Source organism: Panicum virgatum, chromosome 1N (genome assembly GCF_016808335.1).
Source record: "Panicum virgatum strain AP13 chromosome 1N, P.virgatum_v5, whole genome shotgun sequence".
Classification (NCBI taxonomy): Eukaryota; Viridiplantae; Streptophyta; class Magnoliopsida; order Poales; family Poaceae; genus Panicum; species Panicum virgatum.
In genome coordinates, this window is record NC_053145.1 from 1510470 (window position 1) to 1649076 (window position 138607).

General features: G+C 50.0%; 10 protein-coding genes, 1 non-coding gene and 2 pseudogenes across 22 annotated transcripts; 5 read left to right on the plus strand and 8 right to left on the minus strand.

Moving 5' to 3' along the window:
* Positions 1–13800: 13800 nt before the first annotated feature.
* Positions 13801–16192, plus strand: LOC120654453 (GDSL esterase/lipase At5g55050-like). The gene is made up of 5 exons (XM_039931989.1): positions 13801–14070; positions 14199–14371; positions 14935–15168; positions 15397–15646; positions 15772–16192. Exons 1-5 carry the CDS (start codon positions 13827–13829, stop codon positions 15990–15992), a joined length of 1122 nt encoding a protein of 373 aa, XP_039787923.1. The 5' UTR covers positions 13801–13826; the 3' UTR covers positions 15993–16192.
* LOC120654454 (pentatricopeptide repeat-containing protein At2g17033-like) lies at positions 14800–17985 on the minus strand (the record flags this gene model as incomplete). Its single annotated transcript, XM_039931990.1, has 2 exons — positions 14800–17269; positions 17626–17985. Coding segments are annotated over 2 exons (1518 nt in total), but the record flags the coding sequence as incomplete, so codon positions are not given.
* Positions 17986–18411: 426 nt separating this feature from the next.
* On the minus strand, positions 18412–30416 carry LOC120654455 (serine/threonine-protein kinase STY46-like). Its single transcript, XM_039931991.1, has 16 exons — positions 29913–30416; positions 29680–29794; positions 29061–29146; positions 28818–28937; positions 22127–22181; positions 21720–21830; positions 21550–21600; positions 20999–21174; positions 20786–20893; positions 20469–20542; positions 20199–20374; positions 20013–20108; positions 19852–19932; positions 19708–19761; positions 19038–19172; positions 18412–18852 (listed from the first exon to the last, which is right to left on the minus strand). The coding sequence occupies exons 1-16, from the start codon at positions 30104–30106 to the stop codon at positions 18781–18783; spliced, it is 1704 nt and encodes a 567-aa protein (XP_039787925.1). The 5' UTR covers positions 30107–30416; the 3' UTR covers positions 18412–18780.
* A 12194-nt stretch (positions 30417–42610) lies between these two features.
* LOC120654283 lies at positions 42611–43926 on the minus strand. Its single transcript, XM_039931793.1, has 2 exons — positions 43587–43926; positions 42611–43470 (listed from the first exon to the last, which is right to left on the minus strand). Exons 1-2 carry the CDS (start codon positions 43924–43926, stop codon positions 42611–42613), a joined length of 1200 nt encoding a protein of 399 aa, XP_039787727.1.
* A 7912-nt stretch (positions 43927–51838) lies between these two features.
* Positions 51839–56715, plus strand: LOC120654457 (protein NETWORKED 2D-like). 2 transcript variants are annotated; one of them, XM_039931992.1, is made up of 4 exons: positions 51839–52223; positions 52312–52857; positions 53394–55093; positions 55435–56715. In XM_039931992.1, exons 2-4 carry the CDS (start codon positions 52764–52766, stop codon positions 56551–56553), a joined length of 2913 nt encoding a protein of 970 aa, XP_039787926.1. In that variant the 5' UTR covers positions 51839–52223; positions 52312–52763; the 3' UTR covers positions 56554–56715. The 2 variants fall into 2 exon arrangements, with proteins under 2 accessions (XP_039787926.1, XP_039787927.1); XM_039931993.1 differs by having other exon boundaries at positions 51839–52088.
* Positions 56716–58902: 2187 nt separating this feature from the next.
* On the plus strand, positions 58903–61928 carry LOC120654460 (annotated as a pseudogene).
* Positions 61929–61950: 22 nt separating this feature from the next.
* On the minus strand, positions 61951–62023 carry TRNAA-AGC. The gene has a single exon. It is a non-coding gene; the product is annotated as a tRNA-Ala (tRNA).
* Positions 62024–62077: 54 nt separating this feature from the next.
* On the plus strand, positions 62078–64143 carry LOC120654458 (methyltransferase-like protein 23). The gene is made up of 8 exons (XM_039931994.1): positions 62078–62239; positions 62631–62735; positions 62889–62975; positions 63063–63113; positions 63201–63294; positions 63451–63535; positions 63628–63791; positions 63867–64143. The coding sequence occupies exons 1-7, from the start codon at positions 62132–62134 to the stop codon at positions 63782–63784; spliced, it is 687 nt and encodes a 228-aa protein (XP_039787928.1). The 5' UTR covers positions 62078–62131; the 3' UTR covers positions 63785–63791; positions 63867–64143.
* A 197-nt stretch (positions 64144–64340) lies between these two features.
* On the minus strand, positions 64341–78908 carry LOC120654459 (protein Abitram-like). Its single transcript, XM_039931996.1, has 7 exons — positions 78578–78908; positions 65891–65939; positions 65492–65618; positions 65342–65412; positions 65176–65248; positions 64858–64988; positions 64341–64695 (listed from the first exon to the last, which is right to left on the minus strand). Exons 1-6 carry the CDS (start codon positions 78747–78749, stop codon positions 64875–64877), a joined length of 606 nt encoding a protein of 201 aa, XP_039787930.1. The 5' UTR covers positions 78750–78908; the 3' UTR covers positions 64341–64695; positions 64858–64874.
* Positions 78909–80767: 1859 nt separating this feature from the next.
* Positions 80768–83961, minus strand: LOC120653895 (transcription factor TDR-like). Its single transcript, XM_039931571.1, has 7 exons — positions 83130–83961; positions 82955–83059; positions 82745–82825; positions 82573–82666; positions 81697–82251; positions 81169–81606; positions 80768–81092 (listed from the first exon to the last, which is right to left on the minus strand). The coding sequence occupies exons 1-7, from the start codon at positions 83264–83266 to the stop codon at positions 80841–80843; spliced, it is 1662 nt and encodes a 553-aa protein (XP_039787505.1). The 5' UTR covers positions 83267–83961; the 3' UTR covers positions 80768–80840.
* Positions 83962–84236: 275 nt separating this feature from the next.
* Positions 84237–86805, plus strand: LOC120654461 (annotated as a pseudogene).
* Positions 86806–92623: 5818 nt separating this feature from the next.
* Positions 92624–96136, minus strand: LOC120654462. 11 transcript variants are annotated; one of them, XR_005667068.1, is made up of 5 exons: positions 95503–96136; positions 95125–95306; positions 94792–94823; positions 94404–94713; positions 94053–94322 (listed from the first exon to the last, which is right to left on the minus strand). XR_005667068.1 is itself a non-coding variant. In XM_039931997.1 (2 exons), exon 2 carries the CDS (start codon positions 93562–93564, stop codon positions 92677–92679), a length of 888 nt encoding a protein of 295 aa, XP_039787931.1. In that variant the 5' UTR covers positions 93565–94322; positions 95125–95475; the 3' UTR covers positions 92624–92676. The 11 variants fall into 11 exon arrangements, 1 of the variants encoding a protein (XP_039787931.1); XR_005667073.1 differs by lacking the exon at positions 95125–95306; XR_005667067.1 differs by lacking the exon at positions 95503–96136 and having other exon boundaries at positions 95125–95470.
* A 4860-nt stretch (positions 96137–100996) lies between these two features.
* LOC120654464 (probable alpha,alpha-trehalose-phosphate synthase [UDP-forming] 11) lies at positions 100997–108193 on the minus strand. Its single transcript, XM_039931998.1, has 3 exons — positions 107023–108193; positions 101474–102029; positions 100997–101289 (listed from the first exon to the last, which is right to left on the minus strand). Exons 1-3 carry the CDS (start codon positions 108166–108168, stop codon positions 101090–101092), a joined length of 1902 nt encoding a protein of 633 aa, XP_039787932.1. The 5' UTR covers positions 108169–108193; the 3' UTR covers positions 100997–101089.
* Positions 108194–138607: the final 30414 nt, after the last annotated feature.

A 138607-nucleotide genomic window follows, 5' to 3' on the forward strand; every position in this document is an offset into this window, starting at 1 on the left:
CGCCATCGTCCTCGTCTTGAGGAACCGCGTCGTGTTGACGTACCGCGCCTGCTGGCTGTCAGATCCATGGGCCTCTTGTCCCGAGGCGAGCAAGAGTTCGCGGTGGCAACGCTGGACGTTCACATGCCCAAGGATATTCTCTTCGCTGACATGTATTTGTTCAGATCATCAGCAGGCAGATGGGACTCCGTGCGTGTACCCGTCCTCCACAGCGGCGACCCCGTTCTTGATACTGATCGAGCAGCTCAGCTTTTGGATGACTGACTCTGTCGTCCCTATCGGCCGCTGGCTGTGCTGGATCGACTACTGCCGAGGCATCCTCTTCTGCGATGTGTTTGCCAAGCCCAAGCCTACCGTCTTCTACCTCCGGCTCCCTCTGGACAAGTTCCCTAAGAGTAACAATCGCGGCAGAACGTGCAGCTGGATGAACCGTCGTGTACGTCTCCGCCATCGACAACGGCAATGTTCTCAAGTTTGTCGATGTCGCCCGCTCTGATGACAGAGGCTACAAGGCACTCAAGCCTGGTGCTGGCTTCACCATCACCTGTCACACCCTCATGTTAGGCTCTGTGAACGAGTGGGACAAGGAGACTATAGGCAGTGTGGTGTGGCACAAGGACTGGACGGTCACCTCCAACGAGCTCTGGTTGGCCAACCCCGCTGAGCTCCTCCCACGCGAGGTTCCAACGTTCCCCCAGGTCAACATCGACAAGCCACACGTGGTGCACTTCCTGGTCACTGAGTTCGGGTACGTGATGAAGAAGATGTGGGTGGTGGCCATTGACATGAGCACCAGCAAGGTGCAGTCATGTTCTCAATATGTCAATGGGAGGGATGAGATGACACTGGAACTGAGTGGGAGCAGTTGACTTATATGAGGTCCATGAGTCCCATGCCCTTCCTCCCCTGTGAGTTCACCAAGTATATATCTCCTCCATTATCCAAGGTAATACTGCTACCCGCTTGCTTTTATATATCTTGCTATATAGTATCACCTACTTTTAATACATTTTTGTCGGTTGCATATATTTATTGCTGCATATATCATTTGTCATCACTTCAGTTAATCTCCCCTGTGAGCAGCCTATTGTATTTCTCCAAAACCAAAACAGTAATGTAGCCTGCAGGCTAGCTACTTAATGAATGATAGAGCTGTCGATACCTTCATCTTGGAAATTATGTTGGAAATTATTAGCAGTTGGAAGTGAGGTAGGAGTACCTTCAGTTTCTGTTCATGGCAATTCTTTCCTAATAAATATATATATAGCACAACTACTTCACAAAGCACTTTTACATGCTAGCCTTCTCTTCCTAACAGAAGCAAGTTTAATTTGAACATCATCCATCCAGATCAAAAAAATTTATGTGTTCTGTAGGTTCATCTAAAAAAGTTTATGGCATGCAGGGGTGGATCCAGGGCTCTACTAGCCCCTCCTACAGATGCACACGACGCAATCGATCCCTTCCTAGAATTTTTAGCCTCCTACAAGATATTTGAAGAAGAGGATGAAGAAATAAAAATGGAGGAAGGAAAGGAAGATGAGCCCCTCCCAATTTGCTGCACCGGAGTCGCCACTGATGGTGAGTGGAGCGAGCTTTCAAGTACAATCTTTAAATTGTGACACCACTTGCCCAGTTTGCATTGAAATTTAATCTAATTTAATCTCTACTAGTATATTGTCCGTGCTAATGCTACGGCGGCATATTTTAGGCAGTGATTAATGATAGTATCATGGATCAAAATAGTGTGCATTGAATTGAACAATCAAGGACCTCTTCCTGGTTCCATTGTACCTGAGTCATTGTACTCCCTTGCAGCTTTTGCAAAGAACTGCAGAAAACAAGTACAGAACTGAAACTGAGAAGATAACAGCAACAAGAAAGAAGCATATTTGCAGCATAAATAACCATTCAACCCTACTAAAAAAATTAACCAGGCATCATATGTAATCAGTGTTTCTTTTGTCGCCTCAAGAATGAAGATTATGCTAACAAGAATCTCAAGATAAGTACTCAACTACCAATATGCGCAATTTGGATGTATAGGATACAAGTCGTTCAAAGTAGCACGTACATATAATGTGAATGAATTTGCTATATAAGCTATAGGAGTACCAGACCGTAGAGATTGAGTAGTTGATGTCAGCCGATCGACGCTACATATATATAATGATACAAAGATAAAGATATGTGTCGTCCCTGTAATATCAACGCAGCATGAGCTACTAGCTAGCATTCGTACTACAAATGTGTTTGTAGATGTTTGTGATATATATGTGTGTGTTTATAAAATTTTAGAAATGATATAGCTAGCATGTATTTTTGTATGATTATTAGAAGTGATGCGGCATGTTCCTCGGCGGCGTGGCTGCAGCGGTGAGCACGGCGTTGTGCCGCCGTGCTCGGACTGGCAGTTCTCTTAGGAATTGTGGGCGGCTCTGCCGCTTCCTCTTAGGATTTTGGTCAGTGTCATATTAGAGGTAGTTTTTTGCATTTTGGATAGGCCGGTAATATAGTTGAAGTACTATCAGTACACTCTATTTTCTTGTGGATGTACTCTGCATCCGCATCTGACATGGGACTACTGCATATATACCATTCTCTTGTCAGCACCAGATCTGCAGTTCTAAAATTATCAAAATGCATAACCTCACATCAGATTAACATGCACACTTTTGTTTGTCTATCTCGGGACCTCAGTAGATGTAGATTGTTCAAGTCAAGTGTGGGTACGCGCCACTCGACGTGCACAATGTTTTTATATCTGCCCTGTGTTTTACAACTTCTCATCTAGTTTCTAAAAAGATTTATGATGATGATAGAGTTGTTGGAAATTATTAGCTGTTGAAAGTGAAGCATACTACTTATTTCGTTTTTATTCTGGCAATTCTTTCCTAAATACTCCTAAGTATAGCACAACTAATTTACATGCTAACTTTCTCCTTCCAACAGAAGCAAGTTCAATTTGAACATCATCCATGTAGGTCATTTTTGTCACAGTATTGATTGTATTGCAGGAAGAGTAAAGGATGTGAAGGATGTGGATTGTATTGCAGGAAGAGTAAAGGATGTGGATTGTACTGCAGGAAGAGTAAAGGATGTGGAACGAGTCATGTTGCCGACTGATGGAGAGAATAATGGATGTATTCCTCCAACCCTATAAGGGTGGGTATATATAATTCCTATACATGGGCCTCTATACACATGGGCTCAATATACACCAACCCCCCCCCACAGTCTGAACTACCGGCACAGCGGTGTTCAAGACTGGACAACAAGAAAGCCAACACCCCCTCGCAGTTTGAACAACCGGCGCATCAGTGATCAAGACTGGACAAGAAGAGAGTACAAAGGGCTAATACCCCCCCCCCCCCCCCCCCGCAGCCACAACTAGCCACCGGCTACATTGAGGCTGGAGCGAAACTCCGAGAAGGTCGAGGAGGACAGCCCCTTGGTGAAGATGTCAGCAAACTGGGAGGTAGTCGGGACATGGAGTACCCGAACATCACCGATGGCGACTCTGTCGCGCACGAAGTGCAGGTCAATCTCCACATGCTTCGTCCGCTGATGCTGGACGGGGTTGGTGGAGAGATACACTGTGCTGATGTTGTCGCAGTAGACGAGCGTGCTCTTGGTGAGCGGGCTGTGGAGCTCCGCCAAGAGCTGTCGTAGCCAGGACGCCTCCGCCACGCCGTTAGCGACAGCCCGGTACTCCGCCTCAGCACTGGAGCGGGAGACAACCGGCTACCGCTTGGACGACCAGGAGACCACGTTGCCACCCAAGAAGACGGCATAGCCGGAAGTGGAGCGACGGGTGTCCGGGCAGCTAGCCCAGTCAGCGTCGGTGTAGACCACCAGCTCAGCATAGGACGAGCGGTGAAGCACCAGGCCGAGGTCCACTGTGCCACGGACGTAGCAGAGGAGACGCTTCAACGCATCAAGGTGTGACTCCCGGGGATCATGCATATGGAGACAGACCTGCTGGACAGCGTAGGTGAGGTCCGGCCTGGTGAAGGTGAGGTGCTGCAAAGCGCCGGCCAGACTCCGGTAGGCAGTAGAATCAGCCACCGGATCACCCAGATCAGCAGACAGCTTCGCCTGAGTGTCGACAGGAGTGGAGCAGGGCTTGCAATCAGTCATCCCAGCCCGTTCCAGGATATTAAGTGCGTACTGCCGCTGGTGAATGAGAAGACTAGACGGGCGAGGCTCAACAGTGACGCCCAAGAAGTGGTGGAGCTGACCAAGATCCTTCATAGCGAATTCCTGCTGCAGAGAGGAGATGACACTCTGAAGCAACTGCTGACTGGAGGCAGTGAGCACAATGTCATCGACATAGAGCAGCAGATATGCAGCCTCATCCCAACGGCGGTAGACGAAGAGAGACGTGTCAGACTTGGCCTCGGTGAACCCCAATGTCAGCAAGAACGTGGCGAACCGAGAGTACCAAGTCCGAGGAGCCTGCTTCAGACCATAGAGAGACTTGTTGAGCCGGCAGACCATATCCGGATGACTCGAGTCCACAAATCCCGCTGGCTGAGAGCAGTAGACAGTCTCTGACAGAGTGCCGTGAAGAAACGCATTCTTCACGTCCAGCTGGTGCACAGGCCAAGAGCGCGAGAGCAAAAGCGAGAGGACCGTGCGCACCGTAGCGGGCTTCACCACTGGACTGAAGGTTTCATCATAGTCCACACCAGGCCGCTGGGTGAACCCCCGGAGAAACGAGCGAGCCTTGTAGCGCTCCAGTGTGCCGTCAGCCCGACGCTTATGCGTCCAGATCCACTTGCCAGTCACCACATTGCAACCAGACGAACGCGGCATGAGGTCCCACGTCTGGTTGGCGAGGAGAGCCGCGTTCTCCTCTTCCATCACACGACGCCAGTGAGGATCCGCCAAGGCGTCGCGGACAGAGGAGGGTACCAGAGAGACCTGCAGCTCTCCCTCGGTGGCGGTGAGAGTCGTGGCCTGATACGCCATCCGCCGAGTCACCATGGGATGAATATGCCGAGGATCCCGATGGATGACTGGCGGGTGGTACACCTCCGGCTCGGCTCGAGAGGGAGCCGGAGGAGGCGGCGGTGGCGATGGCTCCGGTGTAGGCGTCGCAGGAGCCTCCGGAGCAGGAGGCGGCGCCGGTGTCGACGCCGAGCGACGCCGGTGTCGACGCCGGTACACCTACACCGGCTGAGCGTACCGCTGCGGAGCTGGAGTCGGCGCCGAGCGACGTCAGTACACCTGCACCAGCTGAGCGTACCGCGCAGGTGCAAGGGAAGGCACCGGGGCCGTGCGTGGTGCAGCGGGAGACACCGGGTCTGCGCGCGGCATGACCGGAGGTTCGGGGGCCACGTGTGGTGCGACCGCGGGCACCGGGGCCGCACACAGCGCAGCAGGGATCACCGGAAGCGGTGCCAGACCGGGAAAACCTGCAGGAAAAGGACAGACAGGTAACGGTGGCTGAACCACCGGGCCAGTCAGAAACAGAGACTCCAGGTCGGGGTCAGGAGAAGGTGTGGAGGAGGTGGAGTAGGGGAAATTCGACTCGTCAAAGACGACATGTCATGAGATCAGAACGCGGCGAGAGGTGTGGTCAGGGGAGTATCCGAGGAACACACAACGAGTCGAGCGGGGCGCCAGCTTGTGAGAAGCGGTGGCGGAGGTGTTAGGGTAACACGCACACCCGAAGACCCAAAGGTTGTCGTAGCGAGGAGGGGTACCGAAGGGAGCGTGGTGTGGAGTGGGTGCAGGAGAAGCAGTGGACGGAAGGCGGTTGTGCAGGTAGGTGGCGGTGTGGAGGCTCTCAGCCCAGAAGTGCGGGGGCAGAGAGGCCTGGATCAGAAGGGTGCGCACGATGTCGTTCGTCATGCGAATCATCCGCTCAGCCTTGCCGTTTTGAGGAGAGGTATACGGACAAGACGTACGCAGCTGAACACCCCGAGAGAGGAAGAAAGAGCGGGAGGTGGAGTTGTCGAACTCGTGCCCATTGTCGCACTATACAGCCTTAATGGTGAGGCCGAACTGAGTGGACACCCAGGCAAAGTAGTGGAGGAGGGTGGGGAAGGTCTCAGACTTGGCGCGCAAAGGAAAAGTCCAAGAGTAATGAGAAAAATCATCAACCACCACCAGATAATATTTATAACCAGACATGCTGAGTACAGGAGATGTCCACAGGTCACAGTGAACAAGATCGAAGGCATGCGCAGCATGCGAAGAAGAAGAAGAAGAAAAAGAAAGTCTGACATGATGACCTAACTGGCACGCATGACAGAGGTGCTCAGCAGGGGCCCTAGTACATGGAACATCGGTACTACGACGGAGCTGAGCCAAAATGTCGCGGCCGGGGTGTCCAAGCCGGCGGTGCCAGGTGGTGGAAGAAGGTGTCACGGCAAAAGCAGTAGACGAAGAAGAAGAAGCCGAAGCCGAGGCAGCGGAAGCCGGAAACCGAAGAGTGTAAAGGGGCCTCGGGCTGTCACATCAGAGGAGCGGACGCCGGGAAGCCGAATCCTTCACAGTAAGACCAGAAGAGTCAAATTCGATATAACAGGAGTTGTCAGCAGTAAACTGGCGAATGGAAAGAAGGTTGTAAACCATTTGAGGAGTAACAAGAACATTAGGAAGACGAGGAGCAGAACCCACGGCGGTGACAGGAAGGCAAGACCCATCACCAACCATGATAGAAGAAGGACAAGAGGGGTGTGGGGTTCGGATGGAAGAGAGGATACCGGCATCAGGAGTAGTGTGGAATGAGGCACCTGAGTCGTCGATCCACTCGGTGCTGACCGGCGGCGTAAGTCCCATGTTGCTGAAGGACTGCGCCAGAGCAGCCTGGTCCCACCCCCAGGCCAAGTCGGCTGCTGGCTGGGCTGAGCAAGCGGGGTCCAGGACGGCGCGAAGAGTGGAGCAGCGCCAGTGAACATGGCCGCTGGCTGGAGCTGAGGATGAGGCCCCCCTCCCGGACCCTGGAATGGCCACATCGAGATGCGCCCTGACCATGTGTTGCTGAAGGATGGCCATGGCGTATCTCCAGGGGCAGGGGCAGGAGCGGGAGCGGGAGCCGGAGTCGGCGCACCCCGACGGCCCCCACCGGTACCGGTACCCCCAGAAGCAGGGCCACCAGTGCCACCACACCACCACGTCCCCCCGCCCGCCAGCGATGTCCACGGCCACCCCCACCTCTGGTCTCCCCGACGGGAGCAGCACCGAGGAGGGAGGTGGCAGAAGCAGCGGAGGAGGCCGGTGGAGCAGCAACGAGGGCGGCGGGGGTGGGCGAGGATGATCTGGGCGCGAGAGCCCTGGTGATCTCCTCGAGGGCGAAGTCGTCCCGGACCTGCAGGAAGGTGGGGAAGGGCCTCTGGCGGGCGATCTAGCTCTTCAGGTGGTCGTAGGTGCTGCTCAGGCCCCGCAGGACATTGAGCACCAAGACTCGATTGGACACCGGATCCCCGAGGTCATGAAGAGCATCGGCCATGCTCTTCATCCACTGGCAGTACTCACCGACGGAGAGGTCCCCCTGCACGAAGGTGCGGAAGGTGGCATCGAGCTGGAGGGCGTTGTACTCGCCGTTGCCGAGGAACTGCCCCTCGAGCGCCACCCAGGCCTACCGCGCGGTGCCGCCATGGGTCCTGACGAGGTCCTGAAGATCTAGGGAGATGGTCACAAAGATCCAGGACATGGCAACGCTGTCGAGGCGCAGCCACGCCACGTCCTGTGCCTCGATCGGCGTGTTGCGGAGGACGTGGTCGTTGAGGGCGTAGCGGCGGAGGGCGAGCAGGACCTGGTCCCGCCAGCATTCGTAGGAGGAGGACGTCGGGTCGACGAGGATGGTGACCAGAGCCCTGATGTTCTGGACGCCGGCGGCCTAGAGGTGGAGCTGGGCGACCATGAGGTCGGTCGGGTCGTACCGGGCTCCAGATCCAGCGGGCAGGGCCTGGCAGGAGGAAGAGGCGCCGGGCTCGGGGTCGATGGGCCGGCCGGAGGAGACGCGGAGGAAGTGCTCCGCCTCGGCGACCCGGAGAGCGGAGGCGTCGGCCGCGGCGCGTTCACGCTCCCAGGCGAGGGCAGCCGCACGGACCCGCTCCTGGGCCGCCGAAGCCTCCGACTTGGCGGCGAGGAGGGCCGCGGCGAGAGCGGCGTCGGCCTGCTGCCCACGGAGGGCGGCGGCGGCGAGTGGCGCATCCTCGGGCGCCATCCCGAGGCCAGACCATGCGGCACCGGGCGCGGCATCGACAACGGGCTGCTTGCCCACAGCGACAACAGCGCGGTGGGCCGCAGCGGAGGCGGCTGGATCGGCCGGATCGACGGCGGCGCGCTGTTGGGCCCCGCAGCCCCGGTGCCCGCGCCAGCAGCTGCGGTGGCAGCGGCGGCATCGGACTGCAGGGGGCCCAGGGCGGCAGGTGGCTGCTGCCGCGGCCCATGCGCCGGCGGCGGCCCCTGTGGCGGTGCCGGGGGCGGCCGCGGCCCCAGTGGCGCCTGGAGCAGAGGAGCGCCCAGAGCAGAAGAGGCCGCGGCACCCGCGGCGGCGCCCGCGACCGGCACGCCCTCGGGGAGGACCAGCGCGGCGGCCGGGGAGGCCCAGGGCCGAGCGGCGGCGGCGGGAAAGCCAGGCGTCGGCGCCCGGGCGCCGGCAGCCCAGGCGCCTAGATCTGCGCAAACGGGAGCAGAGGAGGGAGAGGAAGAGGAGAGGGGAGGGAAGGTGGAGAGGGGCAGCGGCGGCTGGTGGTGCTGGCTGCTAGATGTGGGAGGGGAGAAAGGAACCCTAACCCTAGGCTAATGATAACATGATGGAGAGAATAATGGATGTATTCCTCCAACCCTAGAAGGGTGGGTATATATAATTCCTATACATGGGCCTCTATACACATGGGCTCAATATACACCAACACCGACTTCGTCGTACTTTTTCTCTCTCATAAGAAAGGTGTTTGCTGCGCTTGTTAACAAGATTACTGAGTCTTGTGGCCTAGGAAAGGTCTTATGATCTATTTTTATGCTGTCTGAACGAATCTCTCCTGATAAGTCTGGTGTGTTCCTTAGGTTGTTGGTCAAAAAGAGTTTGTAGTGCGTCGAGTCTAATTAAGTAGAATCTTTAAATTATGTCAGTGTGGATGTGTGTTACGTGGTGGTATGCATGCAATCTCGACGAGAGGTTCTTCTATTATGATATTATTATCTTTCAGACCAAATTATCAAATGCAGCGATGAACCTCAAATTAGCTCTTACCATCAGTTAACATTGTTTTCATTGCCTGCCTTGCTCCCCACAATGATTTTTTTTTGGGGGGGGGGGGGGGGGGGGGGGGGGCTGTAGAACAGTTCCTGAACATGATGTGCTTTCACAATAAGATGGAAGCACTGTAACCATCTGCCAATGGCATTACTGGCGCAAACGGAACTTGATTACGTGACAGCTAATGATCCAATTTTCATTTTTCACGTTCATTAGTTGAGAGTTGTTTACTAACCTCTTTCCAATCACCTATTCGTGCAATCACATCCATATAAAGATGCTCACATGCTTTCTGGATCGTGCAACACACTACCACCGCGAATCCACGCCCGACGTGGGGAACAACGCCTGAGTGCAGGCAGAGTTTCTGCCTTGCTGTCAAAATCCGTCTTCCTCATAAGCACCGGGGCCAATGATGCCTTTGACTTCTTCTCACAGAACGGATCACGGAACTCCACCGCCATTCAGCAGTTCTCTGAAGCTGTGATCTCCACTTATGATAGCCATGTCAAAGTAAGAACTCCAGTCAATTCTCTTCAACGCTGACAAATCCATGTGTTATGGTACCTAGCAAGTGACTCAGAATATGCAACTCTGAAATAAAATCATATCTGAACATTTTGAACAGAACATACTTGTTCATTTAATCATACTCAAAGGCGCAAGTCAGAACTATAAGAAAAAGGCCTGGGTGCTGAAAAATCAAGTAAATGTTTTATCAACCATAGCTGTATATTTGCTGTTCTGCAGACATTGTACAATTTAGGAGCGAGGAAATTCGCCATGATCAATGTGCCACTGATTGGGTGCTGTCCATACTTGAGAGGTCAGAACCCAACCGGAGAATCTGTTGAGCCATTGAATCAGTTAGCCAAGAGCCTGAATGATGGAATCAGGGACCTATTCACTATTCAGCAATCTCAGCTCAGAAATGCAGGGCATGAAGTACTCCATTGCCAGCGCCTATGAGCTTCTCTCTAGTCTGATTAAAAACCCGCATGCTGCTGGTAAGTTGCAACAACTGAGCAGGAGTATTTCAGATATGAAATTAACAGGTCAGACTTTGTAATAGCTGTTACTGGCTACCTCTTTCTCTTGTATATCTGCAGTGTTGCTCATTTTCTGCCTGCAGGGTTGGAGGAGGTGAAGAATGCATGCTGCGGTGGTGGCAGGTTCAGTGCTGAGAGAGGGTGCACGCCCAGCTCCAACTGCTGCAACGACCGCAGCAAGTACCTCTTCTGGGACCTCCTGCGCCCTACCCAGGCTACTTCCAAGTTTGCAGGCCTTGCCTTCTATGATGGACCAGCACAGTTTGTTTTTTTTTCTCGAATACGCGCGCAGCGTATCATTGTATTAAGACGAAGTAGAAATTGGTTCGGTTACAACACAAATGGAACGGACTCCAGATGAACACAAGCCGGCAAGCCAGCTGAACACAACCAGCACAGTTTGTCAGTCCCTTACCTTGAGCATCTGCCCATGTAATGCTCTGCGAGAATTTTGAGGGATTTAATTATCTACCACTGGCCCTGATATATGTCAATTGTAAGAATCTGTCAATGTTGTTAAAGGAATTAACGTGCATTTACAAACATTGATGTAGGGGTATTCCAACATTTATAATGATGCCGTTGCATATAGTGGTTATAAGAGCCTAGTAGTACTTTCAATGGTTCTACAAACGAGAAAACTGGTATGTAAGGCTAGTGGTTATAAGAGCTTAAGTAATACTTTAGGTTTCGACTCCCTGTGGAGATGATTCTTTCAATGTTTCTATGACCATAATGCTCTCTTTACAATCCAACTTAGTTCTTAATATTTTTAGTTTAAATTGTATAAGAAACCTAAAGTACTACACCTTTGTTTTATAATGCCTGACAATCTTGTGTGCTTTATAATGGGCCATTGGAAACTGGACAACACCTTTGTTTGCGTTGTCCTTTCGCCAAGGCGGTTTGGACTCAGGTTGCCACCTGGGAGAACTTCATGATTGTCCAGAACAACCCACCAGGTGACCATGCTGGCATTGCTGAGGGGTGGGAGACGACAGCTTCGAGAGTGCCGACCGATCGGAAGGCGGGACTTCAACGGAATGGCCATCTACATCATGTGGAATTTGTGGAAAGAGCGAAACTACCGTATCTTCGACAACATCCACTCAACGGCACGACAGGTAGCTAAAAGGACAAAAGAGTGCTTAGAGCAGTTCAAGCGGGCACGTTCCTTAATTCCTGTCTGAGTCTTTGTGTTACTTTGCTTCCGTGCTTGTGTGTTGCGCCTTGGACTTTTGCCCAGGCTGCACGGCAAGGGTGTGTGGCCCTTTTTCTCCTTTTATTCTTCTACTTCTAAACTATTTTCCTCTTAATTGAAAGACAGAGCTCCTGCCCAATTGTTTCAGGAAAAAAATTGTATAAGATTAGAGCGGCGTCTGCCATCCGAGCCGAGCTGTCATCCGAGTGAGCGTCATCGAAAGAGCCTGTTCCTCGCGTGTGTTGGATCCTCAGCTATCCACGCGGCGCACATCAGACTTGGGCCTGCACGGAGGGCGATTGACAAAGCCTCCTGCACGGAAAAATAAACAATGGCTCAAATATCCTTTAGTTATGTTTCAACTCTTTTAATTAATCTATCTCAAATCAAAAGGTTAGAAAAAAATAAGAGAAAAAAATAACATTAAGTAGGTACTATTAGTACCTTCCAATCACCGGAACATTTATTTATCTCCATTACATCTGCCATTACGGGGATGGTGATCCCTGAAATTCACATCAGCATGACGAACCATTCATTTGACGCACAGGAATCGGAAGGATACCGAACCGATGGCTTCGGCATTTTTGCCTCCCGGGAGGGATGATATTGGCGATGAGGATAGATAATCGAGTTGGTTGGCTAAGTTGTTGGATACCCATTCTTCTAGTTTTTCTATTTTTTTAGCTAATCCATCAGAATAGAGAAGTTGTTGGAGTTGTTCTTAGCCTGATCCTCCAATTACAGTTTGTTGACGTACCCGACAAAATCTCAAATATTAACCGGCCTGTAAGGAAGGAAATCAAACCGAGACAATTCAGCCTATAAATTAATAGCGGGAGTAAATAACATAATTAAGTAGATTCTTTTTTTTCGAACAAATATTAAGGAGATTCTAATCTCTATGGAAGTATATATATGTACATGAATGGAATCCAGCCAATTGGTCCACCAGACATTGATGTACTACCTTTAATTTCTTCAGAATAAAATGGTAAGTGCGATTCTGACCATATATACACACCTGACCTGACCATATATAAGTAGGCGGAGATGAAGTATAGATGACAACGATAGCTAGACTGAACATCTATCTTCCGTCCTGCACATACTCATCGATCAGATCCAGCAGCAATGGAGGCGCGCAGCGCGAGGAGGAAGACGACACTGATCCTCCTGCTCACCGTCATCCTCATCGCATCACGTAAGTTATCCCCGGCCGCTAGCTAGCTGCTCTGCCACCGGCCACCGCCATGGATACATTACATACCACATGATCGATGCGATGCGATGCGATGCGATGCAGGGGAGGAGGCCAACATGATGATGGTGGCGGGAGTATCAGATGACCCCTGCGTCTTGGGAGCTGGGAAAAACCTGTTTGAGTGCGCTGCGAGTTGCTTCAGACCGGGCAAGTGCAACGAGTGCTGCAAGGGCTTGGCCCCGGGCTTCGTCCGCGGCAAGTGCGACGCCTTGGCCTGCTACTGCTGCACCACACCGGAACCGGAAGACAAGCCCGCCATCACCTCATGATCCATCTCCGCTCCGCTTTATATTACCTTACTGCTCTATATGTGTACCCGGCCAGCAAATAATGTATATATATTATATAATATACAATCGCTGCCTGCATGAATGGATCATTCTTTATTTTTCTCTCCGTGCGCTGAAATCTTGGATCATATTGACCGTCATCATGGACTTACATAATTGACATGATGAATCATCAACTGAAACTACTTCTTCTATTTTTATTTACACATCATAGTCTTAAGTCAAATTTGATAAACTTTGACCAAACTTCTGGAAAGAAATAATAATATTCACAATATTGCATTTGTTTCATTGAATCTACCATGAAGTATATGTTGACACTGCATATATTGGTTAATATAATGTAGTTTTTATATGTTGACCTGCTTCCTCATAGCTAGTCAGAGCTCTATCTCACTCACTTTTTATACCCAGCAAAATATACTTCTCAAAAATCAGGTCTTTGTTTGTATCGTATCCTCAAAATTACTTCTCATTGGTACATCAGAGCAAACAATTCGACTTTTTTTTTGGCCTTGTGCTAGTTACTTGAGTACCAAAAGAGCACAATGAATCGGTAACAGAGCAGCAGGTAACCAGCTACGAGGAGTCGCACTGTCAATGGCAATGGCATCACTAGCACAGCACAGACGGAGCGTGACAGCTAACGATCAATTCATTCGATTAGTTGAGTGTTTTTTACTTACCTCTGGTAAATTAAATTATTACTGGTGCAACCACATCCATATAAATGTGCCCACATGCCTGCTGGATCGTGCTGAGACACTTCACTGACAACACACTACCCGGCTTCTGGCCATCCATGGCCGTGCAACGAGCTGCCGCGCTGCACCTGATGCTTCTTGTGGCGGCGGCGGCGAGTGGGGCCGCCGGGGCCAAGGTTCCGGCGATGTACGTGTTCGGCGACTCCACGGCCGACGTGGGGAACAACGACTACCTGCCGTGGAGCATCGCCAGGGCCGACTTCCCCCACAACGGCGTCGACTTCCCCGGCGGCAAGCCCACCGGCAGGTTCAGCAACGGCCTCATCGGCGTCGACTTCATCGGTGAGCAACACAGTGCCCACTGTAATACCTAACTGCAACGCGCATGCACACATCTTACAGATTAATGCAGCAAAACTGCGTTGAATAGATGTTTTTTTATGTTCTTATTGTTATGATGAAATTTGCAGCCATTGCTATGGGGTTCAGCAGGAGCCCACCGGCTTACCTCTCACTCATGGCCACTGCTGCCAACAGCAGCAGTGAGGTGCCCAGGAAGAACATGACGATGGCAGCTGCTGCAGCAGCCTACACCACCGGAGCTAACTTTGCTTCTGGAGGCTCTGGTCTTCTTGATTCCACTGTATATCTGTTTCACCTCGCATCACTTCTTTCATGCTTTTGAGACTTGATCTTGTCCTTATACAGATACTTTAGGTGACAAGTGCTTAATATCTGATTAGACAAATTCTCAGTTAACTTGTTTTCGCTGTCTAGGAAGCTTTTAGCAAATTCAGTTCTAACAAAACAAAAAAAAAGCTTTTAGCAAATGTAGGCTTAGCCTGCCTTTATGGTACGTACACTTCAAGTATATAAATGTGTGTTTTCATAAAAAAAAGTATATAAATGTGTGACGAGGACTGAAGACACTTTTTGGTAGGTAAACCTTTAATTGTAGCTGTACATCAAGTGATTCGTTACTACCTAAAGATGAAAAGACTGTTCACAAAACTTCAGCCGAAATAACAGCGTCTGTACTCTGTACTCAGCTCATAAATTTGGTGAAGCACATTTATGACATCAAATACATTTTTTACCCCTTTCCAATTTAAATTGCTAGTACATCAGTTAACAGTAGAAGGTATCAATATTAGTATTTGGAACGTAAATATTAAAGCCAAAAATTCTGAATGGCATTTACACCAGGGATCTACAATCAGCATGACGCAGCAGATAGAGTACTTCTCAGACCTCAAAGATCAGATGTCAACCAGAATTGGCGCTGCTAGAGTGTCGGCCTTGCTGTCAAAATCAATCTTCCTCATAAGTGCCGGGGCGAATGATGCCTTTGACTTCTTCTCACAGAACAGATCACCGGACTCCACCACCATTCAACAGTTCTCTGAAGCTATGATCTCCACATATGATAGCCATGTCAAAGTAAGAATACTAATCAATTCTCTTCAACGCAGACAAATCCATATGCTATGGTACCTAGCAAGTGACTCAAAATTTGCACCTCTGAAACAAAACCACATCTGAACTGAACTGCTTCTTCATTTAATCATACTTGAAGGCACAAGTTAGAAATCAACGCACAAGGCTTGAAGTACTGACAAAATAAGTCGATTCTTTATCAACCATAACTGTATATTTGGTGTGCTGCAGACATTGTACAATTCTGGAGCAAGGAAATTCGCGGTGACCAATGTGCCACTAATTGGGTGCTGTCCATACTTGAGAAGTCAGAACCCAACCGGAGAATGCGTTCAGCCATTGAATCAGTTGGCGAAGAGACTGAATGATGGAATCAGGGACCTGTTCAGCAATCTCAGCTTAGAAATGCAGAGCATAAAGTACTCCATTTCCAGCGCCTATGAGCTTCTCTCTAGTCTGATTAAAAACCCACATGCTGCTGGTAAGTTGCAAAAAATGAGCAGGAGTATTCTGGATATGAAACCCACACACCAGACATTGTAATAGCAGTGGTTAGCCGCCTCTTTCTCCTGTATTTCTGCAGCGTTGCTCACTTTTTGCCTGCAGGGTTGGAGGAGGTGAAGAGCGCATGCTGTGGTGGTGGCAGGTTCAATGCTGAGAGAGGGTGCATCCCCAGCTCCAACTGCTGCAGTGACCGCAGCAAGTACCTCTTCTGGGACCTCCTGCACCCTACCCAGGCTACTTACAAGTTTGCGAGCCTTGTCTTCTATGATGGTCCAGCGCAATTTGTCAGTCCCATCAGCATCAAGCAGCTCGTTGAGGCATAATACTCCAACATCAGAACAAGGATTAGGCCAACACTTCTTTGAGCACCTTATGTAGACTATTATTCTACACTCTACAGCATAGCAAAGATGCTGAGCTACCTTGCAATTCATCTGAAAACCTACACAAGGGTGGAAAAAAATTGTCCAAGTTTTCTGAAAAGCGTAAATACAAATGGTTGTTGGCTCGTTGCGTCAGGTAATTTATCTGTGACCTCCTCAAGCACTGGAAAGCTGTCAAGCCATTGAGTCACCCTATCTCGCTTTGCCACGAGACGCCCTTTGTTCCTTGTGGATAGCCGAAGGGGGCTCCCCATTCGGCTCAGAACCTCTTGTGCTAGCTCCCGCACTTTGGGCTCACCTCGGACATCGCTGTGCTTCCCAATGCCACACACCACAGACACCTCCATCGGTAATGTGCGACTCTTTATCACATCCACCCACTGCAGCATCAACACATAGGCTGCAATTGTACTGAACCCGTGCAGATTCAGTTTCACCTCTGTATCAGACCATTTGGTTGCCTTGTCCAGCACCGATGAGGAGGCCAGAAGCTCGTGCACCAGCTCAGCTTCTGATGCTAGGGTAGATGCAGACTTGAGCTTTTTGACCAACACTGCTGTTGACAGTGGGAGTGAAGGGTCCAGCTCTTGAACCACCAAAGCAAGTGTGGGACATGAATTGAGCACAAAGTTGTATGCTTTTGCAGTTGGTGCAATGCGCAATTTTCTCATCTTCTTCAACCATACCAGCATCTTGGAATGATCACGGCACGAGCTGTAGCATGAAAGCACAATGTTCGCTGCGCCGGTGCCCAGGCGGATGCCAGCATCTGACATGGATGCAATAACCCTTTCCATCTCAACTATCGAGCCTGACTTGCCGTAGCATTTTGCAACCAATCCAAACTGGAAAGCTTCGGGCTGATAGCCGAGAGAGACCATTTCCCTAAGTGCTTCCTCTGCCTCACTGGCCAGACCCATCAGGCACAAGGATTTTGTCATGGCCATGTAGGCCTTGCGCCCAGTGTGTGGCATAGACCGTAGCTCAGTGTAGAAATCCACCGCCCGATCTTTCAGCCCGTGCGAGGAGAAAGCAGCCATGAGATCACAGTAGAAGAGGGCAACCTCATCAGTGGACTGAAGGTGCTGCGAGATGGAGTCAGAGATCAGGGACCTTGATTCTCCAGGGCTCCCATTGACTTCAAGCAAGGCAGCAACTGCAGCAGCATGAATAGAACTCCATTTGAACCACCGGGCCTGAGTGACTGCCTCATAGAACTGCAATAACAATAAAAATCACAGTTTATGACGAATCAGGTTATGATTTTACTGCATAACTCATTTTGAAGTAGAGTTCAACAAGGTTAGATCTTTCAAAATGTCCTTGGCATGCACATGCACAAATTATGAAATGACAGTCCATCATGAATGAAAAGGGGAAAAGGCACTACAACTACAACCACTCGAATTCAAAGCTAATAACTAGCCGAAGTTGTATTGGTCGCTCATACTAGATTGCAATGCTACTAACAAGGACAGGCATCAACTTTCTATACACATCTCACCAAATTATACAGGGGAAAAAAATGAAGCAGTTTTCTTGGCACGGTTAACCAGAAAGACGTCAGATTTACCGGGATGGCGAGGGGGTCGGAATCCATGAGGAGCCTGGAGAGCGCGGCGAGAGCGGCGCGCTCCGACTTGGTGCCGACGTAGCTGCGGATGACGCGCTCGGCCGCGCCCGCCGTGACCGTGCGCTCCAGCTCCGACATGAGCCGCCGCTCGCTGCGCCAGCTGGAGCCCCCGCCCGACGCGACACGGCGCAGCGAGGCCGAAGCCGCGGGGGAGAACCTCCGGCGCCGCGCAGCCGCGGCAGACGCCGGCGCCGATAGGAACGCCACCGCTGGCATTGCTGGTTGGACGGTGGTGGCGGCGGAGCAGTCCTCTGTCTTGGAATCGGATGAGAATATGAGATGACGATGCCATATCGTATATCAGCACAGGCCCTACATTACATACAACTTCTGAAATACAGCTCAAGTACAATATACTCCGCTTTTTATTTCAAAAAAATACAATATACTCTGCTTGAATTCAACTTTTTTTTCTTCTGCGTAGTCACTTGAATTCACCTTGAAAAACGTGCGCAAGAATAAACATTGAAATCCTCTGATAGCATATGCATGAAATTTTTAAAAGAGACATTCAACTGAATGGACAAAACGGATACTGAACGGTCTATCAACTGAATGGACCCCCAATTTCATCACTCAGTGTCTTCATCATGCTTTGGCAAGTACGTATGTGAACTTTCGCATACTTTTACAGTCCTATGGGCCCATTAAAATTTCAGGAAAAAAGAATTCTTGAAAAACATGTACAGCTGATTGATGTATACACTGGTGTTGAGAAACCTGTGGTAATCAGTACAAACCACCCTGGAACACCATTAGATTATTTTGTTTCATAATGACTGTGTTCCAAGTACAGGGAAAAAGAAACCAGACAACATAGGATAGCTACAATTCCCACCATTCTCACCTTCCTTATTAATACACAAAGGTTGAGGCCAGTGTCTTCAACAAACTAGAACAAAAAATTAACAGGGGTGAGAAAAGAAAAGGAAGAAAACGAAGTAGATTTGCCAAAAAAGCGCAAAACAGCTACGGTTACATATGTTATGACTGATTGACACTATACTACAGTCTACAAGGCATGTTCCTCCAGCAGGATGTTATGCTGCAATTGCACTATGCATCAAGCACCAACATTCGAGTATTCTGTGCTCTTCAGTGATTTCTCTTCAGTGCTGAAAGAAAGCCTGTCTTCATTTTGTGGCGACCCTCAGTGTCAGTTCCCACCTGTTCCAAAGTGAGGTGAGACTGAGAATCATGGTTGTAAGTTCAGTATAGCATAACATTCGACAGGAAACAATAGCAATGCCAAGTTTAGCAGGGACCAACTTTTTGAGTTACAGAAAATCATGATAACTATATGTAGACATGTGATAAACTGGTGGTGAGAACCAAAAATGCAGAGGGCTGACCTCTTTGGAGAGTCTCTGAAGAATTTCCAGTATCTCGGAGAAGTCAGGCCTTTCAGCTGGATCTCTATGCCAGCATTTCTGAAGCAAATCGACGAGCTTGGGGTGGGTGTCTTTTGGGATTGTCGGCCTAATGCCCTGCAGAGAATGCACATGGGTGAATTGAGTTCTTCATAATGGGTAAGTGAAGAATATGATCAACGAAGTCAAAATTTACCCAAACTACTATGAACTGTAAAAAAAATCTATAGAAAAACTTGTAAGCTTTGGAACAAAAGTATAGCAGTTTCACCTGTGTTTTTAAAAAAAAAAAGAAAAGAAAAAATAACCTGGTCCTGGATAAGCTGGTTCAACTTGTGTGCACAGTGAACTTGTTCATATAACATTGTATAATTAATAAACAAATGCACAGCAAAGAAAGACAATCCGGTATTTAAATGACTCTTCCTTGATTGAGCACAGGTGGCATTCACTTGTAAAAGACTCTTCCTAAAAAGAATTGCACCCCTCCCTCTTCCCAAGTCTCTGCACATGCCCTTACCTAAAATAAGAACTAAAGAAATACACCTTCTACATGCAGCTGTCTATGGGTTCCATCAAGGTAAACCCTTTGTGGGCAGTCTAGTACTAATGTAACTGTGGAAACCAAGCAGAGATGTTTCAATGCTCTTACCTTCTGAACAACACCTATTGCTGCTTGCAGTGGTGTTAGGTACTCATAAGGGATCTGAGAAATTGAACAGTTATCATCAAACTTCACAGATAACTATATGCTAACTAAAAGTAAGAGAAATTGAGAGACTAATCATGTCAATACCTTGCCAGTTAGCAGCTCCCACAGAACAATTGCAAAGCTAAAAACATCTGCTTTGTGATCGTAAGGCTTATGTTCAATGATCTGAAGTTCAATAGCATCTGTATGTTAGTCATTATAGGCTTTACTTTCTTATATGAAATATGCATGTGGATGATGTGCACCTCAGGTGCCATCCAACGGTAAGTTCCAGTCTCTGCAGTCATCACTCCAGATTGATCTTTCACACGAGCAACACCAAAATCTGCAACCTTGACAACCTGCAAAATATATGCCTTTTAAGTTTTGAGATCTAGTGCAAAGATCAATTTTCAAGTTTTCAATTACGAATTTGTGAAAAAAAAACTGGCCTTGTTTTCATCCATGAGAAGATTTGCAGTCTTGAGGTCACGGTGAATTATGTTATTTTGATGCAGATAGTTCATTCCTTTAGCGATGTCCATTGCCACCTTCACTATTTCTGGAAGCTTGAAAGTGCTGTTCTTTTTATGGAGGTAATCATAGACACTCCCTCCTGACATGAAATCTAAAAAAAGGATATGCGAGAAAAAAGGTGTAAGGGAATCAAACAAGAAACTTTTGCCATGTCTACTACAGAGATGGATTTAATTGTAGTATACCTGTTACAATATATAAGTTTGGTTGTCTTGTACAGGCACCGATAAACTGCACAACATTCCTGTGACGAACCTTTCTGCAAGCATGTATAAACCAAGAAACAACTACGTAATTACGAGCCTAAATATGATTTGAGATCTTCAATACTGAATTCATAACAAATTGAGATGGAACTGTTTCAGTAAAGCTAATGTCAATAAACAACAAATTCATAACAAATTGAGATGGAACCGTTTCAGTAAAGCTAACGTCAATAAACAACAAATTGAGATGGAACCATTTCAGTAAAGCTACTGTCAATAAATAATTTCAAACTAACCTCATAATGTACACTTCCTGTGCAAAATCTCGGTACATATCTGCACTGATGCGCTCAGGCCTCACTACTTTGATGGCAACATCCTGACTGCAGTATGATCCACGGTACCTATGGAAGCCAAGTATCAAATAAAGCTCTGAATTTTCTATTATTTCCTCTTTATTGTGACTAATAAAAGTAAACTTTACTTCAAAAAAGGAAACTTAAGCTTACAGGTCGCCATTTGATCCGGAAGCAACTTTGTTTGCAAACTTGAGCAGTTTTAGATCAATTTCCCAAACATCTGCACCATCTGTTGGTATTTCCACACTAGTAGATGGCACACTTGCTCCACCTTCCCAACCTTCTGATGATGGTGATGACGTGCTAGATACAGGGCAAGCCTGTGCCTGTACACAAATGCTAACTTACCTTAGTTAAATGCTTGCAACACTTGCTTGTAATTTCAGAACATCAGAGTAAATGTTTTAAGAAGCACTGGTGTGCATATGTAACATTTAAAGTATTATTATTTTGGTGTCATCGATCTTTGAATATGTAGGAGAAAATAATGGCTTGTATTCCTCCAAACCCTAGAAGGGTGGGATATATAGTTCCTATACATGGGCCTCTAGACATGGGCTCACATATACACCAACAGAATAAAGCAAGATTTTTAATTTTCTTTCTTTAAGGGAAATTAAAAATATTATTTAAATTATTAGATTCCAATGTGTGATCTGCTTTGATAAACTAAGAATGGGAGGGAAAGGAGTACGGAGTACCTCAACTTTGTGAAATTTCTGAAGTAACTTTCCTTGTAGCTGCTCGGTACTCTGGAAATTGCAGGAAAAGAAATTATCATTAACAACATAAGCATTGCTGAACTAATAGAGTATTTAAAAAGCAAATAATCAATTGCAACGATGTCATGAAGCAAAGAGCAGCTCTGTACCCCAAGATGCCACCCAGTGACAACAAATACATCCAACGAGTAGCCATCAATTGTTGAAAATGCATGTGCTTCTTGGATGTCAAGACCAAGCTCAGCAAGTGAAGAGGTCAGCTGCAAATAAGTGTATAGATGACATAGGGTAAGCCAGCAAGCAGTCGCTGAACAATGGTCTCTTTATAGAAGTGACTTAATGTGACTTCAAATGATTTACTGTGTATTGTTAATTTCTTTATACTATTATCAATATTTAATAAAATATATAGTTTCATTCATTATGTTTGTTAACTACATGTTAGCTTCTAGATTTACTGAACTTCGCTATCCCTATTAACTGTAAGCATTGGCTGATTGTGAGTAGCTTTGTCTGAGAATTTCACATTATTCCAAGGATGAAAAAGATTGCCTACATGACTAAGCAGCTTTGGCTTATCAACCGTGGCAAAAGTTATCTCATGCATAGGCCTGCAAGATTCAGAACAAAGAGAATTATCAATTAGCAGAGAATTACCTTCTCAAACTGTTTGCATATCAAGTTATCAACAAGCTCTTTATGTCCCTAAATAATATTGGCTTTCCTTTTAGGTTATGTACTCGGGACAAATGCAGGCCTCCTAGCATGACCACAGATCACTTACCAATTCCAAACTACACAATCAAAACAGAACTAAACACAGATGCTAACTCAGGACTCAGGTGGGTAAAGAGTACAGACCTTGTTGGGGATATTTCCACCCCCAAGGCCCCAACCAAGTCTCGTATACAGTTTAAATTGTACATATCCTACCTAACAACTAAAATCATTGTTTTTAAAGAAACATTTTTTAGGGGGTTTATAAAGAAACATTCCAGTCATATTGGAGCCGATATACAGATTGGCATTATTGAATAATACTGTCTACTGATGGATAAGTCTTTGTGCTGGATGGATAAGGCATAGAGTCCTTGCAAGGACCAGGGCATATATTCCTTTAGCATATTTCAGTTTGCTAGGACAGCATCTTGCTAGGACAGTCAGTTTGCTAGGACAGCATCTAGCTTTAGTTCTTTTGACTAGCATCTTAGCATCTTTTGCTGCAGCAAGCTTTGGCTGCCTGCCTTGGCTGCCTATAAGTATGTATCCCCAGCCCCTTGGGTTGGCATGGCTTTGAGTTTGTGAATATGAGAAAACCAGAAAATTGCCCCAAGTTCATTGTCATCCTCTCAGCTCAATGAGAGTTAGAATTGAGCTTCTAACATCTGGTATCAGAGCCGTACTTTCCTGTAGGTTGGATATCTCTTGCTCCTCCCCTTCCCAAGCCTCTGTAGCAGCCCAACCACCACCACCAGCAGCTAGCGCAGCAGCAGCAGCTGCACCAGCAGCAGCAGCAGCTCCAGCAACTGCAGCAGCAGCTGCTGTTGCACCAGCCGCTTCTTCCCCGTTCCCTTCCCCCTCTCCACGCAACAGCCCCTTGGAGGCGCGCCATGTCCGACGCACCGTCTCAGCGCTCGGTCGCCTCGAGCGCACGGCGCCAGCGAGACGCCGAGCTCGCCGCGGCAGAGGAGCGCAGGCGAGCGACGGCTCAAGCCGCTGCAGCAGCGGCGAGGGCGGCCAGGCTAGCTGCAGCGGAGCTGGCAGCGGCCAGGGCGGAGGTGGAAGCAGAGGAGGCAGAGGATGCGGCGCGTGCGGCGGAGGTCGAGGTTGAGACCTTGCGCGGCAGCCTCAGCGGCTCCATCGCCGGCGACGCCACCGCCGACGAGGACCTTGAGGAGTTGGAGAGGGAGAGAGCGCGGGAGCGGACCACGCGGTGGGCATCAGCCCACCCCGGCGGCGATGGCCTGGACGGCGGCGCGCCCGGCGGCGGTCCAGGGGCCCGCGCGCCCGGCGGTGGCCTGGACGGCGACGCGCCCGGCGACGGTCCAGGGGCCCGTGCGCCCGGCGGCTGCCTGGACGGCGGCGCGCCTGGCGGTGCGCCCGGCGACGGTCCAATGGGCCGCGCACCCGGCGGAGGAGGCCGCGCCCCTGGCGGCGGCGCGCAGGGCGGAGGCGGCGCCCCTGGCGGCGGCGGCCGCGCCCCTGGCGGCGGCGCGCAGGGCGGTGGCGGCGCTCCTGGTTGGGGTGCGCGCGGCGGCGCCCCCGGCCTCCAGGCGGTGGTCAGGGACGTCGGTCCCGGCGGTGGGTGGCCCACCCTCACCAAGACCAACTACGTCGAGTGGGCCGCAGTCATGGAGGTGAAGCTCCAGGTGCGGCACATGTGGGAGGCAGTCCGGTACGGCGACGTCGGCTACGATGAGGATCGACGGGCGCTAGATGCTCTCATCGCAGCAGCCCCGTCCGAGATGCAGTTCACGCTTTCCAATAAGCGAACTGCCAAGGAGGCCTGGGACTCCATCGCTGCGGCACGTATCGGCAGCGACCGCGCCCGCAAGACCACTCTCCAGGCACTTCGCAAGGAGTGGGAGAACCTGGCCTTCAAGCCAGGTGAGGATGTTGATGACTTCGCCCTCCGTCTCAACACTCTGCTGCAGAAGGTGGTGCAGTTCGGCGACGACACCTACGACGAGGAGAGAGCCGTCGAGAAGCTCTTCCGCTGCGTCCCCGAGAGGTACAGACAGACCGCTCGCTCGATCGAGTCTCTGCTGGACCTCTCCACCATGACGATCGAGGAGGCAATAGGTCGCCTCAAGGTCGTCGACAGCGACGAGCCACAGCCTCCCTCGGGAGGCATCTCCATCGGTGGGAAGCTCCACCTCACTCAGGAGCAGTGGGAGGCTCGGCGCGGTGACAGGAGGAGGGGGGAGCCCTCTTCCTCGACAGGTGGCCGCAAGCGCGGCAAGCCGCGAAAGGGGCGCGGAGGTGCCCAAGCCGGGGCACGAGGGCGCGCCGAGGGTGGCGCCCGCGGAGATGCTCAGGGCGGCGCCGCTGACAGGCCCAATGCGGCACGAGACGACGCCTGCCACAACTGTGGCAGGCCCGGCCACTGGGCCAGGGACTGCCCGCAGCGGAGGCGTGGGGGCCAAGCCCACGTCGCGGAGGCCCAGTCGGATGATGAGCCGGCTCTGTTCCTACTCCACGGGGACATGGAGCCGCACCCGACGCCACCGCCTGTCACCGCTCTACTCCACCTTGACGAGCCGCGTGCCCGAGTTCTCCTCGGCAACGGCTCCGACGACGACAGGGTCGATGGCTGGTACCTCGACTCCGGCGCCACGCACCACATGACCGGGCGGCGGGAGTTCTTCTCCGACCTGGACGTCGACGTAGGTGGCTCCGTCAGGTTCGGGGACTCCTCCGCCGTGGAGATCAAGGGCGTGGGCTCCGTGATCTTCACCGCCAAGTCCGGAGAGCACCGGATGCTCACCGGAGTCTACTACATCCCGGCGCTGCGGAACTCCATCATCAGCCTTGGGCAGCTCGATGAGAGCGGCTCCCGTGTGGTGATCGACAGCGGGGTCCTCCGCATCTGGGACCACCGTCGCCAGCTTCTCGCCAGGGTGGTTCGAGGGAAGAACCGCCTCTACATCCTCCATGTCGGGGTGGCCCAGCCTCTTTGTCTTGCAGCTCGCAGGGACGACGAGGCATGGCAGTGGCACGAGCGCTTTGGGCACCTCCACTTTGAGGCCCTGAAGCGGCTCGGCGCCAAGGAGATGGTGCGAGGCCTCCCGTGCCTCGACCACGTGGAGCAGCTCTGCGACGTCTGCGTGCTGACGAAGCAGAGGCGGCACTCCTTCCCCCAGCAGGCGAGCTTTCGAGCCAAGGAGCGGCTCGAGCTCATACACGGGGACTTGTGTGGCCCGGTGACACCGGTCACACCAGGAGGACGGCGCTACTTCCTGCTGCTCGTCGACGACCTCTCCCGCTTCATGTGGGTGATGATCCTCGGCAGCAAGGGAGAGGCTGCGGACGCCATCAGGCGTGCTCAGGCTGCTGCGGAGGCGGAGAGCGGCCGCAAGTTGCGCGTGCTGCGCACCGACAACGGCGGCGAGTTCACGGCGGCCGAGTTCGCAGCGTACTGCGTGGATGAGGGCATCCAGCGCCACTACTCCGCGCCGTACAGCCCGCAGCAGAACGGCGTCGTCGAGCGGCGCAACCAGACGGTTGTGGGGATGGCCCGGGCCCTCCTCAAGCAGAGGGGGATGCCGGCTGTCTTCTGGGGAGAGGCGGTGGTGACGGCCGTCTACATCCTCAACCGCTCGCCCACCAAGGCACTCGACGGCATGACGCCGTATGAGGCTTGGCATGGGCGCAAGCCGGCGTTCTCCCACCTGCGGGTCTTCGGCTGCCTCGCGTTCGCCAAGGAGCTTGGCCACATCGGCAAGCTCGACGACAGGAGCACTCCGGGAGTGTTCATCGGCTACGCGGCGGGTTCGAAGGCCTACCGCATTCTCGACCCGGAGACACAGCGTGTGCGCACGGCGCGCGACGTTGTGTTCGACGAAGGGCGAGGATGGGCGTGGGACAAGGCGGTGGACGACGGCTCGGCTCCGACATACGACGACTTCACCGTCGAGTACGTCCACTTCGAGGGAGCTGGGGGAGTAGGCAGCTCTTCTTCGCCGAGCGTGCCTACCCCGGTCCCCGAGCCTCCACCGACTCCGGCGCCCGCCACACCGGTGGCACCACGCCCTTCCGCTACGACTCCGGCTGCGCCGAGTTCCTCGGCTGCACCACCACAGCCGGCGACGCCGCACACTCCAGTACCGATAGCTACTCCTCCGGGCCCGTCTACTTCGACACCTGCTCGTGCTGAGCACAGTCCGGTGGAGTTCGCTACTCCGCTCTCTCACGACGAGGAGCGCGTCGACGCGTACCATGACGGCGAGCCGTTGCGGTACCGTACGATGGAGGACCTTCTCGGTGACCAGCCGGTGCCGGGACTGGTGCCTCACGACCTGGAGGCGCAGTTGCACCTCGCGTGCGACGATGGCGAACCTCGGTCTTTCGCAGAGGCCGAGGGACACGCGGCCTGGCGTGCCGCGATGCAGTCGGAGATTGACGCGGTTGAGAAGAACCGCACTTGGGAGTTTGCTGATCTCCCTCGCGGTCACCGCGCGATCACCCTTAAGTGGGTGTTCAAGCTGAAGAGGGATGAGGCCGGCACCGTCGTCAAGCACAAGGCTCGCCTGGTGGCACGAGGTTTCGTGCAGCGGGAGGGAGTCGACTTCGACGATGCCTTCGCCCCCGTGGCACGGATGGAGTCCGTGCGACTCCTCCTTGCGCTAGCTGCCCAGGAGGGCTGGCGTGTCCATCACATGGACGTCAAGTCGGCGTTTCTCAACGGCGACTTGAAGGAGGAGGTCTACGTGCACCAGCCGCCGGGGTTTGCGATCCCCGGCAAGGAGGGTAAGGTGCTACGTCTGCGCAAGGCCCTCTATGGCTTGCGGCAGGCCCCGAGGGCGTGGAACGCCAAGCTGGACTCCACGCTCAAGGGGATGGGCTTCGAGCAAAGCCCGCACGAGGCGGCCATCTACCGGCGGGGCAAAGGAGGCAATGCCCTGCTGGTGGGTGTCTACGTCGACGACTTGGTGATCACCGGCACCAAGGATGGATGCGGAGGTGGCAGTGTTCAAGGAGGAGATGAAGGCCACCTTCCAGATGAGCGACTTGGGGCCTCTCTCCTTCTACCTGGGGATCGAGGTGCACCAGGACGACTCCGGGATCACACTTCGACAGACCGCCTACGCCAAGCGCGTCGTCGAGCTCGCTGGGCTCACCGACTGCAACCCAGCCCTCACTCCGATGGAGGAGAGGCTGAAGCTGAGCCGTGACAGCACGGCGGAGGAGGTGGACGCTACTCAGTACCGGCGTCTTGTGGGGAGCCTCCGCTACCTCGCCCACACACGGCCGGACTTGGCGTTCTCCGTCGGCTACGTCAGTCGGTTCATGCAGCGACCGACGACGGAGCACCAGCAGGCCGTGAAGAGGATCATCCGCTATGTTGCGGGGACTCTCGACCACGGTCTCCACTACCCGAGGTGCCCTGGGGCGGCACACTTCGTCGGGTACAGCGACAGCGACCACGCCGGCGACATCGACACCAGCAAGAGTACGAGCGGGATCCTCTTCTTCCTTGGCGAGTGCCTCGTTAGCTGGCAGTCGGTCAAGCAGCAGGTGGTGGCCTTGTCCAGCTGCGAGGCCGAGTACATAGCGGCCTCCACTGCGTCGACTCAGGCGCTCTGGCTCGCTCGACTGCTGGGTGATCTACTCGGCAGAGACATTGGAGCAGTGGAGCTCAGGGTGGACAGCAAGTCCGCCCTGGCCTTGGCGAAGAACCCCGTTTTCCATGAACGGAGCAAGCACATCCGGGTGAGGTACCACTTCATCCGAGGCTGCTTGGAGGACGGGAGCATCAAGGCAAGCTACATCAACACCAAGGACCAGCTTGCAGACCTGCTCACCAAGCCCCTTGGGAGGATCAAGTTCCTTGAGCTCTGCTCCAGGACCGGGATGGTCCAATCCTCCCACAAGACGACGCACAAGACTTAGGGGGAGAATGATGGATAAGTCTTTGTGCTGGATGGATAAGGCATAGAGTCCTTGCAAGGACCAGGGCATATATTCCTTTAGCATATTTCAGTTTGCTAGGACAGCATCTTGCTAGGACAGTCAGTTTGCTAGGACAGCATCTAGCTTTAGTTCTGTTGACTAGCATCTTAGCATCTTTTGCTGCAGCAAGCTTTGGCTGCCTGCCTTGGCTGCCTATAAGTATGTATCCCCAGCCCCTTGGGTTGGCATGGCTTTGAGTTTGTGAATATGAGAAAACCAGAAAATTGCCCCAAGTTCATTGTCATCCTCTCAGCTCAATGAGAGTTAGAATTGAGCTTCTAACATCTACTGCTATCATCTGTTAAAGCATAGACCAGCACTACATTCTTCTGAAGGCAAGTACTAACACGATATAGCCATATTTGTCATTTTCAAAATTGTAACACCAAAATCCCACAAACATCAATTGAGATCCAAAAAGGTGAATCGCTTTGTTGTTAACCTGCCAATAAATCAAAAATGCTACTTCTTTTCCCAAGGAGTGGAAATGCTAAACTGAAAGAATAAATTGTAAAGCAAGCACCACGACGTTATATATATATATATATATATATACTGAAACGGAAGTTATTTACCTGGAAATGAGATGTACACTGTGATCTGTATCATTGGCGCTTCTTACATCACCCTCACTTGTTTCAAGCCCAAGCACCTCTAGATTGGAGGAAGAACCAAATGCAGGAGGTGGGTGGATCCTGAAGAATTGTACACAATCACAACATTAACATACGAAAAAACACGAAGAACTAAATCAATATATAGAAAGCTACTGGTACACCCAGATAAATTTTATCTACAAATATATAGATCATACGTACAACTGGTTCGGCAAGTGATTAGAAGTAACCATCTCCATGTCAGGATCGAGAGAATCACCCATATCACCATCAATAATCCTAGAAACCTGATGAGCAAGCATGAAATCAATCAATTTGCTTGATTCAGAAATCATACATATATATCAGCTTAATCCAAGAAATTCCTTTAACAAAAAAACAAATGATGCAAGCTCTTGTAATCTCCAACTTTGGCACCATCGTTCAAAAACTTTGGCACCATTGGCACCATCGAACAGGACAACAGGTCTGAGATTGTACATAATGCTGAAGTGAGAACAAGAACAAGAAAAAGGTGCATCTCCTACAATAAGCTCTACTCGTTGGTATGACAGATCATGTCAAAGGAGTGCGTAAACTCCAGGAACAAATAACAGCATCCTAAAAATGGCATCTTTGCTTGCGAGCTCTATTCTTCGGTATCTATGTATGATGGAACAAGTTACTCGGTATGGACAGAACTCGGAAGACGATGCATAGATTCCTGAACGAGATCGAGGAGCAAATAATGAAGAACGACGCGTGTGGGACATGCAACTATGCAAGCCTGCATGTGATGACAGTGTATGCGAATACGATGAGTGAGTAGTGGATTTCTGACCTGCACGACGCGCACCGACAGGGCGGGCCGCCGCTCCGGGTCGCGCGCCTCCTCCAGCAGCCGCTGGTGCGTGACCACGTCGTCCGCCCTCTCCGCGTTCACATCCAGCGCGTACCTGCGCAAGGGAACCCGCGGCGTCAGGCGAGGCAACAGCACGGCGCAACGGCCAGCGGGCTGCAGATCACAGCGGGAAATAAATCCCAGTGGCGAGGCCGAGGAATCGAGCAGCTCACCGTGCGGGGAGGCGGTGGAAGTGGGCCCAGAGCGCGTCCTCGAAGGCCGGCGAGATCTCGGCGGCGGAGCGCAGGCGGGCGAGCACCTCGTTGTACACCTCGAGGCGGCGGCCGCGCTTGTCCGTCCACCGACCCCCTGCGCCGGCCTCGGACTGCCGCGCCGGCGCCGGCGCCGGGGGATCCTCCACGGCCATGGATCTGATTAATCAACGGCGAACGGCGGCGGCGATCGAGTCAATCGAGAAAGGCGGCTTGCGCAGGCACGAGACGGCCGTGCTGCTACTGCCCTTGCATGGAAGGTGGTGGCGCGCACGTGAAGAGACGGCGACAAAGGCGAGAGCTTTATAGCGATGGAGAGGCAGCGAGTAGTGAGTCGGAGACGGACGCCGTGGCGGATCCGGAGAAGAAGTAGCCATAGTGGCGGAGAGCTTGGATTAAGGGGCGAAATTAAATTTACCAAGGTCGATCCAAGGTTAATAAAGAGGAAGTAAAGAAATCGGAGTAGATTTGGCCATTTGGGGGGAGAAATTGGGCAAAATTTGGAGGAAACATTTTTTGGAGAGATAAGGTTGTCTGAGGTGGATGTCGATCTGGATTTGGATGCCCATGATAAATATATTAAAGAATCGTGGAGTCAAATGTGATGTGGAGAATGGAAGCTGATTACAGGGACGACAAGCTAGCTAGAAAGCCATTTTTTTTCTCCTGCTTCTTGTTCTTGTTCAACAACACTCAAGCACCACACACAAAACATGTATATTTGCTAGGTCTACAAGGCCCCTGCAACCTGCAGATAAGCATGACCTTTGTGTTTGGTGGTAATAATGCGTTGGTTAAGACACATAAATCAGGGGGTAGCCTTTGGTAATTGAAGTGCTAAACCAATAAATTATGTTAAATTTATTGTTCATCTAACGGAAATTTTGCATGACAAGAGGGAGCCATAGTCCAATTTAATCTACACCTAGCTCCGCCAGTGTCCATCTCTCAGATTAGCATTAGCTGCAGGTACATCCCTCCTGGACACCCAACGAGCTGATCCCCCAACTTGGAGTAGTATGGATTTTTAGCGTCGTCATAACAGGGCATGATTGTTTAAATAAATCAAAAGGATATTGTAAAGTATTAGCTAGGGCAACAGTTGTTTATAGATCTCCATATCTGTTTTTTGGAACTTGAGCACCTGCATGGATGAGTGTCTACCAGCTAACACTAGCTCGGTACTTCAGTAATTAAGTTCATGAAACCCAGACTCAAGATACTACATCACCAAAAGAAATGGCATGGACCTTCTTTAATTTTATCGGGTAAAATCAAAACTTGTGTTTCCCGTAATAATAAGTTGTTTTTGGTGTCAAAATTGGCGTTTAAAATCACTAGTTTTATTTTCTCCTATTTGGTCATGTAAGGGGTTAGGTATGCACCGACGCTGACCGGTCTCAACGCAGACGAAACTACGCGAATAGTCTCGGGACGTGCCATACTAAGCCACTCACACCACTGTTGACACCGTTTTTTGGCACGTGTCAAGAGATTGGTGAAAGTAAGGAATACCAGGTTGAAAATGATGATGGTGCGCAGAAGAAAGGGACCGGACACGGTTTGGTGCCGATCAGGCGTCTCAGCATTTTTTGGGCAAGTTTTGATACGAGACGGTTTCGGTTTGGAAGGCGGTGTGTTTTGTTTATTAAAGTAGATTTCTTAAGATAGAATTGTGTTTTGCCGTAATTGGCTAGGATTGTGTTAATATGGGGTATAAATATGAACCCGACTATTGTAAAGATTGATACACATCCAAACAAACAAACTTTACTCTACTTGCAATTTACTTTCTCGTCGGCGACTTCGCCATCTTTTTTTCTTTTCGCGAGTTCTTTCAAGCTGATCAAGAACGCCTCACATTCGAGCGACTTGATTTGTTGGTAAGTCTTCGTTTACCGAGTAAATCTGAGCTTTAGCTTCCGGGCGCATCGTTGTGGTTTCGTTTAGATCTATTCAAAATTTATCGAATTTATCTAAGCTTTGATCTCGGGTGCATCGCTGTTTTCTCGTTTAGATTCATTCACAAACTACCCGGCTTAGTGATCTATTTAATCGGCTGTAAGCTACTTGTTTATCATGATAAATCCTGTAAAACCGATTAGATTGAATCATAAGCTTAGCTTTGTCCATATCCATACATTCGTGGGTTTGTACATTGTTACCCGGCACGTGTCGGCTTTAGATCTAGCCGTCTAGTTGCTTATCGGCATCGGCAACTCATTGCCGATCTCTTGCAGATCGTTTCTATTACACGCTCATCATACCCGATCTTTTGTCGTCTTCTGTATCGGCAGGGCCTTGCCGATACCCCGCGTAAGAGTGATTCAGAAATCCAACCGATACACTCTTGAATTTGACTGTTTGCTGTTTCATTGTCAATTTACAGGTCAAATTGACTGGCACGTCTTGATTCAAATCTAGTGCAGTCCGAACTTGGCGTACGGAGCTCCTGGACTTGGTGTGTGATCATCTCGCGTCAACAACCACACGCACGCCTCAGCATCTGGTGGGAAATCACACGACGATTGGTGCCTCCGCACATGGAGCTCTCACCAACCGAGCTACGGCTCGGTCCCTTTGTGGGTGATTCATGTGTTTACCTTTTTTTCTATGCTTATAATAAATTTCACGCTAAAGGCATATCACCCATTTCACCAAAAAAAATTATGATTGCTATCTAATTTACAAGCGTGCTATAGCTAGAAAGCTTGCATGCAAGAACTTCGATTCATCTTCCGTACAAAGCTTTTGCCATGCCCCCTCCCCCTCTTTATTTTATTTTTATCTTTTGTATACAACAAACACATAAATTTTTAAAATAGGTAATAAACTTTTAATTTTGAAATTTAAAACCTCATCTTCGCACTTATCAAGCATGATTTTACTAGAATTTCGCCTACTACATTATGTTTGTCAAACAAATGCTCGACATTTTAATTGCATTTTCTAGCTATAGTAAAAAAAGGAGAAATTTTACGATGGTTAAAATAAATGAGGTTTGTCTATTAGACTAAAATTGACGGTTGAGACATAAGAGGTATCAAGAGGTACCTTAAAAAAATACCAATTGGTACCAAAATAGCAAAGATACCTTCCGGTATCTTTTGTTATCTTACCAAAATAGGAAAGGTACCTTTCCAATCACCAGAAGATTCCTCAAAAGAAAAACAAGAAGAACATCCATGGTGGTCAGCCTAATAAGAAAAGCACTATCATCAGTTCATGACTCGCATACTACATTCCAGAAGGAGAATCATTAGACTCGTTAGAGTTTGGAAAAAACATGGAGAGGATGGAAAAAGGTAAAAGCTTAATAAAGCTGAAGAAGAGAAAAGAAGAAAACACGAGAAGAGAGTAGATTAGTAAAACACGCTATGAGTCACTTTAAAAACTAATACCCAACCTTGTCGAGATAAAACATGGATAAAATCAAATGGAGTCAAATACATATTAGCAGTGGCGGACTAGAGATAAAATTCAAGGAGGGCAGATAAAATATATGGAATAGTCAATTTCACTATCAAATTTTCAGCCAAAGCTTAAGTTCGTCCCTAAACTTTCAAAACGACCATTTTAGTCCTCAAACTTTTTCATTCGGCTCAATTTAATCCTTCATCCACGTGGCATCCCATGTTGGCACGCGTTGTCATATCTAGTAAGCTATGATTTATAAAAAAATAATATTTCTATAAATTCAATCATTATTAAAGTTTTATCTCGACGAAACTAAAATAATGTTCAATTTTTAAGGAAGCAAGTTGATCGGAATGTATTTATTATACAAATAGAAAAGTTCCTTTTGTGAAAATATTCATGCAGACACAAGTTAAAGTTTTGTTGTGTTATCTTGAAGTATGTGTGAACCAATATACATTGCTGCTAAAAAATAGGAACACTTGGATTTTGACATGGCATGCTAACGTGGCAAGATAAGTAGAATGGAGAACTAAATTGATCTGCATGAAAAAGGTTATGAACTGAAACAGTCATTTTGAAAATTTAGGGATGAAAATTGACCTCGACTAAAAGTTAGAGGAGGTAAAATAGGTTGTTATACTAAAGAAAAGCCAACCTTTCTTTTAGTTTTGGATTAATTTTCTATAAAAAATTGGTATAATTTTATTGACAAATTATATAGTATGCAATGGTTTTCTCTTTGCTGAGAGGGACCGGGGCCCCTACCAGCCTCCCTCAGTCCCGCCCCGGCATATTAGGGTCATTGTCATGCACGAATGACTAGCTACTTCATCATGGATGAACATGTGTATGTGTATGCTTTCAAAAACCCTAGAGGAGGAAGGATCCGCCGCATCACAGCACATCCACCAATGTATTAATTAAGAATGTGGTTAGTTAATTCGTTAATAATAATTTATTCGAGGATAAGCATCGCTAGCTACGTGCGCCCACATGATGACATGAGAGTTAGAATATGCTTGTGTGTCGAGACGGATCATGTAGACGGTTCTCCGCGTCTCAAATAGCTTGCTTGTACTTTAATTGAATTACTATTATTTATTCAGCGATGGATGAGCACTCCAGCGCAGCACCGGATCCGCTGGTTTAGTGTTGTCTGATTTTTAGAAGGCACGTGTACATATATACATACATACTACTAGAGTACTAGTACCAAACCTTCAGGCAATAATGCAACCAGCTAGCTAGGAAATCAGACAGCAAAAATGGTTGAGACTCGAAGGATATATATAATTGGGCACATGATATAGCTTATGAGTACTCTCCCTCCATCCATTTTTATAATTAAGGCATAGTATAACTTGATATGATCTTCCAAATAACATTTTGACCATTTATTTATCATAATTTATAATCATGATAAAGTATATTTGATTACGAATCCAATCATATAAGTGTACATTATAAAAATTCAAAAAATTAATAATCAAATTATCGGTCAAAGATTGCAAATTCGAATCTTGATAAATGTGTGCCTTATAAAAATAGATGGAAGCAGTAGTAGTCAAATATATATATGCATGTCTCAAAAGCATTACTTGAGACAAATAAGGCATGAAAACCAAACTAAGAGGAAATTTGAAATCTTTCTGCAAATCATACACGGTGATTCCTTTTTCCAAGGTATTTGTATTGAGAGCTTGGTATATGTGACTATATTTGTAAGAGGGTAGTATTCATAATACTAATAGCATGCACGCGTCAAGCGTCATGCATGAGATAAGCACCAAATTAAAGTTATTGTGAATATGGAAGATACATGCATGTTGCATGACACGTGGCCGGTGTGATCTTGGTTGGGTGGCCCTACGAGCTCGTGAGATGTGCGTTTAGTTTCCAAAAAAATTTGCGCAGTATCCGTCACATCGAATTTTTCGGACAAATACATGAAGTATTAAATACAGTTGAAAAAATAACTAATTATATAGTCTAACTGATTCCTATGAGATGAATCTAATAATACTAATTAATATATAATTGAACATTAATTATCAAATAACAATAAAATGTGCTACAATAGTCAAATCTAAACTTTTTCACCAACTAAACACTCTCATACTTGGGTTGACTAGAAAGTAGTTTTTTTTTTCAACGGACAGAAGCACACTACTCTAGCTAGCAGCGCCGCAGGGGGTAGCAACTGGACGGGCTCGACTGGCCGCGTCGCAACCTCGACTCGACAAGAATGTATGGCCGGGCACTGCTGGCTGCAGGCCGCCATTGTACTCTCTCTCTCTCTCCATCACGGCTCCATGTACACACAGCTAGAAAATGCACCTCTTGTACCCCAATGATGATTTTACATTCGACTGTAACTTCTGATGCGAGCGGTAGATTTTTTTCGCCTCCGTCATATGTGTGGGCCCAATGCTCCGCCTCCACTCTCTTTTCCCCTTCACTTTTTTCTTTCTCCGCTCCATCTGCATTTGAGCATCTCCGCCTCCCGTCTGCGACCTCCTCCATGGCGGCCTCCCTCGCCTTCCTCTCTCCCGGTCCCCCTTGCCTTCCTTTGGTCCATAGCCGTCGGCGGGAGGCGCGGCGGCGCTCGCCAACAGTGCTCCCCCCGCCAGATCCGGGTGTTTTTTCATTTTTTTCTTCTTTTCATACAAAAATTTTTATCAAAAAAAATTACCCAAGATTTTTTTGGATGTACAATTTTTTTTTCAATTTTTCCGTTTCTTTTCATAAATTTCTCTTTTGTGATTTTTTTTCTCATAAAACTTTTTTATCTCACTAAAATTTTTCTTGAAATCTTTTTCTACCCACCAAATTTTCACTTGAAAAAATATTTTATCTCTTGAAAGAATTTTTAAATTTTTTTTCTCAGAAAATGAAAAAAAAGTTATTAAAAATGAAAAAAATAGCTGTCGGAATATCGATCGTAGGAAATGGGTCCCTACGGTCGACCGTAAAGTAGCTAGACCCCTCTTGTAACGGGTAGACCCCTCTTGTACTGGGCCGCAACCGCCGTTAGTACCGGCTGCAGCAGCCTGGCCGGTACTAAATGGTGGTGCACACCATTTAGTACCGATCACAATGCCAGGTACTAAATGCACCACCACCTAAAAAAATTGCGCCAAAATAAATGTGTGTGCGCTCGTTGGATTCGAACCCGTGATATGCAACCTCGCGTGTAGTCTCCTCTACCATTCCACCCACACAACACATGTGAGTGCATAGGAGATGTTTTTCTTTTAAAGTAACCCGTGAACACCTATTTAGTACTGACCCAAGACGCCGACTCGTACTAAATGTCACCCTTTAGTGCCGGTTGATGTCACTGACCGGTACTAAATGGCCGCACCATTTTAGTACCTGGCCAGAACACCAACTGGCACTAAAATATGACATTTAGTACCGGTCGGTGTTACGGACCGGTGCTAAATGGTTTCCGGGGACTGAAAATTCCTACCCGGTACTAATTTTCTCATGTTAGTACCGGACGAAAATGCGTCCGGTACTAACGTGTTGGACGAATGCTCATTTTTCTTATAGTGTGTGTATGTGTCGGCATATATACATACGATGATAGAGCTACTATGCTAGAAATCGGGGTAACGAATGAATTATGGTTTTAGGCTAGCCATATGCGTGCATGCCCTCGTAGTTCATTTTAGAAAAATTTGACTATAATCGACCCAATGATGACCCAAAACAAAGTGAAATTTGGATTCATATGCGCCTATTAGTAACATGAAAAACTTCTTCTATATTCCGTTGTGTACCATATTGGTACAGAGGGAGAGATGTCAATATTATAGTGTTATCATTTGCAATATTCACACTGTCGAAGCCTAACTTAATTAATGCGCGTGTATCGCGTTGTTCACTATGACCATTTCCTCCTTTTTTCTCTCTCTCAATCAAAACTCATATTTCCTTTTTGTTTGTTAGCTTGGTGTCTATGGATCATAGGCATATACTCCCTCCAACCTGTAATTTAAGTCATATATTATAGAACAAATTATGAGATAAAATAAAAGGCGCATGTATCCTTCGAGAATTCTTAGTTTATCAACTGTAATTAAAGTTTTTCCTAAAATTAAGCAGTGGGGGATGGGATGGAAAAGGTAAGCATGAAGCTGATGGCTAAGGAAAATAAAATGATTTCGTTTAATATTTGTCCAAAAGTGCTAGATACCTTATATTAGAGTACAAATTTTGAACTCTTTAATGTTCTATATTTCAGGATGAAAGTAGTATAGTGAAACCAATCATTCATTGTTATTCCATGTTTGAGCATTGAGAGAGTGAGGATTTATTTGTTGTTTTATCTTTTTCCCTTGATGAGCAAATTGTAATAAACAAGTTATAGAATTCCTAAACAACACTCGGCTAACCGTATAATGAAAAGGACGAGAGAGAAAAAAAATAGTGTCATTCATTATTAATTTGGTCGATGATGATGCTAGCTCCAGATTTACATTTTTTTAGATAATGGATAATAAAATCCGGCCTCTACGTCCGAGGATGTACTCAGCCAAATAATACAGAGTTCGAAAAAATAAACAGCAAGCCGATAGTCTTTAACATAGACAAGGGATCTAAAGCAAACGTAAAAAATGCTTCCACCCTCTATTGGTAATTTCTAAAGCAATCATCTCTAATTTCTTGCTCATCTCAACGAGGGTGTCCTTGGCCTGCTCATCACGCTGCAACTAGGCCCAGAAGCGTAGCCAATAAGCTCCCCTGAAAATAACCTGCATAATAGAATTATATTTCATTCTTTTAAAAATTATGTCATTCCGGCATCTCCAGATAGCCCAGCATAAGGCAGCCAAACCAACCCAAATCAACGGCTTAATTTTTTTGTGTTGATTATTAAGCCAAGTACCGAACATGTGGTCAATAGATCTAGGTTGGTTCAGGTTAGTAGCATAGAAAATAATCCTCCAAATCATTTTCGCAAAAGGACAGTCAAAAAAGAGATGTTGTATTGTTTCATTCATGTTACAACACAAGCATTTCTCACTCCCTTTCCAGTTTTTCCTAGCAAGGTTGTCTTTAGTCAGAATGACACCCCTTTGCAGAAACCAGAGAAAGATTTTAATTTTTAGAGGTATTTTCCATTTCCAAATCCTCCTATGTCGGAAAGGTGGATTTGTATCTATAGCATCAAGATACATAGACTGGACTGAGAAAAGTCCAGAATTTGTTAAAAGCCATTTAAAATAGTCCTTACCATCCACCAAGACAACATTGGAGACCTGGGCTACAAGGTTTAGCCACTCCATTAAATTATTGTCCACTAAAGACCTCCTGAAGGAAATATTAAGAGGTCTAGAGGACATAACTTTGGAAACCGTTACATGACGATCCCGTGCTATATTATATAAGCTCGGGTATCTATGTTTGAGGGGCTTATCACCGACCCAAGTATCGTCCCAGAACCTCGTGTTGGTTCCATCTTTAATTATGAAACAACCTCTAGCGAGTACTTCCTCTTTAATATGCATGAGGCCTCTCCAAAAATGAGAATCTGTGGGTTTGGCTGATACCTGGGTTAGGGTCTTGGATCTCAAATATTTATTCCTTAGCAAGGATTGCCAGGTGCCATCGGTGTTCATAAGATTAACTATCCATTTGGCCAATAAACATTTGTTTTGTAGATATAAATCTAAGATGCCAAGACCACCTTGATCCTTAGTGCGACAAAGGATGTCCCACCTAGCAAGTCTATATTTGTGTTTATCAGTAGACCCTTGCCAGAAAAACCTTGATCTGAAGTGATCGAGATTTTTGAGAACTCCTTTTGGAATCTCAAAGAAGGACATCATAAACATTGGGAGACTGCTTAAGAAAGAGTTGAGCAAAACAAGTCTCCCCCCATAGGATAGGTATTTAGCTTTCCAGCAAGAGAGCTTTTGTTCAAAGCGTTCTTCTACTTTTCTCCATTCAGAATTCAGGAGTTGTCTATGGTGCATTGGGATCCCTAAATATCTGAATGGATAAACCCCTGCATTACATCCAAAGAGTGTAGTATAATATTGTTCCATCTCTTTGGCTGTACCATAGCAAAATATTTCACTCTTGTGGAAATTTATCTTAAGACCCGATAATTGCTCAAAAGCGCAAAGCAAAAGTTTGAGATTTTTTGCTTGCTCCGGGTCATGGTCCAGAAAGATAATGGTGTCATCTGCATATTGTAATATTGATAGACCATCATCCACTAGATGGGGGATAACCCCTCTTATTTGTCCATCAGCTTTTGCTCTATCAATAAGGAGAGCTAGCATATCAGCGACGATGTTAAATAAGATAGGCGACATGGGATCCCCCTGCCTGAGTCCACATTTTGTTTGGAAGAATGGACCAACGTCATCATTGACTTTGATTCCGACACTTCCTCTTGTAACCATATTTTGAACCCAACGGCACCACTTCGGGGAGAAACCTTTCATTCGTAAAGTTTGCTGCAGGAAGGACCACTTAACCTTATCATATGCCTTTTCAAAGTCAATTTTGAAAATGACACCATTTCTTTTTTTGGTATGTAACTCATGGATAGTTTCATGTAGAATAACTACTCCCTCCATGATATTCCTCCCCGGCATAAAAGCCGTCTGTGTTGGACTCACGACTGTCTTAGCTACTTTATTCAGTCTGTTAGTTCCCACTTTCGTGAAAATTTTGAAACTAACATTAAGGACACAAATCGGTCTATATTGTTGAATTGTAGTAGCATTTTGAGTTTTTGGAATTAAAGAAATAATTCCAAAGTTGAGACTAAAAAGATCTAGAGCCTCCTTATGGAATTCGTAAAAGAGAGGCAAAAGATCATCCTTAATCACTCCCCAAAAAACCTGATAGAATTCAGCAGGAAAGCCATCAGGACCTGGAGCTTTATTATGCTCCATTTGGAAGATTGCTTCCCTCACTTCAGATTCAGTGAAGTTAGCGACGAGGATATCATTTTCCTCTGGGGATACTTGTGGAATATCTAAAATTTGATCTTCCATCAGAGAGATCTCAGATTGTTCTGGTGATCCAAAAAGACTTTTATAATAGTTTGTAATGTGGCTTTTGAGACAATCATCACCAACAACAACACCTTGATCATCTTCAAGTCTATAAATATGTTGTTTTCGATGTTTACCATTAGCCACTAAATGAAAGAACCTAGTGTTTGCATCACCCTCTAATAAGGATTTGACTTTGGCTCTCTCATACCATTTTAGTTCCTCTTCTCTCAAAAGAGTAACTAAACGCTCCTTTAGGTATTGCTTGAGATTGATCTCTTGATCAGATAGACAAAAAATCTCTGTTTTTTTATCAAGATCGTGTAAAAGAGCTAAAAGAGTCTTTTTCTCTTTCTTATAAGACCCAGCAGTACTTGCAGCCCAACCTCTGAGATACTGTCTGAGCCTACGAATTTTGGCTTGCCAACGTTCTAGAGGGTTGGACCCCGAGGTTTCAGATTGCCAAACATTTGCAACCAAGTCATAAAAACCATCCCTTATAAGCCGGCCCCTTTCAAATTTGAAGGGTCTATTCCTGATCTGGTGGGTAGAGGCACTAGTGCTAACCACAAGGGGAGTATGGTCGGAAATATTCCGATCTCTCGGTTCAACCATCGTTCGGGGGAATTGATTTTCCCACTCCGTACTAACTAAAACTCTATCAAGTTTTTCGAAAGTTGGATTATCACCAGGTCCTGCCCAAGTAAATTGGCGGCCTGACATGACAATCTCTCTAAGATCAAGAGATTCAATAATAGCATTAAAGAGGGTTGGCCATTTAGGATCAAAATCCCCAGAACTTTTATCCTCTGGGTTTCGCATTATGTTAAAATCCCCACTAATAAGATAAGGAAGGTGTTCTTTAGAGCAAGTGTTTGCTAGCTCAGAGAGGAAAGCACTCTTGTTTTGAGGTTGTGCAGGTCCATATATTGAATATAGGACAAATTTGAAGTCATTTAATTTATATCTTAGGGTGAATTTCACATAGAAATCTCATTCGTCAATGGCTCCAATGTCAAAAATGGTAAGATCGACCCCTAGTAAAATACCCCCTGATCTTCCATGAGGAGCCATAGCATGCCAAAGAAAGTCACGCCCTCCACATAGATTTTTGAGAACATGATCAGGGAAAGAGTCACGACCAGTTTCAGAGAGAGCAATAAAATTAATCTGCTCCTCCTTAACTAATTCAGCCAAAAATCTGTGTTTAGCCAAGTCCGCAAGACCTCTGCTATTCCAGAAAACTCCTTTCATTTTTGAGGGAGTTTTTGGCTTTTTGGGAAGCTTGCCATGTTTTGTATTTTTGGCTTTATTATATTTTTTCTTACGATGGATAGGAGAGAGATATATAATTTGATCATTCTCCGCCTCTAGCACATTCTCATTTAAATTTCCACAAACGTGGTCGAGAACTGCTTCCAGTCTTTCTTCCCTTTCATCGTCGCTAGCAAAATTATTACCAACAGATTTTGGCTTCTTTAAATTAGCACCAAGGACCAATCTATCAACCTCTAAATTTTTAATAACAACTACATCAGATGAAGCTAGGTTGATGCCTATCCTACCAAGGTTTGAAATAATAACAGAATCTGGAAAGTTGGAGAAAGAGGTACCTGAAGATTCAAGGTTCTTTTTCAACGCCATTCGTTCTACCTTGTGTAGGGTGTGCTCATCCGCCTTTCCCACATTCCTGCTGCTTCGGCGGAGTTTGGCAAACGCAGGAGCAGTGGTCTTCCCCATGGCTTCCACCTCATCCTCGGCTGCTGGCAGTGGCAACGGTCCAGTACCCACGCCGATGGTCTGCTGCCCCGCCAACAGCAAGGCGTGCGTGGCCGGCCGCTCATGCAGCCCCGAGGGTAGCGGACCAGCCCCGACGGGCTGTTCCCCGAGCGTCCCTGGCTGCCCCCCCAGCAGCGAGGGCAGCGGCGCGGCCCCGTTCGACTGCCCCACCATGGGCAGCGGTCCGCTGACCCCACCCAACCCCTCCTCAACCGAAAGCGATGGCGGTGTTGGAGGGTGTAGTGTGATTTCTTCTTCAACACCTGTAACTGGCGATGCGGGGTAAGTGAGCAAAGGCAGCCCCCCGTCAAACCCAAGAGAGGGGTTCAATTCCCCTCCCACTTCGGCAACTTCATCTGCAAACATGAAAGGATGAGGTTTGATGGGAGGTGCTATCATAGAATTATAAGTTGCTAGCTCTTCCTCTGTCAAGGGTGAGTATCATTTCCATTCTTCTCCACCCTCCTTCTCAATCATGACTTTAATACTTATTTCCTCAAAAAGCTGCTCATAAGCCAAGTCCATAGCTTCTTGAATTAAAGCCGCCTGTTTATGATAAGCCCCACTTTGAGAATGAGAAGGTAAAGTGCCATCTGAAGCAGAAGTAGATTTGCCCTTCTCAAAGTCCTGTGGTTTTGGAGCATCATCTGCCTCTTCCATCTCCCTGTCACCATCACCATCAAGGTCTTTGTCATCATCTCCCAGGAGGTCATCATCTTCAGGATTGAAGATTTCAGGAGCCACTTCATCTGGCTTAAAATAAAGCCGGTACATACTCCCTTTGACACAGACATCAACATATTTTGGAATTTTCTTAACATCGAAAGCAGCCACCAAAATGCGGACCTCTCCCGTCTGACGAAGGTGATAGATATCAACCTTTTGGGTCTCACCGATTATAGTTCCAACCGCCCAAAGTGGTAGGAAGGAGCGAAGCAGACGAGGTACCTTGGTGACCGTCACCCAAACCTTATCCAGGACTTTGATGGGTTGCACATCATCAACAAATTCTTCAAACAAGAGAGTACCTTCCTTGTTCTTGGTCGTAACCGTCCCAACAGCTACCAAGCGATCCAATTCCTCCTTACTGGGAAAAGGAACCACGAAAACCTGGCTATCCAACTCCTGTACCTCCCACTTCCAGCGAACATGAACGAGTCTTGAAAGCTCTGTCACCAGCAAACGCGAAGAGACTTCACCCGATTCCACAGTAATTTGTGCCGCCGCAGAGTTCAGGTCCGAAGCAACAATGTCATTGAGGTTGGCCGCTTGAATTTGGAAAAAACCCATGCCATCCTCCGCTGCCCCACAATAAGTGACCGAAGGTTTAGGGCCTCGCAACAAAGGGCATTGGTTAGTGAAGTGATCCTCTAGACAGATCGTGCATTCCAGGTTCCCTGAGCGCTTCCGCTTGGACTTGCCACGCTCTTCAGCAGCGGGTTCCCTGGCCTCTCGTCCCTGATCCGGATCATGGCGCTGGTTCCCCTCTCCTGAACCCGAGCCACTTGAAGGTTGATCCCCTGCTGCTGGTGCTTGAGGAGGGAGAGGTGCGCCGCCCCTACCCCCATCCGTACCCCTGCCAATAGGGGCGTTAGGGCCTCCGTTGCCCCCTGCGGCATGGGGAGCGCCACGGCCACGGCCGCGGTCGGGACGTTCACCTCGGCCCCGATCGGCCTGGAGGTCGCGCCCCCGCTCCACCTGATCCGCCCTGCCACTCCTGGCTTGATTGCCACGCCCACGAACCAGCTGTCCAACATTGCGACCAGGCGCAGCGAAGTCAGCCGCCACTTGCCGGTCAGCCACCACTTGCCGATCAGCTGCCGCCTGCCGGTCCACTGAACCGCGACCTGGCATGTTCCGGCGGCGGAACCACCGACCTCGACCGGCCATGAGAACGTCGCGGTAGGTTGGTTTCGGAGGAAGAAGGTGTGGTGGCACCGTGGGAGAGATGAGCCGCCGTCTAGGGTTTTCTTTGGCCAAAGCAGACGTCGCGGTGGACGAAGAGACCAGTACCGCGCCCGACCCCAACCTGGGAAAGCCCTGAGGTGGACTCGGGTTCGGCACTGACGGGTTGGAAGATTGCTTCGCATTTGCAAAAGTCGGACCCGTTAAGTTCGGAATTCGAACTGGCGCGATTAACGGATCAGCCCGACGTTTCCCCGTCTTCTTCATCTTCAGGAGAAACTGGCCGAGCGTCACCGGCGGCGTAATCCTCGGCGGTGGTAGCGGCCCTTTCCATAGCTGCTTCCAAGGAGGTCTCACTGGACGCGCCACATCCATCTTGCTCGTCCCCGGTTGCTTGGCAGTCCCACCCGCCGCCGATCGACATATGGCAGCAGGCCTAGGCTGGTGTGGAGGTGGTGTCGGGACAAGCACCTTGGTCGGGTCTTGAGAGGATTGTTGCGCGACAAAGTTCATGGCGAGCGAATCAGCATCGCCCAGATCCTCGTAATCGGACTCAGAGTCGGAGTCCCAAAACTTGCCGGCCATTGATCTTGGCTTTGCCGAGGAGAAGAGATGAAATTCCCCCAAATTGAATCGACGGTGCACCACATTTGGATCTTGAGGCCGAGGAGAATCTTTAGCAGTAATTCTTCGAAAAGCTTGCTTGATCGATGGGGCGACGGCGACCGCCGGCATCACCCATGGAAGGGGAAAGCCTATCATTTGGTTTTCTGCAAGTAATGCAAGCACAAAAAATGAACAATGTTTTATCTATCTATCTATCTATCTATCTATCTATCCTATCTTTTTCGATCTCCAGAGGAAGGACTTAGTCTGAATCTCTACATACGATTCGTGGCCAATACCGAGTTCTCTCATTGGGCCACGTCAGCACACGACATCCTGGCCCTCCATCCGGCAATGAACGGCCATGGGAGCGGGAGGAGCGACGGCCCCCGAACACCGGCTGTCGAAGGGGGGACGAGTCGCGCGCTGCCACCCGCCGGCCGGCCACCACCCCAACGATCTCATGCGGCCGAGGCTCCCCGCGACCGGCTCCTCGCGGCGGCTGACGAGGGCAGTGAGCCCAGCACAAGCCGCCGACTTCGCACCAGGCCATGAAGGGAAGGGGGAAATGCCGGCCCGCCGCCACACCACGAAGAGCAGGGAAGGTGGGCCAGCAGTCGTCCGCTACGGGGCCAAGGGCCGCGCACCTGCGCTTGCCGCAAGCGCCGCCGGCAGCCGCAAGGGGGAAGGGTCGCGCGCCACCACCGGCCGGCCCCTGGCCACCTGCTGCCGTGTGGGAGGGGGAGGGGAGGGGCCGGCCTGCCACCATGCCACAGAGGGGAGGACGAGGACGCCGCACTGGCCCGCACCTTAAGCCTCGGCCGCCGGCGGCCATGGAAGGGAGGGGGAGAGAAGGGCCAAGCGCCGCCGCGCAGCCACACGAGGCCAAGCGCCGCCGCCGCCGTCGCAGAACTGGGCCAAGCGAAGCAGCAGCATTGGCAGAATGGCAAGCATGGCCCCAGATGACCGATAGAACGCGGTTGTGGCCAAAGAAAGGGTGCTTACCCTCGCCGCCTACCTATACGGCTCCCTCTGCTCGTTCCACTGTCCAACGCATGCGAGGGAGGAGCAACATCTATGGTAGTGCCAAGCAAAGGCACACACGACGACACAGGCAGGCAACACCATCCCTTCGTAGCTCCCCCTGCGCCCTCACACTCTGCAGAGCACACCTGCTAGCGGCCTAGCCGACAGAGTGGCCATTGGAAGATGACCGGTAGCTGCTCGACGAAATGCCTCAAAGTCAAGCTACTCACTGGACCAACACTCGACACAGACATCCTCTGCCTAGGAACAAGGTGGCTACAACATCCTCAGCCATGTCTTACTCGTGTTCGATGAGATTGTAGCTGCAGCAAGTCGCTTTCTCTGTAGGTAATGTGTCGTTTGATGAAATTTTTTAAAGCTTTCTTTTTTTTCATGGCCTACACATGCATGCGCCTTGCTTGGAGTGTGTGGTGTGCCTTATAAAGGATGAATCTCATTTTTTTGTGCTACTTCACCTTTTATTCTGTAGCTCAACAATATTACCTTACAGATACAGTGACAAATTTACAGAGCATTGCAGCATGAGCACAAACCAATAATTACGAACCAAACAAAGTTTGTTTAATCCATAGCATGGAGGTGGGATCACAAAGCTGGTAAAAAGATATGTGCATGCAAACTTTACAGGCACATCTCAGTAATTGCCAAACAGTGGAGTTTGTACCACAGGCATAATTTTTTTGATAAAGTAGAAGCATATTACAAGTTAAGCAATAACAACTATTAGAGATATGTATAGCTGTAGGCTTTTATTACCATTCATTGGCCTTCATTGTATACTGATTCTCTACCATGTATACATAAGCCCATTGGCTATATAAATATATCAGTGACACCCCCCTGACTGGGGTGTGTGGTGTTCCCCATATTCACCTCTCTACAACAACTTCAACAAGTATTTAGTAAAGTGAAGTTCAGCTGCTATGCCATTGTGGATTGTAGGAGTATCTTGTGCTCTGTAAGCATTAGGATAAAATGGCATCTATACATTCTAACAAATAACAGTGTAGTAGCAGCCAATTTGGCTATCATCAAACTAGGATGTACACCTGAATGAACTTGAAAAGAGAAAATTTGAGGACGTAGAAGAACTTCCATATAGCTTCAGAAATATAACTCTCAACATACTGCTCTTTTTTCCTGATGGAGCTCCAGCTTTAATTGTACTAATCATGAGAAACATCAGAAGGATGGCTTTCCTAGCAGATGTTACAAATGCCATTTAAGATGCAGCTACATGTAGCAATTAACGTGTAGTATGCACTTGTGCTATCCTATTTATTATGCCACTTAAGCACAGGCTTAGCTGACTTAACAACTTTCATTTCAGGAGCCATCCCTGAACCCTTATACAAGAACCAATCAAAAAGAGTCCAGAGTGCAAATTATAATTTTTTTAGGAAAACTGATTTTATCAGAAATATCTTACTCTCCTGCAACAATATTGTACAAAAGATTAGTGCTCAGATTACAGTGATACTTGAACTAAACTAAATCTTACTGAGTTGCATTGACTATTTTGCTTTGTTGAATAAATTGGGCAGCGAGGAAGTTCTAGATTGTAGTACTAAAGTTTTTTTTTGGGGATAATATAGCTTAATAAAACAACTCGAAGTCCAAGCTATGCTCATCTTTTCATTAATTTCTCTATAGTAATATCCAAGCCTAAAAAGTGGCTTGGGCATGATCTTTTAATGGTTGCAATCAGCTGGATAAATGGCAGGAAACAATTTTGTCAGTACATAGACAAACATGTACACTACTCATCTACGGACAATTTGTTTATGACTGTTATGCATACTCCAAACAGTGTGGTCACTCAAACATTTTTAGAGAAAGATTACAAATAGAAAATGACATATGGGTTAAAACTTTAGACACATATTCAATATGTATATACCTCCACAAATGATAGTGTATGTTCATCAGGATTCAGTAACATAATTTAAAATCTGACATTTCATAGACTTTGGAGCAATTCAAAACTTTAATAACTTGAGTGCCCCCCCCCTTTATAGCTGTGATATATTCTTTAAAGCCCTTTTAGAAAAAAAAATATTTCTTAGCAGCGTGACCACTTAAGCATATTAGAAAGTAATTTTAACAAAGTGTAAAAGTTTCCTATTAAAACGGAGTCCTACCGAAGTGTTTGATCCCTTGTTTTCACATTACCTTGACATTACTATTCTGATCTTTTACAAAGAAAACACTGATCAATTATTATTATGGAGTGAAGGGCTCACTGGCCAAATCAAGCTGGCGCGGCAACGCCGCGCCTAGGTTTTCTAGTTAAAAGCTACTAGTGTGTGGTTCAAGTGCGCTGATATTTCAGCCGTATCGCGGGCCCAAATCTGAACTAAAATGCTGAGGCCCAACTCTTGTACTCGTCGTATGGAATAAGGCCCAGGGGCCTGGCGGCCTACATCTTCCAGCCCAAAAAAGTTCTTGGGAATCAAAGTTTTTTTTAAGAAAGACACACATATCTGATTCATATCAAGAAAAACTGAGAGAAAGACCCCCGCGTCGCTTCCCGCAGGCGACACGGGGGACGCCGCTCGAGCGCCGTCGCCGGGCAGGACTCTGCGCGTCCCAGCCCCTCGCCGTCGCCCGAGTGGGATGCTAGAAGTCCAGCACCCGCAAGGAGGGCGGCGGCGAGGCACTGTCCGCCGGCGCGGGCGTCCAGGTGTGCGGGCGGCTCGACGTTCTTCTCCGGCAATGTGGGGCCGTCCTGGCCCTCCGGCAGCCGGATCCTCCATCCTCAAGGGTGGATCTACTGCCCCCCTCGCCAGATGTGCTCCTGCTGTGGTGGTTCCGGTGGGGAGCGGCGCTGGTGGCGGCCGCCGCCGCATGGGCATGGCGGCTTGTCATCTCGGCAAAGGCTACTTTTGCGCGTCGTCCTAGCGCGGGTGGCTGCCCCGGCGACGGCTACGAAGGCGTGGTGGTGGCTGGCGATGGGGCTGCGTCCGACGGGCTCCGTGGCAGCGGGGCGAGCTGCGCTAGAAGGCAGTGGTGTGTCGACATGCCGTCGGAGTGGAGCTGTGGAGGCGGCGGTGGCGGGTCGGCGTGGTGCCAGGCTGCGCCTGCGGAGACCTGTGGTGCGTCGGCGGCGCCGGGTCTGCGTGGGCGTTCCGGCGTGGAGGTGAGCCACCTGCCAAGCGAGACGCTGGCTAGGTGGCAGTGACCGGCGGCCAGCATGGGGTACGTCCTTGGAGTGGGCCACCCCCGACAAAGGGTACGACGGGCGATGTGGGTCCGATCCGCTGTCGTGGAGGCAGCAGGTGCGACGGTCCCCGGAGCTGCGTTTGGTCTGGGACGTCGGCGGCGCGTGACTTCGCGGCGACGCGAGGAGCGGCGGTTGGACAGCTTGGTCCCGGTGCGGCATGTTGGGGTGGCACGGTGACGGCGCCGCCCTCGGTGGTCCGTCTTGGCTGGTTTCCCGTGCGTTCCAGTTTCGGGCTGGACGCGCGCGGTGGCTTTGTGTTGGGATGCTCTGGGCGAAAGTCCTTAACCGCCAGTCTTGCTGACGGTGATGCCGGCGGTGCCTTCGGGCGTCGTTCTCCCCGTTGGGGGCGCCATCTTCGAGCTCCTCCCACCTCTGTTTGGGTCTCTGGGCGAAAGCCCCGTCCAGCTCCTGGACAAGCGACAGCGGCGCCATCGGCGCCGTAACCTTCTTGGAGGCGCCGCTACTTGAGACCCAACTCAGCTTGGGATGTCGGCGGTCGAGGGTGGTGTCGGATACGTGCAGGCGGTTGAACTTCAAGGGGGTTGACATGCTCACGTGGTGGCGTCTCGCTTGTTGTGGTGCCGACCAGAGGTTGCAGCATGTCTGTTGGCTTGGCTGCTTGCAGCGGACCGCGGTGGCTAGCGCTGCTTAGCGGCTGTCAATTCGGCGTGGCACAACGTCCGAGAGCGGCGCTTGCGGCAACAACAACATGGGGCAACTAGGTTTGCAGCGGATTACGGCGGGTGGCTCAGCTATGCTGGAGTTACTCCGGCGTGGTTCATCGTCGGAAGATGGCACAAGCGACAACTCTAGTTTGCTATCATAGCGGCGGAAGCTATGTGCGTGTGTGGAGCAATGTTTGTTGTCGACCGATGGGTGCGTTTCGGCTGTTCGATGAAGATCTTGGAAATAGGGCAACACTATTCATCTTTCTGACGGCAATACAATACACGGATTCGTGACATTAGTACTGAGGCGGACGTGGCGAGGCCCCCGCGTATGGTGTCTTCGGCGTGGCGACGAGAGTGAGGAGTCTGACGGCGGGCGAGGTGAGGCCCCCGCGTGTTGTGTTTTCGCGGCATCGTCTGCGAGGCAGCCAGCGAGAGGTCTGGATTCGGTGGTTCCACTCTGTTGGACGGTGGTTACTGTTGCAGCGGCACTACGGCGTTGGGTCCCGCATGGCGGTGGCCTGTTCGGTGCAGGGTTGTCTATTTCCTTGTTTTCTCCTTCGGCTTTGGACTGCATCTTGGCGGCGACTTCAAGTGCAGGAGAAGGTGGTTTACTGCACCAGCTTGGATTTGTCCAGCCAACGTTGTATAGCGGAGTTGCCTTGATTGTGTTGATGCCACAATCCAACCGGTCAGGGTCTCTCGAGGTTTGTTCTGAGTTCTCCCCGCGTTAATGTCCCAATCTAACCGGGTGAGTTTGAGTTGTAGGGTTTGTCGTGTTGACGTCCCAATCCAACCGGATGAGTCATGTTTTTTTTTAATTTCTTTTGTTTTTCTGACTATGGCCTCCCAGGACCGTTGTCTTGTATTTTTCTTCTATATCAATGAAACTCACACTATCTTGTGTGGTTTGTTCAAAAATATCAAGAAAAACAGTTACAATAAAAAAAAGGAAAAAACAGTTAGTAGCACAAAATAAAGACAACTTGACAGAAGATGACTTTAAAAAATAAAATTACATTGAAGAGTTTTGATAGGAAAAGTAAGATACATTTTACTCACTACTACTCAGTCAGTACGAGCAACCATGACTATCCATAGTGAAAATGGATTGGCCATATATGAAGCAAGTACACACCAGATGATTGCCGTAGGACTACAGGCACACCGAAAAAGGTAATAGTACAAATTACCAACATATTGTACGTGCCTCATAGTGGAAAGGACAAATTAAAGTTACCACCAGCGAAGTTTTGAAAATATGAATGCAACCCTCAAAGGAATCGCCGTATATGATTTGCAGATGGTTTCAAATTTCCTCTTAGTTTGGTTTTCACAGGAAAACCAAACTAGTAGGCCTCTCTCTCTTCCTCTCCCACTCCCAGTCCAGGGCTATTTTGCAGCTATATATTGAGGTGAGGATACCGATAGTAATTGAGAATTCTATCTTCCCAGCGCGTAGGTTGTTTAGAAGAGGATTGTATTGATCATTCAGTCGAGAATTCTCAGAATTCAGAATGTCATATTCATCGTATACTTCGTGATATGCTGCAGCTTTTGCATTTTGTCGTGGCCTATGCTTCACAAATGTGGGATGCTCACACTACTTATCCAAATCTAGCAGCTGGTGTTTCAGTGGCGGAGCCCGAACAAAAAATTAAGGGGGGACAACCTTTGGTAATTGAGGTGTTAAAATAATAAATAGTGTCAAATTTACTATTTATCTAGTGGAAATTTTGCATGGCAAGGGGGGCAATAGCCCACTTTTGCCTGCACCTGGCTCGGCCAGTGTGGTGTTTGTTGCACTCATGCACATAAAGTCCGACCATCCACCTGTAAAACATTGCAAGAGGATATGCAAAAATGCGGCCAGTCTTTTTTTATTTCCATTAATGCCTGCATATTCGAGATAAAATATAAGAAATGCAGTGGGTACATTTCTTAAATTATGCAAAGGTTGGCATATATGTTCCATGTGTAGTATAATGTAGGAAATCATTCTGAAAAATAAATTGAGACCGCTCTTATAAAAATCTTACTGGTTCAGAACCACAACTAAACCATTTTAGTCTCATATAATTGTTTCAGATTCACATGTAGGTAATCTTTGAGTATTTTGTAACACACCACTATGTTTGTTCTTTGTTTTGGGCCCGTGATTAGTAGAGACAGCCCATTTAGTCTAGTTTTTGGCCCACTGACGCACTGAATGAAGGTCCCTTGCGGCCTCGCGCCCTCCCCTACATCGCCTCCCTCCATCTACTGCTCCGCGCTGTGCACTGGCCGCGCCGGCGGTCTGATTCATGGAGGAGGAGGCGGAAGAGCAAGGGGGCGGCGGCGGCGACGTGGATGCTCCTTCAACGCGTGACCGGGGATGTGGACGCTGTTGCTCGGCGCGGCCGGCACGGTGGACGCTCCTGCTCGGCGCGAGTCTGCCCCCATCTAAAATTTCCGGCGAGCTACACCACTGGTTGCTTGACCTAAACATATCACCGACACCAAGCATGGTTCTATGCATTTGCTATTGCTTGCATATACAAATGTTTAAATAAAACTTGTAGTTAAATCTTGGACATGACTTAAGAGATGAGCGCGTAATAATAGTGTAAGTTATATTAGGTGCTCTGCATGCATACCCTGTCCCATGCTCACCTGCTTAGGAATATGGTTCTTATTTTCCTCCTCTTTTGCAGCACCTTGAAATTGCTAATGACCCTATATCGCTTCAGAAAAGAGATGGCTAAAGATCAACTCGTTGGTGTGCTCTGTGTTTTTGTGAAGTGCTCGTGCATGGAGCCTATTGTGAGACTTTGAGCATTTCATAGTGCTCTCATCCACAGGGCAATGCCTCTTTGACAGACAAGTGCAGGAAGGAAAGTCTTGTTGTATGACCTTCCTTGTGCCTTTGCTGTGTTGTGTTCTCCTTTCCTTTAACCTCTCACCATCCGTACTATTTTTAGCCATTGTCGTGTATCTGCAAGGAAAGGACTTGGCTATTAGCCTCACAATGACCTCTCCCCCCTCCTCCTTTCTTGCTCCCTTTGTCTCCAGCCTCTCTTCTCTTGCATGGTAATTATCATGTCAACAAACGATTAATGCTGCTGCTAGATTGGATTTCAGACAAGGTGAAGGAGGAAGAGACAAGATGCTGCAGCGGGCGGCAAGCAATGCGTATTCATGGTGGTGGGCAAGCCACATCCGCACCAAACAGTCAAAATGGCTCGACAACCACCTCCAAGGTAATCATCTATTGTTTTCATCTTTTGTATTACACTTTCCTGTCTTTTTACACAAGTTCTCATGTTGAGGAATGAGATCGATTAGTGGATTCTTCAACCATGATCCGTGAATTATACGCAGCTTCCCATCTATATGATTGTTGCTTTTGCATTACCAACATTGTCATTTCAGAATAGAATGGAGAACATCTCCAAATTAGTATGCATCCATTTTACCTTCCTGGGCAAATCTGCATCATATCCATGGCGCCAACTTACTCTCCTATTCATACTATCCATTCCTTCCTGTGATTGTGTTATAAGTATATTAGGAAATTTGAGGGCTGGATGATTAGATGAGTGGCCTAATAGTAAGAGGGCTTGTTTGAAGATGATGAGTTCCTGCTATTTTTCTGCTCTGCCCCCACAGAGCCAGCTATGAAATACTTCAGATTTATCATTATTTTTTCAGAGAACTAGAGTTCCAACTTGTAATCGTTGTACATTTATATGTATATTTATGAGCCTAACAATAATACTTTATTAAAATTTTGCAGATATGGAACACAGGGTCAAGTGCATGCTCTTGCTCCTTGGGGAGGAGGCTGATTCCTTTTCAAAGAGAGCAGAGATGTACTACAAGAGGCGACCTGAGGTGATCACTCAGGTGGAAGAAGTATATCGGGCATACAAGGCTCTGGCTGACCGGTATGATATCATGTCAGGGGAGCTGCACAAAGCAAACCACACCATCGCCACTGCATTTCCTGACCAGGTCCAGTATGCAATGCTGGAAGAGGAGGATGATAACATACCAAAGGCATTCACCCCAGTTGATCCACGCAAAATCCACAAGTCAACTGTTGATGGGTTGATGAAGAAGAAAAAGGGAGAACATGCTGGATCAAAGGGTGGGGGAGCAAAGAATAGTAGTACCTCAGCTCCAATCAATAAGGAGAACGCAGGGGAAGAGATTAGCAGGCTACAGAAATCTATACTTGTCATGCAGACTGAGAAAGAATTTATCAAAAGCTCCTACGAGAGCGGCATCGCAAAGTACTGGGATCTTGAGAAGGAAATCAACGAAATGCAGGAACAGGTTTGTCACTTCCAAGATAAGTTTGACGAAAGCGCGGTGATTGAAGACGATGAAGCCAGAGCCTTGATGACAGCAACCGCACTCAAGTCCTGCGAAGACACTATTGTAAAACTGCAAGAACAGCGGAAGGCCTCTGCGGGGCAAGTAATGGGAGAGTCTGAGAGAGTCAAGGTTTTCAGAGAGAAGCTCGAGGCTATAATGAAGAAACATGGAAAATCTCTGCCGGGTCCTCTGGACTTGGCTGACAAGAACACACGAAAGAGCCACAGCACAGAGATGGAGGATGTTTACCATGTCAAACAAGGTGCTATAGAAACGCAGGCCATTATTGACAAGATCAAGGAACACTTTGAGAAGGACTGCAACATCTCAATGGCAGAAGTTACAGAGAGAATTGATGAACTTGTCAACAAGGTTGTTGACTTGGAGCTCATGGTTTCATCACAAACCTCCCAGATAGATCGACTCTGTCGAGAAAACACTGAGCTGGAAAATTCCCTGCAGAGCCTTGACGATGAGAATACAACGCTGGACAGCGGATCAAGTGAACTGGATGAGAAGCTCAGACAAGTAGAAGAGGACCTTGTCAGAGTTCAGGCTCTTGAAAGCTCCTTCCACAAGGACGAAAGCACAATCCGTTCCAATTTCGTAGAAGCGATAAGCAGATTCAGAGATCTCTCAGACTTGCTGCTATCGCCAGTTTGTGAGCCGCAAGAGCAACACACTGGTTCTGCTTCTGCTTCTGCATCTGCAGAGACGACCCATGAAGCACCAGCAGCAGTTGAGTCGACAGAGCCAATATCATCAGATGAGCCAATATCGTCATCAGATCAGCAGATTGCTGACCCCCACGCCGCTGAGAATAATGCCGGGGCAGCGTCTAGTACTGTCAAGCCAGACGAAGCTGATGATGCACTGGTTGTGGCGGGCACTGATGAGCCGTCATCCGGTAGCACCGAAAGCAGCAGCATCGAGCAGCCGCAACAAGTAGATGTCGTCGGACAGGACAAGAGCTCACGTGAGAGGGGTTCATTGTTGGTACGCCTCCGTCACATTTCGTCAGACAACCTTGGAGGAGGCAACGATGGGATGGAAGAGATGGCCAGCAAGGTCGTCGCGGATTCATCTTCGTCTGCTACTGACATGATGAAGCTGCAGGTAGGTTTCCTTTATTGGCCGATATCGACCGATATTTCCCTTCTATCCCTAGGGTCCGATAAAATTAGATATCGATTAAATTTCTTCTATTTATCCTGCTTCTACACAGACAACCCAAATTCACCCACGCGACGATCCAGCACTCGTAATATTCTATTCTTGTTTTTAACTGTGAACAAGTAATGTTTAATACCTTAGAAACAGTTTAAAGTCAACTTCTACATTTTTTTCCGAAACAATTTGAATTTTTTTTTAATTTAGTCTGATATTTCTGATATATCTTGTTTATCCTATTTATCTATGACCTCCGATAAAATTTTAATTCCGATCCATTTCTGCAGGAGAGGCTCGCAGATAGCCTGGAAGACAAGGAGAAGGTGCTCCTAGGCGAGTACACCTCGCTCCTCGAGGACTACAAGGACGCCAAGAGGAGGCTTGCGGAAATGGAGAAAACGAACCAGGAATGCCTCAAGGAGATCCGCTCACTCCGCGAAGAGATGGCGAGCTCCGCCTCCGCAGGGGAAGGAGTACCCCGGCGGGGTCACAGGAGGACCCCGAGCTACTCGTCTCTCCACCAGAGGCGACCCAGTGTCTCCTCCCTGTCGAGGCTGATAAGGATGAGCTCCACCATCCAGCAGCAGGACCCAGCAGCAGCTGAGCAAGTCGGCGGGGGCTTCAACCTGGAGGACCTGAGGCTGCCGACCGTTGCGGCGGCGGGGAACGCGTCGCCCCTGGAGGAGAAGTTCAGGAGGGACATCGACACGCTCCTGGATGAGAACCTCGAGTTCTGGATGAAGTTCAGCTCGTCCCTGCAGCGGGTGCAGGAGTTCCAGAGCAAGCACGAGGGCCTGCAGAGGAAGCTGCAGCTGATCAACAGCGAGGACGCGGCGGCCAAGCAGGACGGCTCGACGGAGAAGCAGCTGCGGGCCTTCAAGACGGAGCTGCAGGTGTGGTCGGAGCAGAACGCGATGCTGCGCGGGGAGCTCCAGTGCAGGTTCACCTCGCTCTGCGACATCCAGGAGGAGATCACGGCGGCGCTGGACGGGGAGGCGGACGCGGACGCGGACGCGGAGGCCGACCACCAGTTCAAGTCGTACCAGGCCGGCAAGTTCCAGGGCGAGGTCCTCAACATGCAGCAGGAGAACAACAGGGTGTCGGACGAGCTGCAGGCGGGGCTGGACCACGTCAAGGGGCTCCAGGTGGAGGTGGAGCAGGCGCTGGCCAAGCTGCACCGGAGCGTCAGCTTGCCGGCGCAGCAGACGGCGCACGGCGAGGATTCCAGCTCCTCCGCCCATGGCGGCAGCATGGGGCGCCCGCCGTCCAACAAGTCCAAGGCGGTGCCGCTGCAGTCGTTCCTCTTCCCGGCCAAGAACAAGAAAACGTCTCTGCTCGCCCGCGTCACGCCCGTGCTCCAGAAGCAGCAGGCGGAGATGAAGTTTCTTGCCAAGTTGCCAAGGTAGCAGCTAGCTATTCTACATCTTAATTTTGGTGCTCAGTTCAGTTGCTGTGCAATGTAATTTCCTCTACGTTCGAGGTCAATGGATTCATTCATGTGCATGCTGTCGTGTGTGGAATCTACTTACCTGGAATAAATAAAGTAAAAATATAAATTTAGCAGTACAGATTTGGTGAATTTTCTTAACAATGACTTCACTGCAGCCGGTCGTAATTTTATTTGTATGTATGCATCCTTTGTATCGATCATTTTACACGTCAAAAGAGACTAGATCACACCATGTGGAATCGCCTTGTACTTTCATTTTCCTGCGATATACATCAGCATTGAATTCTGATTCGGCGATAATGGCTCAACTGGAGTGGAGAACTTTTATCTCCTACGAGAGCACGTGCCAGCAATTTCAAAATTTAAAAAATGTTCAGTTCATGAACCAGTCATCAAATTCAAATTCTGATAGCACGGTTATATTTATTTTAGAAAAACCTTCAAAATAAGACATCACTTGCATATGTTTCAGTAATATTTTAAACATACATAAATTATATACATAGGATAGAAAAATACTAGCATAAACTAGTAAAAATGCTCAATTAACTTGCTAAAGTTTCCCATCACTGATCATGCAATAAACATCCACCTACCCCCAACAGAATTATTTGTCATCATCCTCTAATCACACCATTCGATCTATCTTCTCAATATCAACAGTACATTAATATCCACTTAACTGAACTTAGACAAGTCAAGCAAAATTTTGTAAAGCTATTAGCAACTTTTGTAAAGGTCCGAAGCAAATTATAATGCACTAAAACGTATTTGCTCACATAAAAAAATATCATTGAAACATAGTGGCGTGAGATCTTGTTTTGAAGATTAAAACAAGCGCACTTGTGTCACCAGATTTTAATTTGCACGCTCGATTTTGAAACTATGGTCTTTTTTATGTTTGAAATTGTATGCATGCACACATCTATCCGTTCTCTTTCTTCTTCTCGCACATGCATGCAGACATGTAGCGTGTTCGTCCGAAGTCTCCGAGATGATATGGTCCGTAGAAAAGGAAAGTTAATTGTGTAAAGTGACACAGTATTGACATCCAAAATTGGCAAATACCGAGTTTGCTGGTCAATCTGGGCGAACCGGTCAGACCGGTCCTATAAACTGGTCAGACCGGTCTGAGTAATTTTGTCAAAATGCCAATTGGACTGTACCATTATATAGATCTCATCGAGACGATCGAAATGTATATATAGAACGTCTAATTTGAAGTCCGGATGAGAAAATCATGCCTCCCAGAAGGTCTGCACCCTGGTCTCACCGCTCTGACCAGTCCAGGGCGGTCTGACCGGTCCGAAACAGCCAATCCGAGTTAGGAGTTGTATTTTGACACAGAATTTGTTAGGGTTTCGACTCCTAATGGGTACAGACCTCCCCACCCTATATATATATATATATGAAGGGCCACGACCGATTGAGGTAATCCCAATCGAATCAACACATTTACCTTTTATTTTTTATCTCTAAACCCTAGCTTTTCCAACCCCTTGTGGTTCTTCGCTCGTCTCTACGGCGTTTGAGGGCGTTCTGGGTGGCCTGCCGACTCCAGGACAATCCTAGATCTGCGAGCTCTGATGGGATCCGTCCCGAGCTCGTGGTTTTAGGTTTTCGCGGCGTCTCTGCCTCAAGCGGTCTGACCGGTCTGAAGAACCGGTCTGACCGGCCTACGCAGGACCTTGCTGGTGAGGATCGTTTGCGATCCGCGCGTGCTAGTGCTTTTCCTGCGTTGATCAGATTTGCGTCAACATATGGCGTATTATAGATAGAAGAACATTAAAAAAAAATGATGTCCTTATTTGGACTGTCGATCAGCAGCAACCAGCTGTCCCATAGTCAGAATCACAAAAAATGAGTATAATCTATCGTAGCTGAAAAACCGAGAAGCAGCAAATTTGAAACAGGACATGAAACGTACACTGATTTCATGAAGCCCTTGCGAGATAATTTAAGCAATTTGCCATTTTCTAAGCGAGGAATATATAGCACCATCGCTGCAACCTTTTCCATTGACGTTAAATAATATACAGAAAAAAAAAGAATGCATGATTACTCGCTCTTAGACGATCTTGAACAATGTTTGATGCTCCTAAAACACAATTGTTACATGAATGGATGGGATACTTGCTTGCTACTAGAGCTAGCTTTACAGATCCATGATGTTAGCACAAAGTAACAAGTCGCCATTACCGGAAAGCACAATCCACACATGCGTTGTTGTCGAAGCCGGCCGGCACGCTAAGCATCGCACGCACTCTTCTTTCACACCCACACGCCACCTCGTCTTCTTCCTAAACCTCTGCTTCCTTCGTTCCCGCCACGCTCCAGACTCCCTAGTCCCTCCGGCATGGCGGCATCCAGTCCAATGTACAGCAGCTCCGCCGCCGCAGGGCCACCGCTCCTCCACGGCGACCTCGACCTCACCATCCACGAGGCGCGGGGCCTCCCCAACATGGACGTCCTCTCCACGCTCCTCCGCCGCCTTTGCCTCTGCCCACCGGCGGCGCGGATGATGGCGCCGCGCCCCAGCCGCTCCGTGCCGGACGGCGAGAGCGCTCACCACCGCCGCCGCCGCCGCCGAAAACGCCAGCCGCACGGCCACCGCGTGCTCCCGACCTCCGACCCCTACGCCGCCGTCGTGGTGCCCGGGCCCCCTGCCGCGACGCTGGCGCGCACGTACGTGTTCCGCAACTCCGAGGCGCCGCGGTGGGAGGCCAGCTTCCTCCTCCCGCTCGCGCACCGCGCCGCCCGCCTCGAGCTCCACGTCCGGGATGCCGACCCCTTCGGCTCCGACCTCATCGGCACCGCCTCCCTCCCCGCCGCCGCCGTCCTCGCCGCGGCCGACAGGCCCATCCGCTCCGAGTGGCTCGCGCTCGCCCGCCCCGACGGCCGCGGCCCGCCCAAGCCGGGCTCGGCCATCCGCATCTCCGCTAGGTTCGTCCCGGCGGGCGGCAGCAGCACCCCGGCGCCCTGGCGCCCCGGCGGCGGCAGCGTCCCGGCGTACTTCCCGCCGCGGCGCGGCTGCGACGTGAGGCTGTACCAGGACGCGCACGTCGAGGCCGGCGAGGTGGAGGGCGTGCCCGGGGCGTTCGAGCCGGGGCGGTGCTGGGAGGACCTGTGCCTGGCGGTGCTGGGCGCGCAGCACCTCATCTACGTGGTGGGCTGGTCGGTGTTCACCAGGGTCAGGCTGCTGCGCGGCGCCATGTCGCCGGAGATGGCGGCCATGGCGACCGAGGTGAAGGAGCTGGGCGGCGTGGCGGTGGAGGACATGAGCCTCGGCGAGCTGCTCAAGTACAAGTCCCAGGAGGGCGTCCGGGTCCTGCTCCTCGTCTGGGACGACAGGACCTCGCACGACAACTTCTTCCTACGAACGGTTCGTCGTGTTCATCGATCAATCTCAACGACAATTAAGAAAGCAGTTTGATTTCCAGATGAATAGACGAAGAACAAATTTGGTGTGCGTTTGCAGAGGGGCGTGATGCAAACGCACGACGAGGAGACGAAGAAGTTCTTTAGGCACTCGTCGGTGATCTGCTTGCTGTCGCCGCGGTATCCCAGCAACAAGCTCGGCATGCTCAAGCAAAAGGCAAGAAGCGACTCGATCTGCATTTTCTTTTCTTCTAACGAACACTACTCGCCATTGCAAATGCGAGCTGAGAATGCTGAGTGCGACGTGTCCAGCTGCGGCCGTGCAGGTGGTGGGGACGCCGGGCGTACACGCACCACCAGAAGTGCGTGCTCGTCGACACGCCGGCGTCGGAGACGACACGCCGGATCACGGCGTTCCTCGGCGGGCTCGACCTCTGCGCCGGCCGCTACGACACGCCCGGCCACACGCTCTTCCGCGGCCTCCGCACCGTCTTCCACGGCGACGTCTACAACCCCACATTCCGGGAGGCGGAGGAGGCGGAGCTGGGCCCCCGGCAGCCGTGGCACGACATGCACTGCCGGCTGGACGGGCCGGCGGCGTACGACGTCCTCGACAACTTCGAGCAGCGCTGGAGGAAGACGAAGAGGCTGCACCTGCGGGGGGTGCTAGGATTCGGCAAGAAGGCGCACTGGAAGGAGGACGCCCTGCTCAAGCTCGAGCGCATACCCTGGATCCTCAGCCCCGCCGCCGCCGACGCCGACGACGACGACGACGAGCAGCAAGCCCTGCAAGTCCTGCCGGAGCACGACCCCGAGCGCTGGCACGCCCAGGTGTTCCGGTCGGTGGACGCCGGGTCCGTGAGGCGGTTCCCGCGCCCCTGGGACGGGGAAGCCATGGCGCGGCACCACCTGCTGTGCGACAAGAACCTGGCGGTGGAGCAGAGCATCCACACGGCGTACGTCCGGGCGATCCGGTCGGCGAAGCGCTTCGTCTACATCGAGAGCCAGTGCTTCATCGGCTCGTCGCACGCGTGGCCGTCGCACCGGCACGCCGGCGCCGGCAACCTGGTGCCCATGGAGGTCGCGCTCCGGGTGGCCGCCAAGATCCGCGCCGGCGAGCCGTTCGCCGCGTACGTCGTGATCCCGATGTGGCCCGAGGGGGACCCGGGCTCCGGCCCCGCCCAGGAGACCCTCTTCTGGCAGAGCCAGACGATGGAGATGATGTACGGCGTGATCGCGGGAGAGATCGAGCGCGCGGGGATCAGGGGCGCGCACCCGCAGCAGTACCTCAATTTCTACTGCCTCGGCAACCGGGAGCCGGAGGAGGAGCTCGCCGGCGACGGCCAATGCCGGTGGCCGCCGGCCGGTGGCCGCCCCGACGCCACGAGCCCCAAGGCCATGGCGCGGAGGCACCGGCGGTTCATGGTGTTGGTGCACTCCAAGGGGATGATCGTGGACGACGAGTACGTCATCGTCGGCTCGGCCAACATCAACCAGCGCTCGCTGGCCGGGTCGCGCGACACGGAGCTCGCCGTCGGCGCCTACCAGCCGCGGCACGCCGGCACGCGCCGCCCGCGCGGCAAGGTGTTCGGGTACCGGATGTCGCTGTGGGAGGAGCACCTGGGCAGGGAGGCCGTCCGGCGGTGGCCGGAGGCGGTGCGGCGGCCGGAGTCGCGGGAGTGCGTCGCGCTGGTGAACGACGTCGCGCGGGACAACTGGGAGAGGTACGCGGCCGACGACGACGACGGGCGGGCGGGCGCGCTGCGGGGCCACCTCATGAGGTACCCGGTGCTCGTCGGCGCCGACGGCAAGGTTGCCGCGCTGCCGGGGCACGAGACGTTCCCGGACGTCGGCGGGAGGGTCCTCGGATCCCCCAACAACCTGCCGGATTACCTCACCTTGTAGCGCGCCTGACACGAGATGATGGAGATTTGTAAGAAGAAAAATGAAGGGGGAAAATGTTGAAAACGAGAAATGGAGATGCGGGGTATCGATCCCCGTACCTCTCGCATGCTAAGCGAGCGCTCTACCATCTGAGCTACATCCCCAGTGATGTCCAGATATGAAACTAGAATTTTCTCATAGATTTAGTGCAACGGTTTTTCCTTGGCTTCGTGGGCATCCCTCGCGTGGAGCCACAATCAGAAGCCGTCGCGATGGAGGGTGGCGCTCCTGCTCCCGCGCGTATGACCACTGTGTCGCGGCACTACTTCGGCGGCGGCGCGTCCGAGCGCGATCACGACCTCCGCGTCGACATCATCGAGGTACGCGCGCCGTGCGAGGCTGGGACTGCGAGCTCGTCCCTCCCACTCCCAACGCGCGCGTCGGATCGCTAGCTAGGAACCACTGCTCTGCCGGCGCCGGGCGTTTTCTCCGGACAGCGGCCGGCGCTGCGTGTTTACTTACTACGAAAGCTCGATCGTGTCTAGGCGAAGATCGAGCAGCGGCACCGTGACTCCACGAGTGCGGACTGTTGCTATGCTGGTGATCGATGCAGTGCCGGATAAGTGTTCGTTGAAATGCCGGTCAAGTCTCTTGGATTGTCAGTTTCACCTATTGGTTCTGTTCATGTTTAAGACGTTCTAGTACTGTCTACGCCTGCATGCATTTCTCTATATGCGGTGTCCTGACGAGCTGCCTTTGTTGGGTTTACAGAATATCGAAGAGGACTACGGCATGTTTGTCTGGCCATGCAGTGTCATTCTGGCAGAGTACGTGTGGCAACAGAGGGCACGGTTCTCTGGTCGCAAAGTTGTTGAGGTACTACTTATCTTTGGGCTACCCTGAATGTTCGTAGCCAGTGACCAGTTTGGTCCAATCCACTGAACAATCGTAGCTCAATAACTGGGAACTCCCAATTCATGTCAATAGTATATTTTACACTCGTTTCTAATCCGCCTATATGTCTTACAGCTTGGTGCCGGAACCTCACTACCGGGATTAGTAGCAGCAAAGGTTGGAGCAGATGTGACTCTGACAGACATTGCACATAATACAGAAGTTAGTTCCAACGCATCTTGGGAATCCTTATTATTTGATCCTTGTCAGTTTTTCAGTGATTTCTCCCCTTTGTTTTTCACTGACTAGGTGCTGAACAATATCAGAAGAATATGCGCTCTCAATAATGCCAGCTGCGCTGTATGGTTTGATTTGGAAGACAGAATTTTACATGTCTTGCGTCCTATCAGAATTCAGAGAGCTTACAGTTAGCCCATGCTCATGCAGGTTTCAGGACTAACTTGGGGGGACTGGGATGAACCGATATTTGATCTTCATCCTCACATTATTCTGGGAGCTGATGTACTTTACGATTCTGCAAGTGAGCTACTGCTCTACTCTACTATGTTCAGTGAATTACTGTATTTCTTAAATGTCGATAATTGTTTGGTGGCTCATTCATTCATTGGCTGCCTGTTTCCACTTTTATTCTCGTCATTTGGGCTGTCTGACACAACACTGTCATCAATTTGGCAAGATTTTGACAATCTCTTCGCAACGGTTACTTTCCTTCTGGAAAATTCTCCTGGGTCGGTGTTCATAACCACGTACCACAACCGCAGGTACCAAGTTATCATTTCATACCAGTTTCACTTGGATGGAGTGCATCAAGCTACATTTCTGATAAATCAGTTGGATTCTTCTATATATGCAGTGGTCATCATTTGATCGAGTTTTTGATGGTCAAGTGGGGTTTGAAATGTTCGAAACTGCTGGATGGTTTCTCCTTCCTCCCATCATGCAAGGCTGCTTCACTACAGGGGAACATTCAGCTTGTTGAAATTGTGCTTGACAAGGAAAAACATAAATGACACTAAGATGAGCTAACTATATCTCATTGATCAGAGGTTCTGCAACTCTGATCCAGAATGGCTTATGTTTCATGGGTTACACATTTACAGGAGCTGACTGACAGCAGAGAAACACGACTGGCACTGTTTGGTCTCTGCATACTAGTATGCAGTTCTAGGAGCGACGCCACACCAAGTCAATAAGTCGAAGGATGTTTTTAATAAAACAAAAACTTCTGCAAAGCTGTGCACTGTGAATTGATGATCAAACTTGTGCCTAAGTAAATTCGCAGGTGTTGATTGTTGACTGACAACACCATGAAGAGCCATCCATTCGAACTTGAAAACATGTGGTATTGTGTGGTCCGATATTCTGTCTACTCTTTGCTTCTTTGGTCCCAACTATTACTACGCACAGATGTACCGTTTGTTTATTCATTGGAAGAAATGCCCCTATCGCAAGAGCATGAATGAATCGTTCAATTTCAAAACTCATGTCATCTGTGTACGTCTACCAAAAAAATCGTTTTAGTTTCATAGGACATTCATCTTATAAGAGTTTTGTATTGCTTAAAGCTGAAGGACATTGCTAACTTCAATAAACTGGAGCAAAAGCATCAATTGATACATTGGGAAGTAATGTAGATGCACAAATGACCAATTAATTGTACATCAATTTTCCAACAAAAGAAACAAAGCAAGCATTGTCGGTGGCTCTTCACCAAATGAGCTGACATATGAGTCGACTGATAAGTTGAGTAACACCCAGTTCAGCGCAGATACTCCTTGAGAGGTCAACCTGGTCCCAGTTTACATGTTCTGTGGGCTGAGAAGCATTGAGTAACAGTGTCAGTAGCTAACTGAAACTTACAAACATATCATCACCCTGTATGGTTGAATCACACCTAAGCACTGGCTTATCTTCAAAACTCCTGCATGGATAAAAATAATTATATTGAACACTCCCAAAAAATTGATGCAATAAGACAGTACGTATGACTACAAAGTTTCAGATTGTCGGTGTCGGAATACATGTTCCTCCAAGTTCATTGCTGGTAGGCAAGCATAAAGGTGAAAAATATGCCACTAGATACCTTTCAGGTGTCTGGGGTCAGCATGCTCCTCTCAAGTTCCTGTAGTCCTCGTAACTAAGAAATTTATCCTTAATTTTGAGCCAATCAGCTGGTTTTGGCTGGAAGATCGCTATATACCCTTCTCTGTCAGCCTATATGTAAAAAGGGATAAAACGGTAAGATGGATGATGCCTGGTATATGGTACACATACCAATACAAAGGAATAGCAAAAGCCTCATATTAAATCTCAAATACAACTAAAAGGGAAAATGTGACTGAACAACAAAGTGCACAAAGTGTCAAATAAATACTATGACAGACTAACATGATGTACTCACAGCAGTATTAAGAAGATCTGGTTGTTTAATCAATCTATCATTGATCTCCAAAAGGGAGCCTTTAACACAGCATCTGTAAAAGTTTGGCTTCAGCAACACTCCGGTGCAGAAAAAAAAAATTGACGTCATGCATACTTCCTTGGTTTGTAAGGTCAAGGGGACCAACCTCACGACAAAAGATTTATCATTTACACAAACTTTGCACAAGGCTGAGTTTTCTTGCAAATGTTGTGCATTCTGCAATGTAAAATCAACATCAATTTATGCTGCCATTTTTTAAACCATACAGGAAACATGATTCGAGCATTCTAGTTACCCTCTTGCGTTTGCCTGTGACTTTCATCTCACTGCGATCGGACTTGCCAACATTGAAGTCAACAGCGGTTACACCTCCTTCCTCTTTAAACGCAACGTGGGATGGAGCTAAACCAACCACACATAATCTAAGTTTTTCAACAAAAAGGAAGCAACCATAAGAATATACCAAGGCTTGTTAGAAACCTCAGTACTCACTATATCAGGAAACAGGAAGGTATTGGCACTTGTCAATTGGAGTTACTGAAGGAAATGAACAATAACAGATCAATTATTCACAGAAAAAGCAATACCACCATTATTTAATTAAGCACATATTTGGAATTCTTAGTATCTGCAAATAATTTACTACTTTCTTTGGCTAAAAGCTGACATTTACTTTTTGAAATCGAAAGCCTACCCGTTTGGATGGCGGTACACATACTGATCATGCCCTGGATTCATAAAATCTGCCAAAGAAAGTGGTGGAATTGAGTTAGAGGACTCCAAGCAGACTTCTTCGAAGCATAAAAACATTTTGTTCTTATGGCTCCACATAACGGCTTAAAGTTCTCAAACATTCCATTCTGTCAACAAACTAAAGTTAGAGAACCACAATACCACCGCGCACATAAAACATGTGTGAAAGAAAATTTTCAGCAATGAATCACGGGATATTATGTTATTCCCTACTTACAATGGGTTGCATGAGTAAGTTCCTTCAAAAATTAAGTTGGATGGTAAATTATTGATATAGTACTCCCACAGTGACTGAGCAAACCAATTTACACCCAACAATCCCAGATGATGTGCTTGATTGATTAGACACTTACCGTTTTGTCAAAACGAAGATACCAAATGTTGGGTTCTCGGCTTCTTAGTAACCCAAACAAAATGCATGCACGAAGGTAACACTAAGCGAGGTGGCAGAGTTTCGCCCTCTCAAATGCACGTGTCGAGTACAGGTTGGTTAGGGGGTATTTATACCCCCAACCTTCATTACATAATGACTTCAATGCCCCTACTTGTCCGGAATATTCTGCGAATATTCCGGGCCGTAGGTCATTTTACAGGTTGGAATGTACAAGTTGTCTACTCTATCCGATTCGTGCTCGGGACGCCATCTCGAAGGTCCTCGGCAACCTTCGGATCATCTCCGGACCTTCAGACAATCTCCAGATCCTTCGGGGGATCTCTGAAGCTTCGGATCCTCGGGGTGACCTTCGGGCTTCGCGAACCTTCGGCTTCATCCGAAGACCTTCGGCCGTACTCCTGTACCTTCGGCTTCATCAGAAGACCTTCGGCCATACTCCTGTACCTTCGGCTTCATCAGAAGACCTTCGGCCATACTCCCGTACCTTCGGCTTCCGTCCTGTAGCCTGGGGCAACCTCCGGTATGCAAGGTGGCGATCCCCAAAAGTAGCCCCTTGTGGGCGAGGGCCGACTCCGACGGGCCGAACCCTCGAAGCCTCCATCATCTGCAACCGGAAAAAACGTCTCCCCCCATCGGAGGTTGGGACGAGCCGAAGGTTATTTTTGCATACGTGTCGTTTTTTCATTGGGTGACGATTGGTGTCCTCAATTTTACCGTTGCTGTTACTGTTCACTTTCACCCCCCCTATATAAGGTGGGGGGGAGGCGTCACTTTCACGCCTTGTGATCGTAGCGAAGCTCTGCTTAGTTTTTGAGCCTGCCACGTGGAGTGCTGTGATTTGCTAGGAGCTTCGAGCTCTTTGTTTCGGCGACTTGGCTTTGCGTCGTGTTGTCTGCGTAGCTTGTAAGTTTTTTTTAATGGTGTTGTGTGCTCTCGTAGGGATGGCCAGGGTAAATATCACAGCTAAAGACGTTACCGAAGGTGCTGCTTCGCCCGAAAAGGTGGAGCATCTTTCGGAAGGGGAAGGGGAAGAATCCTTGTCGGACGTGGACGCCGATCCTTCGGAGCTAATGAAGAAGGAGAAGCCCGCCCCGACTCTGAGGTTTGGACCTTCGGTCATGTCCGCGGCCTTGATTGAGTCATATATTGAGAGGGGGTACTTTCCTGCGGGTGTCTGCCGGCCGCCCCAAGGGGAAGAAACACCCTCCCCCGAGGATGGGGAGTGCGTGGTGTTTCGCGATTTTTTTGTCGCCGGCCTTCGGATCCCCTTTGATCCGGTGGTTCCGGAGATTCTCGCCAAGTTCAAAGTGAAGATTCACCAGTTGACCCCTAATGCTATTGTTATGCTTTCGAAGTTTTTCTGGGCTGTCAAGACCTTCGGAGGGCCTGCCTCGGTTGATGCCTTTTGTCGCCTGTACGAGCTTCACCCGCAAGGCCGTAAGGTGCGTTTTGCGGACGAAGATGAGGTTTTCAGCGCCCAGAGTGGCTGCTGCACCTTCGTGCCGCGGAGACATAACAAGTCTCAAAAGATCGAGCGGGTGGAGCTCTCATATTGCCAGAAGAATCGATGGGACGACGATTGGACCGAATTCTGGTTTTATGCCAAAATTGGTTTTTCGAGTGCCGGCGACCCGGTGAGGGTTTCCTATCCTCTGGCATCGAAGGTTTGTCCGGTCGAGCACATTAGCCAGGCCGATTTCCGGAGGTCCGGGGCTGGCTTCAAGGATTGTGTGGATGCCTTTGAGATGGTGGCTGGGTTGATCGGGGGGAGGGACCTGATTGAAGAGTTTGTTTGTGCGAATATTTGGCCCTTGTCTGTCGGTTGGGATTCGAATCCCCGTGCGAAGGATAAGGTCCGCGCTTTGAAGGAAGGTGTTCCCTTTCTGAAGCTTTCGCTTACAAAGCCGCCTGGCAAGAGTGACAAGGCTATTGTGGCGGAGGTCGAGGAAAGGGCGATTGAACTAGCGGGGCCTTATCTGTCGAAGGAGCATAAGTCTCTACTTGCCTGTTGCTCTAGTGGTTCCCGGGTGAACCGTTCTTTTGCGGTTATGGGAGTGAAGTACCCTGACCGAGTGGAGCCCAAGAAGCCAGAGAAAAGAAGCAAAGGCATCTCAGATGAGGATCCTGCCGCCAAGAGGAGGAAAGTTTCTTCTGTTGATGCTGAGGCCTCCAAGGCTGACTCGAAGGTCTCATCTTCGAAGCCGCCACGTCCGCCTACGAAGGTGCCTTCCGACTAAGAAAGGTAATCGCTTGGTTCGATACCTTCGTGATGTTCCCCCTAGAGAGATGTGTAGTGATTCTTTTTTGCGGGAGCTAGAGGATACAATAAGTTACTCGCCCCTTCGAGGAGAATCGATGGAGCTTTATCTTGATCGATTTGGGTCCCTTCTTTCAGGAGCGGACAACGTCGGGGAAGTAGTTGTTAAGCTCAACCCATCAAGGGGCGGTGGGCTTCGTAGTGTTAGTTTGCTTGATTTGGACGACGAGGGGACCAACGTCGATCCTGTACTACCTACGCCAGCAGCTAATGCGAACTAGGTGGGATTCTACTGCCTTGTCCTCTTAATTTTCAAGGACCAGATATTGATCCTTATCTTCCTTGGATTCGTGAAGTAGAAGTTGCTGAGATGATAGCGGAGCTAAGCCATGAGATCGAGTTTGGACCCACGAAGGTTCCTTTACCTTCGGAGGGGACTTCCTCGGCCGTTGAGAAACGTCAGCTTGAGAAGGAATTCTTTGATGTAGAAGGTATTTTTTACTTTGTTTTAGTGGTTTGCACACTGTTGGTTTGCTTGACAGCTGTGGCTTGTGCAGGTTTTAAAAGCGAGCTCGAAGCTTACGGGACTGGAGATCTTGGCCGCGTGGTTGCGGCCATGAACGCAAAGGCCTTCCTTGCCGGGAGAATGCTTTTGAAGAGGGCGAAGATGGAGTGTGACAGGATGCTCGAAGGCTCTGCAGATAGGCTTCGTTTGGCTGAAGAGAATGAGAGGCTGAAGAAGGAACTATCCTTGCTTCAGACTCTCGATGAATCCCGGAAGAAGCAAAATGAAGAATTGGAGAGGGCCCTGTCGCCATGATATTGTTGTTAACGAGATGCAGAAAGAACTGGACTTGAAGGAGGCCACCATCGAAGGTCTGAGGCAAGAGATTGAGAAAAGCGTTGACAAGGCCAGGAAGGCGGAGAGTCTTGCTCATAGTCACAAAGTTTCTGGGTCGACCGGGTCGAGGAACGGGGTCGAGGGTCGAGGGTCGTCATTTTATAAAATTGTGGTACGAAGAGGGTATACATCTATGGAACGATAAATTATTATGTGGGACGCGACCCTGATTCATCGGGGTCGATATCTTCGGGTCGATAAAGACAAAAACTATATATGTGCTACTAATGAAGAAACTAATCTGCACAAGCATATAAGAAACATATAAAAGAGTACATTTAGACCATGCTACACGTACTCAGCTCATTGTCTAACAAAAACCACACCAATCTACTGTCCTTAACCTCCTTATCCCAACTAAATCTACTAGCAATGGGGCTGCGACCCCTTTCAAACCGGGACACGATCCAACCTTAAATGGGACACTGACCCTCTTCGACCCCGACCCTCGAATCGGAACGACGTTCCCGGGTCGAGGGACGAGACATCGACCCCGAATCCTGTGACTATGGTCTTGCTGTTCAGCTTTCGGGTGATTGTGCGAAAAAGGATAAGGTTATCGAAAGGTTGGAGGAGGAGGCCCGGGAGAACGCGCAATTGTTGGCCGAAGCCACTGATGAGATTGTTGAGAAAAGCTCTGGAATCTTCGAGGCTTACAAAGGTGCGCTCGCGACCTTCGGGGCTGAGCCCGAGCCTTTGCTAAGGTCCGACAGTCTTGGTTTAAATGGGCTTCTTGACTGGTTGTTGAAAGAGTTCGCCGTTTTGGGAAATATTCCGACTGATATTTCGGACAACTCTGCTATTATCTCGTGCGAGAATGCTTTCGCCTTGCTTGAGCATGAAGGCTGTCAGGATCTGATCAAGATTGCTGCTCCCGGATATCAGCTTTCGGACTCTTCGGAGTTGGAGGCTTGCTCGAGCCGTATTCAAGCCGTGAAGAAAAATTTTCTGCGAAAGTTCTGGCTGTCTGCAGGACGCCAAGCCCTGCAGGACACAGCGCGTCAACGCCTTGAGGAGGTTCGGGTGGTTACCTTCGTGTTTGTTTTCTTTGTGTGTGTGTGATCTAATTGTACTGTTTTGCAGTCCAAGCGCGCTCGCGAGGCCGCGAAGGGCGTCGTCGACGAAGGTTTGGAAGCTGGGGAGATTGCGGGAACGTCTGGTCAATCTAGGGACGTTGACGAAGAAGAAGACAACCCGAAGGTCTAGGAATGCAGTTTTTGTGCAATGAACTTGATATTTTGTGACGTGAATTCTGATGTAAATATTCCCACCCTGGCCAGGCTGTTGTGCCGGCAGGTCAAACAATTTCTGTGGCGCCGCTTCGAGTCGGGCGCGATGGTGTTGCTGAGCTCTGGACAGATTGGGAGCATTTCAGCTTCGCTAACCCGGGTGCGAGTGTCGCCGAGTTTTTGAACGCTAGTGGTGCTAGGAGCATCTGAACTGTGATGAGCGATAGCCTTGTCGGTGAAACTGTTAATTTGACGATTGATGTAAATGGTTGTTGCTGCTGTGTATTTTTGTGGTTTTGTGCACTTGTTTTGTGCGTGACGGTTGTTTTGGGGCTTCGTTGCGGAGCTTTGGGAAAAACGTCTCCCGAACCTTGTACATGCTGGCTGTAGATGTGCGAAGGTTCTTGGGATTTTTGGAATGTATGATCGACCGCATGCTTTAAGTGGCATGAGCAGATTTTGCTTTAGAAAAAACGTCTCCCCCCACCTTGCACATGCTGCTTGATACTGCGAAGGTTTTTGGGGTTTTTGGAATGTGTGATCGACCACATGCTTTAAGTGGCATGAGCAGGTTTTGCTTTAGAAAAAACGTCTCCCCCCACTTTGCACATGCTGCTTGATGCTGCGAAGGTTCTTGGGGCTTTGACTCTAGGTCGATAGCCCCTTGGCCTTTAGTGCTTGCTGCATCAGTTATAGGGCGAAGGTATTTTGGCTTCGATACTAGGTCGACAGTCCCTTGCCTTTTAGTGCTTGTTGCACTTTAGTTTTAGGGCGAAGGTGTTTTGGCTTCGATACTAGGTCGACAGCCCCTTGTTTTTTAGTGCTTGTTGCATTTTAGTTTTAGGGCGAAGGTGTTTTGGCTTCGATACTAGGTCGACAGCCCCTTGCCTTTTGAACGAAGGTTTGAGCCTTGTTTAGATAAGTATGCTAGGCTCGAGAGGGAAGCGAGCCTAGCTGACTTAGTTTTGCAATTTATATCGAGCGATGGTTGAAGTTTGCGACTTTAATGTTGCTTCGACTGTTGGGAGCTTCAGAGATAGGGGAAAACACTTTCATTCATAGTGATGAAATTTACAAGGGGTCCACCTCATTAAAAACCTCACCTCCTGAATGGAGTCCCCTTTTTGTGAGGAAAAGAGTACGGCCTGAAGATTCAAAGAAAAAGAAATGTGAAAAGGTTCCTAATGAGTCTGGACCTGCTTATAGTTTTGCAGTCCGACCCTTTTTACAATTGGCTAGATATAGTACTTTTTGAGACTGTCAGCATTCCATGAATGTGACAGCTCGTTGCCTTCGGAGTCGGCCAGGCGGTATGATCTAGGCCTTTTGCTGGAAATGACAAGGTATGGGCCGTCCCATTTTGGCTCCATTTTGCCTGCGTTTTCTGTGTTTGGCTTGCGCTTGAGCACCCAGTCTCCTACGGAGATGTTCTTCTTGACGACCTTCTTGTCTCTCCATTTAGTGGTTTCTTTCTGGTACTTTCTGAGATTAGAGACTGCTTGTAAAATGTCGAGCTCTATCAGGTCTAAATCGTCTGGAGGTTCATTACCTTCGGGAGCAGAGGTTGCCCTTAGGCTTTTGTTTTTGAGCTCTTCTGGGCTCATAGCTTCGGCGCCGTACAGGAGCCTGAACGGAGTGAATTTGGTGGTTCTTGTTTCAGATGTATTGTGTGACCACACAACCTTCGGGAGTTCATCCACCCATTTTCCTTTCTTTTGGTCGAAAAGGCATTTTTTGATGCTTGTGAATATGACGCCATTGGCGCGTTCCACTGCCCCATTAGAATGGGGATGGTAGACGGAAGCAAACATAAGTTTAGTTCCTATGCTTCGGCAAAAATCTTTGAACAGCTGAGAGTCGAATTGTTTGCCGTTATCTATTGTGAGCTCCTTTGGGACGCCGAACCTGCATATGATGTTCTGCCAGAAGAATTTCTGAACTGCTTCGGAGGTGATGTTTACCAGGGGCTTAGCTTCGACCCATTTGATGAAGTATTCAACGGCTACCACTGCATACTTGTAATTTCCTTGGGCTGTAGGCAGAGGGCCTACGAGGTCCATTCCCCACCCTTGGAGAGGCCAAGCGGGGGCTATAAGTTGCAAAGGTTCTGAAGGTTTGTTGGATTTTGGGCTTAGCTTTTGGCAAGCTTCGCATGTTTTGACCACTTTTTCTGCGTCTTTGAGCGCAGATGGCCAGAAGAAACACTGTCTGAGTGCCTTGGCTGCGAGAGCTCTGATGCCTATGTGGGATCCGCAGATGCCAGCGTGGATCTCTTTCAGGAGTTCGATGTCTTGTTTGACTGGGATGCATTATAGCCAAGGGGTTACTACCCCTGACTTATATAGTTCGCCTTGTGAAATCACGTAGCCTCTTGCTCTTTGAGAGTCTTTTTTCTTTAGTATCATCAGTGGGCTCGTAGTGTCCACGAAGGTATGCCATTATAGGCGCTCTCCAATCTTCGCTGAAGATCGCATTAATTCTGTTTTCCTTCTTTGGCCTGGTCGAAGGTGTGCGGATTTCTTTGAAGAAAATGTCTGGTGGAAGTTGTTGCTTTTTAAATGCTGCTTTTGCGAGCCCGTCGACTTCGTCATTTTGGGCGCGAGGGATATGAATGATTGTGAAACCCCTGAAATGTTTTTCCATTGCCCTGACGGTCTCCAAATACTAGATGAGCTCGGGTTTCCTGGCTTCGGACTCTTTTTCAATGTGGTCTGCAATGACCTTCGAGTCTGTCTTGATGACACAGTTCTGGTGACCAAGTGCTTTCATTTTGCGAAGTCCGAGCAGAAGGGCTTCATACTCGGTTGTATTGTTTGTCGAGGGTGCCGATTGTTCGAAGTTAAGTCGGGCCGTGTATCTTATTTTTGCTCCCGATGGTGACTCAAGTATCGCGGCTATCCCGACACCTTCGTTCTACCAAGCTCCGTCACAATGGATTGTCTAGGTTTCTGCGGGCGCTTCTTCTTGAGCTTCGGGCGATGTCCAGTCTACTATGAAGTCGGCCAGGACCTGAGATTTGATTACTGTTCTCTTTTCAAAATCGACTACCAGTTCGGATAGCTCTGAGGCCCATTTTGCTATCCTTGGCGAGGCTTCTCTATTGTGGAGCAAGTCGTGCAGGGGTTGATCGGAGATGGCTATGATTCTGTGAGCCTCAAAGTAATGGCGAAGCTTGCGGGAGGCCATGATAACCGCACAGGCTATCTTTTCGAGCTCTGAGTAGTGTAACTTGGACCCTGCCAGAGCTTCGGCTGCGAAGTACACAGGGAATTGCTTGTGAGCGCCGTCTGTTTCTCTTTCGACCACTAGTGCTGCACTAACGGCTTTCTGAGAGGCCGAAGTGTAGAGCAGGAGTATTTCCTTTGGGTCCGGAGATGTTAGCTTGGTCATATTCTGAAGGTATTGCTTGAGCGAGTTGAAAGCTTCTTTTTGTTGCTCGCCCCATTCGAATTTCTGTGAGCTTCGGAGGACTTTGAAGAATGGCAAGCTTCGGTCTGCCGAACGTGGGATGAATCTGTTCAGGGCGGCGATTCTGCCCGTGAGTTTTTGCACGTCTTTTACTGACTGAGGATCTTCCATGTTGCGGAGAGCTGCGATTTTGTCTGGGTTGGCCTCGATGCCTTTGGTTGAGACCAGGCATCCTAGTACCTTCCCTTTGTGCACTCCAAAAACACATTTTTCGATGTTGAGGCTTAGGTTCGCCTTTCGGAGGTTGGCAAAAGTTTCTGCTAAATTTGAGATATGACTTGTCGTGCTGCGCTGATGACGACGATATCGTCGACGTAGGCTAGGATATTTCTTTTTAGTTGTGGCTCCAGAACTTTGGAGGTCATCCTTGAGAATGACTGGCCGGCTTTTTGAGACCTTCGGGCATTCTTACGAAACAGTAAGTACCGAAGGGAGTTATGAAACTTGTTTTCTCTTCGTCTTCCATTCTCATCCATATTTGGTGATATCCAGAGAAACAGTCTAAGAGTGACATCAGCTGGCTGTTTGCAGCGTTGTCAACGATTTTATCTATTCGTGGGAGAGGGAAATCATCCTTAGGGCAGGCTTTGTTCAAGTCTGTGAAATCTATGCACACTCTCCATTTTCCATTTTTCTTCTTGACAGGCACTGTGTTAGCGAGCCAGGTTGGGTACTTGACTTCGCAGATGACCTTCGAGTCCAGCAAGCGTTGTACCTCCGCTTTGACAGCGGCAGCCTTTTCATCGGACATCTTACGAGGCTTTTGCTTTTTGGGCTTGACACCGGGTCTGATGTCAAGGCGATGTTCAACTATGTCTCTGCTGACTCCCCGAAGGTCACTTGCTGACCATGCGAACACGTCTTTGTTCTTGTTTATAAAGTCGAGGAGTTCTTTTTCTTCTTTTTCGGACAGCGTCGCACTTATCGTTACAACCTTATCCGGGAGATGCTTGTCGAGGGGTACTCTTTTGACTTCGCACCCTTCGTCGAAGGTTACTTTCTCTTTGCTGGGTTTGACAGTTGCTGAACTCCTTTTAGCTTCGAGGGCGTGAACGTTTCTCTGCCCCGGAGCCACTCCGCGCTCTATATCTCTGGCAAGCTGTTGGTTGCCGCGCACAGTAATGATGCCTCTTGATGCTGGTATTTTCATGCACAAGTACAGTTGGTGCACGACTGCTTCAAATTTGTTGATGAGTCCTCGGCCAAAGATTGCAAGATAGGGGTAGTTCATTTCGACCACATCGAATGTGATGTGTTCTGTTCTTGGGTTGGAAGTGTCACCGAAGGAGACTGGGAGCGAAATTTTTCCGAGGGCCTCAACCCTTTTTCCTCCGAAACCAATTAATGGGATTTCAACTGGCTGGAGGAGGTTTCTATCTATGTTCATTCCGTCGAAGGTGCTTGAGAAGATGTCTGCAGAACTGCCGGTGTCGTCTAATATTTTTCCGATGGTCCAACCTTGGATGTTAGCTTCGATGACCATTACGTCAGTGTGTGGATAGCTGTTGAGGCTCATGTCTTTCTCTGAGAAGGTTATTGGCATATGAGACCAGGGGGTTTTCTTTGCCGGACCATCAACGAGGATGCTGTTGACTTGTCTGAAGTAGTCCCTGCGCTGCCTCTTGTTTTGGAACTCCAGGGTAGAGCCCCCGGAAATGGGCATGATCATGCCGAAGCATGGCAGCGCAGATGTCTGCGAAGCTTCGGAGCCTTGTGGCTCTTGCTTTGGAGGTGGGCCTGGAGGAGGTGGGGGTAGCTCTTCCTGAGCCTGCTGCTGGCTCAGAGGCGGAGGTAAGGGTAGCGGCTTGGGATAAGCTTGTGGCTGAGGCGGCCAGTTGTTTGGGTATGTGTTGTAGGCAGTGGCGGATCCAGGATTCATGGACAGGGGGGACTGACATCCTTCTTCCTTCTCCAGCCCCCCTCTCCTTCTTTCTTCTCTTCTTCCCCTCATTCCTCCCCTATTTTTACTTGATGTGCAAGCACGTAGGGGGGGCTGGCACACCCCTAGCCCCCACGCTAGATCCGTCCCTGGTTGTAGGTGAATGCTGGTGAGGGTTGGTAGGTTGGATTGTATAGATTGGATGTGAGTGGGAACGGCGGTGCCGAAGGTCCTGACCACGCAGTGTGGCTGACCAGTTTGGCTTTTTTCTCTTCTTCCATTCTTTCAAGTGTTTTTTTCTCTGGGCAGAAATTGGTTGTATGATCCGAATCGCTGCCGTGAAAGTGGCAGAAAACCTTTTTGGGACCATTCGAAGGTCCACGACCTTTTCCGCGACCACGTCCGCGGCCTCGGCCCTTTTGCCCTGAATGATTACGGCCCTGATTGCTGTGCTGACCTTCGGGGGATTTGTTTGGGGGAATTATGAATGAGTCCTGTTCCTGGTCAGGGTTGGTCTCTTGCAAAGGTTCCACAGGAAACACGAACTGTGGGTTTTTGTTTTGGTAGTTCCAGCTGTTTTTCTCGGCCTGCCTCATTATCCTTCGTTGCTCGACCCTACATCTGTGGTCTGCACCTGACCTGGCATATTTTTCTGCCTCAGCATATAGGTCGTTGAGTGTTCTGGGTGGCTCCCTAGACAGATGCGAGGCTAGCTGTCTAGGCGATAAGCCAGCGATGCACTTGGCAATTGCGTCTTTTTCTGGGAAATTTGAGATCGGGGCTTTTTTCTGGACGAACCTCCGGAAGTAATCATAGAGGGGTTCTTTGTCTCCTTGGAGACACTGGAAGTTTTCTATGGTGTTCGAGTCAAGTCGCCCGAAGCCTTGGAAGTCTTGTCTAATCTTCGCCTTTAGCTGAGGCCAGCTTGTGATGGAACCTGCTGGTTGGTGGGAGTACCAGTAGGCTAGTGGACCTTCACAGGCCATAATAAAGGATTTTGCCATGATTGGGCCATCGCCGCCAGCTGAAACTATGGTAGCTTCGTAGGCCATGATGAATTGGGTTGGATCTTCCGATCCGTTGTATCTGGGGAGCTGAGTTGGCTTGTAGCCCAACGGCCATGGTGTGTGCTGCAGGGCTGCAGAGAGTGGTGAGTTGGGGTCGAAGGTGCCGGCCGAAGGTGGGACATAGTTTCCTTGGAGGGTATTGCTGGTTTGGATGTTGTATATCTCATACTGGTGAGTGGCTCCTCGCGAAGGTTGCTGCTCGTGGTTGGTCTGCGTGCTCGCGCATTCTTTCTCCATTCTGTCAATTTCTGCTTGCATGGCTGCTACTTTGCGCTTGGCCTCGGCCAGTTGGTTTGCTCGGTTCAGGGCATTCTGCTGAACGGCCAACTGCTTGGCGATGATCTCTTTTTGCTTTTCCAAACCCTGAAGCTGGAGGTTCAGAGCGGTGAACTCATCTTGGTTGGACCCCGAAGGATCCGAGCCTTCGGAAATTCCGTTGGGTGGTTGGTTGTCATTTGGTGGAGGTTGCGTGGAAGGGTTTTCTTCGATGGTTCGGGGCCATTTTGGGTGTCATCCACGAGGGGTTCGGTAGGTTTTCTCTTTGTTTGTGCCATCGAGGGTTGGTTTTCTGGCTGGGAACACGGTGGGCGCCACTTCTGTTGGGTTGTTGGGTTCTCGGCTTCTTAGTAACCCAAACAAAATGCATGCACGAAGGTAACACTAAGCAAGGTGGCAGAGTTTCGCCCTCTCAAATGCACGTGTCGAGTACAGGTTGGTTAGGGGGTATTTATACCCCCAACCTTCATTACATAATGACTTCAATGCCCCTACTTGTCCGGAATATTCTGCGAATATTCCGGGCCGTAGGTTATTTTACAGGTTGGAATGTACAAGTTGTCTACTCTATCCGATTCGTGCTCGGGACGCCATCCCGAAGGTCCTCGGCAACCTTCGGATCATCTCCGAACCCTCAGACAATCTCCAGATCCTTCGGGGGATCTCTGAAGCTTCGGATCCTCGGGGTGACCTTCGGGCTTTGCGAACCTTCGGCTTCATCCGAAGACCTTCGGCCGTACTCCTGTACCTTCCGCTTCATCAGAAGACCTTCGGCCATACTCCCGTACCTTCGGCTTCCGTCCTGTAGCCTGGGGCAACCTCCGGTATGCACGGTGGCGATCCCCAACACCAAACTCCAATTACAGAAAGGAAACAACATTTCAAGAATACACTAAAAAATGACATCAGAATTGAATTTACCAAGCATTGGGGTTTCAAAGATCAAATGCTCATCTGAAACACTTCAGTCCTCGATATTCTTAATTCCATAGCATTGCAAGGAAAACGAATTTCACTCTCTAAAAACAAGCATACCTCAAACCTATAGCATTGCAAGGACAACGAATTTCACTCTCTAAAAGAACAAGCATACCTGAAACCCAAATAAAAGCTGAAAGCTTTACACCAATCGAGTATGAGAAAGTCAAGCCTTTTACCAGCAATGAAGTAGCGCGCGAAGTTAGCCTCGACGGCGGAGGGGGGAGACGCCGGGAGGTCAGCGGCGTCGGGGACGACGAGGGCCCGAGTCTCGTCGTCGAGGGTGGCCTCCCTCGGCGAGGGCCTCTCGAGTGGCGGCGCTTCTAGGGCTGCAGCATCTGCCGCCATCATAGAGGTTCTCGTGCGTTGCCGTCGATGGTCGATCCGGCGCGGAGCTTGCCGTCTCGGTGCCGGCGGCGGCGGCGAGGGCGCGAGGCGTTGGCAACTGAGAGGGAGGGTCCGGTGACGGTGAGCACCCGTTCAGGGATGCAAAGCACTCAGGCCGTTGGATCAGATCATGTAAGCTGTATAAGCACACCGGGGCGTAGGTCTGGGCAAATATAACCGACAACTAAACCAAAAAAATCAGAACTGAAACCGAGAATTTTGGTTTCTCTTCGGTTCCTAGTTCTCAGAAACCGAAATACTCGGTTCGATTTTGGTTCCTAAGTCGGTTAACCGAGAAACTGATCCATTGTACAGTCAGCCCATCAACATATTAATTTGTAGTCTGTTGTGAGTGTGAATCACTGAATTATTTGTGATTGTTGCTTGTTTTCCTTTGAATTTGTGAGAACCATAATAATTATGTCTCGTGCTATTGTTTTATGCTGAATTATCCCTGTTGATTGCAAAAAATAAGGTGAAATGTTGTTGAAATTTGCTATTGAATGAGCTATTTTTTGGTGCACGGTTATAACCGGAACCGAAACCGAAGTTCCACGGTTTCTAGTCCTGAAAAGAACCGATCGATTCTTTTTTCAAAAACCGAATTTCTCCAAAAACCGAGGAACCGATCCAATTGGTTCGGTTCTAACCGAACGCACAGGCCTACCGGGGCGGGATGGGGTTCGGTGAAATATTTTTGTTCGATCCTGGGTTGTGGTCTCAACGAGCTTGATTTTTTAAAATGCAAGACAATGATTAATTAAAATCTTTAATCTAAACAGTAATTATGGTCTCAACGAGCTCGATTTTTTAAAATGCAAGACAATGATTAATTAAAATCTTTAATCTAAACAGTAATTATTTAAAAAAACAAGTTGTGGCGGCTGTAGTGACTTACTCCCTAATTGGCATATGCGTTTAAATTCTAGTGCATATCTAGTAAAAACCGCCAAAAAATTGTAACTTCAAAGCTCCGTAAAAAATCCTACCATGTACCATCGCCTTTGTGAGATAGTACTAACTACAACATTCACATATTTCGAATACAAATACACAAAAGGACAAAACTAACATGTGTTTATCCTTGTCTCCATCAAACACTGAATTGTAAGTTTTATATCCAATAAAGAGGATAAAGTTTACTATTGGAATTTTGTGTGGAGTCATCATTTGACAACAACTATGGGTGGCTGATTTTTTTTCATAAAATTTTAAAATCAAATCTTACAAACATCTATCGCTGCCGGCTCATATTACGAGCCTGATTTCTTCAATAGTGTCGTTAAATTGCTTCAACTTACTAATTCATACCATACATGATGTATTTATGATTCAAATCAAACTTACAACAGGCATGTAGCCTTTGTTGCAACGTCCGTGCCTCACGGCTCTGGTCCCTGATGGCTGATGCGATCCACTCACTGTCAGACAGTGGTGAGCGCTCAGCTCTGTGGTACGCATGTACTGATGGACTGATGGTGTTACAAGCAACTTGTGCAGCACCTAAATAAAATCATCTAGTAGATACTAAATGAGGCTGTATGTATTTTTTAGAGACCTCTAAATATGCTTTCAACTCCTTCAACTCCACGAGTAATTCTTAATTCTGACTTATAATAGAGAACTCTAGATCCCTAGAGCTAGAGATCCTCTAAGAATGAATCTAAAAATGAAGGATGGAGGAGAGAATTTGGAAGCTTTTCCGAAATAAAGGATTGAGTTTTTGAAAATATATAAAGAATTGTGTAGAAGGTCTAGTGTGGAGTACATTTTTTTAGTTTAACCCTCTAAAATTAAGATGAGGATAATTTAGAGGGTTTGATGGTGGAGTTGTTCTGAGCACGTTATTATTTGGCCGTTTCTGAACAAAAGCTATACTCATTATAATCAGTGTAGGAGCAGAAAATGAAGCAATGCTGCTCCGTATCAGTATCGGAGCAGAAAATTAAGCTTCAATTAATAACTCATTTTAATCAACACTGTTAATTATACGGGACTCGTTTATTGATTGATCCCCTTGGTTGGACATGAACAATTGACTGGTAGAGAAAATGATCAAGCGAGGTATTGGAGGAGATGGTTGTAGCTGCCGTAGTGGTCCTCTACCGCGGCCTGCGCCTGCGCATCGACGCCGTCGAGCTTGACGTCCACGCCCTCGAGCTTGACGTCCACGCCCTCGAGCTTGGCGTCGGCGCCGCCGCTCCCCACCGGCGGCGCCGACGACCACACGCCGTAGGACTCCCGCGTCACCTCCAGCAGCGAGTCCCTCACCCTGTCCGCCTGCACCGACACCTCGTTGTCCCGTCTCTGCAACCAACAAGCCAACGTTCTTGAGCTCGCGGCATCATCAATGGCGGCATCATCGATGGTAGGTGATGCGTACGACGACGCGGAAGACGTTGAGGACAAGGGTCTTGTAGGAGGTGACGTTGACGTTGGTGACCTCGAGGCCCAGCGCGTTGACGGCGTCCATGAGCCGGACGAAGCGCCCGGGCTTGTGCTCGCACAGCACCTGCAGGAAGAACTCGTTCGCCTCCACCTGCCGCACCTCCACCTGCGGCTCCATGTCGTGCCCCTTGTCCTCCTCCGCCGCCGCCCGGGGCCTCTTGCTCCCGGCCAGCGGCGCCGCCGGCTGGTGCAGGCTCGTGCGCGGCGAGTCGTCGTTCTCCAGACCCACCAGGCTCGCCGGCGGCGGGTGGTCCAGGAGCACGTCGGGGACGCCGTCCGCCGGGTCCTCCAGCTCGTCCTGCAGCGCCTTCACCTGATTCTGCAGCCCCACGATGTAGTCGATCGCGTCCCCAAGAATCGACGCGCGATCCATCTGCTCAATGCCCAGGATCATCAATTCCTCGCCGCCAACAATAATGATCCATTAAAAAAGAAGCATGCGTCCATGGCGATCGATACGAACCTTGGTGATGTTCGGGACGAGCGACCTGAGCTTGTAGAGCCGGTCGTTGAGCTTCTTCCTCCGCCTCCGCTCCGCCACCAGGTTCTTGCACTGCTGCCGCTTGCCGCCGCCGCCCCGCCCCTGCGCGTCGCCGTCGCCGTCGTCCTCGGGGTCCCCCTGGATGTCGCTCCCTTCGGACCCCGAGTCCGCGCCTCCAGCGCGCGCGGCAGCGCCGTGCAGCTGCTGCGGCTGCTCCTGCTGCACCGCCACCACCGACGGCTCGCTCCCGGCCGCCGCGGCGTACTGCCACCCCGCCGCCGCCGCGTCGTCGACCACCCCCGGCGCCGCCGCCAGGAACGAGTCCGCCGCGACGTCGCCCGCGGCGTCGAACAGGTTGAGCGACGGCACCGCCGCGTACATCCGCTGCGGGTCCGCCGCGGCGCCGTCCCACGCGAAGCCCGGCGCCTCCGGCCACGAGTGCACGACGCCGCCCTCGTTCCCCTCGCCGTCGCCCGCCCTCGCCGGCACCCCGCACTGCGCCATGACCAGCTCCGCCATCTGCTCCTCCTCCGCCATCTGCGCACGCACGCACGCCGCGGCGCACCGGCATTATAAGAAGAGTCACTGTCAGCTGTGTCATGTGTTGGGGTGCGCCTGCGCATCCAAATGCAAAGGCTGTGGCTGTTGCGTGCGGTTCCCCGCGACATCTCGGCCGCCGTCGCTGCCTCACGCTGAAGCTGTGTGCTCTTACAACTCTCTAACTACCTTTAGCCTAACTGAAACTGATCGCCCCCACAAAAAAAAAAGTACTGAACTTCTGATGGCGGCAAGAAATCTTTTTTTTTTTCGAAAGACATGGCGGCAAGAAATCAAGGCCTATGTTCAGTCGTCGCTTACGTATCTGGCGGCGAAGAGCTCGACGAGGCCGCCGGCGACCGGCACCAGCAGCCGCGTCCTCGGGCCGCCGGATGCGTGCTCCTGCATCATGTCATGGGTTCAATGGTTGATCAGGAGGCAGTTCGATGCTTAGGCCTTAGTCAGTGGAGGTTGAATACGAGCTGTGCTTACGCTGGAGTAACTTGCTGGGAGCTCTGACACGCAGCTGGTCTGCCAGATCGGCTGGTTGGACAGCATTGCCTCGGCGTGCATCCTGATCGATGCAAAACAGCAAGGATTAGTTTTTTTTAAAAAAAAAGAACTTGCAATCTATCCTTGCTTCCTGAGTAAGAATTGATTTGGGAAGTAGAACAGCTAGAAAGAAAGGCTGTGTGTGAATTACCCTGCAGATGAGGAATCCAGAGGGATTGATGAAGGCAGCTCACCAAGTGCAGAAATCTGTGCCTCAAACTCGCTACTGCAGCAGAACCCAGTCATCTCCAAGAACCTGCACACAGTTCGTTTCCAGGAAATGTCTGAGTATAGGGAGGAAGATCACAGTCAGATGACGAAGCTACCTCTGGTCAGGAGAGAGCCTCCAGTAGATGCAGTAGTCCCAGGCGTCTGCACCAACAAGGGGCCTCAACGCAGACTCCACGCTGGCGCCTCCATCGCCGGCAGCGGCAGCCATGCACCGGTGATCTCCACCTTCCATGGCACTGAGCACCAGTGATCACCTAGTCCTAGGAGTGGCTACGGGCACATCGAAGCAAGAAGCCATGTAAATGTAAGCATCAGTTGCAGCATGCGCGAGTGTCGCTTTCATGCTGTCAGGAATCAGGTTTTTTATTTTTTTGAACGAACAGTCAGGAATCAGGATAGGATCTGTTGATGTCATGGTGTGAAGAAAGGCTGCAAGAAACTTCAGGCCATGGATGATTCATGCAAGGGTACAATCTGACCCGATGGACCTGTTCATGTGCTCTGTATCATGTATCATCACTACTTTATGCTGCTACATATATGAACACAAACAGAATCAGACTTGCGAAATGAAATAAAATCAGCCCAGTCATCTGAACCTTCATATCTGAACTCTAAACTGAAGCAGTCTATAAGTAACTGTAACTTGTATGTACAAGCAAAGGTGAATAATTCCATGTGATTCACCTGGATGATGATGTCTAGAGTCCTGCCAAGGTAATATGTGGCAACAATAAGCAGAGAGAAGAAAAGCTACCTTTCTTGCTTCCAGGTGACCTCCCCTCTGAAGGCAGTGACGAAATCCGGTAATGATTCAGCAGAGGGGGAGAAGTGAATCAGCTGAAAGCTATTGCTAACTGAAGAATCATTTCTATTGCAGGACAGTTGCATCATGAATGCCAGTGCGAGTACCACCGTATATATAGTCACTCGCAGCCCCACCTGTCTCTTCTCTGAATTACCCTTAACCTCTTCCGTAAAGCAGATTTGTTCACTGAAACCGTGGGATTAACTGAAAGCAAACCATGTCTTACTCGATTAGCACACCTGTATCTATATTATAAAGATCCATAAAAATTGAAATTTTTCTCACCAAGACTAGCTCTCATACCCACCTCACAACCCAACGCTTTTAGCCCACCTGAAAGCAAAATTGTTCGACCAAAAACGGAGGCAGACGGATTGGCGTCGCTGGCCCCGTGCAATTCCGACGCCGCCTCCCGTCCACTCCCATTTTTTTTTCACCACGCCTCCACATACCCGCCCTTTACCTGTTTTATCATTGGTCGTGATCATCGCGGGCCCTCAGCGCCGTAATCATCGCGAGTTTCCCCGGCGCGGCGCGCGGACGCATCGCGGTCCCTCCCCGCCGTAATCATCGGCGCCGTAATCATCGCGGACGCATCGCGAGTTTCCCTCAGCGCGGTGCACTCGATCACCTGGTTTTTCGCCGTGGCGGTGAGCGAGCCCGAGACGTTCAGGCCGCGGTGGCGACGGCGGCCGCGGCTCAAGCAGGCGCGTGCCGTGGGAGCGGCGGGGGGCGCCGCTGGCCGTGGGCCAAGTGCGGCTCGGGCGGGCGCGTCGCGCACCGGGGCGAAGGCTGGTCCGGCTCCGGCAGCCGGCGGCGGGAAGCTCATGGGCCGCGAGGCCAGCACGGCTCGGCCGGGCGCGTTGTGCGACCGCCGACAGCCTCCGCGGCTCCGTCAAGGAAGTGCTCCCGTCTCCCCGGATCTCCGCCTCCGAGCCCCCGCCCCTCTTCGACGGTACAACCAGGTAGGCTTTGTTTCCACAGTTCCTCTTGTGCGCAGAAACAGATCAGGATGCAAAATTTTAATCCATTTTTTTCGGACCCGTGAAGGTTGTATGTTGCGTACCACTGCCCGTACGCGCAGCGAGCTTGGATTGCCAGGACTACAAGGTACCACCATATCCACTGTTCTTTGATTTGTTGAAGCAGTCTTCGTGTAGCGGGGAGTTCTTGTGTCGTGATGAAAAAAATGAAGATAAATCATTTTTCTGTTCCCTTCTTCTGTGCAGGGTTTGCAGGACAACATCAAGATAGTTGCAATCGATGTTGCTGACAGGCCAGCATGGTACAAGGAGAAGGATGATCCAGAGAACAAGGTGTGCTTGGTTAATCTGTTCGTCCTTCCCTAGAGCACAACAACCAGGTGAAAAGGAGAGAGCTTGGATTTGGTTATTTACATTTTACATTGATAGCAATTTCGAAGGCCCTTATTGCTTCCTGATGTATGACATATATTGGATTAAGATCCCCGTTATGCTTGCAGTAGTTTTGTAGGTTCGTTAATGTCTGAATTCTCTTCGCAGGATCCTGCAAAGAAGCAGTTCGCTGAGGCGCTGCTTGCTTTTACCGATGCTTTTAACATAGCAATACTCATCTATAGTCTCTAAGGAAGATGTGTCCGACGAAACTGGTAACAAAATAGTTCGCGTGTTTGACTTGTTTGAAAATGTTTTTATGTTGTATAATATGCTAATTTTCACATGCGGATCCTTGATTCCAGTTGCTGCTCTGGATAAAATAGAAGAGGCCTAGGGGAAATATAACGACGGACCATTCCTCCTCGGTCATTTCAGTCTGGTATGTGACTGAACACAAGGAACAATTCCTCCCTGCAGTTTGGTTCAAAGTCAATTCTTTGATAGAGTTGTGGACCACAGTTGACATGTGGTATTGTCGTGATTCCTTGCAGGTGGACATAGCATATGTGCCATTTATCGGAAGGTTTCAGATATTCTTTCAAAACATTAAGAACTACGACATCAAAAAGGGCAGACCCAACCTGCAGAAGTTTATTGAGGTAATTCTGACTGATGGATGCTAAATTAGGCTAAGTTTTATGTCAGTGGTACATTCACAGTGGTCATTTCTTCTTCTGTCAAGGCCCAAGGCAGTATGGCTCAAAATGGCAGCTGTTCACATTCTCTTGAGTTTGCTCCATTATAACAGGGCTCTATCTGCCAACAAGTGATATTGATGTAAGCATTTTCATTTTCTCTTCTCAATATATGTGACCATTGCCAATCCACAGCTGGAATAATTGTGAAACTGTAGATTTTGCCATGTTATAATGGAGCAAACATTGATATATACTACCTGAACCCTTCCCTCTGCGCATCCATTTTTTGCAGTTTCAAGCCTAGATTACTACTTTCAAATAGAGTCATTTTAGTATTCCCTGTGGGTTGCTACATTCTTCGGGTGGGTCTGAGCAAATTATGAGTTGGGATGGGAAGAGCTGACTTTTCTGCATTCAGTTTTTTCCAGGGAACAAGGTTACCATGGATGAAGCATTAGCACGGGCAAGCTACTATTTCTTATAATTGATCTTTCCTTACTATCTTGTTTGCTCTATCTTGTTGCAGTTCTTGGAAGCTTTCTTGCAGGACTGAACAAAATTATTGCTGATCAGTAGTATCCGAATACCATGTGTATGAGTTCTTTAGGGTGAGCTTTTGTATCCGAATACCAGATGGTATACAGCTAATTATCTTGCATCACTGTATCGTTAGCACAGGCAAGTAGCTTGCGTATTTTATATATATCATTTGCATCTTACAAGTTGGCCGATTACCATAAGAAATATCAACTTTTGGTTTAGTTGGGTGATTATATGATGTCACCATAGCGTTAGCACAGGTAATAAATTTGATTTTTCTCTATAAATGCGGTTGTGTCATCAACATGATAACTCTATGTTACATATTCTTTGTGTGAAATATATATTTCTTATTTTGAACTATGAATCATATGTTATTTTTTGTATGTCTGAAATGCACCCGTAGCGTTAGCACGGGCTCCTGTTGAAGTGTGGGCTATGACAAATAACCCCATGATGGTACTACTTTCTTTTCTTATATTTATGCAATTATCGACTTGTTCTTCTCAGAAAATGCAAAGCTTACAACATTGACTGTTACAAGCAGCAATTGGTTTGTGCTAAAAGCTATTCTTCAAGATGATAATGAGAATCAAAAGTTAGTTTAGCCCAAAATATAAGTTCAACTATAGTCTGCCATAAAGAAAGCTGCAGTTATAGTTACTCTTCCAATGTAACCTGCGATGTGCTCACTCTGTTTGTCTGAAAAATAACAATGCTGGTTGCATAAAATGGAGCAGTGCAAACACAGCATCTCATGTATAGCTAATGTTGCTGTAAATTTCATGGTCTAGAGGGTAGCTAATGTTCCTACTATTCTGGATCCATGTTATCTAGTCGTCCGACTAATCGCGATTAGTCGGGCTTATCGGTCCGGGGACCTCGATAAGGGACACCGAGTAGGTCTGAGCGACTAGTTTTCTAGTCGTCCGACTAATCGCGATTAGTCGCACCGATCAGGTTGAAAAACAATCAGACTTGGGGTTTTTTTGTGGGCTGTTTGAGTTATATGGGCCTCGGCCGGTAGTGGGCTGGTGAGGTGGCCCATTAGGTTTTTGGTATATAGAAGAGATAGAGCAGCTCCCAGCTCACCACGAGCCGTCCGCCCGCTCCAGACCACGAGCGCCGTTCGCCCGCCAAATCGCCAAATCCGCGCCAAAATCGCGCCGCGCCGTGGACCGCCGCCGCCTGCTGCACGTCTGCCGGCGCAGCTGCGGCCTGCTGCTGCTGTCGCGGCAGGACCCGGCGGCCGGCGACCCTCTTCCTTCCGCTTCCCGCCTCCGCCTCCACCTCCGCCAGGCCTTGGGCGCCGGCGTTCCGCAAGGCTGCCACCAGCAGCAGCACTTGAAGATGACCTCCTCTTCCTCCGACGGTAAATGTCATGCTTCTTCTCTGTGCTCTCCCCTCCCCTGCTTTACTGTCTGCTCATGCTTCTTCTCTGTGCTCTCCCCTCCCCTGCTTTACTGTCTGCCTGCTCATGCTCGAATATGGACTATGGGACAGGAATATAGAGTTCTGGACAGTTCACAAATCATCTCACATTAAGTCAAAAATCGACCGTCATTGTTGCCTTCATGCTTGCTTGACATTAAGTAATATATAGCATATATATCATATCGGTCATGGGACACATATGACGACTATAAGACGACTAGGGATCGACTAGGCTCGACTAATCGGCCTGATCGACGACTAATCGCGACTAGTCGTCTGATCGGTCCCATGGCGACTAGGTCCGACTAGACGATTTGAAAACATGGTTCTGGATGCATACTATGCATGGCAAATGATGATCAAGGTCTGTCCACATGCCAACGGGTACTCTCAAGGTTTGTAAGGTGGCTGAAGAACGTCAAGGTGAGGACATGAACATCATGCCGTAGATGTTGCAAGCTCGAGGAGGACATTTGTTTTCTGTGGTTCTCTCTCTCTTTAGTGAGTGTTCTCTCTCTCTTTCTTTATAATCCTCTTTCTTGTACAGTACTGAACAATATAAATTTTCTTTTTGTTATTCAGTTCAAGAGAGTATTTCTTTTTGTACAAGATAATAATTTATTTGACCTCAGTTTATCATTTCCTTGCCAAAAAATCATTTGCAGAAACCTATCACAATTTACTACTATTTTTTTGGATCAGCTTTGTACCCTGTGATCTGATCCCGTTGCTTCTTAGAAAGGCAAACTGTGCTACTATTTGTGTGATTTTTTTCCCTTGTATACCAGACTGAAGGTAGGTCACCCTTCTCTGGCTTTCAGCTCTCTAGGCTTGTCAGCTTCACAGCTCTTGATGCATGAAAACAATGGCAGCTTCACAGCGGATTATAGGCTGTTTGGAAATGTTTATGCGAACACTTAAAAATCAGAATGCATATACTCCTGTTTTCTAAAAATGTGTAGGTTAGTGGAGTGAGATATCTTTCTGAATCTTTAATTTGTCAAGATCTTTATTTGTGACCTCTACATTGGTACATCCATATCCATACTAGGTCAAGACACAGGACTATTTTTCGCAATATAGTATGATGAAAGTACATCGTTTTAAACATGCTACTACTAAAAAAAGAACTATATGCTCCTCTGTGAGAAAAATGAGGTGGAGTTTGAGCTGTATAAGGGTCCTATATATATTGCCACAACAATTATACAAGGTGGTATTTTAGTTCCACATTGGAAAAAGATTAAGTTCATGTTTAAAATATTCATGCTTCCAACTAAGTACAAGCACTCGAACAATTTCAGCTACTTGTAATTCTTTCATACATTAAAATGAGTCATATCACTAAGTTTATTATATTGAAATTTTATTTAATATCATATACCGCACGCTCGTGCCGCGCGGGCCAACTTACTAGTTGTTGTAAAGGTTGTTATGGGTAGGTCAGTTGCAAGAAAGGCGTGACCATGTTTTCCTCAATTGTTCCCCTAATTCCATGGATTTGGCTATACATATATACATATTCTGGTGTCTAATCTGTTAAGAAATAAGAACATGCAAATCTGCAATATTGATGACAGATGAGTTATCTGTCTTTTTTTTTCCACAAACAGATTTCTTTTAGATTAAGGAAATAAGTCCGGACTCAGCATTTTACAAACAGATGACGCCAGATACGCCAGCTGCACTGTAGCAATTGTGAGGCAACCTACACAGAACTCCACAATGTTCAGAAAATTGTTGTGGCACCTCTGAACAACATGCAGAATTTGTTTCTGGAGGTAATTCAGTTGTTACTTACTAGATGGGCACGTACATGTGGCACATCTGAACAACATGCACAAGATTCGATCCAAACAGATACATGGGCACGTAGCGCTATGCTGCTATGTAAAGACTGAGGAATATGCTTAAGCAAAATTGTGAGATGGTGAAAAATAATTTCAGAGGAACAAAGGCACTTATTCTCCAATTGTACTCCGTCCCAAATTACTAGTCATTTTGTCTTTTCCAGATTCATAGGCTTTGTTATCCATCTAGACGGAGGGAGTGGCTCTTTCTGAAATTTGTACATGTTCAAGCCTGAGCTATACATCTAGATTCATAAGTACTATGACGAAATTGTAAACAAAATACCAAACTGAATTCTTTTTGGAACAAAATACCAAACTGAATTCTGAGATTTGCACTAAATAAATCTGGAATGCTCTTACTGAGTGCATGAACATGAACGAAACAAAAACCTGCATTGCGGCAGAAGCGGCAGAATTAGTACCCACTTACAGTGCTTGACACATAGACAGACTGAGAGGTTTGTGCACCTGGTAGTTGCAATGCTATGATCTGACACATAGACATTCCATATTCTGCAGTCTGCACTGTCGCAATTGTGGGGCAAGGTAGATAGAGTTTCAGAATATTCAGAAATTCAGAAGTGTTGTGATACACTGATGCATCTGAAGTTCTGAACAATATACAGATTTGTTAGAGTTGATATGAATCTTGAGCGGTTTGTTGTGGACGTAATGTAATTGTCACCTGCCCATGGTAACAAGGCAACCTGCATAATCTAAGGGCAAAAAGAAATTGCAGCAGCATGTTGTGTCAGTTGACAACTCCGTCAGGGACGCGAGAGCAGCGAAATTTGTTTGGACAACAGGACAAGGATCAAGTTCCTCACTGACGTTCTCTTGCATGAGACCGGAAGTTCCTCAATGTGGCAGGTGCGGTGGAGGTCGCCGTGGCGCGGTTCTCCTCGACGATCCCCGGCGGCGATGTCCGACTCGGGGTGGTCGGCATTCCATTCACCGTCCGGGGGTGGACGGTAACCGTCGCCATTCCCAATCGTTTACAGTGCCGGCACATGGCTTCAAGGCCTCCATCATCTCCTCGGCACCCGTCCGCGCGCGCGACACCGCCCTGCGCCGGATGGCCGCGACCGTCATTCAGCGGCCTCGTCCAAGAGCCCGTTGCCATGCATCGTCGGGGAGCTCGACCGTCCCGCGCGACGCACACGGATGGCGCCGGACGGCCGCGACTGTCACTCCGGCGACCCCGTCGAAGAGCTCCCTCGCCGTCGCAGGGCTGGAGCGTCCCGCGCCACGTACACGCAGGAGCCAGTGGCGCGCCACGCCGGGCGGGCGGTATGGTCGTATGGCTCCGTTGAGCGGGCGGGGACTCCCATCATTCACGACGCGCCGGCACGCCGTACCGGCTGGGCGAGTGCGGGAACGTGTGGTTCCGGTCTCCGGGCACGCAGAACGGCAACCGGCGCTCCCGGGCGCCTCCGCTGAGCTGCGCGCGACGACGGATGCCGGACTCCGTGGAGGACGGTGATTGAGTCCCCGTCCGGGGGTGGACGGTAAATGAAATGCCGTCCACCCCTTGGCCTTTCCAGGCCGTTGGATCAGCCTCCTACGGTCAGGATCGACGTGAGTACTTGCAGCAGCGTCAGGTCTCCACGGTCCTTGTGCGCTGGGCCGCCGTTCGCCTGGACAGGCGGCGTGGTTCGTCACCGTGAGCATGCGCACAATGCCAGGGCGAGAAGAGTGCGAGCTGCCCCCTAGCGCAGCCGGCGCCGGAGGTGGCCGTTGAGCCACGCTCTCGCGACGGAACACGGCGCGAACCATCATGCCGCGCCACGCACTCGCTGGCGCTGCATGGCCGGCACTTGCCGAGCTCAGCGTGACGGCGCTCCCAGAGATGCCAGCGACGACCAACGGCACGGAGCACGCGGGCGTCGTCGGAGCTGACGCCGAGGCCGAACCGCGCGGCCGCGAGCCCGCGACGGCGTCGCGATGAGCACGCGTACGTTGCCCCGGCCCCGCATCGCGCACGCTGGCGCCGAACCGCGCGACGCACGGCGTCGAGCCGGAACACGCTCGCCGCGCACCGTAACATGCCGCCGGGCCCCTCGCCGAGGATTGGGGGCAAACCTTTCGGAACGTAACTGCTCAGACAAACCGTTGTTCACCTTTTCGTCCTGCAGACTGCACATGGTAGTAGGTGAACCGCCGTTCAGAACTCCGGGCACCAAAAAATTCTGAAGTTTGCAGTTCTTTGACTCTGAACAGAACAGACACCAGCATTAGAAGATGAACATTCGTAGATATCGAACCGAGGATCTGAAAGGGGTATGAATGTGAATCTTTTGTTTTGGCTGACCTAGTTGGTTGAAATGGGCAGGGGGACAGGGCCTTTCTGGTCCCTTCTCATTGGGAGCACAGCAAACGCAAGGAGTGTCTATCCCTCACTTAGTGAAATATCACCTCTTATCACTCAATTTTTTGGACCACTAGATTAAAATCCAAAGACTCTCCTTCATCTTCTACCTCCCTTCATCTTCTCCCCTTCCACACCGACACACCACCCGCCGCCCAGCCCCCCCCCCCTAGCGCGCCCGCGCCAGCCCCTCCGGCAGCCGTCGCCCCTCCCAGCAATCCGAAACCCTAACCCGAACCCTAACCTCGCCGGAGTTGCTCACAGCAGTTGGAGAAGAAGGTATAGATGGGAAAAAAATTTGAGTGAGGAGAGCCTCCAAATCACTCGAGTGAGATTTAGCTTTTTGCAAGAGGTTGTTGGAACCAGGAAGAGATCGATTAGCTGGTGTGAGATCTTTGGTGATGCAATGGCCACGCGTCAGCGCTCCCAGCCCAACAGTGACGAAAAGGAACAGGCACAACAGAAAGTGATGGCTACAACTTGAAGGATGGATGATCTGAGTACAGAGATGGAACAGCCTTCAGGCAGGCTACAACCTGATGATGGGCTGCATCATTGTTTTTTGATCATGCAACTCACTGCTTTATATATTAACCCCAGGCTCAGCCAGATCGCAAGCCAAAGCCAAGTTTACAAAGTCAGGGAGGGGATCCATCCAAACAGCTGGATGTTCCGGGTCCCGGTAACGACCAAACTTAGCTATCTCATGAGCAGCATAGTTACAACGAGTGGCGAATTTTACACTAACTGAATTAAACAAGGTTGCAATAAGAAACTTTGCCTCTCTGAAGAGTACTCCACCGAGTGCTTGATCATGCTCCTTCGACTTCAGAGCTTTCACCAATAATTGCGAGTCTGTCTCCAACAAAATGCTCTGCATTCCCACTTCAGCAACCGCTTTCAGAGCTTCGACGCATGCATGTGCTTCAGCACATAGTGCATCTGCAACAACTTCCATACATCCAGCACCTGCCATAGCCGCCTTTCCTTCAGAGTCCCGCACCACAAAGCGCCAGGCACCCCTTTTGTTTTCCTCACAAAAGCCACCATCTATGTTTATTTTCCAAATACCTTCTGGTGGTGCATCCCAACTGCAAGCTCGGCCCCCAGATACTGGCCTAGGTCCCTTGACATTTGCAGTGGATATCATAGCCATACGTGCACTAAAAGTCACCTCATCAGTGGATCTTCTCTGCTCTCCAGCATTAGCTTTGTTCCGAGCATTCCACCATGACCAGAGCAGGCCAATCGTTGCCATCTTCTCTTCCTCTTTTAGAGACAGGATGCAATCTGAGACCTGTTCTGCACCCGACAAAGTGCTCAGCCTGATCCTGATTCCTTCCAAGTTCATTGCTTTCCAGCACTCCTTGACATATTTGCAGCGTAGAAAACAATGGCCACCATCCTCATCCAACCTCCAACAGACAGGGCATCTAGTGTCAATTTCCATCCCTCTTCTAGCAATGTTCATTCTCAACGGCAAACTGTTGTGGGTAAATCTCCATAAAAAGTGACGAATTTTTGGTGGACATCTTAGCTGCCATATTCTTTTCCAACTAAACTCAGGTGCCTTTGGTGATGTTGTGCTTCCACTGCCTTCCCCACGCTGGCGACATCTATCTCGTGTCCTGCCATCATCCAACACATGATAGGCTGATTTCACTGAAAATATCCCCTTCTTGTCATAATGCCAGGCTAGCTAATCCTCCATATCTTGCTTAACTGGGATACGCAAGATGCGAATCACGTCATCCTCCCAGAAAATCGACTTAATTAACTGCCGATCCCAATCACCACTCTCTGGGTCAATTAGTTCAGAGACCCGGCGCATCATCGTTGCTAGGTAGGCCGCCAGTCACTGGCTTCTGGACTTGGGCTGAATCCTCAGCACCCACAGGGATGAATATATGATACTAGGAAGGCGGCGCGCTAACGCCGCGCCCGTAGAGCAGTCGTGCATGCCAGTATGGATTTTGTTGCACTAATCATGCATTTACATAGTTTCATATCTGCACAATCATTTTTAAAGGTTGTAACAACATCATGGGTTGAAGACATGGAGGAGCAACATCATCATCATACAACACGATACTTGTGTATCTGAGCAAAGAACACAAATTGTTATTTATTAGAATGGCCCTATGTAGCTGAATGTCCATAAGAAAGGGTAATTGAAGATTGTACATGTAGTATGTTGTTGATCATGTGAGTGATCCAGGCATAGTTCTCCTGCACATATTACTCTGGGAGTCAGGATCAAGGTTAGTATACTTTTTATAACATGGAATCCCAATTGGACAAAAAAATTACCAAGACAAAAGATTAAGGCATAGGTCACTGTTCAGTGAATCCGAAGGAAGTACTATGCTAAAAGATAGAAATCTACGGAACTGACTCCTTCCATCACCCCTAATATGGCACCAAAGGTCATACTTATCTTGTGTTGAGCCCCAGCTAACCAGTTCATGGACAGAAGTCTAGCCAAAAGGGAAAACAAAATACAGCTTAAGATTCTCAGGGAGTAATATAAAACTGCAAACTGATCATTTTCAAATGCTTGCTAACTGGACACGATAAGAAACAATGAAGGTATCGCAGAGTCCATAGGGAATTTGAAATTCTGCACAGGCATTGAGATTTAGTGTCACTGCTTGGCAAATAAATCTAGATCATGAATGCAAGAATATAAATTATATACCTCTAGCTCAGTTGGCTAAAGTATGAGGAAATCTGCAAAATAGAACACGGGATTTGTGTAAAATTTGAAGACGACCAAAAATGCTAATTGAATTGCAGCTTTTACAAAAATAGCCTGGTTTATTACTGAACAGAAATGAATGACTAAGCTAATTATTGACATTGATTGAATAATCTAACAGATTGTGCAAATTCAAAGCTACCTCTTTGTATCAGGGCAATTTTTACAACGGATTTTGTTTATTGAAGGGTGAGAACAATATTTCAGAAAAAAATCACTCTTTTGTACTTTTTACAATGTAGCTAAAATCCCAAATCGGCAAAAGATTCTTACCAGACAACAGATCCAGGTGTAGGTGATTATTCAGTGAAACCCAAGGAAGAAGCATGTTAGAAGAGAGAAAAGTTAAATGACGGCATTGGATGTTGGATCCTTCCCTCACCACATGGCACCAAAGGTCACACTTCATTTGTGTTGAGCCCCATCTAACCAAGTTCATGGCTAGAGGTTTTAGTCTAGAAAAAAAAACAAATACAGCTTGACATTTTCACGGCTTTTCAAACTGAATTTCAGCATTTTCATATGGCCTTGTAACTGGGCATAATAATAAAACCCAAGGCTATCACAGAGTCCATGGTCAGTTTGAAATTCTTAGTATCACTACTTGGCAAAGAAATCCAAAGCAGGAATGCAACATTATAGATCATATACCTCTATCTCAGTTTGTCAACCCATGAGCAAATCTGCAAAATGGAACACAAACATTTTGTGTAAAATTTAAAGGCAACCAAGAAGACTAATTGAATCTGCAGCTTTTATCAAAATAGCTTGCCCTATTGCTGGACAGAACTTGGAGGACTAAGCTACTGATTACTGATATCGAATAATTTAAAAGATTATGCAAATTCTAAATTTGAAGCTACTTTTTATATCATGGCAATTTTTGTAATGGATTTTTTTATTAAATGATGAGAATAACCTTAAAAAATACTTTAGACTACTGCAAACAGATCTTGAGATTTGAAGAAAGGCAATCCTGGTTAAGAAGAACATTAGCTGACGAAAAGGAAAAAAAATGTCTCTGGAAATCGATAGGCTTTAACTAATGTTGAAGGCCCTCAAGGACATCCTGACAACTAATCTCTCTAGCGAAGCATTAACCTTTGCCAGGAATAGATGACACGGGAATAGAAGGCACATGGAAATAGAGAAATCAAAATAAACATAATAACAACATAAAATAAAAGATAGGAAGTGCAATAAGAATAAATATTAGTGGAACACAGTGATCACATGATTCTTAGTCAGCTAAGATCACAAATGGCTAATTTATCTTCATCAAAGGTAATTATTGTGGCAGCCCCGCCTAAATTAATCCGGCCTAAGTGCGCTAACCATCATCAAAACGACAATCAGGGTTAACACGCACTTAAAACAGAGTAATCCGGCAGTGCTGTCGGGTAAAATCCCGATTAAACCACTTGAAACAGGATCGACAAAGCAGTCCAGAGAATGCAACATTCCAAAAATTTTACAGCACAGAGTATGAAATTGAATTATTATTACAAACCAAGTTTGAATTTATAAAAGTATAACAGAATTCAGAGTGACGGAAAACGAATGATAGTCTAGCGACGAAATAAGACATCATGATGAAGCCTGTACATGACATCGTCCACACCCTCAGATGTACCACCTGAAAAATAAAGCCACAAGCAAGACTGAGTATACTAATACTCAGCAAGGCTTACCCGACTAAGGGTATACTTAGCCCTTTATCTAGACATGCAAGACTTTTGGCTTGAGGGGTTTGTTTTGCCAAAAAGCAGTAAGAGTATATCCTTAATTTCAGATTTTACCTTTCAGGTTCTAGCTCAATTAAACATTCTAGGTGAGCATCTATATAATAGCATACATGGTGGAAAACAATTATCTTTCATCATCCAACCCACCATATTCATCATCATCACCATCTTTCACTTCTTACTCTATGTGGCAAAAGGGTTAAGCAGTCTCATTGTCCGTGAGCGGCGGAACGATTCGAATCGATTTTGTTAACCTGGCCAGGCAGACCTAAACACACGTCACGTGGTTACTACCAAAGTCACACGTGCAACTTTTCCCTTCAATTTCCGCTTCACGGAACATGCCCACCGCCCTCGACTACAGAGCCCGGCTCTGCACCCGTCATCCCAGATGAGACCAAAGTCAAGACAGTGGGGAGGTATGTTCCGGCCTCGGTTCAATCTAGTACTTAAGCTTACCGATTACCATATTCTCGGCATGTGTCTAGTACGTTCAAACGCTTAACCACTACTACCACACACTGTGGCCTTAGCATTTTCTGCACTAAACAGACGGGGTCTCATCCAGAAACACCCCGCCCGTAGACCTTATATTCTGCAGTACGTAGTAGAGAACCTATCATCTCGCGAGTGGCAGGAAACCACTCGACTTTTACCGGTCCTAATTAGCAGGGCATCTACTCGCACTTAACTTCTAGTAACTAGTACCTGGGTACCTAGGATCATGCATCTAAGATTCCAGTCAACTCCTGTAAACGTAAATGTACATATATATAATAGGAACATAATTTGAATAGCATTTAAAATACTGGGATTGATGCACCGGGGATTGCCTGGGATTAACACTAGGTCAGTGTTAGTTAGAGAACAACTGCTTGGCGAGCATCTTCCTTCGGTCATGCACATCGGGATCCATCCATCCATCTTCTAGATGTGTCCACCATTCACCGTCTTCTGGCTCGGCTTCAACGTCACATCCTTCACGTGGTACATCTATCATACCTAAATGAAATGCAACAATGCATATGTAGGAATGCACAGTTCCGAGTTGTTCAACGATTTAGGTGTTATTATTTTTCCTTCACGATAAAGTTGTAGTCCAACATAAAGTGAGTTGGTATGGGGAATTTTTCAATTAATATTTCCTGGGCAGTCATTTATAGAGTAGTAATTTTATCTATACTAACTCATAAAAGAGCTGGGTGTGTTGCTTTTCTTTTATATTAGTACAGAAAAAGCATTTCTACACAAAAATAATTCTCCAGGCTAGGGAATGTAAGTGCTGGTAATGATCTTTTAACTGGGGATTGGATTCCTTAAGATGAGCTTTTAGTAAAGTTTTCCTAATTTATTGAGCTATACAGCAAGCATAGGAATTTAGATTCCTTTCTTAGGCATTTATCTAACTAAAAATCTACATAGTAAACTACTCAGTTTCAGTAGCTAAAATTTTGCAGGCATGTTCATGTAATGAAAACCAATCTCTAATAAAAATATGAGATTTTTCTAATAAAATAAACTAGGGCTTTTGATTTACAAAATTTACTCATGAATAAATCTAAAGGACTAGTTATATATTACTAAACATTCCCAAAAATTTTTTATAGGATATATAAACAAATATAAGTCTGTAGTAAAAATTTCAGCTCAATAAAACTAGTATAGAACCCTGTGGATTTAATTCTATTTAACACAAGCATAAACCAAGATCTAATGAAACCTATATATAGAGTTTTCAAAATGCCCCCAAATTTTTACAGTAAGCTATCCATATAGGGTTTAGCACACTGTCCAAAAATAAGCTAAATATAGTGAGTATAACTTGAGATACATACAAAGGTGGATAAAACTAATATTTAATATAGAGATAAAACTATTTGTCAAATACAAAAGTGGATGTAACAAAAGTTGTAGGTTTTGATCTAAGGATTCCAAAACATATTAGTTTGAATTTTTCTGATTTTTCTACGATTTTATATGGAATTTACAAATTTGCTGTTTTTGAAAACAAAAGAAAAAGGAAACGAACTCTTGTATCTAGGCCCCTGGAAGTTTTGGTTCTTCTAATTGGAGGTCCCTGGCGGGTCTGGACAGAACAGAGGACCGACGGCGGCCGGGTTTCCGGCGTGTTTGCTCGCCGGAGGCAAGGGAGATGCGGGGGAAAAGGGAGAGGGCGTCGAGGCGCACCTATGGGTGGTCTCGGGGCTCAGGGAAGTGCTCGGAGGCGGTGGTTCGATGGAGCAGGGCAGCCGGCGGTGGTGGAGCTCCGCGGCGGCGGTGCTCCGGTGAAGGAGGGGTGGCGAGGACTGGTTGGAAAGCTTCGGGGTGAGGTGGGGGACCGATTTCGAGGGCTATCTCGGGCGGAGGAGGGTTGGGGAGTGGAGCTCCGCGGTGAGCTGCTCACGGCGGTGCTAATGGCGGCCATGGGCGGCTCCTTTATCCACCCACCTCCATGGTAAGTGGCGAAGCCAGGTCACGAAAAGACCTGCAGGGGGGCGAGGAGGCCTGCAGGCGACCGCAGCGGCGGCCGGCGGGGGGCGGCGCACGCCGCGCACCGTGCGGGAACCGCCCGTGGCCAGCGCGGCCGGCGGGTACCCAGGGCCGAGGCGGTGGCCGATGGAGGCCGGAGGCCGGCTGCAGCCCTGCAGGTCCCCGCGGCGGCGGGCAGCGCCGAGCGCGCGGATCCGCCGGCGGCCGACTGCCGAGGGCCCGGAGCGGTTGAGGGGGGGTGGGGCGGGGCTCCGCGACGCGGGGGCAAGACGGCCGATGGCGCCGGCGGCTCGATACTGGGTGGATGGAGTTTGGCGTTTGCGTTGCGCTGGTTGGAAGAGGAAGAAGACCCTGTGCGTGGCGCTGGGCCGGAGGAACCACCAGGCCATGAATCTGCCGCCTCCACCATGGGCACAACATTGTGCCCTTCTTCATGGCCACCGGGGGAGGAGGATCGTCTCAGAGGAGGCTGCCGACGGCGTTGCGATACGGAGGAGGCGACAGCGTGCGAGGCGACGACCACGAGGTGAGGCAAGGCGCGATGAAGATGACGGAGACGGTTGGGTCTGCGGACAACGACGACGCTCAGGTCCCCGCGTGGGCCTCCTTTATTTCTGCCGCATATAGCGGCGTAGGGTCGACGCGAACGGCCGGAGGCTGCCGCGTGGCGAGACTCTCCACGACTTGCACAGTACGCGGCACGATAGGACTGGCCAAACAGCTAGAGGCTCCCGAAGGGCTTCATTTGGTTCACCGATGTAGATTTGGGCTTCATTTGGTTCACCGATGTAGATTTACATACTAGATCGATACTCTAGATTTTTTTTTTAAAAAAAACTAGATACTCTAGATACGAGTAGTAGATAGAGTCATAGAGGCACACCACCTACTTGTATCTATCTATCTATCTAGTACTCCTGTCTGTCTGCATTCAGTCGCCTACGTCTCCGAACGCTATTATCCCAGCTGTAGTGTCTGTCCATGCCTGCGTGTGACACCCAAGAGATCATCCATTCTAGTAACTGGCTTAGCTTTGTCATGCGTCGTCCGTCCGCGGGCGGTCGCCGGCGCCGGCGGCGGTGCTCGACGGCAACAAGGAGACGACTCCCTCGTGGCTGAACACAGATCGAGGTCTATTACTACCGTACTACGTGCTGATCTCTCATAGCTAGTGCATGGTCGGTCGTCGATGGGCGTGCTGCGCAGCTAGCTAGCGTCATCGACCCCCTGCCGTGTTTCTGCACCCGCCGCGTCGATCGCCTCCCTTGCATTGTCAGCTACCGACGAACGACTTCGGGCGCCGCATATGCAATGCAATGTACCTGCAGACAGAGTGAGTGACTGACTGACAGAGAGACAGACAGATATCTCTAGTTCGTTGCAGGCTAGCTAATGGCTGTGTTTAGACGAGGGGAAAAGGAGAGAAAAAGTCACATCAGTCACTGTAGCACTCTGTAGCATTTTTCGTTTGTTTGTGGTAAATATTGTTCTACCATAACCTAACTAGGCTCAAAAGATTCGTCTCGCAACGTACATCAAAACTATGCAATTAGTTTTTTTATTTAACTACATTTAGTACTCCATGAATGAGTTATTTGTTATATTTAATGTTTCAATGTGATAGGAGATGTGATGGAAAATTTGGAAATTTGGTGGGAACTAAACACACCCAATAAGGCACTCCACTCTTCAGATTCAGATATGTATGTGTTGGTTGTTGTTGTTTTTTTTGTTTCTTTTTTTTTGATAGCAGTGTTGGTTGTTGTTGGGCTCCCAATCCATCCATGGAAGCCACCACCAACTTTATTTCCAGCGTCAGCTACAATGGCATCATTGTACTTGCTTGTACTCTGATAGCATACAGTATCTTGCACAGGTCGACCAGTAGTTGTCCCCAAATCCAAGTGGATGTGATACTACTCAGTGATGTGACAATGCAGGCATCCCAAAGCTTGACCGATGATCATCAGTAACTGACTGCAAATTGCAAATTGTTTGTTGTTTTACCTTGTGAAGTAGCCATGCTCCGCGCAGATTCCGAGCTTCTCGCATGGAGCAAACCACGCCGCCAGCTGCTCCTTGCGGCGGCCGCTGACGAGGAAGACGATGTTCCTTGGATCAGCGCACAGCTCATCGAGGAGGCGAAGCACTCCATCACTCGTAGCTCTCTTCCTCTCATCCATCAGCTCGGGCACCATAGTGATCACGCCGCAACCAAGGTTTTAAATCGCCGGCTAAGACGTTTAGCAGCAGAGCTGTCGTTACCGCGTTTAGCAGGCTATAGCCGGAATTTAACGGGTTATAGCCGGCTTTAGCAGACTAAATGTTATAGCGGCCGCCCTTTCTAGAAGCTATAGCGGAAGCTATAGCCGGCTATTTAAAATCTTAGTCGTAACCCAGCAGTATCAGCCTGCGCGCCGCGCCGCGGTACGCCGGCCGGACGCGCTCGGCCGTGAGCCTCTGGGAGCTCGGCCCCACCGCCACGGCACGGTAGCTCATCCCGAACCCGAGGCCGACGAACATCATCGCCGCGTGGTCCCTGCAGGCGAGCCGCAGGGCCTCGTCGAACGACCGCGCCCAGGTGGCCACGTCGTGCGCGCTCAGGTAGCTGTAGTTGGTCCGGTGCCGCGCCCGCTTCTCCTCGGCGCCCATGGTGACCGCGGCGCGCATGGCGTCGGCCAGGGCCTCCGGGTTTCGCGGGTTCACGCGGATCGCGCCGCCCAGCGACGCCGAGCAGCCGGCGAACTCGGACACCACGACGGCGCCGCTCTTCCGCGCGCCGGGGGCCTCCTCCCGGCACACCGTGTAGAAGTAGGGGATCCGGTTGAGCCCGTCGCGCACGGGGCTGACGACGCAGCAGTCGGCGGCGGCGTAGTAGGCCACCTTCTCGCTCATGGGCACCGGCCCGTCGATGGTGACGACGATCAGCTCGGACCCGAAGCGCTTGTGTCAGGAACATGCCGGAGAGACGACGCGGATCACGTCGCCGGCGAGCTCACGGCCAACACAAAACTCACGCAAACACAGAGGACTCGATCTTGTTTTGGTGCTGTCAAACTTGGCAGCTTTTCCATGGTCTATTGCTATGCTTATATAACAGATTACAAGGAAACTAATTTGGCCCTCTCAATCCGGCCGAGCACAATCAGAACTTTCTAAAATAAGCCATTAGCTAAACTAGGAAAGCACTAATCTAGCACCCAAGGATTACTATCAACAATCTCCTCCTAAGCCTTGTGGTGCGAACTACATACATCAATCAGGCCAATCTTAGAACGAAGTTCATGGAACTTGGTTTTGCCCAGCGGCTTCGTCAGAATGTCGCCCAGCTGTTCTTCGCTCCTGATGAACTCTACCTCGATCAGACCTTCTTCAACAGACTCCCGGACCAGGTGGTACTTCACTTGAATGTGCTTACTCTGGCCGTGGAGTACTGGATTCTTCATCAAAGCAATGGCGGACTTATTGTCCACCCTCAGCATTGGTACTCTTGGTGCTGATCCCTGCACCTCAGCTAGCAATCTGGCTAGCCACAATGCCTGACAAGCAGCATTAGCAGCTGCAATGTATTCAGCCTCGCAACTTGACTGCGCCACCACCTTTTGCTTCATAGACTGCCAGGTGACTGGGCTGCTGCTGAGAAAGAATATCACCCCTGTCGTGCTCTTCCTAGCATCGACATCCCTAGCATAATCGCTGTCACTGAAACCCGTTAGATGAGCCTCCTCCTTCTTCCTGCTAAACCAGAGACCCCAATTCTCGGTTCCCTCCACATAGCGCAGGATATGCTTCACTGCCATGAGATGATCCTCGCGTGGCTCCTCCAGGAAGCGACTCACATATCCAACAGCAAACGCAAGGTCAGGGCGAGTGTTGACCAAGTACCTCAGGCTCCCAACGATGCTCCGGTATGCTGTTGCGTCCACCAGCGGCTCTGAACTGAACTTGCTCAGCTTCAGACGCGTCTCCATGGGCACCTGACAGGGATTACACCCTGCCATGCCGCTTCTCTCCAGGATCTTTGCAGCATAAGCACCTTGGCTGAGCGAGATGCCACTCGCGCCCTGCTTCACTTCAATGCCGAGGTAGTAGTGAAGCAGACCAAGATCACTCATCTTGAACGCAGCTGCCATCTCCTTCTTGAACCGCTTGATGTCGTCGCTGCTGCTGCCGGTGATAACCAGGTCGTCGACGTACACCCCGACCACCAGCTGTGCGCCCTGGTTTGACCTGATGTAGATGGCATGCTCCGAGGGGCTCTTTCTGAAGCCAAGCGACAGCAGCGTGTCGTCCAGCTTCGCGTTCCAGGCACGCGGCGCTTGGTGCAGTCCGTACAGGGCCTTCCGCAGCTTGAACACCTTGTGTTCCTTGCCGGTGATGACGAAACCAGCAGGCTGCTCCACGTATACCTCCTCCTGCAGATCTCCGTTCAGGAACGCCGACTTGACGTCCATGTGGTGCACCTCCCACCCCTCGTGCGCCGCAAGGGCGATGAGCAGGCGCACCGAGTCCAGCCGCGCCACCGGAGCGAACACCTCATCGTAGTCGATGCCGTGTCGCTGCGCGTATCCCTTCACCACGAGACGCGCCTTGTGCTTGGACACCGCCCCGTGTTCATCCCTCTTGACCTTGAAGACCCACTTCAGCCCGATCGCCCGCCGCCCAGGTGGGAGATCAGCAAGCGACCAGGTCTTGTTGTCCTCGATCGCCTCCATCTCCTCCATCATCGCCTTCCTCCAGCTTGGGCAGCGCTCTGCCTCAGCAAATGAGGCTGGTTCATCGGGGCTCACTGCGTGCAGCTCCTCCATCAGTAGTGCTCGCGGTGCGAACCCGAGCGGTGATGTCGGCCCGAGGATGTTTTCGATCTTCCGGAACCGGAGCGGAGCCTCCTCATCATGGTCAGCGTCCAGATTGTCGTCTCCGCCGGCGGGTGGCGAGGCAAACTCCACTGCCTGCGCCCCGCCGGAACCTCCTGACGCCTCTCCCGCAGCGGCGTGTGGCGACAGTGGCGGTGTCGTGTCGCCGTCCGCAGGGGCCTCCCAAGGTGCCTCGACTGCACCCTCAGCAACCGTCGGAGGTCCCTGGCCCACGATGGAGTACTCCACCGTGAACACATCGTCGTCGCCGTCCGCCACGCTAGAGCTGCTGCTGGCTGCCCAGTCCCACTGGGCTTGCTCGTCGAAGACAACATCCCGCGTCACATGGACGCTCTTGGTGATGGGATCGTAGGCACGGTACGCCTTCGTCCCACGCTCGTAGCCGATGAAGATCATCTTGCGGCCACGATCCTCCAGCTTCGACAGGTGAGGTCGAGTGTTGCGGACGTAGACGATGCAGCCGAACATCTTGAGGTGGTGCACTGCCGGCTTCTTCCCGTGCCATGCCTCGAACGGCGTCATGCCGTCCACACTCTTCGTCGGGCACCTGTTCAGCACATACACAGCTGTGCTTACCGCCTCGCCCCAGAACCAGCCAGGAAGCCCCTTCGCTTTGAGCATGCTCCTGGCTGTGGCCACCACAGTCCCATTCCGGCGTTCGACCACGCCGTTCTGTTGCGGACTGTAGGGCGCGGTGTGCTGCCGATGAACCCCGTCCGCCATGCAGTACTCCGCGAACTCGAGCGAGGTGAATTCACCCCCTCGATCAGTTCGGAGTACCTTCAGCTTGACTCCAGACTCGCCTTCTGCCCGCGCCTGGATCTCCTTGATGGCAGCCGCAGCACGATCCTTCGAAGGAATCGCGGCTACCCACATATATCTGCTCAGGTCATCCACCAGAAGCAAGAAATACCTGTTGCCCCTTGGCGTCGCCGGTGTGATGGGACCGCAAAGGTCCCCGTGCACCAGTTCCAGGCGCTCCCGCGCACGGTACTCTGCTTGCGCCGGGAAGGATGTGCGCCTCTGCTTGCCCGCCTGGCAAGCCTCGCAGATCCTCTCCACCTGCCCGAGCTCCGGAAGCCCTCGAACCAGCTCCTCCCGAGCCAGCTTCCGGAGCGCCGCCATGTTGATGTGGCCGAAGCGCTCATGCCAGCGCCACGCCACCTCGTCGTCGCGCCCACGCATCGCCAGGCACACCGGCTGTGCCATCTTGAGATGGAGCAGGTACAGCCGGTTTGCCGCCCGCGGCGCCCTTGCCAGCAGTTGGCCGCCAGGCGCTCGGACCTTCATGACCCCAGAGCCTATCTCGATCTTGTACCCGACCTCTTCGAGCTGCCCGATGCTCACGATGTTCGTCGTCAGCCGGGGAATGAAGTAGACCCCGTCGAACGAGCGAAGCTCACCGTTCTTGCAGACGAACGTGACCGTCCCGCGGCCTTCGATGCACGCCGCCGAGTCGTCGCCGAAACGCACGGTGCCCAGCACCGCCGTGTCCAACTTGGTGAAGGCGGCCCTAGACCCGGACATGTGGTTGGTTGCCCCGGTGTCCAGGACCCACGTCTCCGCCCCGCGCTCCTCCACCTCTCCGAGCTGGGCGAGCACCTTCTGCTCCCGGATCTCGATCTGAGATCCGGATCCCGCCTCCGCCGCTCCATGACTGCCACCACCATGCGCCTGCTCCGGCCTCTGTAGTGGCAGAGCAGCACACGACAGCGGAATCGCCGTCGGGGAGGTGGTCGATGGGGATCCAATCGGCGGTGCCGAAGTGGATTGCGGCGGCGATGAATGGAGGATGGTCGGGGAGGCCTTGACGAGAAGGAGCGACGCCTCCTCATCCTCCTGGACGGCGTGGGCCTGCTCCTTCTTGGGCCGCGAGGGGCAGTCGCGGGCCCAGTGGCCTAACTTGCCACACCTCCTGCATTCAACACCAGTGGGCTTACCCGATGACGGCCCACCGGATGACCGGCCTCCACGCCCACGGCTGCGCCCGCGTCGTCCTCCTCCACGACGCCCTGAGCCGCCTCTTATGCCGCCGCCGGAATAGTTCTCCGCCTCCCGCTTCTTCCGCCGGGCGTCCCACTCCTCCTCCGTGAGGTAGAGGCGCCCGTCGTGTTGCAACGACCCCGGAGCCTCCTCGAAGGCGTCCTCTGCCGCCTTCAGCCGCCCGACCAGATCGGAGACAGTGAGGGTCGTCACGTCGAGGAGCGTGGTGATCGAGATAACGATCTGTTTGAAGCGCGGTGGAACGCTCCGCATGATCTTACCAACGATCTTTCCTTCCTCGACTGGATCGCCGAGCGTGGCGAGGGTCGACGCCATGGTGTTGATGCGCAGCGCGTAGTCCTCAATGGACTCGCCTTCGCCGAACGTCGCCATATCGAACTTCCGCCGGAGTTGTTCCGCGGATGCTTTCTTGACGCGTTCGCTACCGACCCGCATCTCAGCGATGGTCTTCCAGGCCTCCTTTGCCGACTCCTTGCCGACGATGGCAGACACCATCTCCGGCGGCACCGCACTGCAGAGAGCTTCGAGCGCCATCATCTCGTCATGCTCGTCGGCGCCCCCCTTTTCGACGATGTTCCAGAGCGACCTCGCCTTCAACTTCACCTTCATCAGCAGTGCCCAGTCGGAGTAATTGGTCTTGGTGAGGACGGGGTAGCTACTCCCGCCGCTCACCTCACGAATCACCCGCTGGATCACGACGCCATCGCCGGCGGAGCTGTTGGCGAGCGTGTCACTCGGCTTCTTCTCGTCACCCATCAGTCCCCGGTCCGAAAACCGGCTCTGATGCCAAATGTCAGGAACACGCCGGAGAGACGACGCGGATCACGTCGCCGGCGAGCTCACGGCCAACACAAAACTCACGCAAACACAGAGGACTCGATCTTGTTTTGGTGCTGTCAAACTTGGCAGCTTTTCCATGGTCTATTGCTATGCTTATATAACAGATTACAAGGAAACTAATTTGGCCCTCTCAATCCGGCCGAGCACAATCAGAACTTTCTAAAATAAGCCATTAGCTAAACTAGGAAAGCACTAATCTAGCACCCAAGGATTACTATCAACAGCTTGTTGATGCGCTGCTCGATGCGCCGCGTCTCGACGCGGACGGCGTCGACGTCGCGGCCGCGGCTGCGCGCGGGGTTGTTGATCTGCACGAGCACCACCTGCCGGGCCATGTCCCTGTGCGCCTCCAACATCTTCTCCAGGGCGAGGAGCTTCAGGCGCACGCCCTTGAAGAGGTCGACGTCGTCGTCGCCCACCATGATGACGCGGCCGCGGTACGCCTCGGCGATCTCCTTGGCCTTGGCGGCGGCCTCCGGCGAGGCCAGCGCAGCCCGGAGCTGACCCATGTCGACGCCGACGGAGAAGATCTTGACCAGCACGGTCCGGCCGTGGTAGTTGATGTTCGTGTGGCCGTTCAGGGAAGTGTTGGATGAGATGCCGAGGAGGCGCGAACAGCAGGACAGGAACTGGTGCGCGTAGTCCAAGGTGTGGAACCCGACGAGGTCAGCGTTGAGAAGCCCGCCGAGGAGCTCGTTGCGGACGGGGACGGAGCGGACGATCTCGGCGGAGGGGAACGGCGAGTGGAGGAAGAAGCCGACGCCGGCGCGCGGGCACTTGCGGCGGAGGAAGGTGGGGAGCGCCCAGAGGTGGTAGTCGTGGACGATGACGAGGTCGCCGGCGTCCGAGGAGATCACCTGGATCACGCGGCCGGCGAACTGCCTGTTCGCCGCGATGAACGCCCTGTACGAGGCGGCGTCGAAGCGCAGGCTCCCGACGACGTCGGCCGGCGTGAACGGTAGCATGTAGTGGAGCAGGGGCCACAGGTAGTGCTTGCAGAAGCCGTGGTAGAACTCGGCGTGGTGGTCGCCGTCGAGGTGCACAGGGAGGCAGGAGAAGTGCTCCAAGAGGTAGCCGTCGAGTTCGTCGGAGGGGACGATCTTGGATTCGGCCGAGGCGGGCAGGGTGCCGATGTAGGTGACGGGCGCGGGGAGGCCGCGCGAGAGCTGGAGCGAGAGCGCGTCGGGGTCGAGGGAGAAGGCGAAGCCGAAGGGCGAGTCCGAGTCCGGCGACGCGCGGAGGGGGAGCCGGTGAGCCACCACGATGCGGCGCGCCGGCGGGGCATCGGCTCCTGGGACGGGCGGCGCCGGCGCCCCCGCCGAGCTGGGGTGGACGCACGAGGAGCTTGAGCTTCCTTGCATGGGACGAGAGAGTGAGGTGGCTGGCGGTGGGGCCTTGCTTCCTTCCGGTGGTGGTGGGCTGCGTGCTCACCAGGGGCAGGGGGTGGGATATACCGGTGGCAGGGGCGGCTGGAGGTGCCCAGCTGTTAGTGAATTTGCAAACAAGGACCTGAATTTTGCAGAAATTTCAATGGAAGGCTCTTCCCAAGAAGTGGAAGGATAGGATTGGGGGAAGGGAAGGGGGACGGAGCGATGTGTTTTTGGCGTATTCGAAGTGAGTTGAACCTAATTTGGACGTATTCGGAAGCTGTTTTTTACTGTGTGTTTGGTTGCAGGATGGGTGGGTTGGAGTGGCTCCGACCCTCAACGGCTCCAACTCTTCTTATGTTTGGTTTATATTTTTGGGTTGGGGATGGGTTTGCTCCAACTTCTATTTGGATGAAGGAATTGAAAATCTGAGATGGATGGCAAAATAACACCGTTAGTGGGGGTCCCATCTGTCACCAATGGATCCTACCAGTCAAACTCTCATCCTTCCCTTTTCTTTCCCACCCTTCCGTCTTTTTTTTCGATCTTATCCTCAGGCAAACGCGGGCGGACGCGGGGCTCCGCCGCCTGCGCGCGCTCGGCCTGGGCGGGCTCCGCCGCCGGCGCGACCTCCGGCTGGGTGAGATCCGCAGCCGGCGAGCAACAGCAGGAGCAGAGAGGCGCCGTCGCGGGGCCATGTCGGGCGGACGCGGCGCTCGCGGCCCTCCTTCCTCCACGGCGGCGCCATGGCGGGCGGACGCGGGGCTCCGCCGGCCGCGAGATCCGCCCGTCCGCGAGCTCCGCCGGCCGCGAGCTCCGCCCTGGAACGGCTCCTCCCATCCCGCCGCGACATCCGCCCGTTCCGGCGCCCTGGAGCTGCAGCCGGCGAGAGTTCCGCTCGGAGCTCCGCCCTGGGGCGAGATCCGCCGCGGGCGAGCTCTGCCGCGGGGGCGTGCTGCAGCCGGCGCGAGCTCCGCCGCCGGAGAGGCCCTGGGCGCGAGCCGCCGCCGCCCTGCTCCTCCCCGCCGCCCTGCTCCGCCCCGCCGCCGCCGCAAGCAGAGGAGACGGAATCGCCGGAGTCCGCGTTGCGTTCGCAAAGAGACGGAAATGACGCAGCGTGACGGAACCATGGGAGCCGCTCCGTCCCTCGAAATATGGCGGACGGAGGCAACCCGCATATTAGGGGTATATTCCCTAGGGGTTCGACTCATCCCTCACTCAACCCTCGACCAAACAGCCAAAAAAACGGGTCCGACCCATCCGGGTTCGCCCCCAACCCTCCAACCAAACACACGGTTAGTTGGTACGCGGGGATGCCAGCTAGATCAAGCATAGCAACTAAATGTGTTAGTCGCACTATCAGCCAATACGGTCGTGAATGGTATGGTTGTTTTGTCTGCTTCTTGCATTATGTTGCGCTTTGGCATTCCCGAAGATGACGATGCAATGGCGACACTTCGCGCCATCCACAAAGTATGTGACATGCTTGGAATACATTGGTTACCATTTCTCCGCCAATTATATATGCTATGATCCACTGTATCTACTGATTACTGATGATACGACTGTTGATCATTGTATGATAGTTTATTTGGACCTTTCGGGACAATAGTAATCGAGATATATGTATTAGGATTTCGAAATTTGCTTAGCAAGAAAATTACATAGGATGAATTTTGAATGTGTGTTCCATTCTTTTGCCATGAGAATGTTCATCTCATAGGGACTAAATTTAGAACTTTAAATTTTATATTACTTTGGGTGGGAAATGTAAAGTGAAGAAACATATACGGTTGGAGCTTATTAAACACGAACCTTCCAAAAAAATCGAAAAGATACGCTAATTCCACCACAATTAATACGAGGATCCTTCTTCTTCTTCTTCTTATATTTCTTTCCAGGTTTGGTATTAATGAAAAAAAGGATAGTTCATTCATGTAGGCTCTATGACGTAGCCAACTTATTATCTTTTATTCGACTAGGGATTAGGTGATATGTGCATTTTTAGGATACATAATATTAATAGTCGTAAACAAAAGATTTGGGAAACTTTGTCATTGCAGATATCCTTTTCATGCAAATAGCTGGAGATGATATGAATCCAAAGGACAAAGGCCAATTTCTGATGGAAGAAAAGGAGACGTGCTGATGTTTAATGTAGTAGTCCTACTTGTTGGCTTACAGCCACAGAATGGTACAGGGTGTCTCAGATGAGTCTCATCTGCAGGACTGCAGAGGGACTCACCCCACTAACAACTTTTGACAACATGCGAACATGCGATGGGTCCCGCAGGTCAGTGGGAGTACTGCAGGGGAACCACTTTCGTGTGTCTCTTGAAACGTATTCTCCTCTTCCTTTTTTTTTTTGCTTGCTTGCTGTTCTCTTTATGTCTGATGAGTCTTCCTTCATTGCTTTTGACAACTTTTTTTTTATAAAACATAATGCTTAAACCTATGTTCTTTTAAAAAAAATTAATTACAGATAAATCGATGTTGTGATACCATAATTTTCATACCGAAATAGATTGTTTTGAAAACGCTGATTATTGGATCAAGCTGTACAAATATTTGACAGCATAGATTCTAAGAGATTCATATATACAGGGACAAGTATTAGAAGTAAGCAGTACAAAGTGATGTATTTGTCATTTTGGTTATCTCTGCACTTGTCATTTTAGACATCAGCAAAGTTAAAAGCCATCCTATACTATCCTATCTCTACCTACCATTCTCACTACACGTCCCTCACCTTCTTCTTCCTCCAGATTAGAGAGTTTCACCGTCAGCTGCCTTATTATTTCCTGAAGATTGTTTGAGGATGGGTATCCATCCCGAACTCCCAAGTCGTCTAGTGACGAGGAATCTAACCAACTTTCTTCAAGATTGTTGTTGTTCTAATTATGCAGACATTTTTCTTCCACCATGGACCAAGCCTGAATTTCATTACTAGGAGTAACGAAATTACAGAGTTTAACAAATCAGAAAAGACGAGAGCAAAAGAGAGGTGTCCTTAAGAGAGTCTAAGGCCAATCTCAGTGGGAGTGTTATAGGAGTATCATGGATATTAAATTTGCTAACATGTACCAATAGTATGAGGAGAGAGAATAGAGAGTGTCATGAAATGTGAGAGGAGTGTCATGAAATGTGAGAGGAGTGTCATCACCATGACACTCCACTGGCACAGTTCTCAAATTTTCAGTCTTGGTAACTGTATCGATGACACTTCCACTGAGACTGGCACAAGAACAACACAAATCAACAGAAACGCGCTACGAAATACTACCAACTGAGCAACAGGAACCTCCTAGCAAGAAGGGGAAATGCCACGCAGGGCAAACAAGCACAAAGTAGCAACTAAAGAGAAGCAACGGCAATAATTATGCAGACATGATAGCTCATACATGGCCAGTAAGATCGCCAGTTGCACAAAAGATCTGGTAGCCATGGCGCGGCCTCGCGAGCAACGCCTAGAGACGATAAAAAGGCTTAATTTTTAGTCTAGATAATCTAAAAGCTGAATCTTAAAAGAGTCGGACTCAAATCTAAGGCCCCGTTTAGTTTGCAAAAAGTTGGCGAAAAGTTACTGTAAAACGTTTCATTGTTACTTGACAAATAATGTACAATCATGAACTAATTAGATTTAAAAAATTCATCTCGTACTAATCAGTTAGACTGTGTAATTAGTTATTTTTTTCAACTACATTAAATACTCCATACATGTATCAAAAGATTCGATGTAACAGATACTGTAGGAAAAATTTTGGGATTGAATGACGCCCTGCACCTACCGCTGCTCTCTCGTATCAAAGATCTGGCGCCACTCCTCCCGTCTCCCATGGCGCCGCCGACGTCAGCTCCCTGCAACGTCGGCCGGCCGTGCGCTCATATCCGGGGACGAGGTTAGCCGGGATTTGCGGTGAAGGTTGGTGAAGCACCTACCTGGTTGCATTGCATCACGCCAGGCACCGTCCGACACCACTGGCACGAGTAGAGGCAGCCGTGGGTCGGGCCTAGGTGCAAATTCGGAGGGAGTTTGGATGTCTTGTGGGCCATGTAGCCGCCATAGAGGCCCAACGCACGCCAAGCCCAGGAGCTAACTGCGAGTTCTCTTCTCAGCTGACAGTTCCAGAGAATGATAGAGAGCAGCAGCATCACGTTGCATGCATCTGAACAATAAATTAAGTTAGTTTCATCCGGTGAAGAACAACATCGGAAGCGAGGCGATGGCAAAAAGAAACAGAGAAATAAAAAAGAAACCATCGCTAGCTTGTCAGCCAGCCAGCGAGCCGTTTTTTCTCTCACACCAAATCAGCATTACCCACCAGCCACCAGTCAGCCAGCAGTATTTTCTCCGATAACAAATTAGCAACAGCTACCAGCCACAGCTAGCCGAACAGAGCAGGTCGTCGAGGTGATTGTATTGAGTAAGACTATTACTAATTCAGCAGAGCTGGACTACCACGTGTTATAGTTTTAGGATCACACAGTGCACAGATCGGATGAGATTCTTTCATCTTTACTTTCTATATTACAAGAGAACCCTAGATCTAGGACTAAAAACAGAGAGGATAGAGGGGAGATGACCTTCTCCAGTGGTACTCGACTCGCTCGCCATCTCTGCTCCTTGGTGACGATCCACACTAGGGCGGTGACGGTTGGCGCAGTGGCATCGTGGTTGCGACGCCGAGCCGACGATGGCGTAGTCGATGAGTGCCGCTGACGCAGCGGGTCGCCAGAGTAGTGGAGGGCGGTGCTAGTGGCGCTGGTGGCACTTCCCGCCGCTGCAGCCCACCCTCTGATCGGATTAGGGTTTTGAGGTGGGGAACAGTGGCGGCGGTGATTCTCGTGATCTGAGCCGCCAGTCCCCACCTCCTCTTTATAGGGCTGCGCGACGGGGGCCCACCAGCCTCGTCATGGGCTGGGCCCCCGATCAGGGCGCGACGTCAAGGGATTAGTTGACCGTTGGGCCAACTAGTGGAGATCAATTCTAACATTCTTATACTTTTACCTTTACATCTTTTACTTCTTTTCATATTTCATGACAGATTAATGCATAGAACAGCTTCATCATCACGGTCAGTTGCCGATAGATTCAACAGCTACAATACACGTCTCTGTTTTGAAACACATTCTTTAACTTTGGAGTCTTTATTGTCCGGAAAACATAGGCTATACCATAAACCCATGTCGATTGTGTGTTCTCTGTACACACTGGGCGGTAAGCCTTTAATGAGTGGATCCACAAACACTTGGCTGTCATTTAATCTCACAACGCATCTCAATCATGATTCCGGACTATCTCCTTTACAACGTATAACTTTGTGTCAATGTGTTTGGCACCACAGTTGACTCGTTGTCATAGGAGCAAACTATTTTAATGGTTATCGCTGCTGTCAACCATTATCAACTCCGGCTACAGGTTTCTTTAACCATTTTGCCCGTCTCTCGGCCTCGTATCATGCTATACCATGTCTTTGCATCACATTGATGATAATTGTTTCATTGGAGTTTTTCCACACAAAAATTCCAAGTGTGAAAGTTAGCGACAATTGTGGATTTTGCCATACATTTCACAAGTTCTACCTTTGTACTCACAACCTTATGAGAGTACTGACAATTTCTTTCTTAGGCCGATATTATCAATTTCATTCCAGTGATCTATATCTGGATTGAACTTTTACCAAAATAATCCGGATACACAAACTATGTCAGGGTAAATTTTTTACTTGCTCGCTCATAAAGCTTCCAACAGCTGAAGCATATTAAACTATTTCCATCTCACATTGGTTCCTGGAACACTAAGGTTCCTTATTGCCCTGACGATAGGGACATGCATATGTTTACTCATTTGCATACTTCATTTCTTTAGAATCTTTTCTGAGTATGCCTTTGTGATAACCATAATACCCCTTTCTTTTATCTCGATGGTCTCAATGCATAGAAAATCCATCACCAAGATCGAAATTTGAGGATAAAAATTCTTTATCTGAATAACATATTAACACCACCACTAGAAAGTAGGATGTCATTTTCATTTAAGAAGTGGAAATCAAATTTCCCATTCTTTAATTTTGCTTAAAAGCTATTGTCCTCCTCAATCTCTTTAAACCCAAACTTTCTTCTCTTTGTATCTTTTGACACAAATCTTTCAAAATTCCCTCTGGAGTCACATTTCGCTTTGTAGATCCATTATAACCTACTGTGATGACTCTTTTAGGAATCATTCCTTTTTCCATAGACTTAACGCATGAAATTCTTATGACTTCTTCAAATGAGGTGGAATCGATCTCCATTTGATTTTCTTTACTTTGTATAGGGCTGATGTTGCTCCTTTTTGCCAAATGGCAATGGACTAATGAGATCCTGCACAACAAGATTCTTCTTTACTTTATTCTTTTTTTTAGAGCTAACAACATGTGTTGTATACAACATCAGCACATATGAGAAATTTGTTGTTCTTGAATCATCGAAGTGGACACGCATTCCTACTTCTCTTCAAGTTTTAGGTCTCTACATACCATGCTCCTTCAGATTTTGCCATCTTTTGCAAAGATGACGTATTAGCAAATCTCTTTGTTTGGGTTCCATTTGTTGAAGACTTTATATGTGCTCTGTAAGCACCATCTTACTATCTTTAAGGGTCGTCCAGCATGAATACTGGAATTTAGCTATTTCTTTACATAAGGGTATCAATACATTGACCGTTGTACTCCCTCTGACGGTCACATTTATTCTTTAATAGATCATCTCTTGCTTTCAATGCACATTACAGGGGAGTATCTTTCTTAACTGTCCAATATTTCTTCCCTTCGAAATGTGGTTTGAACTTTTTTGCCATAATTTCGAAAACCTTTCACAACTTTTGTGATTGAGGAAACTTTTATTACTTACATCATCCACATAATTACATCATGCAGAATAAAGTAATTTTTTAATTTGTATGGAAGTACCCTTTACTCATTTCACTTTAAGAACTCAACAGAGTCCTTTCTTTCTTATGATAGTTCTTTTTCCTCATTTCACTTTAAAGACTCAACATAGTCCTTTATTTCAGACATTTTGCAAGTCATGCTCGCATATCATTCTTATCTTGAGGTTCGTATGTAACTTTTTATTCTTCTTGAGTGCTTAATGAAGCGTCCCCTCATAAGAGAAGACTTAAATGTGATACAAACATCAGTCCCAGGAGGCTGATGCCACATTTATTACATCAGATGGTTCATAACCTTACAAATCTCGGAGGACACTCGATACAGATAATGATAATAAGTAACCAGGCTACAACATAACACCAGACCGCAACCCACATGGGGTCTAGTTCGGGCTCAGAGTACTGCGTCAGCGAAAACATCTCGAACAGGGCCGGTTCCACAGGCAAGGTTGGGTGTAGAACGATAACCCTACTCAGCGTCGTCCGGCACGAAGTCTGAGTCTTCTTCTGTAAAAAGTAAGAGTGGGGTGAGTACAAACTTACTCAGCAAGTCCAGCCACACCCACGGAGGGGGTTATATCAGAATAATATGCATAGGTATATCAAGGATAAGGTTACGGTTTAATTTGCAGAAAGCTAAATTTTATGCAGGGGTTTATTTAGCGAAAAACATTTCAGAAACCAGTTTTGTTTTGAGTAACACGGAGTTTAAGTTTTAAACTGCCACCGGACTCCCCGTCCGTCGTAGCACATGGCACAATTGCCGGACACAATTCCAAAACAACTCACACTATCCCATCCCAAGAAACACTAGTTATGTGATCACACCGTAACTCGCCCAATACCGTGGGCACGGCTATTCGAATAGCTTTTAACTCTGCAGAGGTGTGCAACTTTACCCACAAGTAGGATACCACATCTCGAACACCGTCGTGTCGGTGTAGATCCCAACATAGCCATTACCCACCTTAGCTACGCCTGACTAGCCATCACGGGATTCACCAAGGGGTCATCGACCTAACTCTGAGGTATAACTGGGTATAAGCCATCCTATGACGGGCGTTCCGAGCAGAACATGGTCTTCTCCAATTGCTGGGACTGGGGTTCCACCTCTAGTCCATTCCTGCATGCGCTGGTCCCGGGCTTGCCTGAGGCTCTCCTGAGCAACTGCTTCATTGCTGACCGCGGCTGCGGCTCTTGCCTCGGCTTGGACTGCTCGGATCTGTTGCAGCCTTACCGCGAGTTCTGCTTGCTCGGCTCGATGGGTCTGTTCCCTTAGCAAGTTGGCTTGCTCGTCAAAAAGCTGATCCAAGGAGGCTAGGTAGGTAGCCACTTGGTACAGGAGGCCTTCTTCGTGGCGGCGCCGCTCCAGGCTTCTCATTCGAGCTTCCCAAACTGGGGTTCTGATGGCCGGCGGAAAGAACCTCATTGGTGTGGGGGCGAGGTGTCTTTCGAAAATCTGGCACAGGTAACGAAGTGCTTTCCTGACGGCTAGGGGATACGTGTCCTGGTGCCTAAACCCTGTAGCGGTCACTCGCCATGACTGTATGTCGGGGTAGCGGTCACTTCTGGCGATGACTAGGATCACCCTGTAGCGGAGAGTGCCATGATGCTCGTACTCTCTACTGTAGTACCTTGGGCGTTCCGTAACGCCGAGGCTTTCCAGGGCGTTGATCAACAGGCTGGGGAAGCCAGGTGCAGCTTGGCAGTCGCCCTGGGTCCATCCTTCCTCAGCCATCTGAAAACAAAGATAGGATGAAAAACTTGTACAAATATTTGAGGTACACAAAGGGGGTAGATGATATTTATTATGGTAACATGGCGGGATACAGTCTTTATGGGTACACGATTATTAGAGCAGAGGTTCTAGCTTAGGGGCTACTTTTATCATAGGGACTCTTCCTCGATCCTAAGAGGGCGCTTCTTCAGTGGAAGATACCGATCCATCGCGTCATCTTCGGTCTGAGTACCTCTATCCCAGTGGGTTTCTTCGGGTTCTTCTTCTTCGGTCTGAGTACCAACATCCCAATGGGTTTCCATGGGTTCTTCTTCTTCGGTCCGAATGCCTACATCCCATTGAGCCTCTTCGGGTTCTTCTTCTTCGTCTTCCTCTATCCACCCACCTAGTCCCCAGCGAGCCTCGTACCTCTGCATTTGGGCTTGGAGAGCGGCCAGGGAATTCTCGGCGCGTGTGACTCTTGCCTGTTGCTCTTCCAGTTCTGCCTCTTTTTCCTCCATTTGGACTTGGAGGGCGGCTAGGGAATACTCGGCGTGTACGGTTCTTGTCCGTTGTTCATCCTGCTCCTGGGTTGCCTTTTCTGCTCTGTGGACTTGTTGCTTTAGTTGTGCTGCATGCTCGCGGTAGAGCTCATCCAGGCCGGTGAGGTAGATGGACAGGTGGGATACTGTGTCTTCTAGGTCTTCTTCTTCCCTTCCGAGTCCTCTCATCCGGGCGATCCAGGTGCGTCCTCTTCCTTCAGTTGGCGGGAAGAATCCCATAGGGGTCCGCTGGAGGTGATGCATGTAGATCACGCGTAGGCGTCGCAGGGCTTTACGGGCGGCTTTCCGATAGGTATCCGGGAAACGGAATCCAGTGGTGGAGATGAACCAAGGGTCCACATCAGGGTAGCGGGTGCTTCTTGCTATGAAGATCATCAGGTCACACCGAAGAGTGCCTTTGGAGTCGTACTCCCGATAGAGAAACTCTGGTGGGTCCACAACTACGATTCGTTCCAGGCTGAGTATCAACAACTTTGGAAGGCCGGGCTCTGCGTGACAGATTCCGCCAATCCATCCATTGTCAGCCATCTGGAACAGGGCAAGAACTAAAGGTAAGTGTTGGTGTCAAGAAATGGTTATGGATAGAAAACTCCTAAGGTAAAGGGTCTGAAAAACGAGTTTCGCTCCTAGGGTCACGTCCTACGGCCAACCTACGGCTCTGATACCATCTGAAGCGTCCCCTCATAAGAGAAGACTTAAATGTGATACAAACATCAGTCCCAGGAGGCTGATGCCACATTTATTACATCAGATGGTTCATAACCTTACAAATCTCGGAGAACACTCGATACAGATAATGATAATAAGTAACCAGGCTACAACATAACACCAGACCGCAACCCACATGGGGTCTAGTTCGGGCTCAGAGTACTGCGTCAGCGAAAACATCTCGAACAGGGCCGGTTCCACAGGCAAGGTTGGGTGTAGAACGATAACCCTACTCAGCGTCGTCCGGCACGAAGTCTGAGTCTTCTTCTGTAAAAAGTAAGAGTGGAGTGAGTACAAACTTACTCAGCAAGTCCAACCACACCCACGGAGGGGGTTATATCAGAATAATATGCATAGGTATATCAAGGATAAGGTTACGGTTTAATTTGCAGAAAGCTAAATTTTATGCAGGGGTTTATTTAGCGAAAAACATTTCAGAAACCAGTTTTGTTTTGAGTAACACGGAGTTTAAGTTTTAAACTGCCACCGGACTCCCCATCCGTCGTAGCACATGGCACAATTGCCGGACACAATTCCAAAACAACTCACACTATCCCATCCCAAGAAACACTAGTTATGTGATCACACCGTAACTCGCCCAATACCGTGGGCACGGCTATTCGAATAGCTTTTAACTCTGCAGAGGTGTGCAACTTTACCCACAAGTAGGATACCACATCTCGAACACCGTCGTGTCGGTGTAGATCCCAACATAGCCATTACCCACCTTAGCTACGCCTGACTAGCCATCACGGGATTCACCAAGGGGTCATCGACCTAACTCTGAGGTATAACCGGGTATAAGTCACACTGAGCATATCCCTTCTCCTTGGTCACCCGTTGCTCTCAGCCCTCCTGATGGCTATCACACCAACTAGTGGGATTTATGCTACGCCGTTGCCCATTCAACAGTCGAGTGGTTTGCACGATAGAGGAGTTAGGTGAGATGACACATCAACTCGGTCCTTAGACTCAACAAGATGGATATCTCCCTTCTTTGCCCTGCCACATTGGCACGAGCACACCAAATGGCAAATCCGTAGAAATGCCATCCATCCCGTCTAAACTCACTTTTCAAAAACACCACTTTTATCCCTTCCCACATACTCACGCATTTTCTTTTATAAAACCAAATCGTATTATGAGTAAAGTCCTAAGCATTCTAATATTGATTAACGTCGAAGCAAAATCTGACATTAATCTAGGTGGTCAAGGAATGGTCATCACAAATCAAGGGGTGGCTATCCAACCGTGTTTTCATGCAAGCAAAACTTATGCAATTTTATAAAATAGGCCATTGGGTTGTGTTTATAAAAACTAGGACAAAAACATGCATCAAAGGATGGGATTGAACTTGCCATCTTCAAAGCTTTCTGGGATGTCCTGTCCTTCGGGCTTGGGGTCGCGGAACGGGTCCTCGTTCACCTGCTCATAGTACTGCTTGTTGACGGGCTCTCCTTCATTCACTCCGTGGTCTACAGCGCACACAAACAAGCACACAATCAATACACAGAAAATAAAGATTTATCGTTGAGCTCGAATCGGGAACACATAAGATATGGGGAATGGAGTAATATTTTTGTGTGTTTTCCTAATGACATGGTCAAAACTATGTTATGAGAGGCGTGGTAAAATTTTAGGTTGATCCGAGGTCGATTGGCGCATGAAATAATAGGTTACATAAAGGGTTAGGAGTTAAATCAGGGTCCAGGGGCCAAATTGTAATTAAATTTAAGAAGGCAGGGGCTTGGTTTGTATTTTAGAAATTACTTGGGTTAATCTAAAAGAGTCAGGGGCTTATTTATAAATATTTTCATGAGGTGGGGTCTTATTTTATAAATAAAACAAAGGGCAGGGTTTCTTTTGCAAAAAGGTCAAAAGGTGGGAGGTTCCTTTGCTGAATATAGGAAAGGAGAGGGGGTTTTGGGCTAAATGGCCCTATCTTCTCCCTTCTCCCGCACCGGGATACAGGGGAGGGGGAGGCGCTCGTCGGCGGCGGCCGATTCGGCCGCTCTTGGCCTCGACGGCGGCCCGGGGTAGAGGGGAAAGGAGGAGGGGGCCCTGCGGGGTCGATCCCCGGCCGCAACTCGGCCCGAGGCGGCCTGAGGTGGCCCGGCCACAGCAGCGGGCGGCGGCGGGCGGTGGTGGCCCTGGATGGGTAATCCAGAGGGGCGGCGACGGTCAAGAGGAGGGGGAGGAGCACCATTGGGCCTCAGTGGTGCCCAAACCTACCTTGATTCGGACCGAGGGGCAGTGGAGAGGGGGGCTCTGCGGTGGCCGGCGGCTACAAAGGCGAGCGGCGGCGCTGCAAGCTAGGAGAGGGAGGCTGGAGGTGGCAGTGGGGTGCTGGGGCTCGGAAGAAGCTGTGCCGACTTGGCGGGATGCGGACGGAGGTCGGCGGCCGAGTTAATGGCGGTGGGGGGGCCGGCTCGACGCTGTGCGGGCGTCCACGGTGAGTTGAGGCGGGGTGACGGCTCGACAGGCGGCGCTGTGCATTGTCAATGGCGCCAGTGGGCGGCGAGGTGACGCGAGGCGACGACCTTTGCAGGCGGTGCTGTGCCGTGGTCGCCGGAGCTGTGCGCCAGGGCGACGGCGTGCGCGTGCAGGTCAGTGCTGCGGCCGGCGACGTGACGCTTCGCGGGCAAAGGAGAGAGGGGCAGGGCGGCGTGGCTTTGCGTGAGCGTGTGCACCAAGGCGGGGCACGGTGGTGCAGAGCGAGCGGGACCGGCGGCGTGGGCGTGCGCACAGCTCGGGTTGCTGCGGCGTTGCGCGTGCGCACGCGTGGTCGCGCGGGCGGAGCGAGGAGCGCGCGCAGCGGGGTGGCGCGGGCGGAGCGAGGAGCGCGCGCGGCGGGGTGGCGCACGGGCCGGTGGCGAGTCCGCGCGCATGTGCGTGCGTGCGTGCGCGCGCGCGCGATGTCGCAGCGGCGCTGGAGCGGCTCGGGCGCGGCGGTGTCGCGGCGGCGCGGCTCAGCGTGGTGGGTTTGGCACGCGCGGATGCGTGGGCCACAGGCCGGGGTGGGGCGGGGAGCGCGGACTGGGCAGGCGACGTGGCGGCGAGCGGCGTACACAGGAGCGGGGCAGGCCGAGCGGGGAGGGGCAGCGCGGTCGGGCCGCGCGACAGAGGAGGAGGGAAGGAGAGGAAGAAAGGGAGAAAAGAAAGAAAGAAAAGGAGGAAGAAATGGAAAAAAAAGAAAAGAAAAGAGGGGGAGAGAAAGAGATAGCGGGATTCGCGGCGTCACCGACGCTCGGTCGGCCACGCGCGGCGCCTGGGCGCGCGTGAGCGCAACACGCGGGTCGAGGGGGAAACAGGGAGCTGGATACGGGTGTCGGGTCAGGTCCTTCGGGAATCGGAAGATCGGAACAGGGAGAAGTTCAGGGAATTAGGGCGGACTTTGAGCTCAACGATGGAACACTAGGTTTTGAAAATAAATATCACACGATTTAATTTATCGGATTTTTGGGATGTTACAAACCTACCCCACTTAAAATGAATCTCGTCCTCGAGATTCGGCTGGTTCCTAAACAGGTGGGGAAATTCCTTCTTTAGAGCGTCTTCGCGTTCCCATGTCGCTTCTTCTACACCGTGTCTGCTCCATTGGACTCTGCAGATTCGCACTTCGGAGTTTCTGGTCCTCCTGGTGACAGTATCTAAAATCTTGATCGGTATTTCCTGGTACCGCAGGTCTGGCTGTAAATCTATTGTTTCTACTGGCACGTGCTCTGCTTCGGGTACCCTTAAACACCTTCTTAATTGCGAGACATGAAAGACTGGATGGATATCCGACATTTCCTCCGGTAGCTCTAGGCGATATGCTACTGTCCCAACTTTCTTTAGAATTTGGTATGGTCCAATATATCGGGGAGCCAACTTTCCTTGTACCTGAAATCTTCGGGTTCCTCGAATGGGTGACACCTTGAGATACACGAAATCTCCTGGGTTGAAATTTATTTCCCGTCTTTTCTTGTCGGCGTAACTCTTCTGTCAGGACTGGACCGCTTTTAGCTTTTCTCTAATCTCGGCGACTCTTTCTTTTGCTTCCTTTATGAGTGCGGGGCCGACTAGGGCACGTTCTCCAACTTCTGACCACATCAGCGGTGTTCTGCACTTCCTTCCGTAGAGAGCTTCAAACGGTGACATGCCCAAGCTTGCTTGGTACCCATTGTTATATGAAAATTCTGCGTAAGGTAAACTTTGTTTCTAGTCCTTGCCATAGGTGAGAACACATGCTCTCAACATATCTTCCATAATCTGATTCACTCTTTCTGTCTGACCATCCGTCTGTGGGTGATAAGCGGAGCTGAAATCCAATTTGGTGCCCATGGCTTTATGTAGACTTTTCCAAAATCTAGAGGTAAACTGGGTCCCTCTATCGGAAACAATTCGGCTAGGCACACCATGCAACTTTACTATGTTTTCCACATATAGCTTGGCCAACTTCTCTCCACCGTAGTTGGTCCGTACGGGTATGAAGTGAGCTGATTTAGTAAGCCGATCTACTATTACCCATATGGAGTCATGTCCTTTCTGGGTTCTGGGCAAACCTACTACAAAATCCATTCCTATTTCATCCCATTTCCACACCGGGATGGGTAGGGGTTGTAAAAATCCTGCTGGCTTTTGGTGTTCGTCTTTGACCCTTTGACAAGTATCACAGCGGGCGACAAATCGTGCAATATCCGCCTTCATTCCATCCCACCAATATTTTTGTCTTAGATCCATATACATTTTGGTGGATCCTGGGTGGATGGAGTATGCCGAGTTGTGAGCTTCGTCCATGATTATTTGCCTGAAGTCTCCTTTCTGGGGTACACAGATTATGTCTTTATACCATAACGTTCCCTTATTATCCATTCTAAAATCTGGTGCCTTATTTTCTCCAGTCTGCCTCCGGATTTCCATCAGCCTGTTGTCCGATCTTTGTGCTTTTCTGATTCCTTCCTCTAGTGTGGATTGAACATTCAGCACTTGGCTGGAGCCTCGAGGAGCAATGTGCACATTTAATCGTGCCATTTCCTCTCGCAGATGATCATCCTTGGGTCCATAGGATTTCCGACTTAGGGCAGCGGCTACTACATTTGCTTTCCCCGGGTGGTAGTGGATTTCCAAGTTATAGTCCTTAACCAATTCCAGCCATCTTCTCTGCCTTAGGTTCAGATCTGGCTGGGTGAAGATGTACTTTAGGCTCTTATGGTCGGTATAGATTTCACACTTATTTCCAATCAAGTAATGCCTCCAAATTTTGAGAGCATGCACTAAGGCTGCAAGTTCCAAATCATGGGTCGGATAGTTCTGCTCATGAGACCTGAGCTGGCGGGAAGCATATGCAACTACTTTCCCGTCTTGCATTAGCACACAACCCAATCATTGTCGGGATGCATCACAATAGATGACAAAATCCCAATGAATGTCTGGTAGGGTTAGTACTGGGGCGGTCGTCAGTCTTCGCTTCAATTCCTGGAAACTCCTCTCACACGACTCCGACCAGGTGAATTTCTTCTCCTTCTTGAGTAGCTCCGTCATGGGTCGGGCTATCCTAGAAAATCCTTCAATGAATCTCTGATAATACCCAGCTAACCCAAGAAAACTTCTGATCTCACTGACGTTGGTCGGTGGTTTCCAGTTGGAGACTGCTTCGACCTTCTCGGGATCCACTGCTACTCCTTCCGCGGTCAGAATATGACCAAGGAAGGCTACTTTCTCCAGCCAGAACTCACACTTGCTGAATTTGGCGTATAGCCTATGCACTCTCAGTTTTTCCAAAACTACCCTCAGGTGCTGCTCGTGTTCCTGAATGCTCTTCGAGTAAATAAGTATGTCGTCGATGAAGACTACGACAAACTTATCTAGTTCGTCCATAAACACTTTGTTCATGAGATTCATGAAATAGGCAGGTGCGTTTGTCAGCCCAAAGGACATCACCGTGAACTCAAACTGCCCATGTCGGGTGACAAAGGCTGTCTTCGGGATGTCGCTTTCCCTAATCTTGAGCTGGAAATACCCTGACCTCATATCAATCTTTGAAAAGTACTTGGCTCCTTTTAACTGATCAAAAAGGTCATCGATCCTGGGGAGGGGGTACTTGTTCTTGATAGTGACCTCGTTCAGTGCCCGGTAATCTACACACAACCTCATACTTCCGTCCTTCTTCTTGACAAATAGAACCGGGGCTCCCCAAGGTGACGAACTTGGCCTGATAAAGCCAATTCGTTGTAGTTCCTCTAGTTGTTTCTTTAGTTCTGCTAACTCAGAGGCTGCCATCCTATAGGGTCTCTTGGCTATAGGGGCCGTTCCAGGAACAAGGTCAATAACAAACTCTACATCCCTATCTGGTGGCATACCAGGAAGTTCCTCAGGGAAGACATCTGGGTACTCATTCACTACTGGGACTTCTTCCAAGGACTTGGCTTCCATGCTAAACACCATCGGGTTTGCTCCACTCTCTCGGGTATGACAGGTCACTCGAACTCCTTCCGGGTTCGTGAGGTGTACTACCTTGTCAGTACATCCTATGAGGCCATTGTGTTTGCTTAGCCAGTCCATTCCGAGGATCACATCTATCCCTTCTGACTTAAGTACTACCAGGTCTGCTAGAAACTCTACCCCACTTAAACTGATCCTTACCCGTAGACAACCCAGTTGACACCTGATGTCTCCTCCGGACATCCGAGTTAATAGGGGTGTTTTTAGTAGTACTGTAGGTAGTTTATGTTTCTCCACAAAACTTGAGGATATGAATGAGTGTGATGCTCCAGAATCAAACAGTACTGTTGCAAGAGTTGAGCTGACTAGATACTCACCGAGTACTACACCCTGAGCTCCTTGAGCTTCCTGTGCGTTGATGTGGTTGACGCGGGCTCGTCCAAAAGACTGCTGGGCTTGCCTCTGCTGGTTGTTGTTGTTGCTGCTGTTACCACGGAGGGGCACTCGGTTGGCACCGGTCAGAACTGGTTTGGGTCCGTTCACTGTGTTGGAGAAAGCTGAAGTAGCCGGCTTGTTCTTGGCATAGGGGCAGTCGGCGATGAAGTGACCCGTCTCACGGCAGTTGAAGCAGGCCCTCACATTGCTGTTGTTGTTGGTGACCTGGCTCGCATTACTCTGTGGGGCTCTCATGGTGTTCTGGCTCCTGGGCTGGGTGTTAGGGGCCCGTGGTCCTATCGCTTGAGACTGAGTTCTGTACTGCATTGGGGCTTGGGACCTTGGTGCATTGTAGCTGAAGCTTCTGGCCTTCTGGGATCGATCCTGCTGGCGAGCCTTGCTCTCCAGGAACTTGCGCTTGTTATCCTTTCTTTCATCACTCTTGGCCTTCTCGGTGAGGATTGCTTTGTTCATCAAGGTGTTGAAATCAGGATAGATCTGAGGGGTGAGCAGGATCCTAAGTTCTGGGTTTAGTCCCTTCTTGAACATATCCTGCTTCTTCTCGTCGTCGTTCACTTCCTCTGGTGCATAGCGAGCCAGCTCCATAAACTGGTGTGTATACTCTTCCACCGACATACTCCCCTGCTGAAGTGCGCGGAATTCATCTGCCTTGCGCTTCATGGTGGCCGAGGGGATGTGATAACGGCGGAACTCCCTTACGAATTCATTCCAGGTGATGGTGGAGGCATCTCTGGCAGCAGCGCAGTAATTTTCCCACCAGGCTAAGGCAGTCCCGGTGAGTTGATGTGCTGCCAGAAGGACTTTATCTCGATCCTGGCACCCAAACGGCTCGAGCTTCCTCTGGATCACGCGGAGCCAATCATCTGCATCCAAGGGGTTGCTAGATCCGGCAAAAGTGGGTGGCTTGGCCCTCAGAAAAACTGTCAGCTTGTCATTAAAGGTCTGCTCTCGTGGCTGCCTGTTCACTAGAGCATTGGCCAGTGTCTCCAGTATGAGAGTCTGGTTATGGATTATTTGTGCCAGGTCCGTGAAGGGTGGTGGTGGTGGTGGCAGCTGTGCATCATGATTTTCTTCTCTGCCCTGACTCACTTCTTGATCTTCCTGAGGATGGTTTTGCCCGTTAGGACGTATTCCTGCATCAGCGGCTGCAGGGTCCCTGACGCGGGAGGCCCTCGTAACGCTTCGGGAAACCATCTGTAGAACAAGTGGGTTAGGGTTAAGATTAGGTGATGTTTAAGTTGTTTAATTCATGTAATCAAAGCAGAATCATCCTTCTGCCGTTAAGCACACAACAACAAACACACAATCATGGCAAACAAGCACACGGAACTTTATTAAAAAAAGGCAGGGGTACAACCACGGGGACATGACTAGAACGCGTACTACACGATCGGGTACACAACTACAAAAGAAAGGGGGCACAGTTCTTCTTCGGACCACACGGCTTCATCCCTTGACGGTCGCTAGCACTTTAGGCGAACTCTTCGGCTTGAGTGGGTTCCTCCCTTGGAAGAGAACTCACGTCTTCTCGGGGAATGAGCGGTCCTTGCTCGTCGTCCTCTAGATCTCCGTTTTCCCGGGGTTGCGTAGTGGCTTCTCTTGCGGCGGCGGCCGTAGACCTTCCAGGGTTCTCGGGTGAGGCTCGCGAGTTTCCAAAGAGTGATCCCCATCCTATGACGGGCGTTCCGAGCAGAACATGGTCTTCTCCAATTGCTGGGACTGGGGTTCCACCTCTAGTCCATTCCTGCATGCGCTGGTCCCGGGCTTGCCTGAGGCTCTCCTGAGCAACTGCTTCACTGCTGACCGCGGCTGCGGCTCTTGCCTCGGCTTGGACTGCTCGGATCTGTTGCAGCCTTACTGCGAGTTCTGCTTGCTCGGCTCGATGGGTCTGTTCCCTTAGCAAGTTGGCTTGCTCGTCAAAAAGCTGATCCAAGGAGGCTAGGTAGGTAGCCACTTGGTACAGGAGGCCTTCTTCGTGGCGGCGCCACTCCAGGCTTCTCATTCGAGCTTCCCAAACTGGGGTTCTGATGGCCGGCGGAAAGAACCTCATTGGTGTGGGGGCGAGGTGTCTTTCGAAAATCTGGCACAGGTAACGAAGTGCTTTCCTGACGGCTAGGGGATAGGTGTCCTGGTGCCTAAACCCTGTAGCGGTCACTCGCCATGACTGGATGTCGGGGTAGCGGTCACTTCTGGCGATGACTAGGATCACCCTGCAGCGGAGAGTGCCATGATGCTCGTACTCTCTGCTGTAGTACCTTGGGCATTCCTTAACGCCGAGGCTTTCCAGGGCGTTGATCAACAGGCTGGGGAAGCCAGGTGCAGCTTGGCAGTCGCCCTGGGTCCATCCTTCCTCAGCCATCTGAAAACAAAGATAGGGTGAAAAACTTGTACAAATATTTGAGGTACACAAAGGGGGTAGATGATATTTATTATGGTAACATGGCGGGATACAGTCTGTTGCGGGGTTTCTAGGGGTACCCACAGCCGGGTGGCGGAGCGCACCCGCCTATTCCCAGTGAGGGAGTACTCGGGGAAGTACTAGGCGATGGGGCTGAATCTACGCTGAGACAAGGACTCAAGAACACACAATTTAGAGTGGTTCGGGCCGCCGGAGCGTAATACCCTACGTCCACTGGGAGATGTATTGTTCTTGGTGGTGTGTATGAACCTATCCTCCGCTGGCCTTGGCCTTTGCCCAGCCTGCGGTCTTCTTAGCGGCGCCCCCTCCTTTTATAGATCAAAGGGGGAGCGGATACATAGGACGTTGGTGCCCCGACAGGTGGGCCCAACGTGACTGTGGCTACAGTGGCAGCGAATCTTTCCTCCGATATGCGTACTGCTGCTCCTCTGACTCAGGGGGGTCTTTTCTTGTCCCGTCAGCTAGGCGCCCGTTGGAGTAGCGTAGCTTGCGGCGTGGCCTGCTGAGGCTATTATGTAGCGTCATAATGGGCGAAGCCGAGCCGTCGTATCCATCTGGCAGACGCAGTATGGGCGGCGCCAGCGGCTCCACTGCCTTGGTAATACGCGATCAATAGTATCCCCTGGTCAATGAAACGCCTCAGCTTCTGCTATATCAATGCAGACGTTCACCTACCGCAATAAATGCAATAGTGGGTGAACGTTGGTATGGAAACTCAAACGGCCATGTCTTGCAGACACGTGGCGGCCCCGGACCACCCCGACGCGGGGCGTCGATCTCTTCCCTTAGTGAGGGGTCCGGTTATTATGCAGGGGGTCCGGGACCCCATGAGGGTCCGGGACCCTGCGGGGGTCCGGTCTCCGTGGGAGGTCCGGAGCCTCGGCTGCTCGCGCACGAGTTCCTGCCTCCTCCGGGACACGTGGTGTCTCCGGACCTTTCCCAACTGTGGAACGGTCCGGGCCGCTGCTGGGAGAACAGGACTCCGGACCGCAGGGGTCCGGCTGTTTGGATGTAGTTAAGGATAACTACAAGATCCTTGCCTAGACACAGCAAGAGGGGGTACCCCAGTCCTGGGGTACCGACAGTGGCCCCCGGGCCCACCTCGGGAGAGGTACGAACCCGCGGGTGGGGCCACCACCGTGATGTGTTCCTACGCAACTTGATTGCGTTGGTGTGCTCTTGGAGAGTGCGGGCATCCCGGACCCCTGTGGCCGGTATGCCCGCTGCCAGGTTTAGGTACTAGAGCGCTCTCCATGGGGCGACGAAGGTGTAGGCTTAGGGTACGGAACCAAGCTAAGCGGCTACACAGACTTCGGATCGCTCAGGGAGCAAGCACCACTTCCCGGACCCGGCTTTTGTCGACCGTGGCGAGCGGTCTCCGCCGGAGCGGGTCACCGGAGTGGACTTGGAGCGACCGTGGCGAGCGGTCTCCGCTGGAGCGGGCCACCGGAGTGGACTTGGAGCGACCATGGCGAGCGGTCTCCGCCGGAGCGGGCCACCGGAGTGGACTTGGAGCGACCATGGCGAGCGGTCTCCGCCGGAGCGGGCCACCGGAGTGGACTTGGAGCGACCGTGGCGAGCGGTCTCCGCCGGAGCGGGCCACCGGAGTGGACTTGGAGCGACCGTGGCGAGCGGTCTCCGCCGGAGCGGGCCACCAGAGTGGACTTGGAGCGACCGTGGCGAGCGGTCTCCGCCGGAGCGGGCCACCGGAGTGGACTTGGAGCGACCATGGCGAGCGGTCTCCGCCGGAGCGGGCCACCGGAGTGGACTTGGAGCGACCGTGGCGAGCGGTCTCCGCGGGAGCGGGCCACCGGAGTGGACTTGGAGCGACCATGGCGAGCGGTCTCCACCGGAGCGGGCCACCGGAGTGGACTTGGAGTGACCGTGGCGAGCGGTCTCCGCCGGAGCGGGCCACCGGAGTGGACTTGGAGCGACCATGGCGAGCGGTCTCCGCCGGAGCGGGCCACCGGAGTGGACTTGGAGCGACCGTGGCGAGCGGTCTCCGCCGGAGCGGGCCACCGGAGTGGACTTGGAGCGACCGTGGCGAGCGGTCTCCGCCGGAGCGGGCCACCGGAGTGGACTTGGAGCGACCGTGGGGACCGTTGCTGACAATCCGATGAAACATGTTACCGGACCTCATAGTAAGGTGCAAAGAAACCAAGCCTTATACTAGAAGAGAGCCCGGGACCTCTAAAGACAGCAGTCCTGGATACTAGAGTACTTGTAACAGGGTAGTGAAGTACGTAAACTTAGGGTACATTACCAGGCTAAGCCACGCGGAGCTTCTCTACCCCAGGATACAAATACCACTTCTCCAGAGCCGGTCCTTAGGGGTCCGGACTGCCTTCCAGCTAGAAGGGGTGTCTTCACCTGACCACAAGCCAGCAACTTAACTTGGATTGTTAGCAATAAGGGAAACTCCGGTCAAGAGGAAAGAATAGTTAAACCAAGGCGAATAAATGTAATCAGGGTGGAGCCTAGGTAAAACTGAGAAAGAAAATCTCCTTTATTATTGTGGTTGTCACGGTATACATCGGAGGTCGGGATTACGAGGTCGGGCCTCCACCGCTCCGGACCGCTTTTGCCTGTTTGTGTGATAGGGCCAGAGGTCGGGTTTACAAGGTCGGACCTTGACCGCTCTGGACACACACGTAGACGCCACGCTATTACAAAGGAGAAAATCTCTCATTCCTTTCTTAGGAGTAACCTACGGCTGCATGCTATACAGCGTGTTCTTCGGAGGTGAAGGCGCCCCGGACGTGCCTGGACCGCATCATCCAGCATCACCTCGGGAGCTCGGGGGACCCCTCCTTGCCTTAAGAGCTGTCACATGCTTACATGGCATGAGACAAATTCTTTGGCTTTGAATGGAAGAGGCCCCCTCCCCCTGCCGTCGCCGTTGCCGATGGAAACCAGAGCCCTTGCGCAGCAGATGGACCGGTGCGACGCGTGGAGAAGTGCGGTCGTTCGCCGGCTTGTCCTTGGTGCTAGCGCCAGGGGCCCCCGCGCGAGGAGGCGGGGTCCTGTCTGCAGCAGCACCGAGCAACGCTGAGGTGGATCTCCGGTGCTGGAGACGGCAGGACGACACGGTCCACTTCCTCCGGGATGGCCATCGGCCCCAGGCTCCATGTTGAGAGGAAGCCTTGAGCCGACACCATGCCACCGTAGAGGGGGTGTGGCCGTTGCTTGAGAGAAAACCTTGAGTCGACGTAGGGGCAGCAGCGCCCAGCGGCGCCTCCGCTGTGCGCCGCTACGCCGGCTCCGAGGTGTCGCAGTGGCGACGCACAGCAGGCGTCGCTGTCGTGCGCCGCCGCACCGAGGGCGTTGCTGCGCCGGTGCCAAGACAGGTGGAGTGAGCGTGGCCCTGCCTTCCTTCATCTTCAGGTTCGTCGTTGCAGAGGAAGAACACAGCCCAGAGGCCTGAAGATCCAACCTGCGCCTGACTTCCCCACGGACGGCGCCAAAATGTCGCGGGGTTTCTAGGGGTACCCACAGCCGGGTGGCGGAGCGCACCCGCCTATTCCCAGTGAGGGAGTACTCGGGGAAGTACTAGGCGATGGGGCTGAATCTACGCTGAGACAAGGACTCAAGAACACACAATTTAGAGTGGTTCGGGCCGCCGGAGCGTAATACCCTACGTCCACTGGGAGATGTATTGTTCTTGGTGGTGTGTATGAACCTATCCTCCGCTGGCCTTGGCCTTTGCCCAGCCTGCGGTCTTCTTAGCGGCGCCCCCTCCTTTTATAGATCAAAGGGGGAGCGGATACATAGGACGTTGGTGCCCCGACAGGTGGGCCCAACGTGACTGTGGCTACAGTGGTAGCGAATCTTTCCTCCGATATGCGTACTGCTGCTCCTCTGACTCAGGGGGGTCTTTTCTTGTCCCGTCAGCTAGGCGCCCGTTGGAGTAGCGTAGCTTGCGGCGTGGCCTGCTGAGGCTATTATGTAGCGTCATAATGGGCGAAGCCGAGCCGTCGTATCCATCTGGCAGACGCAGTATGGGCGGTGCCAGCGGCTCCACTGCCTTGGTAATACGCGATCAATAGTATCCCCTGGTCAATGAAACGCCTCAGCTTCTGCTATATCAATGCAGACGTTCACCTACCGCAATAAATGCAATGGTGGGTGAACGTTGGTATGGAAACTCAAACGGCCATGTCTTGCAGACACGTGGCGGCCCCGGACCACCCCGATGCGGGGCGTCGATCTCTTCCATTAGTGAGGGGTCCGGTTATTATACAGGGGGTCCGGGACCCCATGAGGGTCCGGGACCCTGCGGGGGTCCGGTCTCCGTGGGAGGTCCGGAGCCTCGGCTGCTCGCGCACGAGTTCCTGCCTCCTCCGGGACACGTGGTGTCTCCGGACCTTTCCCAACTGTGGAACGGTCCGGGCCGCTGCTGGGAGAACAGGACTTCGGACCGCAGGGGTCCGGCTGTTTGGATGTAGTTAAGGATAACTACAAGATCCTTACCTAGACACAGCAAGAGGGGGTACCCCAGTCCTGGGGTACCGACACAGTCTTTATGGGTACACGGTTATTAGAGCAGAGGTTCTAGCTTAGGGGCTACTTTTATCATAGGGACTCTTCCTCGATCCTAAGAGGGCGCTTCTTCAGTGGAAGATACCGATCCATCGCGTCATCTTCGGTCTGAGTACCTCTATCCCAGTGGGTTTCTTCGGGTTCTTCTTCTTCGGTCTGAGTACCAACATCTCAATGGGTTTCCATGGGTTCTTCTTCTTCGGTCCGAATGCCTACATCCCATTGAGCCTCTTCGGGTTCTTCTTCTTCGTCTTCCTCTATCCACCCACCTATTCCCCAGCGAGCCTCGTACCTCTGCATTTAGGCTTGGAGAGTGGCCAGGGAATTCTCGGCGCGTGTGACTCTTGCCTGTTGCTCTTCCAGTTCTGCCTCTTTTTCTTCCATTTGGACTTGGAGGGCGGCTAGGGAATACTCGGCGTGTACGGTTCTCGTCCGTTGTTCATCCAGCTCCTGGGTTGCCTTTTCTGCTCTGTGGACTTGTTGCTTTAGTTGTGCTGCATGCTCGCGGTAGAGCTCATCCAGGCCGGTGAGGTAGATGGACAGGTGGGATACTGTGTCTTCTAGGTCTTCTTCTTCCCTTCCGAGTCCTCTCATCCGGGCGATCCAGGTGCGTCCTCTTCCTTCAGTTGGCGGGAAGAATCCCATAGGGGTCCGCTGGAGGTGATGCATGTAGATCACGCGTAGGCGTCGCAGGGCTTTACGGGCGGCTTTCCGATAGGTATCCGGGAAACGGAATCCAGTGGTGGAGATGAACCAAGGGTCCACATCAGGGTAGCGGGTGCTTCTTGCTATGAAGATCATCAGGTCGCACCGAAGAGTGCCTTTGGAGTCGTACTCCCGATAGAGAAGCTCTGGTGGGTCCACAACTACGATTCGTTCCAGGCTGAGTATCAACAACTTTGGAAGGCCGGGCTCTGCATGACAGATTCCGCCAATCCATCCATTGTCAGCCATCTGGAACAGGGCAAGAACCAAAGGTAAGTGTTGGTGTCAAGAAAGGGTTATGGATAGTAAACTCCTAAGGTAAAGGGTCTGAAAAACGAGTTTCGCTCCTAGGGTCACGTCCTACGGCCAACCTACGGCTCTGATACCATCTGAAGCGTCCCCTCATAAGAGAAGACTTAGATGTGATACAAACATCAGTCCCCTCACCCGTTGCTCTCAGCCCTCCTGATGGCTATCACACCAACTAGTGGGATTTATGCTACGCCGTTGCCCATTCAACGGTCGAGTGGTTTGCACGATAGAGGAGTTAGGTGAGATGACACATCAACTCGGTCCTTAGACTCGACAAGATGGATATCTCCCTTCTTTGCCCTGCCACATTGGCACGAGCACACCAAATGGCAAATCCGTAGAAATGCCATCCATCCCGTCTAAACTCACTTTTCAAAAACACCACTTTTATCCCTTCCCACATACTCACGCATTTTCTTTTATAAAACCAAATCGTATTATGAGTAAAGTCCTAAGCATTCTAATATTGATTAACGTCCAAGCAAAATCAGACATTAATCTAGGTGGTCAAGGAATGGTCATCACAAATCAAGGGGTGGCTATCCAACCGTGTTTTCATGCAAGCAAAACTTATGCAATTTTATAAAACAGGCCATTGGGTTGTGTTTATAAAAACTAGGACAAAAACATGCATCAAAGGATGGGATTGAACTTGTCGTCTTCAAAGCTTTCTGGGATGTCATGTCCTTCGGGCTCGGGGTCGCGGAACGGGTCCTCGTTCACCTGTTCACAGTACTGCTCGTTGACGGGCTCGCCTTCGTTCACTCCGTGGTCTACAGCGCACACAAACAAGCACACAATCAATACACAGAAAATAAAGATTTATCGTTGAGCTCGAATCGGGAACACATAAGATATGGGGCATGGAGTAATATTTTTGGGTGTTTTCCTAATGTCATGGTCAAAACTATGTTATGAGAGGCGTGGTAAAATTTTAGGTTGATCCGAGGTCGATTGGCGCATGAAATAATAGGTTACATAATGGGTTAGGAGTTAAATCAGGGTCCAAGGGACTAATTGTAATTAAATTTAAGAAGGCAGGGGCTTGGTTTGTATTTTAGAAATTACTTGGGTTAATCTAAAAGAGTCAGGGGCTTATTTATAAATATTTTCATGAGGTGGGGGTCTTATTTTATAAATAAAACAAAGGGCAGGGTTTCTTTTGCAAAAAGGTCAAAAGGTGGGAGGTTCCATTGCTGAATATAGGAAAGGGGAGGGGGTTTTGGGCTAAATGGCCCTGTCTTCTCCCTTCTCCCGCACCGGGATACAGGGGAGGGGGAGGCGCTCGTCGGCGGCGGCCGATTCGGCCGCTCTGGGCCTCGACGGCGGCCCGGGGTAGAGGGGAAAGGAGGAGGGGGCCCTGCGGGGTCGATCCCCGGCCGCAACTTGGCCCGAGGCGGCCTGAGGTGGCCCGGCCACAGCGGCGGGTGGCGGCGGGCGGTGGTGGCCCTGGATGGGTAATCCAGAGGGGCGGCGGCGGTCAAGAGGAGGGGGAGGAGCACCATTGGGCCTCAGTGGTGCCCAAACCTACCTTGATTCGGACCGAGGGGCAGTGGAGAGGGGGGCTCCGCGGTGGCCGGCGGCTGCAAAGGCGAGCGGCGGCGCTGCAAGCTAGGAGAGGGAGGCTGTAGGTGGCAGTGGGGTGCTGGGGCTCGGAAGAAGCTGTGCGGCGGTGGCGGTGGAGCTCGGGGAGGGCTCTTTATAGGAGTGCAAGGCGGTGCCGACTTGGCGGGATGCGGACGGAGGTCGGCGGCCGAGTTAATGGCGGTGGGGGGGGCGGCTCGACGCTGTGCGGGCGTCCACGGCGAGTTGAGGCGGGGTGACGGCTCGACAGGCGGCGCTGTGTGTTGTCAACGGCGCCAGTGGGCGGCGAGGTGACGCGAGGCGGCGACCTTTGCAGGCGGTGCTGTGCCGTGGTCGCCGGCGCTGTGCGCCAGGGCGACGGCGTGCGCGTGCAGGTCAGTGCTGCGGCCGGCGACGTGACGCTTCGCAGGCAGAGGGGAGAGGGGCAGGGCGGCATGGCTTTGCGTGAGCGTGTGCGCCGAGGCGGGGCACGGTGGTGCAGAGCGAGCGGGACCGGCGGCGTGGGCGTGCGCACAGCTCGGGTTGCTGCGGCGTGGCGCGTGCGCACGCGTGGTCGCGCGGGCGGAGCGAGGAGCGCGCGCGGCGGGGTGGCGCACGGGCCGGCGGCGCTAGAGCGGCTCGGGCGCGGCGGTGTCGCGGCGGCGCGGCTCAGCGTGGCGGGTTTGGCACGCGCGGATGCATGGGCCCCAGGCCGGGGCGGGGCGCGCGGGCTGGGCAGGCGAGGTGGCGGCGAGCGGCGTGCACAGGAGCGAGGCAGGCCGAGCGGGTAGGGGCAGCGCGGTCGGGCCGCGCGGCAGAGGAGGAGGGAAGGAGAGGAAGAAAGGGAGAAAAGAAAGAAAAAAAAAGGAGGAAGAAATGGAAAAAAAGAAAAGAAAAGAGGGGGAGAGAAAGAGAGAAAGAGACAGCGGGATTCGCGGCGTCACCGACGCTCGGTCGGCCACGCGCGGCGCCTGGGCGCGCTTGAGCGCAACGCGCGGGTCGAGGGGGAAACAGGGAGCTGGGTACGGGTGTCGGGTCAGGTCCTTCGGGAATCGGAAGATCGGAACAGGAAGAAGTTCCGGGAATTACGGCGGACTTTGAGCTCAACGATGGAACACTAGGTTTTGAAAATAAATATCGCACGATTTAATTTATCGGATTTTTGGGATGTTACACTTAATCATTGTGACACTAGAAGTGCCCGATCAATTCTAGAATAGCAAAACTACTCCAAACTTTTCTCCCAGTGTTGGATAAACCAGCACATGAGTCATCAGAATTTTCTCCCGCCATGCAGGATTAGCACTATGCCAACTTTACCCCGTCATGCGGGTTATTTTATACTTTTTCCAGACAAAATTATCAGGATTGGTTCATATCAAATTCAGAAATAAATCTGAATATTCCATGACGCACATGTGTAATCTGACGTTGGTCAAATTAGCCATGCATGACTTATCATAACTTTGACTGAACTCAAAATGAATTCTTCTTGATAGAGAGTACATAAGAGACATTTCTCAAAAACGATCTATTATTGTTCTATCTTCTTTTCTTGGATCAACATCCATAAGTACTTTTCTTTTCAAGCCATTCTTTAAAGAGAATACACTTTCTCGTGCGATGGTCTTCTTTCTTTCTGAGTCACAGGTACTCAGTTCATTTTCTTTTGTCCCTTCAAGGAATACAAGCAAAACTTTGTCTAAAAAGATAATAATTAAAACTTTAAGTTCTATTCTGTCACCGTTGGGCAGAAATAGAATAAAATATTCTTCTATTTACATTAATTTCATATCACCATTGGGCAGAAATAAAATTAACATATGAAAAACTGAATTACTTTAAAACCATATATCTGCTCCTCAAAATTAAATTCTCGCGTTGGTTTGAATTCAATTAGAGGATAATCAACTTTATTGTAGTGGAAACAAAAAAAATACATTTCTCTAGTTTGAGATCAGTTCTTTATCTATTCTCTGAAAATGACACTTTTATGCAACATTTACCAGAGACTTTAAACTTTAAGCTATGACTCATAAAAAAATAATATTATTATCATCAACGTTGGTCAGAAAATAACAATACCATAACTAACTTTAAATTTCTCTTCACTGAGAAATATTTTTACAATTCCAGTAAAAAGCTCAACTTTAAGACTTCAAAGGGCATAAAAATGCAAAACCTCAATTTTGACTTTAAACAGCGGAAGCTTTTCTATCTTTTACCCACAGGGGAAAAAATATTTAAGACTTTTAGACTATTCTTTCAATTAAATCTTCTCGTTGGTTGCGACTTAATTGAAAGATAGCAATTGTAAAACAATGGAAATCTTTTCCTTTCTTTATGCTAGCAAAACACTTTTCAGAAACAGTACTTTGTACTCATTTTCTCTCTAAACAATTTATCTCGTTGGTTCAAAATTGAATAGAGATAAAATTGTACAAACTTACTCAAAGTAAGTTCTTTAATCATGCTCTTAAAATTAATTCTTCCTTTGGTTTGAATTAAAATTAAGAGCAACACCTTTAAACTTTGCAGCCGAAACAGGTAAGACATGCTCAAATTCAGAAGCAATATAACTTTAAAACTTTACTGTTCTCTAGAATAAATTATCATGTTGGATCAAATTTGAATCTAGAGACAAAACTGTGTAAAAACATCAAGTAAAAGCTTCTGAAAATGAGTCAAATAAATGACAAAAGTTACTATTTAAGAGGCCCGAAAGCGAAAACAGCCCGTGGCCCGCTCAGCACTCAACCTGGGCCTGGGCCGGAAATTTGGCCCGCGCTCGGCTCCCACCTGGGCCGGATTTGGCCGGTTGGGGGCGCCAGCCTCCCTAGCCGTCGGATAAACCGGCGAGCGCCGGTTCTCCCCCAAACCCTAGCGTCATTTGCTTTCCCTCCCCTTTCTGTCTCCACGCGGAGCGGCGGCGGCCACTGAGCGGAGATTCCGGCCATGGCTGCCGGGGAAGAAAGGGTGTTGCGCCGCCGCAGGCCCTCTCGCCGGCGTGCGCCTTCGCCCTCGCGTGAGCGCGCCACCGTCGAGCGGCTTTGCGCCGGTGCTCGAGCACGCACGCCCCCCCCGGCGTCCAGGCGATCGAGTGGCGGCTCCCATGTCCATCCCGCGCGGCGTCAATCGGCGGTGATGCGCGCAGGTAAACCCCGCCGCCTTTATCCCCTAGGGTTCCGGTTTCGTTTGCTTTTGCGATTCGAGATCGACTTGCTTTTCTTTTCTTTGATTCTTTCGATTCGTAGACGAATTATGCTTTTCCCATCTCAATCTACACTCAGTGTAGGCTCTGATGCCAATGTTATAGTTTTAGGATCACACAGTGCACAGATCAGATGAGATTCTTTCATCTTTGCTTTCTATAGTACAAGAAAGCCCTAGATCTAGGACTAAAAATAGAGAGGATAGAGGGGAGAGGACCTTCTCCAGTGGTATTCGACCCGCTCGCCATCTCCTGTTCCTTGGTGACGATCCACACTAGGGCGGCGACGGTTGGCGCAGTGGCATCGTGGTGGCGACGCTGAGCCGGCGATGGCGTAGTCGATGAGTGCCGCTGACGCAGCGGGTCGCTGGAGTAGTAGAGGGCGGTGCTAGTGGCGCTGGTGGCGCTTCTCGCTGTTGCAGCCCACCCTCTGATTGGATTAGGGTTTTGAGGTGGGGAACAGTGGCGGCGGTGAACCTCGTGACCAGAGCCGCCAGTCCCCACCTCCTCTTTATAGGGCTGCGTGACGGGGGCCCACCAGCCTCGTCTTGGGCTGGGTTCCCGATCAGGGTGCGAGGTCAAGGGATTAGTTACCGTTGGGCCAACTAGTGGAGATCAATTCTAACACCACGCCCTCAACATAGTTTCATGCATGAACAACTAAATTCCAAATTAAATTATGAGATCCATGTCAGTTTGCACCAGCGAGGCCGTGAGAGCTACCGTTCGGGCGTTCGGCCCTTCTAGAACATGCCGAGGAACCAAAAAAGGGAGCTAGCACCATATGATTTGGCCTCAAACAGCCAAGATTCTACTTGCGATAAGCTAGAATATGGCCGTTCTAGAACATGCCGAGGAATCAAGAGAAAGGATGTTTTTTTTTCTT

Excerpts from the sequence above, each read along its gene's own strand:
- LOC120654459 (XM_039931996.1), bottom strand. The coding sequence starts at position 78,749 with ATGATGGCGGCAGATGCTGCAGCCCTAGAAGCGCCGCCACTCGAGAGG. Across the intron at positions 65,249-65,341 it reads GATAAATCTTTTGTCGTGAG|ATGCTGTGTTAAAGGCTCCC; the intron begins GTTGGTCCCCTT and ends AAACTTTTACAG. Across the intron at positions 64,989-65,175 it reads CAGATCTTCTTAATACTGCT|GCTGACAGAGAAGGGTATAT; the intron begins GTGAGTACATCA and ends TTTTACATATAG.
- LOC120654283 (XM_039931793.1), bottom strand. The coding sequence starts at position 43,926 with ATGTTGGACAGCTGGTTCGTGGGCGTGGCAATCAAGCCAGGAGTGGCA. Across the intron at positions 43,471-43,586 it reads GCTGCTGAAGAGCGTGGCAA|CGGAGGATGGCATGGGTTTT; the intron begins GTCCAAGCGGAA and ends ATTGTGGGGCAG.
- LOC120654464 (XM_039931998.1), bottom strand. The coding sequence starts at position 108,168 with ATGCAAGGAAGCTCAAGCTCCTCGTGCGTCCACCCCAGCTCGGCGGGG. Across the intron at positions 102,030-107,022 it reads GCATCAACAAGCTGTTGATA|CGCTTCGGGTCCGAGCTGAT; the intron begins GTAATCCTTGGG and ends TCCTGACACAAG. Across the intron at positions 101,290-101,473 it reads GATACTGCTGGGTTACGACT|TCACTATGGTGCCCGAGCTG; the intron begins AAGATTTTAAAT and ends GTTGCGGCGTGA.
- LOC120654462 (XM_039931997.1), bottom strand. The coding sequence starts at position 93,564 with ATGAACATTGCTAGAAGAGGGATGGAAATTGACACTAGATGCCCTGTC.
- LOC120654453 (XM_039931989.1), top strand. The coding sequence starts at position 13,827 with ATGGCCGTGCAACGAGCTGCCGCGCTGCACCTGATGCTTCTTGTGGCG. Across the intron at positions 14,071-14,198 it reads CATCGGCGTCGACTTCATCG|CCATTGCTATGGGGTTCAGC; the intron begins GTGAGCAACACA and ends TGAAATTTGCAG. Across the intron at positions 14,372-14,934 it reads CTGGTCTTCTTGATTCCACT|GGATCTACAATCAGCATGAC; the intron begins GTATATCTGTTT and ends CATTTACACCAG.
- LOC120654455 (XM_039931991.1), bottom strand. The coding sequence starts at position 30,106 with ATGGCCGTGGAGGATCCCCCGGCGCCGGCGCCGGCGCGGCAGTCCGAG. Across the intron at positions 21,831-22,126 it reads AGCCAAAGCTGCTTAGTCAT|CTGACCTCTTCACTTGCTGA; the intron begins GTAGGCAATCTT and ends ACTTATTTGCAG. Across the intron at positions 18,853-19,037 it reads TTCAGAGACTCTCCAAAGAG|GTGGGAACTGACACTGAGGG; the intron begins GTCAGCCCTCTG and ends ACTTTGGAACAG.
- LOC120653895 (XM_039931571.1), bottom strand. The coding sequence starts at position 83,266 with ATGGAAGGTGGAGATCACCGGTGCATGGCTGCCGCTGCCGGCGATGGA. Across the intron at positions 82,667-82,744 it reads CTCCCAGCAAGTTACTCCAG|TGACATGATGCAGGAGCACG; the intron begins CGTAAGCACAGC and ends CCATTGAACCCA. Across the intron at positions 82,252-82,572 it reads AGCTCTTCGCCGCCAGATAC|ATGGCGGAGGAGGAGCAGAT; the intron begins GTAAGCGACGAC and ends GTGCGTGCGCAG.
- LOC120654457 (XM_039931992.1), top strand. The coding sequence starts at position 52,764 with ATGCTGCAGCGGGCGGCAAGCAATGCGTATTCATGGTGGTGGGCAAGC. Across the intron at positions 52,858-53,393 it reads GCTCGACAACCACCTCCAAG|ATATGGAACACAGGGTCAAG; the intron begins GTAATCATCTAT and ends AAAATTTTGCAG. Across the intron at positions 55,094-55,434 it reads CTGACATGATGAAGCTGCAG|GAGAGGCTCGCAGATAGCCT; the intron begins GTAGGTTTCCTT and ends CCATTTCTGCAG.
- LOC120654458 (XM_039931994.1), top strand. The coding sequence starts at position 62,132 with ATGGAGGGTGGCGCTCCTGCTCCCGCGCGTATGACCACTGTGTCGCGG. Across the intron at positions 63,295-63,450 it reads TGTACTTTACGATTCTGCAA|ATTTTGACAATCTCTTCGCA; the intron begins GTGAGCTACTGC and ends CAATTTGGCAAG. Across the intron at positions 63,536-63,627 it reads ACCACGTACCACAACCGCAG|TGGTCATCATTTGATCGAGT; the intron begins GTACCAAGTTAT and ends CTATATATGCAG.